Below are 144,179 nucleotides of genomic sequence, written 5' to 3'. Positions count from 1 at the left end.
TCTATCATACTCTTTGCTTTTGCTCTAAATTTTTATTATTTTGTTAATCTATATTACTATTATCAGTTATCGCCTTGCGTAATTACACTATATTACTCTTTGTTATCACCTTGAGTTATTATACTGTTATTGTTCTAGGATTTTGCCCTGTGTTATTAATCTTGGCTATTCTCCTATGTTATTACTCGCTGATATTACCTAGCATTATTATTCTATTTTTTTCCTGCATTATTATCCTGTGTTATGACTCTCTTTTATTACCTTCTGTTATTTTGTTTTTAATCTCAGTTATACTAGGGTGACTCTAGGGTGGTGAGAATGCCCTGCCCCCAAGAAGAGGATCCACCCTCCCAATACCCTCTGTACTTCTTCTTGAGGGCAGGGGTTTTCTGCTTTTAGCATGGATTTTTATTCTATTATTAATCTGTTATTTTTGCTTTTATCAATGTTATTATTCTGTTTTTAGTTTCTATTAATACAGTGTTATTATTTTGTTATCAGCCTGTATTACAAATATTTGTTATTAACTTGTTTTGGTATTCTATATTACTCTGTTTTATTTTGTGCTATTATTCAGTTATTACTCTGCTATTACAATGAGTTATTATTCTTAGCTATTCTCCTATGTTAGTGCTCTCTGTTATAACCCTATGTTATTACTATTTATTTTAACCTGTGTAATTCTATTTTTACTCTCAATTATTAGGCTTTGTTTTTGCTCAGTTAATAATTTCTGTTATTAGCCTGTTTTATTGTTCTCTTATTATGCTGTATTATTACTCTCTGTTATGACTCTCTTTTATTTCCTCTTGTTATTTTATTTATTTTATTTTTAATATCAGTTTTGCTATGGTGACCCTAGGGTTGAGAGAAGGCCCTACCCCCAAGAAGAAGATCCACCCTCCCAATGCCCTCTGTACTTCTTCTTGAGGGCAGGGGTGGTCTATTTTTATCTTACATTTATATTCTGTTATCTCTCAAGGTTATTACTCTGTTATTATTGTTTTGATTCTTTGTTATTATTCCGTTTAAATTTCAATTATTACACTGTGTTATTATTCTTTTAAGACCCTGTGTTATTATTCTGTTTATTTTCTAAGTTATTATTCTGTTATTAAGCTAGGTTATTATACCTTTATGTTACTCTATTATTACCCTGTTTAAAAACTCTCTGCTATTATTGAGTTTTTACTCTCTGGTATTACCTTGTGGTATTGGTTTTTTTTGCAGTAAAGATTTTAGTAAGAGAACAAGAAACAAATGAAATTCAACACTGTCATACAATAAAATATAAATTATAAACATCATAAAACATGGCGTTAAATATTATCAAATAGCATCAGAAGTCCTGCGTTTATTAATAAGAACTAAAGAAATATATATCATTTACATAACATTTATATGAGATACAGAGTGAGCAAAAGATAAAAGATGTTACAAGTTACATTTGTAAAATCAATGGTATTCAAAGTACGTAACAATTAATCCAATTTATAATATAAAAAACATCTAAAAAATTAACATGGAGGAGAGGGTGAGGTGGTATTATTCTATCATACTCTTTGCTTTTGCACTAAATTTGTATTATTTTGTTAATCTATATTACTATTATCAGTTATCGCCTTGCATAATTACACTATATTACTCTTTGTTATCACCTTGAGTTATTATACTGTTATTGTTCTAGGATTTTGCCCTGTGTTATTAATCTTGGCTTTTCTCCTATGTTATTACTCGCTGATATTACCTAGCGTTATTATTCTGTTTTTTTTCCTGCATTATTATTCTGTGTTATGACTCTCTTTTATTACCTTCTGTTATTTTGTTTTTAATCTCAGTTATACTAGGGTGACTCTAAGGTGGTGAGAATGCCCTGCCCCCAAGAAGAGGATCCTCCCTCCCAATACCCTCTGTACTTCTTTTTGAGGGCAGGGGTTTTCTGCTTTTTTCTTGGATTTTTATTTTTTTATTAATCTGTTATTTTTGCTTTTTTAATGTTATTATTCTGTTTTTAGTTTCTATTAATAGATTGTTATTATTTTGTTATCAGCCTGTATTACAAATATTTGTTATTAACTTGTTTTCCTATTCTATATTACTCTGTTTTTATTTTGTGCTATTATTCTGTTATTACTCTGTTATTACAATAAGTTATTATTCTTAGCTATTCTCCTATGTTAGTGCTCTCTGTTATAACCCTATGTTATTACTATTTATTTTAACCTGTGTTATTCTATTTTTACTCTCAATTATTGGGCTTTGTTTTTGCTCAGCTAATACTTTCTGTTATTAGCCTGTTTTATTGTTCTCTTATTATCCTGTATTATTACTCTCTGTTATGACTCTCTTTTATTTCCTCTTGTTATTTTATTTATTTTATTTTTAATCTCAGTTTTGCTATGGTGACCCTAGGGTTGAGAGAAGGCCCTACCCCCAAGAAGAGGATCCACCCTCCCAATGCCCTCTGTACTTCTTCTTGAGGGCAGGGGTGGTCTAATTTTATCTTACATTTATATTCTGTTATCTCTCAAGGTTATTACTCTGTTATTATTGTTTTGATTCTTTGTTATTATTCTGTTTAAATTTCTATTATTACTCTGTGTTATTATTCTTTTAAGACCCTGTGTTATTATTCTGTTTATTTTCTAAGTTATTATTCTGTTATTAAGCTAGGTTATTATACCTTTATGTTACTCTGTTATTACCCTGTTTATAAACTCTCTGTTACTATTCTCTGTTATTATTGAGTTTTTAATCTCTGGTATTACCTTGTGGTATTGGTTTTTTTTGCAGTAAAGATTTTAGTAAGAGAACAAGAAACAAATGAAATACAACATTGTCATACAATAAAATATAAATTATAAACATCATAAAACATGGAGTTAAATATTATCAAATAGCATCAGAAGTCCTGCGTTTATTAATAAGAACTAAAGAAATATATATCATTTACATAACATTTATATGAGATACAGAGTGAGCAAAAGATAAAAGATGTTACAAGTTACATTTGTAAAATCAATGGTATTCAAAGTACGTAACAATTAATCCAATTTATAATATAAAAAACATCTAAAAAATTAACATAGAGGAGAGGGTGAGGTGGTATTATTCTATCATACTCTTTGCTTTTGCTCTAAATTTGTATTATTTTGTTAATCTATATTACTATTATCAGTTATCGCCTTGCGTAATTACACTATATTACTCTTTGTTATCACCTTGAGTTATTATACTGTTATTGTTCTAGGATTTTGCCCTGTGTTATTAATCTTAATTATTCTCCTATGTTATTACTCGCTGATATTACCTAGCATTATTATTCTGGGTTTTTTTCCTGCATTATTATCCTGTGTTATGACTTTCTTTTATTACCTTCTGTTATTTTGTTTTTAATCTCAGTTATACTAGGGTGACTCTAGGGTGGTGAGAATGCCCTGCCCCCAAGAAGGGGATCCACCCTCCCAATACCCTCTGTACTTCTTCTTGAGGGCAGGGGTTTTCTGCTTTTTTCTTGGATTTTTATTCTATTATTAATGTGTTATTTTTGCTTTTTTAATGTTATTATTCTGTTTTTAGTTTCTATTAATACAGTGTTATTATTTTGTTATCAGCCTGTATTACAAATATTTGTTATTAACTTGTTTTGCTATTCTATATTACTCTGTTTTTGTTTTGTGCTATTATTCTGTTATTACTCTGTTATTACAATAAGTTATTATTCTTAGCTATTCTCCTATGTTAGTGCTCTCTGTTATAACCCTATGTTATTACTATTTATTTTAACCTGTGTTATTCTATTTTTACTCTCAATTATTGGGCTTTGTTTTTGCTTAGTTAATACTTTCTATTATTAGCCTGTTTTATTGTTCTCTTATTATCCTGTATTATTACTCTCTGTTATGACTCTCTTTTATTTCCTCTTGTTATTTTATTTTTAATCTCAGTTTTGCTATGGTGACCCTAGGGTTGAGAGAAGGCCCTACCCCCAAGAAGAGGATCCACCCTCCCAATGCCCTCTGTACTCCTTGAGGGCAGGGGTGGTCTATTTTTATCTTACATTTTAATTCTGTTATCTCTCAAGGTTATTACTCTGTTATTATTGTTTTGATTCTTTGTTATTATTCCATTTAAATTTCTATTATTACTCTGTGTTATTATTCTTTTAAGACCATGTGTTATTATTCTGTTTATTTTCTAAGTTATTATTCTGTTATTAAGCTAGGTTATTATACCTTTATGTTACTCTGTTATTACCCTGTTTACAAACTCTCTGTTACTATTCTCTGTTATTATTGAGTTTTTACTCTCTGGTATTACCTTGTGGTATTGGTTTTTTTTGCAGTAAAGATTTTAGTAAGAGAACAAGAAACAAATGAAATACAACATTGTCATACAATAAAATATAAATTATAAACATCATAAAACATGGCGTTAAATATTATCAAATAGCATCAGAAGTCCTGCGTTTATTAATAAGAACTAAAGAAATATATATCATTTACATAACATTTATATGAGATACAGAGTGAGCAAAAGATAAAAGATGTTACAAGTTACATTTGTAAAATCAATGGTATTCAAAGTACGTAACAATTAATCCAATTTATAATATAAAAAACATCTAAAAAATTAACATAGAGGAGAGGGTGAGGTGGTATTATTCTATCATACTCTTTGCTTTTGCTCTAAATTTGTATTATTTTGTTAATCTATATTACTATTATCAGTTATCGCCTTGCGTAATTACACTATATTACTCTTTGTTATCACCTTGAGTTATTATACTGTTATTGTTCTAGGATTTTGCCCTGTGTTATTAATCTTAATTATTCTCCTATGTTATTACTCGCTGATATTACCTAGCATTATTATTCTGGTTTTTTTTCCTGCATTATTATCCTGTGTTATGACTTTCTTTTATTACCTTCTGTTATTTTGTTTTTAATCTCAGTTATACTAGGGTGACTCTAGGGTGGTGAGAATGCCCTGCCCCCAAGAAGGGGATCCACCCTCCCAATACCCTCTGTACTTCTTCTTGAGGGCAGGGGTTTTCTGCTTTTTTCTTGGATTTTTATTCTATTATTAATGTGTTATTTTTGCTTTTTTAATGTTATTATTCTGTTTTTAGTTTCTATTAATACAGTGTTATTATTTTGTTATCAGCCTGTATTACAAATATTTGTTATTAACTTGTTTTGCTATTCTATATTACTCTGTTTTTGTTTTGTGCTATTATTCTGTTATTACTCTGTTATTACAATAAGTTATTATTCTTAGCTATTCTCCTATGTTAGTGCTCTCTGTTATAACCCTATGTTATTACTATTTATTTTAACCTGTGTTATTCTATTTTTACTCTCAATTATTGGGCTTTGTTTTTGCTTAGTTAATACTTTCTATTATTAGCCTGTTTTATTGTTCTCTTATTATCCTGTATTATTACTCTCTGTTATGACTCTCTTTTATTTCCTCTTGTTATTTTATTTTTAATCTCAGTTTTGCTATGGTGACCCTAGGGTTGAGAGAAGGCCCTACCCCCAAGAAGAGGATTCACCCTCCCAATGCCCTCTGTACTCCTTGAGGGCAGGGGTGGTCTATTTTTATCTTACATTTTAATTCTGTTATCTCTCAAGGTTATTACTCTGTTATTATTGTTTTGATTCTTTGTTATTATTCCATTTAAATTTCTATTATTACTCTGTGTTATTATTCTTTTAAGACCATGTGTTATTATTCTGTTTATTTTCTAAGTTATTATTCTGTTATTAAGCTAGGTTATTATACCTTTATGTTACTCTGTTATTACCCTGTTTACAAACTCTCTGTTACTATTCTCTGTTATTATTGAGTTTTTAGTCTCTGGTATTACCTTGTGGTATTGGTTTTTTTTGCAGTAAAGATTTTAGTAAGAGAACAAGAAACAAATGAAATACAACATTGTCATACAATAAAATATAAATTATAAACATCATAAAACATGGCGTTAAATATTATCAAATAGCATCAGAAGTCCTGCGTTTATTAATAAGAACTAAAGAAATATATATCATTTACATAACATTTATATGAGATACAGAGTGAGCAAAAGATAAAAGATGTTACAAGTTACATTTCTAAAATCAATGGTATTCAAAGTACGTAACAATTAATCCAATTTATAATATAAAAAACATCTAAAAAATTAACATAGAGGAGAGGGTGAGGTGGTATTATTCTATCATACTCTTTGCTTTTGCTCTAAATTTGTATTAATTTGTTAATCTATATTACTATTATCAGTTATCGCCTTGCGTAATTACACTATATTACTCTTTGTTATCACCTTGAGTTATTATACTGTTATTGTTCTAGGTTTTTGCCCTGTGTTATTAATCTTAATTATTCTCCTATGTTATTACTCGCTGATATTACCTAGCATTATTATTCTGGGTTTTTTTCCTGCATTATTATCCTGTGTTATGACTCTCTTTTATTACCTTCTGTTATTTTGTTTTTAATCTCAGTTATACTAGGGTGACTCTAGGGTGGTGAGAATGCCCTGCCCCCAAGAAGGGGATCCACCCTCCCAATACCCTCTGTACTTCTTCTTGAGGGCAGGGGTTTTCTGCTTTTTTCTTGGATTTTTATTCTATTATTAATGTGTTATTTTTGCTTTTTTAATGTTATTATTCTGTTTTTAGTTTCTATTAATACAGTGTTATTATTTTGTTATCAGCCTGTATTACAAATATTTGTTATTAACTTGTTTTGCAATTCTATATTACTCTGTTTTTGTTTTGTGCTATTATTCTGTTATTACTCTGTTATTACAATAAGTTATTATTCTTAGCTATTCTCCTATGTTAGTGCTCTCTGTTATAACCCTACGTTATTACTATTTATTTTAACCTGTGTCATTCTATTTTTACTCTCAATTATTGAGCTTTGTTTTTGCTCAGTTAATACTTTCTGTTATTAGCCTGTTTTATTGTTCTCTTATTATCCTGTATTATTAATCTCTGTTATGACTCTCTTTTATTTCCTCTTGTTATTTTATTTTTAATCTCAGTTTTGCTATGGTGACCCTAGGGTTGAGAGAAGGCCCTACCCCCAAAGAAGAGGATCCACCCTCCCAATGCCCTCTGTACTCCTTGAGTGCAGGGGTGGTCTATTTTTATCTTACATTTTAATTCTGTTATCTCTCAAGGTTATTACTCTGTTATTATTGTTTTGATTCTTTGTTATTATTCCATTTAAATTTCTATTATTACTCTGTGTTATTATTCTTTTAAGACCCTGTGTTATTATTCTGTTTATTTTCTAAGTTATAATTCTGTTATTAAGCTAGGTTATTATACCTTTATGTTACTCTGTTATTACCCTGTTTAAAAACTGTCTGTTACTATTCTCTGTTATTATTGAGTTTTTACTCTCTGGTATTACCATGTGGTATTGGGGTTTTTTTTGCAGTAGAGATTTTAGTAAGAGAACAAGACAGAAATGAAATACAACATTGTCATACAATGAAATATAAATTATAAACATCATAAAATATGGAGTTAAATATTATCAAATAACATCAGTAGTCCTGTGTTTATTAATAAGAGCTAAAGAAAAATATATCATTTACATAACATTTATATGAGATACAGAGTGAGCAAAAGATAAAAGATGTTACAAGTAACATTTGTAAATCAATGGTATTCAAAGTACGTAACAATTAATCCAATTTATAATATAAAAACATCTAAAAGAACAACATGGAGGAGATGGTGAGGTGGTATTATTCTATCATACTCTTTGCTTTTGCTCTAAATTTGTATTATTTTGTTAATCTATATTACTATTATCAGTTATCGCCTTGCGTAATTACACTATATTACTCTTTGTTATCACCTTGAGTTATTATACTGTTATTGTTCTAGGATTTTGCCCTGTGTTATTAATCTTGGCTATTCTCCTATGTTATTACTCGCTGATATTACCTAGCGTTATTATTCTGGTTTTTTTCCTGCATTATTATCCTGTGTTATGACTCTCTTTTATTACCTTCTGTTATTTTGTTTTTAATCTCAGTTATACTAGGGTGACTCTAGGGTGGTGAGAATGCCCTGCCTCCAAGAAGGGGATCCACCCTCCCAATACCCTCTGTACTTCTTCTTGAGGGCAGGGGTTTTCTGCTTTTTTCTTGGATTTTTATTCTATTATTAATGTGTTATTTTTGCTTTTTTAATGTTATTATTCTGTTTTTAGTTTCTATTAATACAGTGTTATTATTTTGTTATCAGCCTGTATTAGAAATATTTGTTATTAACTTGTTTTGCTATTCTATATTACTCTGTTTTTATTTTGTGCTATTATTCTGTTATTACTCTGCTATTACTATAAGTTATTATTCTTAGCTATTCTCCTATGTTAGTGCTCTCTGTTATAACCCTATGTTATTACTATTTATTTTACCTTTGTTATTCTATTTTTACTCTCAATTATTGGGCTTTGTTTTTGCTAAGATAATACTTTCTGTTATTAGCCTGTTTTATTGTTCTCGTATTATCCTGTATTATTACTCTGTTATGACTCTCTTTTATTTACTCTTGTTATTTTATTTTTAATCTCAGTTTTGCTATGGTGACCCTAGGGTTGAGAGAAGGCCCTACCCCCAAGAAGAGGATCCACCCTCCCAATGCCCTCTGTACTCCTTCTTGAGGGCAGGGGTGGTCTATTTTTATCTTACATTTTAATTCTGTTATCTCTCAAGGTTATTACTCTGTTATTATTGTTTTGATTCTTTGTTATTATTCTATTTAAATTTCTATTATTACTCTGTTATTATTCTTTTAAGACCCTGTGTTATTATTCTGTTTATTTTCTAAGTTATTATTCTGTTATTAAGCTAGGTTATTATACCTTTATGTTACTCTGTTATTACCCTGTTTAAAAACTGTCTGTTACTATTCTCTGTTATTATTGAGTTTTTACTCTCTGGTATTACCATGTGGTATTGGGGTTTTTTTTGCAGTAGAGATTTTAGTAAGAGAACAAGACACAAATGCAATACAACATTGTCATACAATAAAATATGAATTATAAACATCATAAAACATGGCGTTAAATATTATCAAATAACATCAGTAGTCCTGCGTTTATTAATAAGAGCTAAAGAAAAATATATCATTTACATAACAATTATATGAGATACAGAGTGAGCAAAAGATAAAAGATGTTACAAGTTACATTTGTAAAATCAATGGTATTCAAAGTACGTAACAATTAATCCAATTTATAATATAAAAACATCTAAAAGAACAACATGGAGGAGATGGTGAGGTGGTATTATTCTATCATACTCTTTGCTTTTGCTCTAAATTTGTATTGTTTTGGTAATCTATATTACTATTATCAGTTATCGCCTTGCGTAATTACACTATATTACTCTTTGTTATCACCTTGAGTTATTATACTGTTATTGTTCTAGGATTTTGCCCTGTGTTATTAATCTTGGCTATTCTCCTATGTTATTACTCGCTGATATTACCTAGCGTTATTATTCTGTTTTTTTTCCTGCATTATTATCCTGTGTTATGACTCTCTTTTATTACCTTCTGTTATTTTGTTTTTAATCTCAGTTATACTAGGGTGACTCTAGGGTGGTGAGAATGCCCTGCCTCCAAGAAGGGGATCCACCCTCCCAATACCCTCTGTACTTCTTCTTGAGGGCAGGGGTTTTCTGCTTTTTTCTTGGATTTTTATTCTATTATTAATGTGTTATTTTTGCTTTTTTAATGTTATTATTCTGTTTTTAGTTTCTATTAATACAGTGTTATTATTTTGTTATCAGCCTGTATTAGAAATATTTGTTATTAACTTGTTTTGCTATTCTATATTACTCTGTTTTTATTTTGTGCTATTATTCTGTTATTACTCTGCTATTACAATAAGTTATTATTCTTAGCTATTCTCCTATGTTAGTGCTCTCTGTTATAACCCTATGTTATTACTATTTATTTTACCTTTGTTATTCTATTTTTACTCTCAATTATTGGGCTTTGTTTTTGCTAAGTTAATACTTTCTGTTATTAGCCTGTTTTATTGTTCTCTTATTATCCTGTATTATTACTCTCTGTTATGACTCTCTTTTATTTCCTCTTGTTATTTTATTTTTAATCTCAGTTTTGCTATGGTGACCCTAGGGTTGAGAGAAGGCCCTACCCCCAAGAAGAGGATCCACCCTCCCAATGCCCTCTGTACTCCTTCTTGAGGGCAGGGGTGGTCTATTTTTATCTTACATTTTAATTCTGTTATCTCTCAAGGTTATTACTCTGTTATTATTGTTTTGATTCTTTGTTATTATTCCATTTAAATTTCTATTATTACTCTGTGTTATTATTCTTTTAAGACCCTGTGTTATTATTCTGTTTATTTTCTAAGTTATTATTCTGTTATTAAGCTAGGTTATTATACCTTTATGTTACTCTGTTATTACCCTGTTTAAAAACTGTCTGTTACTATTCTCTGTTATTATTGAGTTTTTACTCTCTGGTATTACCATGTGGTATTGGGTTTTTTTTTGCAGTAGAGATTTTAGTAAGAGAACAAGACACAAATGCAATACAACATTGTCATACAATAAAATATGAATTATAAACATCATAAAACATGGCGTTAAATATTATCAAATAACATCAGTAGTCCTGCGTTTATTAATAAGAACTAAAGAAAAATATATCATTTACATAACAATTATATGAGATACAGAGTGAGCAAAAGATAAAAGATGTTACAAGTTACATTTCTAAAATCAATGGTATTCAAAGTACGTAACAATTAATCCAATTTATAATATAAAAACATCTAAAAGAACAACATGGAGGAGATGGTGAGGTGGTATTATTCTATCATACTCTTTGCTTTTCCTCTAAATTTGTATTGTTTTGTTAATCTATATTACTATTATCAGTTATCGCCTTGCGTAATTACACTATATTACTCTTTGTTAAAACCTTGAGTTATTATACTGTTATTGTTCTAGGATTTTGCTCTGTGTTATTAATCTTGGCTTTTCTCCTATGTTATTACTCGCTGATATTACCTAGTGTTATTATTCTGTTTTTTTTCCTGCATTATTATCCTGTGTTATGACTCTCTTTTATTACCTTCTGTTATTTTGTTTTTAATCTCAGTTATACTAGGGTGACTCTAGGGTGGTGAGAATGCCCTGCCCCCAAAAAGGGGATCCACCCTCCCAATACCCTCTGTACTTCTTCTTGAGGGCAGGGATTTTCTGCTTTTTTTTTGGATTTTTATTCTATTATTAATCTGTTATTTTTGCTTTTTTCAATGATATTATTCTGTTTTTAGTTTCTATTAATACAGTGTTATTATTTTGTAATCAGCCTGTATTAGAAATATTTGTTATTAACTTGTTTTCCTATTCTATATTACTCTGTTTTTATTTTGTGCTATTATTCTGTTATTACTCTGTTATTACAATAAGTTATTATTCTTAGCTATTCTAATATGTTAGTGTTCTCTGTTATAACCCTATGTTATTACTATTTATTTTAACCTGTGTTATTCTATTTTTACTCTCAATTATTGGGCTTTTTTTTTTGCTCAGCTAATACTTTCTGTTATTAGTCTGTTTTATTGTTCTCTTATTATCCTGTATTATTACTCTCTGTTATGACTCTTTTATTTCCTCTTGTTATTTTATTTTTAATCTCAGTTTTGCTATGGTGACCCTAGGGTTGAGAGAAGGCCCTACCCCCAAGAAGAGGATCCACCCTCCCAATGCTTTCTGTACTTCTTCTTGAGGGTAGGGGTGATCTAATTTTATCATACATTTATATTCTGTTATCTCTCAAGGTTATTACTCTGTTATTATTGTTTTGATTCTTTGTTATTATTCTGTTTAAATTTCTATTATTACTCTGTGTTATTATTCTTTTAAGACCATGTGTTATTATTCTGTTTATTTTCTAAGTTATTATTCTTTTATTAAGCTAGGTTATTATACCTTTATGTTACTCTGTGATTACCCTGTTTACAAACTCTCTGTTACTATTCTCTGTTATTATTGAGTTTTTACTCTCTGGTATTACCTTGTGGTATTGGGTTTTTTTGCAGTAAAGATTTTAGTAAGAGAACAAGACACAAATGAAATACAACATTGTCATACAATAAAATATAAATTATAAACATCATAAAACATGGTGTTAAATATTATCAAATAGCATCAGAAGTCCTGCGTTTATTAATAAGAACTAAAGAAATATATATAATTTACATAACATTTATATGAGATACAGAGTGAGCAAAAGATAAAAGATGTTACAAGTTACATTTCTAAAATCAATGGTATTCAAAGTACGTAACAATTAATCCAATTTATAATATAAAAAACATCTAAAAAATTAACATGGAGGAGAGGGTGAGGTGGTATTATTCTATCATACTCTTTGCTTTTGCTCTAAATTTGTATTATTTTGTTAATCTATATTACTATTATCAGTTATCGCCTTGCGTAATTACACTATATTACTCTTTGTTATCACCTTGAGTTATTATACTTTTATTGTTCTAGGATTTTGCCCTGTGTTATTAATCTTAATTATTCTCCTATGTTATTACTCGCTGATATTACCTAGCGTTATTATTCTATTTTTTTTCCTGCATTATTATCCTGTGTTATGACTCTCTTTTATTACCTTCTGCTATTTTGTTTTTAATCTCAGTTATACTAGGGTGACTCTAGGGTGGTGAGAATGCCCTGCCCCCAAGAAGGGGATCGACCCTCCCAATACCCTCTGTACTTCTTCTTGAGGGCAGGGGTTTTCTGCTATTTTCTTGGATTTTTATTCTATTATTAATGTGTTATTTTTGCTTTTTTAATGTTATTATTCTGTTTTTAGTTTCTATTAATACAGTGTTATTATTTTGTTATCAGCCTGTATTACAAATATTTGTTATTAACTTGTTTTGCTATTCTATATTACTCTGTTTTTATTTTGTGCTATTATTCTGTTATTACTCTGTTATTACAATAAGTTATTATTCTTAGCTATTCTCCTATGTCAGTGCTCTCTGTTATAACCCTATGTTATTACTATTTATTTTAACCTGTGTTATTCTATTTTTACTCTCAATTATTGGGCTTTGTTTTTGCTCAGTTAATACTTTCTGTTATTAACCTGTTTTATTGTTCTCTTATTATCCTGTATTATTACTCTCTGTTATGACTCTCTTTTATTTCCTCTTGTTATTTTATTTTTAATCTCAGTTTTGCTATGGTGACCCTAGGGTTGAGAGAAGGCCCTACCCCCAAGAAGAGGATCCACCCTCCCAATGCCCTCTGTACTCGTTCTTGAGGGCAGGGGTGGTCTATTTTTATCTTACATTTTAATTCTGTTATCTCTCAAGGTTATTACTCTGTTATTATAGTTTTGATTCTTTGTTATTATTCCATTTAAATTTCTATTATTACTCTGTGTTATTATTCTTTTAAGACCCTGTGTTATTATTCTGTTTATTTTCTAAGTTATTATTCTGTTATTAAGCTAGGTTATTATACCTTTATGTTACTCTGTTATTACCCTGTTTAAAAACTGTCTGTTACTATTCTCTGTTATTATTGAGTTTTTACTCTCTGGTATTACCATGTGGTATTGGGTTTTTTTTGCAGTAGAGATATTAGTAAGAGAACAAGACACAAATGAAATACAACATTGTCATACAATAAAATATAAATTATAAACATCATAAAACATGGAGTTAAATATTATCAAATAACATCAGTAGTCCTGCGTTTATTAATAAGAGCTAAAGAAAAATATATCATTTACATAACAATTATATGAGATACAGAGTGAGCAAAAGATAAAAGATGTTACAAGTTACATTTGTAAAATCAATGGTATTCAAAGTACGTAACAATTAATCCAATTTATAATATAAAAAACATCTAAAAGAACAACATGGAGGAGATGGTGAGGTGGTATTATTCTATCATACTCTTTGCTTTTGCTCTAAATTTGTATTATTTTGTTAATCTATATTACTATTATCAGTTATCGCCTTGCGTAATTACACTATATTACTCTTTGTTAAAACCTTGAGTTATTATACTGTTATTGTTCTAGGATTTTGCCCTGTGTTATTAATCTTGGCTTTTCTCCTATGTTATTACTCGCTGATATTACCTAGCGTTATTATTCTGGTTTTTTTCCTGCATTATTATCCTGTGTTATGACTCTCTTTTATTACCTTCTGTTATTTTGTTTTTAATCTCAGTTATACTAGGGTGACTCTAGGGTGGTGAGAATGCCCTGCCCCCAAGAAGGGGATCCACCCTCCCAATACCCTCTGTACTTCTTCTTGAGGGCAGGGATTTTCTGCTTTTTTCTTGGATTTTTATTCTATTATTAATCTGTTATTTTTGCTTTTTTCAATGATATTATTCTGTTTTTAGTTTCTATTAATACAGTGTTATTATTTTGTTATCAGCCTGTATTACAAATATTTGTTATTAACTTGTTTTCCTATTCTATATTACTCTGTTTTTATTTTGTGCTATTATTCTGTTATTACTCTGTTATTACAATAAGTTATTATTCTTAGCTATTCTCCTATGTTAGTGCTCTCTGTTATAACCCTATGTTATTACTATTTATTTTAACCTGTGTTATTCTATTTTTACTCTCAATTATTGGGCTTTGTTTTTGCTCAGCTAATACTTTCTGTTATTAGCCTGTTTTATTGTTCTCTTATTATCCTGTATTATTACTCTCTGTTATGACTCTCTTTTATTTCCTCTTGTTATTTTATTAATAATCTCAGTTTTGCTATGGTGACCCTAGGGTTGAGAGAAGGCCCTACCCCCAAGAAGAGGATCCACCCTCCCAATGCTTTCTGTACTTCTTCTTGAGGGTAGGGGTGATCTAATTTTATCATACATTTATATTCTGTTATCTCTCAAGGTTATTACTCTGTTATTATTGTTTTGATTCTTTGTTATTATTCTGTTTAAATTTCTATTATTACTCTGTGTTATTATTCTTTTAAGACTCTGTGGTATTATTCTGTTTATTTTCTAAGTTATTATTCTGTTATTAAGCTAGGTTATTATACCTTTATGTTACTCTGTTATTACCCTGTTTATAAACTGTCTGTTACTATTCTCTGTTATTATTGAGTTTTTACTCTCTGGTATTACCATGTGGTATTGGTTTTTTTTTTTGCAGTTGAGATATTAGTAAGAGAACAAGACAGAAATGAAATACAACATTGTCATACAATAAAATATAAATTATAAACATCATAAAACATGGCGTTAAATATTATCAAATAACATCAGTAGTCCTGCGTTTATTAATAAGAGCTAAAGAAAAATATATCATTTACATAACAATTATATGAGATACAGAGTGAGCAAAAGATAAAAGATGTTACAAGTTACATTTGTAAAATCAATGGTATTCAAAGTACGTAACAATTAATCCAATTTATAATATAAAAAACATCTAAAAGAACAACATGGAGGAGATGGTGAGGTGGTATTATTCTATCATACTCTTTGCTTTTGCTCTAAATTTGTATTATTTTGTTAATCTATATTACTATTATCAGTTATCGCCTTGCGTAATTACACTATATTACTCTTTGTTAAAACCTTGAGTTATTATACTGTTATTGTTCTAGGATTTTGCTCTGTGTTATTAATCTTGGCTTTTCTCCTATGTTATTACTCGCTGATATTATCTAGTGTTATTATTCTGTTTTTTTTCCTGCATTATTATCCTGTGTTATGACTCTCTTTTATTACCTTCTGTTATTTTGTTTTTAATCTCAGTTATACTAGGGTGACTCTAGGGTGGTGAGAATGCCCTGCCCCCAAGAAGGGGATCCACCCTCCCAATACCCTCTGTACTTCTTCTTGAGGGCAGGGATTTTCTGCTTTTTTCTTGGATTTTTATTCTATTATTAATCTGTTATTTTTGCTTTTTTCAATGATATTATTCTGTTTTTAGTTTCTATTAATACAGTGTTATTATTTTGTTATCAGCCTGTATTACAAATATTTGTTATTAACTTGTTTTCCTATTCTATATTACTCTGTTTTTATTTTGTGCTATTATTCTGTTATTACTCTGTTATTACAATAAGTTATTATTCTTAGCTATTCTCCTATGTTAGTGCTCTCTGTTATAACCCTATGTTATTACTATTTATTTTAACCTGTGTTATTCTATTTTTACTCTCAATTATTGGGCTTTGTTTTTGCTCAGCTAATACTTTCTGTTATTAGCCTGTTTTATTGTTCTCTTATTATCCTGTATTATTACTCTCTGTTATGACTCTCTTTTATTTCCTCTTGTTATTTTATTAATAATCTCAGTTTTGCTATGGTGACCCTAGGGTTGAGAGAAGGCCCTACCCCCAAGAAGAGGATCCACCCTCCCAATGCTTTCTGTACTTCTTCTTGAGGGTAGGGGTGATCTAATTTTATCATACATTTATATTCTGTTATCTCTCAAGGTTATTACTCTGTTATTATTGTTTTGATTCTTTGTTATTATTCTGTTTAAATTTCTATTATTACTCTGTGTTATTATTCTTTTAAGACTCTGTGGTATTATTCTGTTTATTTTCTAAGTTATTATTCTGTTATTAAGCTAGGTTATTATACCTTTATGTTACTCTGTTATTACCCTGTTTATAAACTGTCTGTTACTATTCTCTGTTATTATTGAGTTTTTACTCTCTGGTATTACCATGTGGTATTGGTTTTTTTTTTGCAGTAGAGATATTAGTAAGAGAACAAGACAGAAATGAAATACAACATTGTCATACAATAAAATATAAATTATAAACATCATAAAACATGGCGTTAAATATTATCAAATAACATCAGTAGTCCTGCGTTTATTAATAAGAGCTAAAGAAAAATATATCATTTACATAACAATTATATGAGATACAGAGTGAGCAAAAGATAAAAGATGTTACAAGTTACATTTGTAAAATCAATGGTATTCAAAGTACGTAACAATTAATCCAATTTATAATATAAAAAACATCTAAAAGAACAACATGGAGGAGATGGTGAGGTGGTATTATTCTGTCATACTCTTTGCTTTTGCTCTAAATTTGTATTATTTTGTTAATCTATATTACTATTATCAGTTATCGCCTTGCGTAATTACACTATATTACTCTTTGTTAAAACCTTGAGTTATTATACTGTTATTGTTCTAGGATTTTGCTCTGTGTTATTAATCTTGGCTTTTCTCCTATGTTATTACTCGCTGATATTACCTAGTGTTATTATTCTGGTTTTTTCCTGCATTATTATCCTGTGTTATGACTCTCTTTTATTACCTTCTGTTATTTTGTTTTTAATCTCAGTTATACTAGGGTGACTCTAGGGTGGTGAGAATGCCCTGCCCCCAAGAAGGGGATCCACCCTCCCAATACCCTCTGTACTTCTTCTTGAGGGCAGGGATTTTCTGCTTTTTTTTTTGGATTTTTATTCTATTATTAATCTGTTATTTTTGCTTTTTTCAATGATATTATTCTGTTTTTAGTTTCTATTAATACAGTGTTATTATTTTGTTATCAGCCTGTAATAGAAATATTTGTTATTAACTTGTTTTCCTATTCTATATTACTCTGATTTTATTTTGTGCTATTATTCTGTTATTACTCTGTTATTACAATAAGTTATTATTCTTAGCTATTCTCCTATGTTAGTGCTCTCTGTTATAACCCTATTGTCACGGGCACTAGGAGTCTTTACCCAGGGATCACCAGGTGATAGGCTTACCAGAGCAGTATAGGTGGTAATATGGTACTCTGGTAGCAGGGTGATCACGGAACAGGAAATAGCAGATGATGAGATGCTCAGGAAAGTCTATGACTAGCAGCACTGGCAATATGGAGGTAGTAATACACGAGGAACTGTATGGACAAAGGACACGTGAAGGTAGTCAGTGGTCTGCGGTAGCAAGTTGTACCACTGCTATAGTGAGGAGGAATGTCCAACAGAAACGAGGAGGTGATGAGAGTCAGCGGTCTGCGGATAGCAAGTTGTACCGCTGTCTGAGTGAAGGAATGGAATCCAAGTGGAGGTATCCGGGGAGTCAGTGGTCTGCGTTAGCAAGTTGTACCACTGCTATGTGAGAGGATACTGGAGCAGGTGAAACTGGAAACAGGGGTCAGTGGTCTGCCACTAGCAAGTTGTACCACTGAATATATATGTGAGGAGGTGCACGGGGAGAGACTGCAACACAATATATACACGGGCACCTTGACTTTGATCCACAGTAATATGCACAATATAAATGTATAAATGACTGAACAACACTGCCAATATAGAAAGTCTCTTGAAGTAATCCAGCATGAGATAACACAGTCAATGATGGCAATAGACTCAGCGGATAGTACACTCCAGAGGAGAACCAACACAGTCCAGCAAGGTATGCAATACACAGCACAGTCAATGGGAAGTATGCATACCGTGGTTCAGGAGAAGGCAGTCAGACAGAAGTGCAGAGATACCTGAACGGCAGGAGGCCGGCAGGATGCAAAGTCCCTGGATGGGTGAAGCGGTGGTCTAGCAGGTGCAGCGCACAGGTAGGTAGACCAGCAGGGAACCCAGGAAGGCGTGGAGAGCGGATCAGCAGTAGATGGATGCGTAGCGCTGAGAAGTAACAGCAGCGGGTCTCTGCGGGAACACGGAGGTAGCCAATAGCAACCAGCAGGTGCAGTAACGATGGGACACCAGAGCAGAGTTGAACTGGAACAGTTGATCACGGAGAGTAGCGGGTAGCAATAGTGGCAGCAGACTCAAGGAAACACGGGAGAGTTGACAAGGGCTGAAGACTGAAGCGCACAGAGGCGGCGGATAGGAATCAGCTACACAGTCACGATGAAACACAGACGGGTTGCAGGTTGAAGACTGTAGTGCACGGAGGCAGCGGATAGGAATCAGCTAGCAGTCACGATGATGAAACACAGACGAGTTGCAGGTTGAAGACTGTAGTGCACGGAGGCAGCGGATAGAAATCAGCCAAACAGTCACGATGATGAAACACAGACGAGTTGCAGGTTGAAGCCTGTAGTGCACGGAGGCAGCGGATAGGAATCAGCTGGCAGTCACAATCATGAACAGGTGAGTGGATGTGAATGAAAGACGGTAGTGCACGGAGGCAGCGGATAGGCATCAGCTAACAGTCCCAATGATACAAGGTAGAGTTGAAGTGGTTAGAAGACTGTAGTGCACGGAGGCAGCGGATAGGAATCAGCTCACAGTCACGATGATACAGTAGATGGTAGAAGTGGTATGGGAACCACAGTAGTAGAAGTGGTTTGGAAACCACAGAGGTAGAAGTGGTTTGGAAACCACAAGAATCAGCTGGGCTGAATAAACGAGGAAACACAGGAACACCTTCAGAGACTCATGGGGAATGAGACTCCAAGATCAGGCAATGTGGTGATGACCACAGGTGCTTAATATAGGGAGGTTGCCTGATCTGCCAATTAAGTTAAAGGAACATACACTGGAGGTATAGAAAGGGCTGCGCATGCGCAGTCCCTCAGGATGGAGGACGGCCACGGTTCCTAAATGTCCGGGAAGAAGCACTCACAGTCCGGTGAGTGACAGTACCCCCCCTTTTAAAGGTGGGCACAGAACGCCTGGAACCGGGCTTGTCCGGATTTTTGGAATAAAACTTCTTCAGAAGGGCAGGAGCATTAAGATCTTCAGCTTTGATCCATGAACGCTCTTCAGGACCAAAGCCCTTCCAATGAACGAGGAAACGGAGGACTCCTCGCGAAATTTTTGCATCCAATACCTCAGTAATCTCGAAATCCTCCTCCTGATGAACTTGAACTGGCTGCGGTGCTGAGGGAGGAGTCGAGAAACGGTTGATGATGAGAGGTTTGAGCAAGGACACATGGAAGGCATTGGAAATCCGAAGATTCTTAGGAAGAAGAAGTTTAACACATACTGGATTGATAACTTGAATGATCCTATATGGACCAATAAAACGAGGGGCGAATTTCATAGATGGAACCTTCAAACGAATATTTTTGGTAGATAACCAGACACGATCTCCAATTTTTAGTGGTGGAATAGCCCGCCTCTTCTTATCTGCGAAAGACTTATATTTATTAGATGTCTTCTTTAAACAGGTTTTGACCTGAGACCAGATATTTTTGAAGGTTTGACAAGCAGTCTCCACAGCAGGAACTTGGGTGGGCGGGAGGGCAGGAAATTCCGGAAAAGACGGATGGTGACCGTAGACCACAAAGAATGGAGTTTTGGATGATGACTCATGGTACATGTTGTTATGGGCGAATTCAGCCCAAGGGAGCAATTCTACCCAGTTGTCTTGGTTGGCTGAAGAGAACATCCTAATAAAAGTCTCAAGATCTTGATTGACTCGTTCCGTTTGTCCGTTAGATTGCGGATGGTAAGACGATGAGAGTGCTAATCGTATGCCCAAGGTTTTACAAAGGGCCCGCCAGAATCTGGAAACGAATTGTACTCCTCTATCCGACACAATCTCAGACGGACATCCATGGATGCGGAAGATTTCTTTAATGAAATGTTCAGCCAGAGTAGACGAGGAAGGTAAACCGGACAGAGGGACGAAATGGGCCATCTTCGAAAATCTGTCTACCACTACCCAAATAGTATTGTGATTCTTACTTGGTGGCAAATCAGTAACGAAATCCATACTAATATGGGTCCAAGGCTTGGACGGAATGGGTAGTGGTCGCAGCAACCCTGCTGGAGTTCTGCGGGAGGATTTGAACTGAGAACATAAATCACAGGAAGCAATAAACTCTTTGACGTCTCTCCTCATTGAAGGCCACCAGTAACTACGAGAGAGAATCTCAAAGGTCTTGTGTTCACCGGCGTGTCCAGAAAAACGAGAGGCATGGAACCACGAAAGGATTTTCCTCCTCAGAGTAGGAGGCACAAGGGTCTTCCCAAATGGTAGCATTTTGGTGGATGAAGCAGCCAGAGAAATACATTTGGGGTCTAGAATAGCATGGTTGGGAACCTCTTCTACATCAGAGGACGTCACAAAAGCTCGAGATAGAGCGTCAGCTTTCTTGTTCTTAGCAGCTGGTTTGAAGGTTATAATTAATTCAAAACGGGAAAAGAAAAGAGACCATCTTGCTTGACGAGGGTTCAAGCATTGAGCAGATTGCAAATATGACAAGTTCTTATGATCCGTGAAGATCGTCACCGGATGGCGAGCTCCTTCCAACAAGTATCTCCATTCCTCTAATGCAGCTTTGATGGCCAGCAACTCCTTGTCCCCGATAGTATAATTTTTCTCTGCGGGCAGAAGACCCCGAGAGTAGAAGGCACAAGGATGTAATTTTTGTTGCTCCGAGCGTTGGGAGAGAATAGCTCCTAAGCCCACATTAGAGGCATCTACTTCTAGGAAGAAGGGGAGTGTCACATCAGGCTGTCGCAGAATGGGAGCAGACGAGAAGGCCTCTTTGAGGATTTGAAAGGCTTGGAGAGCCTCAGATGACCATTGCTTAGTATTAGCCCCTTTCCGAGTTAGGGCCACAATGGGAGATGCAATGGATGAAAAGTCTTGAATGAAGCGTCTATAGTAATTGGCAAAACCTAAGAAACGCTGGATGGCACGAAGAGTAGTTGGCTGAGGCCAATGTAGTACAGCATTTACTTTGTCTGGATCCATCTTCAGGCCAACTCCGGAAACTATATACCCCAAGAATGGAATCTGGGGTAACTCGAATGAACATTTTTCCAATTTACAGAACAACGAGTTTTTCCGTAGTCTGGAGAGGACCTCTGCCACATGTTGGTGATGAGAAGGCAGGTCCTGTGAGAAGATCAATATGTCGTCTAGGTAGACAACGACACATACATATAATAAGTCCCGAAAGATCTCATTGATGAAACCCTGGAAAACAGCGGGGGCATTACACAGCCCGAAGGGCATTACTAAATATTCGTAATGCCCATCTCTGGTGTTAAACGCGGTCTTCCATTCGTCACCGGAACGGATTCTAATTAAATTGTAAGCACCACGAAGATCCAACTTAGTAAATATCCGAGCTCCCTTGATGCGATCAAATAGCTCAGTGATCAGCGGAATGGGATACCGATTCTTGATAGTAATGGCGTTGAGTCCACGAAAATCTATACAAGGGCGTAATGATCCATCCTTCTTTTTGACGAAGAAGAACCCAGCTCCAGCGGGAGAGGTGGAAGGTCGAATGAACCCACGCTGGAGATTCTCCTGTATGTACTCAGATGTGGCTTGAGTTTCAGGTAACGAGAGAGGATAGACCCGACCCCTGGGAGGAGTCTTGCCAGGTAGAAGGTCGATCGGACAATCCCAAGAACGATGAGGAGGAAGACGTTCAGACTGAGCTTTATCAAACACATCGGCAAATGAAGCATACTGAGGAGGGAGTCCCGGGAAAGAAGATGAGATGGAAGATCGCTGTACTTTAAGAGGAATAACTTGAGAGAGACAACGATGGTGACATTCAGACCCCCAAGACGTAACTTGAGGGGTGCGCCAGTCAATCTGGGGAGAGTGACACTGAAGCCATGGAAGGCCTAAGACAATCGGACTTGTCGTAACTGGAAGAATTAAAAACGAAATCTCTTCATGGTGTAGTACACCAATCTGAAGGGTTACTGGAGACGTACTCTGGGTGATGAGACCATTGATGAGGCGTGATCCATCTATAGCCGTCACAGTAATGGGTGTTTTTAAAGTGATCACTGGTAGGGACCATTGATTCACTAGTGATTTAGAAATGAAATTTCCTGCTGCTCCGGAATCAATCAATGCCTGTGACTCAAAGGATTTGGTAGCAAAGGAAATCGTAACATCAAAAGCGCAGACTTTAGATTTCATAGCCAATGGAGAGGACTCCAGGGACCCTAACTTCACCTCTCCAGAACTAGTTAGGGCCTGGCATTTCCCGATCTCTTAGGGCAAGAGCTGAGCATATGCGTGGAATCAGCACAATAGATACAGAGTCTATTCTTTACTCTTCGTTTCCTTTCCTCTGAAGATAATTTGGACCGTCCTATCTCCATGGGAATCACAGAGGATGGAGCTGGACGAAATTGAGGGTTTAAACGAAGAGGTGCTTTGACAGCTGTTGTTTTCTCAGACTCTCTTTCACGAAATCTCATATCTACACGATGGCAAAGAGAGATCAAATCTTCTAGTGACGAAGGAAGCTCTTGGGTAGTCAGTGCATCTTTAATTTTATCGGAGAGCCCCTGCCAGAAGGCGGCAACTAATGCTTCAGTGTTCCACTGAAGTTCAGAGGCTAAGATCCTAAATTGAATGACATACTGTCCTACTGTATGGGAGCCTTGTCGCAAACGAAGAATGCTGGAAGCAGCGGAGGTCACACGACCTGGTTCATCGAACACACTTCGGAACGTGGAAATGAATTTGGCACTATCTTGTAGAATTGGATCGTTTCTTTCCCACAGGGGGGAGGCCCAAGCCAGGGCTTGTCCCGAAAACAATGAGATAAGATAGGCCACTCTGGAACGATGGGTAGAAAAATTTTGAGGTTGGAGTTCAAAATGGACTGAACATTGGTTAAGGAAACCTCTACAAGTTTTGGGGTCCCCGTCATATTTTGACGGAGTAGGCAGGTGAAGCGTAGGAGCTGTAGACACCTGGGATGGCACTGGGGAAACGGAGGAAAGCACAGGAGCTTCAATATTAGCTGTAACAGTCTGTCCAGATGTTCCTTGGGAGGTTAATGATTGGTAACATTGAAGTAACAGCTGTTGGCGAGCATCCTGTTGCTCCACACGGCTGACCAGATGCTGCAGCATCTCTTTAGCGGTAGATTCCGTATCTGGGTCTGTCATGGCCTGATCTTACTGTCACGGGCACTAGGAGTCTTTACCCAGGGATCACCAGGTGATAGGCTTACCAGAGCAGTATAGGTGGTAATATGGTACTCTGGTAGCAGGGTGATCACGGAACAGGAAATAGCAGATGATGAGATGCTCAGGAAAGTCTATGACTAGCAGCACTGGCAATATGGAGGTAGTAATACACGAGGAACTGTATGGACAAAGGACACGTGAAGGTAGTCAGTGGTCTGCGGTAGCAAGTTGTACCACTGCTATAGTGAGGAGGAATGTCCAACAGAAACGAGGAGGTGATGAGAGTCAGCGGTCTGCGGATAGCAAGTTGTACCGCTGTCTGAGTGAAGGAATGGAATCCAAGTGGAGGTATCCGGGGAGTCAGTGGTCTGCGTTAGCAAGTTGTACCACTGCTATGTGAGAGGATACTGGAGCAGGTGAAACTGGAAACAGGGGTCAGTGGTCTGCCACTAGCAAGTTGTACCACTGAATATATATGTGAGGAGGTGCACGGGGAGAGACTGCAACACAATATATACACGGGCACCTTGACTTTGATCCACAGTAATATGCACAATATAAATGTATAAATGACTGAACAACACTGCCAATATAGAAAGTCTCTTGAAGTAATCCAGCATGAGATAACACAGTCAATGATGGCAATAGACTCAGCGGATAGTACACTCCAGAGGAGAACCAACACAGTCCAGCAAGGTATGCAATACACAGCACAGTCAATGGGAAGTATGCATACCGTGGTTCAGGAGAAGGCAGTCAGACAGAAGTGCAGAGATACCTGAACGGCAGGAGGCCGGCAGGATGCAAAGTCCCTGGATGGGTGAAGCGGTGGTCTAGCAGGTGCAGCGCACAGGTAGGTAGACCAGCAGGGAACCCAGGAAGGCGTGGAGAGCGGATCAGCAGTAGATGGATGCGTAGCGCTGAGAAGTAACAGCAGCGGGTCTCTGCGGGAACACGGAGGTAGCCAATAGCAACCAGCAGGTGCAGTAACGATGGGACACCAGAGCAGAGTTGAACTGGAACAGTTGATCACGGAGAGTAGCGGGTAGCAATAGTGGCAGCAGACTCAAGGAAACACGGGAGAGTTGACAAGGGCTGAAGACTGAAGCGCACAGAGGCGGCGGATAGGAATCAGCTACACAGTCACGATGAAACACAGACGGGTTGCAGGTTGAAGACTGTAGTGCACGGAGGCAGCGGATAGGAATCAGCTAGCAGTCACGATGATGAAACACAGACGAGTTGCAGGTTGAAGACTGTAGTGCACGGAGGCAGCGGATAGAAATCAGCCAAACAGTCACGATGATGAAACACAGACGAGTTGCAGGTTGAAGCCTGTAGTGCACGGAGGCAGCGGATAGGAATCAGCTGGCAGTCACAATCATGAACAGGTGAGTGGATGTGAATGAAAGACGGTAGTGCACGGAGGCAGCGGATAGGCATCAGCTAACAGTCCCAATGATACAAGGTAGAGTTGAAGTGGTTAGAAGACTGTAGTGCACGGAGGCAGCGGATAGGAATCAGCTCACAGTCACGATGATACAGTAGATGGTAGAAGTGGTATGGGAACCACAGTAGTAGAAGTGGTTTGGAAACCACAGAGGTAGAAGTGGTTTGGAAACCACAAGAATCAGCTGGGCTGAATAAACGAGGAAACACAGGAACACCTTCAGAGACTCATGGGGAATGAGACTCCAAGATCAGGCAATGTGGTGATGACCACAGGTGCTTAATATAGGGAGGTTGCCTGATCTGCCAATTAAGTTAAAGGAACATACACTGGAGGTATAGAAAGGGCTGCGCATGCGCAGTCCCTCAGGATGGAGGACGGCCACGGTTCCTAAATGTCCGGGAAGAAGCACTCACAGTCCGGTGAGTGACACCTATGTTATTACTATTTATTTTAACCTGTGTTATTCTAATTTTACTCTCAATTATTGGGCTTTTTTTTTTTGCTCAGCTAATACTTTCTGTTATTAGTCTGTTTTATTGTTCTCTTATTATCCTGTATTATTACTCTCTGTTATGACTCTTTTATTTCCTCTTGTTATTTTATTTTTAATCTCAGTTTTGCTATGGTGACCCTAGGGTTGAGAGAAGGCCCTACCCCCAAGAAGAGGATCCACCCTCCCAATGCTTTCTGTACTTCTTCTTGAGGGTAGGGGTGATCTAATTTTATCATACATTTATATTCTGTTATCTCTCAAGGTTATTACTCTGTTATTATTGTTTTGATTCTTTGTTATTATTCTGTTTACATTTCTATTATTACTCTGTGTTATTATTCTTTTAAGACCATGTGTTATTATTCTGTTTATTTTCTAAGTTATTATTCTTTTATTAAGCTAGGTTATTATACCTTTATGTTACTCTGTTATTACCCTGTTTACAAACTCTCTGTTACTATTCTCTGTTATTATTGAGTTTTTACTCTCTGGTATTACCTTGTGGTATTGGGTTTTTTTGCAGTAAAGATTTTAGTAAGAGAACAAGACACAAATGAAATACAACATTGTCATACAATAAAATATAAATTATAAACATCATAAAACATGGTGTTAAATATTATCAAATAGCATCAGAAGTCCTGCGTTTATTAATAAGAACTAAAGAAATATATATCATTTACATAACATTTATATGAGATACAGAGTGAGCAAAAGATAAAAGATGTTACAAGTTACATTTGTAAAATCAATGGTATTCAAAGTACGTAACAATTAATCCAATTTATAATATAAAAAACATCTAAAAAATTAACATGGAGGAGAGGGTGAGGTGGTATTATTCTATCATACTCTTTGCTTTTGCTCTAAATTTGTATTATTTTGTTAATCTATATTACTATTATCAGTTATCGCCTTGCGTAATTACACTATATTACTCTTTGTTATCACCTTGAGTTATTATACTGTTATTGTTCTAGGATTTTGCCCTGTGTTATTAATCTTAATTATTCTCCTATGTTATTACTCGCTGATATTACCTAGCGTTATTATTCTCTTTTTTTTCCTGCATTATTATCCTGTGTTATGACTCTCTTTTATTACCTTCTGCTATTTTGTTTTTAATCTCAGTTATACTAGGGTGACTCTAGGGTGGTGAGAATGCCCTGCCCCCAAGAAGGGGATCCACCCTCTTAATACCCTCTGTACTTCTTCTTGAGGGCAGGGGTTTTCTGCTTTTTTCTTGGATTTTTATTCTATTATTAATGTGTTATTTTTGCTTTTTTAATGTTACTATTCTGTTTTTAGTTTCTATTAATACAGTGTTATTATTTTGTTATCAGCCTGTATTACAAATATTTGTTATTAACTTGTTTTGCTATTCTATATTACTCTGTTTTTATTTTGTGCTATTATTCTGTTATTACTCTGTTATTACAATAAGTTATTATTCTTAGCTATTCTCCTATGTTAGTGCTCTCTGTTATAACCCTATGTTATTACTATTTATTTTAACCTGTGTTATTCTATTTTTACTCTCAATTATTGGGTTTTGTTTTTGCTCAGTTAATACTTTCTGTTATTAGCCTGTTTTATTGTTCTCTTATTATCCTGTATTATTACTCTCTGTTATGACTCTCTTTTATTTCCTCTTGTTATTTTATTTTTAATCTCAGTTTTGCTATGGTGACCCTAGGGTTGAGAGAAGGCCCTACCCCCAAGAAGAGGATCCACCCTCCCAATGCCCTCTGTACTCGTTCTTGAGGGCAGGGGTGGTCTATTTTTATCTTACATTTTAATTCTGTTATCTCTCAAGGTTATTACTCTGTTATTATTGTTTTGATTCTTTGTTATTATTCCATTTAAATTTCTATTATTACTCTGTGTTATTATTCTTTTAAGACCCTGTGTTATTATTCTGTTTATTTTCTAAGTTATTATTCTGTTATTAAGCTAGGTTATTATACCTTTATGTTACTCTGTTATTACCCTGTTTAAAAACTGTCTGTTACTATTCTCTGTTATTATTGAGTTTTTACTCTCTGGTATTACCATGTGGTATTGGTTTTTTTTTGCAGTAGAGATATTAGTAAGAGAACAAGACAGAAATGAAATACAACATTGTCATACAATAAAATATAAATTATAAACATCATAAAACATGGAGTTAAATATTATCAAATAACATCAGTAGTCCTGCGTTTATTAATAAGAGCTAAAGAAAAATATATCATTTACATAACAATTATATGAGATACAGAGTGAGCAAAAGATAAAAGATGTTACAAGTTACATTTGTAAATCAATGGTATTCAAAGTACGTAACAATTAATCCAATTTATAATATAAAAAACATCTAAAAGAACAACATGGAGGAGATGGTGAGGTGGTATTATTCTATCATACTCTTTGCTTTTGCTCTAAATTTGTATTATTTTGTTAATCTATATTACTATTATCAGTTATCGCCTTGCGTAATTACACTATATTACTCTTTGTTAAAACCTTGAGTTATTATACTGTTATTGTTCTAGGATTTTGCCCTGTGTTATTAATCTTGGCTTTTCTCCTATGTTATTACTCGCTGATATTACCTAGCGTTATTATTCTGGTTTTTTTCCTGCATTATTATCCTGTGTTATGACTCTCTTTTATTACCTTCTGTTATTTTGTTTTTAATCTCAGTTATACTAGGGTGACTCTAGGGTGGTGAGAATGCCCTGCCCCCAAGAAGGGGATCCACCCTCCCAATACCCTCTGTACTTCTTCTTGAGGGCAGGGATTTTCTGCTTTTTTCTTGGATTTTTATTCTATTATTAATCTGTTATTTTTGCTTTTTTCAATGATATTATTCTGTTTTTAGTTTCTATTAATACAGTGTTATTATTTTGTTATCAGCCTGTATTACAAATATTTGTTATTAACTTGTTTTCCTATTCTATATTACTCTGTTTTTATTTTGTGCTATTATTCTGTTATTACTCTGTTATTACAATAAGTTATTATTCTTAGCTATTCTCCTATGTTAGTGCTCTCTGTTATAACCCTATGTTATTACTATTTATTTTAACCTGTGTTATTCTATTTTTACTCTCAATTATTGGGCTTTGTTTTTGCTCAGCTAATACTTTCTGTTATTAGCCTGTTTTATTGTTCTCTTATTATCCTGTATTATTACTCTCTGTTATGACTCTCTTTTATTTCCTCTTGTTATTTTATTAATAATCTCAGTTTTGCTATGGTGACCCTAGGGTTGAGAGAAGGCCCTACCCCCAAGAAGAGGATCCACCCTCCCAATGCTTTCTGTACTTCTTCTTGAGGGTAGGGGTGATCTAATTTTATCATACATTTATATTCTGTTATCTCTCAAGGTTATTACTCTGTTATTATTGTTTTGATTCTTTGTTATTATTCTGTTTAAATTTCTATTATTACTCTGTGTTATTATTCTTTTAAGACTCTGTGGTATTATTCTGTTTATTTTCTAAGTTATTATTCTGTTATTAAGCTAGGTTATTATACCTTTATGTTACTCTGTTATTACCCTGTTTATAAACTGTCTGTTACTATTCTCTGTTATTATTGAGTTTTTACTCTCTGGTATTACCATGTGGTATTGGTTTTTTTTTTGCAGTAGAGATATTAGTAAGAGAACAAGACAGAAATGAAATACAACATTGTCATACAATAAAATATAAATTATAAACATCATAAAACATGGCGTTAAATATTATCAAATAACATCAGTAGTCCTGCGTTTATTAATAAGAGCTAAAGAAAAATATATCATTTACATAACAATTATATGAGATACAGAGTGAGCAAAAGATAAAAGATGTTACAAGTTACATTTGTAAAATCAATGGTATTCAAAGTACGTAACAATTAATCCAATTTATAATATAAAAAACATCTAAAAAATTAACATGGAGGAGAGGGTGAGGTGGTATTATTCTATCATACTCTTTGCTTTTGCTCTAAATTTGTATTATTTTGTTAATCTATATTACTATTATCAGTTATCGCCTTGCGTAATTACACTATATTACTCTTTGTTATCACCTTGAGTTATTATACTGTTATTGTTCTAGGATTTTGCCCTGTGTTATTAATCTTAATTATTCTCCTATGTTATTACTCGCTGATATTACCTAGCGTTATTATTCTATTTTTTTTCCTGCATTATTATCCTGTGTTATGACTCTCTTTTATTACCTTCTGCTATTTTGTTTTTAATCTCAGTTATACTAGGGTGACTCTAGGGTGGTGAGAATGCCCTGCCCCCAAGAAGGGGATCCACCCTCCCAATACCCTCTGTACTTCTTCTTGAGGGCAGGGGTTTTCTGCTTTTTTCTTGGATTTTTATTCTATTATTAATGTGTTATTTTTGCTTTTTTAATGTTACTATTCTGTTTTTAGTTTCTATTAATACAGTGTTATTATTTTGTTATCAGCCTGTATTACAAATATTTGTTATTAACTTGTTTTGCTATTCTATATTACTCTGTTTTTATTTTGTGCTATTATTCTGTTATTACTCTGTTATTACAATAAGTTATTATTCTTAGCTATTCTCCTATGTTAGTGCTCTCTGTTATAACCCTATGTTATTACTATTTATTTTAACCTGTGTTATTCTATTTTTACTCTCAATTATTGGGTTTTGTTTTTGCTCAGTTAATACTTTCTGTTATTAGCCTGTTTTATTGTTCTCTTATTATCCTGTATTATTACTCTCTGTTATGACTCTCTTTTATTTCCTCTTGTTATTTTATTTTTAATCTCAGTTTTGCTATGGTGACCCTAGGGTTGAGAGAAGGCCCTACCCCCAAGAAGAGGATCCACCCTCCCAATGCCCTCTGTACTCGTTCTTGAGGGCAGGGGTGGTCTATTTTTATCTTACATTTTAATTCTGTTATCTCTCAAGGTTATTACTCTGTTATTATTGTTTTGATTCTTTGTTATTATTCCATTTAAATTTCTATTATTACTCTGTGTTATTATTCTTTTAAGACCCTGTGTTATTATTCTGTTTATTTTCTAAGTTATTATTCTGTTATTAAGCTAGGTTATTATACCTTTATGTTACTCTGTTATTACCCTGTTTAAAAACTGTCTGTTACTATTCTCTGTTATTATTGAGTTTTTACTCTCTGGTATTACCATGTGGTATTGGGTTTTTTTTGCAGTAGAGATATTAGTAAGAGAACAAGACAGAAATGAAATACAACATTGTCATACAATAAAATATAAATTATAAACATCATAAAACATGGAGTTAAATATTATCAAATAACATCAGTAGTCCTGCGTTTATTAATAAGAGCTAAAGAAAAATATATCATTTACATAACAATTATATGAGATACAGAGTGAGCAAAAGATAAAAGATGTTACAAGTTACATTTGTAAATCAATGGTATTCAAAGTACGTAACAATTAATCCAATTTATAATATAAAAAACATCTAAAAGAACAACATGGAGGAGATGGTGAGGTGGTATTATTCTATCATACTCTTTGCTTTTGCTCTAAATTTGTATTATTTTGTTAATCTATATTACTATTATCAGTTATCGCCTTGCGTAATTACACTATATTACTCTTTGTTAAAACCTTGAGTTATTATACTGTTATTGTTCTAGGATTTTGCCCTGTGTTATTAATCTTGGCTTTTCTCCTATGTTATTACTCGCTGATATTACCTAGCGTTATTATTCTGGTTTTTTTCCTGCATTATTATCCTGTGTTATGACTCTCTTTTATTACCTTCTGTTATTTTGTTTTTAATCTCAGTTATACTAGGGTGACTCTAGGGTGGTGAGAATGCCCTGCCCCCAAGAAGGGGATCCACCCTCCCAATACCCTCTGTACTTCTTCTTGAGGGCAGGGGTTTTCTGCTTTTTTCTTGGATTTTTATTCTATTATTAATGTGTTATTTTTGCTTTTTTAATGTTATTATTCTGTTTTTAGTTTCTATTAATACAGTGTTATTATTTTGTTATCAGCCTGTATTACAAATATTTGTTATTAACTTGTTTTCCTATTCTATATTACTCTGTTTTTATTTTGTGCTATTATTCTGTTATTACTCTGTTATTACAATAAGTTATTATTCTTAGCTATTCTCCTATGTTAGTGCTCTCTGTTATAACCCTATGTTATTACTATTTATTTTAACCTGTGTTATTCTATTTTTACTCTCAATTATTGGGCTTTGTTTTTGCTCAGCTAATACTTTCTGTTATTAGCCTGTTTTATTGTTCTCTTATTATCCTGTATTATTACTCTCTGTTATGACTCTCTTTTATTTCCTCTTGTTACTTTATTAATAATCTCAGTTTTGCTATGGTGACCCTAGGGTTGAGAGAAGGCCCTACCCCCAAGAAGAGGATCCACCCTCCCAATGCTTTCTGTACTTCTTCTTGAGGGTAGGGGTGATCTAATTTTATCATACATTTATATTCTGTTATCTCTCAAGGTTATTACTCTGTTATTATTGTTTTGATTCTTTGTTATTATTCTGTTTACATTTCTATTATTACTCTGTGTTATTATTCTTTTAAGACCATGTGTTATTATTCTGTTTATTTTCTAAGTTATTATTCTTTTATTAAGCTAGGTTATTATACCTTTATGTTACTCTGTTATTACCCTGTTTACAAACTCTCTGTTACTATTCTCTGTTATTATTGAGTTTTTACTCTCTGGTATTACCTTGTGGTATTGGGTTTTTTTGCAGTAAAGATTTTAGTAAGAGAACAAGACACAAATGAAATACAACATTGTCATACAATAAAATATAAATTATAAACATCATAAAACATGGTGTTAAATATTATCAAATAGCATCAGAAGTCCTGCGTTTATTAATAAGAACTAAAGAAATATATATCATTTACATAACATTTATATGAGATACAGAGTGAGCAAAAGATAAAAGATGTTACAAGTTACATTTGTAAAATCAATGGTATTCAAAGTACGTAACAATTAATCCTATTTATAATATAAAAAACATCTAAAAAATTAACATGGAGGAGAGGGTGAGGTGGTATTATTCTATCATACTCTTTGCTTTTGCTCTAAATTTGTATTATTTTGTTAATCTATATTACTATTATCAGTTATCGCCTTGCGTAATTACACTATATTACTCTTTGTTATCACCTTGAGTTATTATACTGTTATTGTTCTAGGATTTTGCCCTGTGTTATTAATCTTAATTATTCTCCTATGTTATTACTCGCTGATATTACCTAGCGTTATTATTCTATTTTTTTTCCTGCATTATTATCCTGTGTTATGACTCTCTTTTATTACCTTCTGCTATTTTGATTTTAATCTCAGTTATACTAGGGTGACTCTAGGGTGGTGAGAATGCCCTGCCCCCAAGAAGGGGATCCACCCTCCCAATACCCTCTGTACTTCTTCTTGAGGGCAGGGGTTTTCTGCTTTTTTCTTGGATTTTTATTCTATTATTAATCTGTTATTTTTGCTTTTTTAATGTTACTATTCTGTTTTTACTTTCTATTAATACAGTGTTATTATTTTGCTATCAGCCTGTATTACAAATATTTGTTATTAACTTGTTTTGCTATTCTATATTACTCTGTTTTTATTTTGTGCTATTATTCTGTTATTATTCTGTTATTACAATAAGTTATTATTCTTAGCTATTCTCCTATGTTAGTGCTCTCTGTTATAACCCTATGTTATTACTATTTATTTTAACCTGTGTTATTCTATTTTTACTCTCAATTATTGGGTTTTGTTTTTGCTCAGTTAATACTTTCTGTTATTAGCCTGTTTTATTGTTCTCTTATTATCCTGTATTATTACTCTCTGTTATGACTCTCTTTTATTTCCTCTTGTTATTTTATTTTTAATCTCAGTTTTGCTATGGTGACCCTAGGGTTGAGAGAAGGCCCTACCCCCAAGAAGAGGATCCACCCTCCCAATGCCCTCTGTACTCGTTCTTGAGGGCAGGGGTGGTCTATTTTTATCTTACATTTTAATTCTGTTATCTCTCAAGGTTATTACTCTGTTATTATTGTTTTGATTCTTTGTTATTATTCCATTTAAATTTCTATTATTACTCTGTGTTATTATTCTTTTAAGACCCTGTATTATTATTCTGTTTATTTTCTAAGTTATTATTCTGTTATTAAGCTAGGTTATTATACCTTTATGTTACTCTGTTATTACCCTGTTTAAAAACTGTCTGTTACTATTCTCTGTTATTATTGAGTTTTTACTCTCCGGTATTACCATGTGGTATTGGGTTTTTTTTGCAGTAGAGATATTAGTAAGAGAACAAGACAGAAATGAAATACAACATTGTCATACAATAAAATATAAATTATAAACATCATAAAACATGGAGTTAAATATTATCAAATAACATCAGTAGTCCTGCGTTTATTAATAAGAGCTAAAGAAAAATATATCATTTACATAACAATTATATGAGATACAGAGTGAGCAAAAGATAAAAGATGTTACAAGTTACATTTCTAAAATCAATGGTATTCAAAGTACGTAACAATTAATCCAATTTATAATATAAAAAACATCTAAAAGAACAACATGGAGGAGATGGTGAGGTGGTATTATTCTATCATACTCTTTGCTTTTGCTCTAAATTTGTATTTTTTGTTAATCTATATTACTATTATCAGTTATCGCCTTGCGTAATTACACTATATTACTCTTTGTTAAAACCTTGAGTTATTATACTGTTATTGTTCTAGGATTTTGCCCTGTGTTATTAATCTTGGCTTTTCTCCTATGTTATTACTCGCTGATATTACCTAGCGTTATTATTCTGGTTTTTTTCCTGCATTATTATCCTGTGTTATGACTCTCTTTTATTACCTTCTGTTATTTTGTTTTTAATCTCAGTTATACTAGGGTGACTCTAGGGTGGTGAGAATGCCCTGCCCCCAAGAAGGGGATCCACCCTCCCAATACCCTCTGTACTTCTTCTTGAGGGCAGGGTTTTTCTGATTTTTTCTTGGATTTTTATTCTATTATTAATCTGTTATTTTTGCTTTTTTCAATGATATTATTCTGTTTTTAGTTTCTATTAATACAGTGTTATTATTTTGTTATCAGCCTGTATTAGAAATATTTGTTATTAACTTGTTTTCCTATTCTATATTACTCTGTTTTTATTTTGTGCTATTATTCTGTTATTACTCTGTTATTACAATAAGTTATTATTCTTAGCTATTCTCCTATGTTAGTGCTCTCTGTTATAACCCTATGTTATTACTATTTATTTTAACCTGTGTTATTCTATTTTTACTCTCAATTATTGGGCTTTGTTTTTGCTCAGCTAATACTTTCTGTTATTAGCCTGTTTTATTGTTCTCTTATTATCCTGTATTATTACTCTCTGTTATGACTCTCTTTTATTTCCTCTTGTTATTTTATTAATAATCTCAGTTTTGCTATGGTGACCCTAGGGTTGAGAGAAGGCCCTACCCCCAAGAAGAGGATCCACCCTCCCAATGCTTTCTGTACTTCTTCTTGAGGGTAGGGGTGATCTAATTTTATCATACATTTATATTCTGTTATCTCTCAAGGTTATTACTCTGTTATTATTGTTTTGATTCTTTGTTATTATTCTGTTTAAATTTCTATTATTACTCTGTGTTATTATTCTTTTAAGACTCTGTGTTATTATTCTGTTTATTTTCTAAGTTATTATTCTGTTATTAAGCTAGGTTATTATACCTTTATGTTACTCTGTTATTACCCTGTTTATAAACTGTCTGTTACTATTCTCTGTTATTATTGAGTTTTTACTCTCTGGTATTACCCTGTGGTATTGGTTTTTTTTGCAGTAAAGATTTTAGTAAGAGAACAAGACACAAATGAAATACAACATTGTCATACAATAAAATATAAATTATAAACATCATAAAACATGGCGTTAAATATTATCAAATAGCATCAGAAGTCCTGCGTTTATTAATAAGAACTAAAGAAATATATATAATTTACATAACATTTATATGAGATACAGAGTGAGCAAAAGATAAAAGATGTTACAAGTTAAATTTATAAAATCAATGGTATTCAAAGTACGTAACAATTAATCCAATTTATAATATAAAAAACATCTAAAAAATTAACATGGAGGAGAGGGTGAGGTGGTATTATTCTATCATACTCTTTGCTTTTGCACTAAATTTGTATTATTTTGTTAATCTATATTACTATTATCAGTTATCGCCTTGCGTAATTACACTATATTACTCTTTGTTATCACCTTGAGTTATTATACTGTTATTGTTCTAGGATTTTGCCCTGTGTTATTAATCTTGGCTTTTCTCCTATGTTATTACTCGCTGATATTACCTAGCATTATTATTCTATTTTTTTTCCTGCATTATTATCCTGTGTTATGACTCTCTTTTATTACCTTCTGTTATTTTGTTTTTAATCTCAGTTATACTAGGGTGACTCTAGGGTGGTGAGAATGCCCTGCCCCCAAGAAGGGGATCCACCCTCCCAATACCCTCTGTACTTCTTCTTGAGGGCAGGGGTTTTCTGCTTTTTTCTTGGATTTTTATTCTATTATTAATGTGTTATTTTTGCTTTTTTAATGTTATTATTCTGTTTTTAGTTTTTATTAATACAGTGTTATTATTTTGTTATCAGCCTGTATTACAAATATTTGTTATTAACTTGTTTTCCTATTCTATATTACTCTGTTTTCATTTTGTGCTATTATTCTGTTATTACAATAAGTTATTATTCTTAGCTATTCTCCTATGTTAGTGCTCTCTGTTATAACCCTATGTTATTACTATTTATTTTAACCTGTGTTATTCTATTTTTACTCTCAATTATTGGGCTTTTTTTTTTTGCTCAGCTAATACTTTATGTTATTAGTCTGTTTTATTGTTCTCTTATTATCCTGTATTATTACTCTCTGTTATGACTCTTTTATTTCCTCTTGTTTTTTTATTTTTAATCTCAGTTTTGCTATGGTGACCCTAGGGTTGAGAGAAGGCCCTACCCCCAAGAAGAGGATCCACCCTCCCAATGCTTTCTGTACTTCTTCTTGAGGGTAGGGGTGATCTAATTTTATCATACATTTATATTCTGTTATCTCTCAAGGTTATTACTCTGTTATTATTGTTTTGATTCTTTGTTATTATTCTGTTTAAATTTCTATTATTACTCTGTGTTATTATTCTTTTAAGACCATGTGTTATTATTCTGTTTATTTTCTAAGTTATTATTCTGTTATTAAGCTAGGTTATTATACCTTTATGTTACTCTGTTATTACCCTGTTTACAAACTCTCTGTTACTATTCTCTGTTATTATTGAGTTTTTACTCTCTGGTATTACCTTGTGGTATTGGGTTTTTTTGCAGTAAAGATTTTAGTAAGAGAACAAGACACAAATGAAATACAACATTGTCATACAATAAAATATAAATTATAAACATCATAAAACATGGTGTTAAATATTATCAAATAGCATCAGAAGTCCTGCGTTTATTAATAAGAACTAAAGAAATATATATCATTTACATAACATTTATATGAGATACAGAGTGAGCAAAAGATAAAAGATGTTACAAGTTACATTTGTAAAATCAATGGTATTCAAAGTACGTAACAATTAATCCAATTTATAATATAAAAAACATCTAAAAAATTAACATGGAGGAGAGGGTGAGGTGGTATTATTCTATCATACTCTTTGCTTTTGCTCTAAATTTATATTATTTTGTTAATCTATATTACTATTATCAGTTATCGCCTTGCGTAATTACACTATATTACTCTTTGTTATCACCTTGAGTTATTATACTGTTATTGTTCTAGGATTTTGCCCTGTGTTATTAATCTTAATTATTCTCCTATGTTATTACTCGCTGATATTACCTAGCGTTATTATTCTATTTTTTTTCCTGCATTATTATCCTGTGTTATGACTCTCTTTTATTACCTTCTGTTATTTTGTTTTTAATCTCAGTTATACTAGGGTGACTCTAGGGTGGTGAGAATGCCCTGCCCCCAAGAAGGGGATCCACCCTCCCAATACCCTCTGTACTTCTTCTTGAGGGCAGGGGTTTTCTGCTTTTTTCTTGGATTTTTATTCTATTATTAACGTGTGATTTTTGCTTTTTTAATGTTATTATTCTGTTTTTAGTTTTTATTAATACAGTGTTATTATTTTGTTATCAGCCTGTATTACAAATATTTGTTATTAACTTGTTTTGCTATTCTATATTACTCTGTTTTTATTTTGTGCTATTATTCTGTTATTACTCTGTTATTACAATAAGTTATTATTCTTAGCTATTCTCCTATGTTAGTGCTCTCTGTTATAACCCTATGTTATTACTATTTATTTTAACCTGTGTTATTCTATTTTTACTCTCAATTATTGGGCTTTGTTTTTGCTCAGTTAATACTTTCTGTTATTAGCCTGTTTTATTGTTCTCTTATTATCCTGTATTATTACTCTCTGTTATGACTCTCTTTTATTTCCTCTTGTTATTTTATTTTTAATCTCAGTTTTGCTATGGTGACCCTAGGGTTGAGAGAAGGCCCTACCCCCAAGAAGAGGATCCACCCTCCCAATGCCCTCTGTACTCCTTCTTGAGGGCAGGGGTGGTTTATTTTTATCTTACATTTTAATTCTGTTATCTCTTAAGGTTATTACTCTATTATTATTGTTTTGATTCTTTGTTATTATTCCATTTAAATTTCTATTATTACTCTGTGTTATTATTCTTTTAAGACCCTGTGTTATTATTCTGTTTATTTTCTAAGTTATTATTCTGTTATTAAGCTAGGTTATTATACCTTTATGTTACTCTGTTATTACCCTGTTTAAAAACTGTCTGTTACTATTCTCTGTTATTATTGAGTTTTTACTCTCTGGTATTACCATGTGGTATTGTTTTTTTTTTTTGCAGTAGAGATATTAGTAAGAGAACAAGACAGAAATGAAATACAACATTGTCATACAATAAAATATAAATTATAAACATCATAAAACATGGCGTTAAATATTATCAAATAACATCAGTAGTCCTGCGTTTATTAATAAGAGCTAAAGAAAAATATATCATTTACATAACAATTATATGAGATACAGAGTGAGCAAAAGATAAAAGATGTTACAAGTTACATTTGTAAAATCAATGGTATTCAAAGTACGTAACAATTAATCCAATTTATAATATAAAAAACATCTAAAAGAACAACATGGAGGAGATGGTGAGGTGGTATTATTCTATCATACTCTTTGCTTTTGCTCTAAATTTGTATTATTTTGTTAATCTATATTACTATTATCAGTTATCGCCTTGCGTAATTACACTATATTACTCTTTGTTATCACCTTGAGTTATTATACTGTTATTGTTCTAGGATTTTGCCCTGTGTTATTAATCTTGGCTTTTCTCCTATGTTATTACTCGCTGATATTACCTAGTGTTATTATTTTGGTTTTTTTCCTGCATTATTATCCTGTGTTATGACTCTCTTTTATTACCTTCTGTTATTTTGTTTTTAATCTCAGTTATACTAGGGTGACTCTAGGGTGGTGAGAATGCCCTGCCCCCAAGAAGGGGATCCACCCTCCCAATACCCTCTGTACTTCTTCTTGAGGGCAGGGATTTTCTGCTTTTTTCTTGGATTTTTATTCTATTATTAATCTGTTATTTTTGCTTTTTTCAATGATATTATTCTGTTTTTAGTTTCTATTAATACAGTGTTATTATTTTGTTATCAGCCTGTATTACAAATATTTGTTATTAACTTGTTTTCCTATTCTATATTACTCTGTTTTTATTTTGTGCTATTATTCTGTTATTACTCTGTTATTACAATAAGTTATTATTCTTAGCTATTCTCCTATGTTAGTGCTCTCTGTTATAACCCTATGTTATTACTATTTATTTTAACCTGTGTTATTCTTTTTTTACTCTCAATTATTGGGCTTTGTTTTTGCTTAGCTAATACTTTCTGTTATTAGCCTGTTTTATTGTTCTCTTATTATCCTTTATTATTTCTCTCTGTTATGACTCTCTTTTATTTCCTCTTGTTATTTTATTTTTAATCTCAGTTTTGCTATGGTGACCCTAGGGTTGAGAGAAGGCCCTACCCCCAAGAAGAGGATCCACCCTCCCAATGCTTTCTGTACTTCTTCTTGAGGGTAGGGGTGATCTAATTTTATCATATATTTATATTCTGTTATCTCTCAAGGTTATTACTCTGTTATTATTGTTTTGATTCTTTGTTACTATTCTGTTTAAATTTCTATTATTACTCTGTGTTATTATTCTTTTAAGACCCTGTGTTATTATTCTGTTTATTTTCTAAGTTATTATTCTGTTATTAAGCTAGGTTATTATACCTTTATGTTACTCTGTTATTACCCTGTTTATAAACTCTCTGTTACTATTCTCTGTTATTATTGAGTTTTTACTCTCTGGTATTACCTTGTGGTATTGGGTTTTTTTGCAGTAAAGATTTTAGTAAGAGAACAAGACACAAATGAAATACAACATTGTCATACAATAAAATATAAATTATAAACATCATAAAACATGGCGTTAAATATTATCAAATAGCATCAGAAGTCCTGCGTTTATTAATAAGAACTAAAGAAATATATATCATTTACATAACATTTATATGAGATACAGAGTGAGCAAAAGATAAAAGATGTTACAAGTTACATTTGTAAAATCAATGGTATTCAAAGTACGTAACAATTAATCCAATTTATAATATAAAAAATATCTAAAAAATTAACATGGAGGAGAGGGTGAGGTGGTATTATTCTATCATACTCTTTGCTTTTGCTCTAAATTTGTATTATTTTGTTAATCTATATTACTATTATCAGTTATCGCCTTGCGTAATTACACTATATTACTCTTTGTTATCACCTTGAGTTATTATACTGTTATTGTTCTAGGATTTTGCCCTGTGTTATTAATCTTGGCTATTCTCCTATGTTATTACTCGCTGATATTACCTAGCGTTATTATTCTGGGTTTTTTCCTGCATTATTATCCTGTGTTATGACTCTCTTTTATTACCTTCTGTTATTTTGTTTTTAATCTCAGTTATACTAGGGTGACTCTAGGGTGGTGAGAATGCCCTGCCCCCAAGAAGGGGATCCACCCTCCCAATACCCTCTGTACTTCTTCTTGAGGGCAGGGGTTTTCTGCTTTTTTCTTGGATTTTTATTCTATTATTAATGTGTTATTTTTGCTTTTTTAATGTTATTATTCTGTTTTTAGTTTTTATTAATACAGTGTTATTATTTTGTTATCAGCCTGTATTACAAATATTTGTTATTAACTTGTTTTGCTATTCTATATTACTCTGTTTTTATTTTGTGCTATTATTCTGTTATTACTCTGTTATTACAATAAGTTATTATTCTTAGCTATTCTCCTATGTTAGTGCTCTCTGTTATAACCCTATGTTATTACTATTTATTTTAACCTGTGTTATTCTATTTTTACTCTCAATTATTGGGCTTTGTTTTTGCTCAGTTAATACTTTCTGTTATTAGCCTGTTTTATTGTTCTCTTATTATCCTGTATTATTACTCTCTGTTATGACTCTCTTTTATTTCCTCTTGTTATTTTATTTTTAATCTCAGTTTTGCTATGGTGACCCTAGGGTTGAGAGAAGGCCCTACCCCCAAGAAGAGGATCCACCCTCCCAATGCCCTCTGTACTCCTTCTTGAGGGCAGGGGTGGTTTATTTTTATCTTACATTTTAATTCTGTTATCTCTTAAGGTTATTACTCTATTATTATTGTTTTGATTCTTTGTTATTATTCCATTTAAATTTCTATTATTACTCTGTGTTATTATTCTTTTAAGACCCTGTGTTATTATTCTGTTTATTTTCTAAGTTATTATTCTGTTATTAAGCTAGGTTATTATACCTTTATGTTACTCTGTTATTACCCTGTTTAAAAACTGTCTGTTACTATTCTCTGTTATTATTGAGTTTTTACTCTCTGGTATTACCATGTGGTATTGTTTTTTTTTTTGCAGTAGAGATATTAGTAAGAGAACAAGACAGAAATGAAATACAACATTGTCATACAATAAAATATAAATTATAAACATCATAAAACATGGCGTTAAATATTATCAAATAACATCAGTAGTCCTGCGTTTATTAATAAGAGCTAAAGAAAAATATATCATTTACATAACAATTATATGAGATACAGAGTGAGCAAAAGATAAAAGATGTTACAAGTTACATTTGTAAAATCAATGGTATTCAAAGTACGTAACAATTAATCCAATTTATAATATAAAAAACATCTAAAAGAACAACATGGAGGAGATGGTGAGGTGGTATTATTCTATCATACTCTTTGCTTTTGCTCTAAATTTGTATTATTTTGTTAATCTATATTACTATTATCAGTTATCGCCTTGCGTAATTACACTATATTACTCTTTGTTATCACCTTGAGTTATTATACTGTTATTGTTCTAGGATTTTGCCCTGTGTTATTAATCTTGGCTTTTCTCCTATGTTATTACTCGCTGATATTACCTAGTGTTATTATTTTGGTTTTTTTCCTGCATTATTATCCTGTGTTATGACTCTCTTTTATTACCTTCTGTTATTTTGTTTTTAATCTCAGTTATACTAGGGTGACTCTAGGGTGGTGAGAATGCCCTGCCCCCAAGAAGGGGATCCACCCTCCCAATACCCTCTGTACTTCTTCTTGAGGGCAGGGATTTTCTGCTTTTTTCTTGGATTTTTATTCTATTATTAATCTGTTATTTTTGCTTTTTTCAATGATATTATTCTGTTTTTAGTTTCTATTAATACAGTGTTATTATTTTGTTATCAGCCTGTATTACAAATATTTGTTATTAACTTGTTTTCCTATTCTATATTACTCTGTTTTTATTTTGTGCTATTATTCTGTTATTACTCTGTTATTACAATAAGTTATTATTCTTAGCTATTCTCCTATGTTAGTGCTCTCTGTTATAACCCTATGTTATTACTATTTATTTTAACCTGTGTTATTCTTTTTTTACTCTCAATTATTGGGCTTTGTTTTTGCTTAGCTAATACTTTCTGTTATTAGCCTGTTTTATTGTTCTCTTATTATCCTTTATTATTTCTCTCTGTTATGACTCTCTTTTATTTCCTCTTGTTATTTTATTTTTAATCTCAATTTTGCTATGGTGACCCTAGGGTTGAGAGAAGGCCCTACCCCCAAGAAGAGGATCCACCCTCCCAATGCTTTCTGTACTTCTTCTTGAGGGTAGGGGTGATCTAATTTTATCATATATTTATATTCTGTTATCTCTCAAGGTTATTACTCTGTTATTATTGTTTTGATTCTTTGTTACTATTCTGTTTAAATTTCTATTATTACTCTGTGTTATTATTCTTTTAAGACCCTGTGTTATTATTCTGTTTATTTTCTAAGTTATTATTCTGTTATTAAGCTAGGTTATTATACCTTTATGTTACTCTGTTATTACCCTGTTTATAAACTCTCTGTTACTATTCTCTGTTATTATTGAGTTTTTACTCTCTGGTATTACCTTGTGGTATTGGGTTTTTTTGCAGTAAAGATTTTAGTAAGAGAACAAGACACAAATGAAATACAACATTGTCATACAATAAAATATAAATTATAAACATCATAAAACATGGCGTTAAATATTATCAAATAGCATCAGAAGTCCTGCGTTTATTAATAAGAACTAAAGAAATATATATCATTTACATAACATTTATATGAGATACAGAGTGAGCAAAAGATAAAAGATGTTACAAGTTACATTTGTAAAATCAATGGTATTCAAAGTACGTAACAATTAATCCAATTTATAATATAAAAAATATCTAAAAAATTAACATGGAGGAGAGGGTGAGGTGGTATTATTCTATCATACTCTTTGCTTTTGCTCTAAATTTGTATTATTTTGTTAATCTATATTACTATTATCAGTTATCGCCTTGCGTAATTACACTATATTACTCTTTGTTATCACCTTGAGTTATTATACTGTTATTGTTCTAGGATTTTGCCCTGTGTTATTAATCTTGGCTATTCTCCTATGTTATTACTCGCTGATATTACCTAGCGTTATTATTCTGGGTTTTTTCCTGCATTATTATCCTGTGTTATGACTCTCTTTTATTACCTTCTGTTATTTTGTTTTTAATCTCAGTTATACTAGGGTGACTCTAGGGTGGTGAGAATGCTCTGCCCCCAAGAAGGGGATCCACCCTCCCAATACTCTCTGTACTTCTTCTTGAGGGCAGGGGTGTTCTGCTTTTTTCTTGGATTTTTATTCTATTATTAATGTGTTATTTTTGCTTTTTTAATGTTATTATTCTGTTTTTAGTTTCTATTAATAGAGTGTTATTATTTTGTTATCAGCATGTATTACAAATATTTGTTATTAACTTGTTTTCCTATTCTATATTACTCTGTTTTTATTTTGTGCTATTATTCTGTTATTACTCTGTTATTACAATAAGTTATTATTCTTAGATATTCTCCTATGTTAGTGCTCTCTGTTATAACCCTATGTTATTACCATTTATTTTAACCTGTGTTATTCTATTTTTACTCTCAATTATTGGGCTTTGTTTTTGCTCAGCTAATACTTTCTGTTATTAGCCTGTTTTATTGTTCTCTTATTATCCTGTATTATTACTCTCTGTTATGATTCTCTTTTATTTCCTCTTGTTATTTTATTTTTAATCTCAGTTTTGCTATGGTGACCCTAGGGTTGAGAGAAGGCCCTACCCCCAAGAAGAGGATCCACCCTCCCAATGCTTTCTGTACTTCTTCTTGAGGGTAGGGGTGATCTAATTTTATCATACATTTATATTCTGTTATCTCTCAAGGTTATTACTCTGTTATTATTGTTTTGATTCTTTGTTATTATTCTGTTTAAATTTCTATTATTACTCTGTGTTATTATTCTTTTAAGACCCTGTGTTATTATTCTGTTTATTTTCTAAGTTATTATTCTGTTATTAAGCTAGGTTATTATACCTTTATGTTACTCTGTTATTACCCTGTTTACAAACTCTCTGTTACTATTCCATGTTATTATTGAGTTTTTACTCTCTGGTATTACCTTGTGGTATTGGGTTTTTTTGCAGTAAAGATTTTAGTAAGAGAACAAGACAGAAATGAAATACAACATTGTCATACAATAAAATATAAATTATAAACATCATAAAACATGGCGTTAAATATTATCAAATAGCATCAGAAGTCCTGCGTTTATTAATAAGAACTAAAGAAATATATATCATTTACATAACATTTATATGAGATACAGAGTGAGCAAAAGATAAAAGATGTTACAAGTTACATTTGTAAAATCAATGGTATTCAAAGTACGTAACAATTAATCCAATTTATAATATAAAAAATATCTAAAAAATTAACATGGAGGAAAGGGTGAGGTGGTATTATTCTATCATACTCTTTGCTTTTGCTCTAAATTTGTATTATTTTGTTAATCTATATTACTATTATCAGTTATCGCCTTGCGTAATTACACTATATTACTCTTTGTTATCACCTTGAGTTATTATACTGTTATTGTTCTAGGATTTTGCCCTGTGTTATTAATCTTGGCTATTCTCCTATGTTATTACTCGCTGATATTACCTAGCGTTATTATTCTGGGTTTTTTCCTGCATTATTATCCTGTGTTATGACTCTCTTTTATTACCTTCTGTTATTTTGTTTTTAATCTCAGTTATACTAGGGTGACTCTAGGGTGGTGAGAATGCTCTGCCCCCAAGAAGGGAATCCACCCTCCCAATACTCTCTGTACTTCTTCTTGAGGGCAGGGGTGTTCTGCTTTTTTCTTGGATTTTTATTCTATTATTAATGTGTTATTTTTGCTTTTTTAATGTTATTATTCTGTTTTTAGTTTCTATTAATAGAGTGTTATTATTTTGTTATCAGCATGTATTACAAATATTTGTTATTAACTTGTTTTCCTATTCTATATTACTCTGTTTTTATTTTGTGCTATTATTCTGTTATTACTCTGTTATTACAATAAGTTATTATTCTTAGATATTCTCCTATGTTAGTGCTCTCTGTTATAACCCTATGTTATTACCATTTATTTTAACCTGTGTTATTCTATTTTTACTCTCAATTATTGGGCTTTGTTTTTGCTCAGCTAATACTTTCTGTTATTAGCCTGTTTTATTGTTCTCTTATTATCCTGTATTATTACTCTCTGTTATGATTCTCTTTTATTTCCTCTTGTTATTTTATTTTTAATCTCAGTTTTGCTATGGTGACCCTAGGATTGAGAGAAGGCCCTACCCCCAAGAAGAGGATCCACCCTCCCAATGCTTTCTGTACTTCTTCTTGAGGGTAGGGGTGATCTAATTTTATCATACATTTATATTCTGTTATCTCTCAAGGTTATTACTCTGTTATTATTGTTTTGATTCTTTGTTATTATTCTGTTTAAATTTCTATTATTACTCTGTGTTATTATTCTTTTAAGACCCTGTGTTATTATTCTGTTTATTTTCTAAGTTATTATTCTGTTATTAAGCTAGGTTATTATACCTTTATGTTACTCTGTTATTACCCTGTTTACAAACTCTCTGTTACTATTCTCTGTTATTATTGAGTTTTTACTCTCTGGTATTACCTTGTGGTATTGGGTTTTTTTGCAGTAAAGATTTTAGTAAGAGAACAAGACACAAATGAAATACAACATTGTCATACAATAAAATATAAATTATAAACATCATAAAACATGGTGTTAAATATTATCAAATAGCATCAGAAGTCCTGCGTTTATTAATAAGAACTAAAAAAAATATATATCATTTACATAACATTTATATGAGATACAGAGTGAGCAAAAGATAAAAGATGTTACAAGTTACATTTCTAAAATCAATGGTATTCAAAGTACGTAACAATTAATCCAATTTATAATATAAAAAACATCTAAAAAATTAACATGGAGGAGAGGGTGAGGTGGTATTATTCTATCATACTCTTTGCTTTTGCTCTAAATTTGTATTATTTTGTTAATCTATATTATTATTATCAGTTATCGCCTTGCGTAATTACACTATATTACTCTTTGTTATCACCTTGAGTTATTATACTGTTATTGTTCTAGGATTTTGCCCTGTGTTATTAATCTTAGCTATTCTCCTATGTTATTACTCGCTGATATTACCTAGCGTTATTATTCTAGTTTTTTTCCTGCATTATTATCCTGTGTTATGACTCTCTTTTATTACCTTCTGTTATTTTGTTTTTAATCTCAGTTATACTAGGGTGACTCTAGGGTGGTGAGAATCCCCTGCCCCCAAGAAGAGGATCCACCCTCCCAATACCCTCTGTACTTCTTCTTGAGGGCAGGGGTTTTCTGCTTTTAGCTTGGATTTTTATTCTATTATTAATCTGTTATTTTTGCTTTTTTAATGTTAATATTCTGTTTTTAGTTTATATTAATAGAGTGTTATTATTTTGTTATCAGCCTGTATTACAAATATTTGTTATTAACTTGTTTTCCTATTCTATATTACTCTGTTTTTATTTTGTGCTATTATTCTGTTATTACTCTGTTATTACAATAAGTTATTATTCTTAGCTATTCTCCTATGTTAGTGCTCTCTGTTATAACCCTATGTTATTACTATTTATTTTAACCTGTGTTATTCTATTTTTACTCTCAATTATTGGGCTTTGTTTTTGCTCAGCTAATACTTTCTGTTATTAGCCTGTTTTATTGTTCTCTTATTATCCTGTATTATTACTCTCTGTTATGACTCTCTTTTATTTCCTCTTGTTATTTTATTTATTTTATTTTTAATCTCAGTTTTGCTATGGTGACCCTAGGGTTGAGAGAAGGCCCTAACCCCAAGAAGAGGATCCACCCTCCCAATGCCCTCTGTACTTCTTCTTGAGGGCAGGGGTGGTCTAATTTTATCTTACATTTATATTCTGTTATCTCTCAAGGTTATTACTCTGTTATTATTGTTTTGATTCTTTGTTATTATTCCATTTAAATTTCTATTATTACTCTGTGTTATTATTCTTTTAAGACCCTGTGTTATTATTCTGTTTATTTTCTAAGTTATTATTCTGTTATTAAGCTAGGTTATTATACCTTTATGTTACTCTGTTATTACCCTGTTTATAAACTCTCTGTTACTATTCTCTGTTATTATTGAGTTTTTACTCTCTGGTATTACCTTGTGATATTGGTTTTTTTTAGCAGTAAAGATTTTAGTAAGAGAACAAGACAGAAATGAAATACAACATTGTCATACAATAAAATATAAATTATAAACATCATAAAACATGGCGTTAAATATTATCAAATAGCATCAGAAGTCCTGCGTTTATTAATAAGAACTAAAGAAATATATATCATTTACATAACATTTATATGAGATACAGAGTGAGCAAAAGATAAAAGATGTTACAAGTTACATTTGTAAAATCAATGGTATTCAAAGTACGTAACAATTAATCCAATTTATAATATAAAAAACATCTAAAAGAAGAACATGGAGGAGATGGTGAGGTGGTATTATTCTATCATACTCTTTGCTTTTGCTCTAAATTTCTATTATTTTGTTAATCTATATTACTATTATCAGTTATCGCCTTGCGTAATTACACTATATTACTCTTTGTTAAAACCGTGAGTTATTATACTGTTATTGTTCTAGGATTTTGCCCTGTGTTATTAATCTTAGCTATTCTCCTATGTTATTACTCACTGATATTACCTAGCGTTATTATTCTGGTTTTTTTTCTGCATTATTATCCTGTGTTATGACTCTCTTTTATTACCTTCTGTTATTTTGTTTTTAATCTCAGTTATACTAGGGTGACTCTAGGGTGGTGAGAATGCCCTGCCCCCAAGAAAAGGATCCACCCTCCCAATACCCTCTGTACTTCTTCTTGAGGGCAGGGGTTTTCTGCTTTTTTCTTGGATTTTTATTCTATTATTAATCTGTTATTTTTGCTTTTTTAATGTTATTATTCTGTTTTTAGTTTCTATTAATAGAGTGTTATTATTTTGTTATCAGCCTGTATTACAAATATTTGTTATTAACTTGTTTTCCTATTCTATATTACTCTGTTTTTATTTTGTGCTATTATTCTGTTATTACTCTGTTATTACAATAAGTTATTATTCTTAGCTATTCTCCTATGTTAGTGCTCTCTGTTATAACCCTATGTTATTACTATTTATTTTAACCTGTGTTATTCTATTTTTACTCTCAATTATTGGGCTTTGTTTTTGCTAAGCTAATACTTTCTGTTATTAGCCTGTTTTATTGTTCTCTTATTATCCTGTATTATCACTCTCTGTTATGACTCTCTTTTATTTCCTCTTGTTATTTTATTTATTTTATCTTTAATCTCAGTTTTGCTATGGTGACCCTAGGGTTGAGAGAAGGCCCTACCCCCAAGAAGAGCATCCACCCTCCCAATGCCCTCTGTACTTCTTCTTGAGGGCTTGGGTGGTCTAATTTTATCTTACATTTATATTCTGTTATCTCTCAAGGTTATTACTCTGTTATTATTGTTTTGATTCTTTGTTATTATTCTGTTTAAATTTCTATTATTACTCTGTGTTATTATTCTTTTAAGACCTTGTGTTATTATTCTGTTTATTTTCTAAGTTATTATTCTGTTATTAAGCTAGGTTATTATACCTTTATGTTACTCTGTTATTACCCTGTTTAAAAACTGTCTGTTACTATTCTCTGTTATTATTGAGTTTTTACTCTCTGGTATTACCATGTGGTATTGGTTTTTTTTTTGCAGTAGAGATATTAGTAAGAGAACAAGACACAAATGAAATACAACATTGTCATACAATAAAATATAAATGATAAACATCATAAAACATGGAGTTAAATATTATCAAATAACATCAGTAGTCCTGCGTTTATTAATAGGAGCTAAAGAAAAATATATCATTTACATAACAATTATATGAGATACAGAGTGAGCAAAAGATAAAAGATGTTACAAGTTACATTTGTAAAATCAATGGTATTCAAAGTACGTAACAATTAATCCAATTTATAATATAAAAAACATCTAAAAGAACAACATGGAGGAGATAGTGGGGTGGTATTATTCTATCATACTCTTTGCTTTTGCTCTAAATTTCTATTATTTTGTTAATCTATATTACTATTATCAGTTATCGCCTTGCGTAATTACACTATATTACTCTTTGTTAAAACCGTGAGTTATTATACTGTTATTGTTCTAGGATTTTGCCCTGTGTTATTAATCTTAGCTATTCTCCTATGTTATTACTCACTGATATTACCTAGCGTTATTATTCTGTTTTTTTTCCTGCATTATTATCCTGTGTTATGACTCTCTTTTATTACCTTCTGTTATTTTGTTTTTAATCTCAGTTATACTAGGGTGACTCTAGGGTGGTGAGAATGCCCTGCCCCCAAGAAGAGGATCCACCCTCCCAATACCCTCTGTACTTCTTCTTGAGGGCAGGGGTTTTCTGCTTTTTTCTTGGATTTTTATTCTATTATTAATGTGTTATTTTTGCTTTTTTAATGTTATTATTCTGTTTTTAGTTTCTATTAATAGAGTGTTATTATTTTGTTATCAGCCTGTATTACAAATATTTGTTATTAACTTGTTTTCCTATTCTATATTACTCTGTTTTTATTTTGTGCTATTATTCTGTTATTACTCTGTTATTACAATAAGTTATTATTCTTAGCTATTCTCCTATGTTAGTGCTCTCTGTTATAACCCTATGTTATTACTATTTATTTTAACCTGTGTTATTCTATTTTTACTCTCAATTATTGGGCTTTGTTTTTGCTAAGCTAATACTTTCTGTTATTAGCCTGTTTTATTGTTCTCTTATTATCCTGTATTATTACTCTCTGTTATGACTCTCTTTTATTTCCTCTTGTTATTTTATTTTTAATCTTAGTTTTGCTATGGTGACCCTAGGGTTAAGAGAAGGCCCTACCCCCAAGAAGAGGATCCACCCTCCCAATGCTTTCTGTACTTCTTCTTGAGGGTAGGGGTGATCTAATTTTATCATACATTTATATTCTGTTATCTCTCAAGGTTATTACTCTGTTATTATTGTTTTGATTCTTTGTTATTATTCTGTTTAAATTTCTATTATTACTCTGTGTTATTATTCTTTCAAGACCCTGTGTTATTATTCTGTTTATTTTCTAAGTTATTATTCTGTTATTAAGCTAGGTTATTATACCTTTATGTTACTCTGTTATTACCCTGTTTACAAACTCTCTGTTACTATTCTCTGTTATTATTGAGTTTTTACTCTCTGGTATTACCTTGTGGTATTGGGTTTTTTTGCAGAAAAGATTTTAGTAAGAGAACAAGACACAAATGAAATACAACATTGTCATACAATAAAATATAAATTATAAACATCATAAAACATGGTGTTAAATATTATCAAATAGCATCAGAAGTCCTGCGTTTATTAATAAGAACTAAAGAAATATATATCATTTACATAACATTTATATGAGATACAGAGTGAGCAAAAGATAAAAGATGTTACAAGTTACATTTCTAAAATCAATGGTATTCAAAGTACGTAACAATTAATCCAATTTATAATATAAAAAATATCTAAAAAATTAACATGGAGGAGAGGGTGAGGTGGTATTATTCTATCATACTCTTTGCTTTTGCTCTAAATTTGTATTATTTTGTTAATCTATATTACTATTATCAGTTATCGCCTTGCGTAATTACACTATATTACTCTTTGTTATCACCTTGAGTTATTATACTGTTATTGTTCTAGGATTTTGCCCTGTGTTATTAATCTTGGCTATTCTCCTATGTTATTACTCGCTGATATTACCTAGCGTTATTATTCTGTTTTTTTTCCTGCATTATTATCCTGTGTTATGACTCTCTTTTATTACCTTCTATTATTTTGTTTTTAATCTCAGTTATACTAGGGTGACTCTAGGGTGGTGAGAATGCTCTGCCCCCAAGAAGGGGATCCACCCTCCCAATACCCTCTGTACTTCTTCTTGAGGGCAGGGGTTTTCTGCTTTTTTCTTGGATTTTTATTCTATTATTAATGTGTTATTTTTGCTTTTTTAATGTTATTATTCTGTTTTTAGCTTCTATTAATAGAGTGTTATTATTTTGTTATCAGCATGTATTACAAATATTTGTTATTAACTTGTTTTCCTATTCTATATTACTCTGTTTTTATTTTGTGCTATTATCCTGTTATTACTCTGTTATTACAATAAGTTATTATTCTTAGCTATTCTCCTATGTTAGTGCTCTCTGTTATAACCCTATGTTATTACTATTTATTTTAACCTGTGTTATTCTATTTTTACACTCAATTATTGGGCTTTGTTTTTGCTTAGCTAATACTTTCTGTTATTAGCCTTTTTATTGTTCTCTTATTATCCTGTATTATTACTCTCTGTTATGACTCTCTTTTATTTCCTCTTGTTATTTTATTTTTAATCTCAGTTTTGCTATGGTGACCCTAGGGTTGAGAGAAGGCCCTACCCCCAAGAAGAGGATCCACCCTCCCAATGCTTTCTGTACTTCTTCTTGAGGGTAGGGGTGATCTAATTTTATCATACATTTATATTCTGTTATCTCTCAAGGTTATTACTCTGTTATTATTGTTTTGATTCTTTGTTATTATTCTGTTTAAATTTCTATTATTACTCTGTGTTATTATTCTTTTAAGACCCTGTGTTATTATTCTGTTTATTTTCTAAGTTATTATTCTGTTATTAAGCTAGGTTATTATACCTTTATGTTACTCTGTTATTACCCTGTTTAAAAACTCTCTGTTACTATTCTCTGTTATTATTGAGTTTTTACTCTCTGGTATTACCTTGTGATATTGGTTTTTTTTGCAGTTAAGATTTTAGTAAGAGAACAAGACAGAAATGAAATACAACATTGTCATACAATAAAATATAAATTATAAACATCATAAAACATGGCGTTAAATATTATCAAATAGCATCAGAAGTCCTGCGTTTATTAATAAGAACTAAAGAAATATATATCATTTACATAACATTTATATGAGATACAGAGTGAGCAAAAGATAAAAGATGTTACAAGTTACATTTCTAAAATCAATGGTATTCAAAGTACGTAACAATTAATCCAATTTATAATATAAAAAATATCTAAAAAATTAACATGGAGGAGAGGGTGAGGTGGTATTATTCTATCATACTCTTTGCTTTTGCTCTAAATTTGTATTATTTTGTTAATCTATATTACTATTATCAGTTATCGCCTTGCGTAATTACACTATATTACTCTTTGTTATCACCTTGAGTTATTATACTGTTATTGTTCTAGGATTTTGCCCTGTGTTATTAATCTTGGCTATTCTCCTATGTTATTACTCGCTGATATTACCTAGCGTTATTATTCTGGGTTTTTTCCTGCATTATTATCCTGTGTTATGACTCTCTTTTATTACCTTCTGTTATTTTGTTTTTAATCTCAGTTATACTAGGGTGACTCTAGGGTGGTGAGAATGCTCTGCCCCCAAGAAGGGGATCCACCCTCCCAATACCCTCTGTACTTCTTCTTGAGGGCAGGGGTTTTCTGCTTTTTTCTTGGATTTTTATTCTATTATTAATGTGTTATTTTTGCTTTTTTAATGTTATTATTCTGTTTTTAGTTTCTATTAATAGAGTGTTATTATTTTGTTATCAGCATGTATTACAAATATTTGTTATTAACTTGTTTTCCTATTCTATATTACTCTGTTTTTATTTTGTGCTATTATTCTGTTATTACTCTGTTATTACAATAAGTTATTATTCTTAGCTATTCTCCTATGTTAGTGCTCTCTGTTATAACCCTATGTTATTACTATTTATTTTAACCTGTGTTATTCTATTTTTACTCTCAATTATTGGGCTTTGTTTTTGCTCAGCTAATACTTTCTGTTATTAGCCTGTTTTATTGTTCTCTTATTATCCTGTATTATTACTCTCTGTTATGACTCTCTTTTATTTCCTCTTGTTATTTTATTTATTTTATTTTTAATCTCAGTTTTGCTATGGTGACCCTAGGGTTGAGAGAAGGCCCTACCCCCAAGAAGAGGATCCACCCTCCCAATGCTTTCTGTACTTCTTCTTGAGGGTAGGGGTGATCTAATTTTATCATACATTTATATTCTGTTATCTCTCAAGGTTATTACTCTGTTATTATTGTTTTGATTCTTTGTTATTATTCTGTTTAAATTTCTATTATTACTCTGTGTTATTATTCTTTTAAGACCCTGTGTTATTATTCTGTTTATTTTCTAAGTTATTATTCTGTTATTAAGCTAGGTTATTATACCTTTATGTTACTCTGTTATTACCCTGTTTAAAAACTCTCTGTTACTATTCTCTGTTATTATTGAGTTTTTACTCTCTGGTATTACCTTGTGGTATTGGGTTTTTTTGCAGTAAAGATTTTAGTAAGAGAACAAGACACAAATGAAATACAACATTGTCATACAATAAAATATAAATTATAAACATCATAAAACATGGCGTTAAATATTATCAAATAGCATCAGAAGTCCTGCGTTTATTAATAAGAACTAAAGAAATATATATCATTTACATAACATTTATATGAGATACAGAGTGAGCAAAAGATAAAAGATGTTACAAGTTACATTTGTAAAATCAATGGTATTCAAAGTACGTAACAATTAATCCAATTTATAATATAAAAAATATCGAAAAAATTAACATGGAGGAGAGGGTGAGGTGGTATTACTCTATCATACTCTTTGCTTTTGCTCTAAATTTGTATAATTTTGTTAATCTATATTACTATTATCAGTTATCGCCTTGCGTAATTACACTATATTACTCTTTGTTATCACCTTGAGTTATTATACTGTTATTGTTCTAGGATTTTGCCCTGTGTTATTAATCTTGGCTATTCTCCTATGTTATTACTCGCTGATATTACCTAGCGTTATTATTCTGGGTTTTTTCCTGCATTATTATCCTGTGTTATGACTCTCTTTTATTACCTTCTGTTATTTTGTTTTTAATCTCAGTTATACTAGGGTGACTCTAGGGTGGTGAGAATGCTCTGCCCCCAAGAAGGGGATCCACCCTCCCAATACCCTCTGTACTTCTTCTTGAGGGCAGGGGTTTTCTGCTTTTTTCTTGGATTTTTATTCTATTATTAATGTGTTATTTTTGCTTTTTTAATGTTATTATTCTGTTTTTAGTTTCTATTAATAGAGTGTTATTATTTTGTTATCAGCATGTATTACAAATATTTGTTATTAACTTGTTTTCCTATTCTATATTACTCTGTTTTTATTTTGTGCTATTATTCTGTTATTACTCTGTTATTACAATAAGTTATTATTCTTAGATATTCTCCTATGTTAGTGCTCTCTGTTATAACCCTATGTTATTACCATTTATTTTAACCTGTGTTATTCTATTTTTACTCTCAATTATTGGGCTTTGTTTTTGCTCAGCTAATACTTTCTGTTATTAGCCTGTTTTATTGTTCTCTTATTATCCTATATTATTACTCTCTGTTATGATTCTCTTTTATTTCCTCTTGTTATTTTATTTTTAATCTCAGTTTTGCTATGGTGACCCTAGGGTTGAGAGAAGGCCCTACCCCCAAGAAGAGGATCCACCCTCCCAATGCCCTCTGTACTTCTTCTTGAGGGCAGGGGTGGTCTAATTTTATCTTACATTTATATTCTGTTATCTCTCAAGGTTATTACTCTGTTATTATTGTTTTGATTCTTTGTTATTATTCCATTTAAATTTCTATTATTACTCTGTGTTATTATTCTTTTAAGACCCTGTGTTATTATTCTGTTTATTTTCTAAGTTATTATTCTGTTATTAAGCTAGGTTATTATACCTTTATGTTACTCTGTTATTACCCTGTTTACAAACTCTCTGTTACTATTCTCTGTTATTATTGAGTTTTTACTCTCTGGTATTACCTTGTGGTATTGGGTTTTTTTGCAGTAAAGATTTTAGTAAGAGAACAAGACACAAATGAAATACAACATTGTCATACAATAAAATATAAATTATAAACATCATAAAACATGGCGTTAAATATTATCAAATAGCATCAGAAGTCCTGCGTTTATTAATAAGAACTAAAGAAATATATATCATTTACATAACATTTATATGAGATACAGAGTGAGCAAAAGATAAAAGATGTTACAAGTTACATTTATAAAATAAATGATATTCAAAGTACGTAACAATTAATCCAATTTATAATATAAAAAACATCTAAAAAATTAACATGGAGGAGAGGGTGAGGTGGTATTATTCTATCATACTCTTTGCTTTTGCTCTAAATTTGTATTATTTTGTTAATCTATATTACTATTATCAGTTATCGCCTTGCGTAATTACACTATATTACTCTTTGTTATCACCTTGAGTTATTATACTGTTATTGTTCTAGGATTTTGCCCTGTGTTATTAATCTTAGCTATTCTCCTATGTTATTACTCGCTGATATTACCTAGCGTTATTATTCTGGTTTTTTTCCTGCATTATTATCCTGTGTTATGACTCTCTTTTATTACCTTCTGTTATTTTGTTTTTAATCTCAGTTATACTAGGGTGACTCTAGGGTGGTGAGAATGCCCTGCCCCCAAGAAGAGGATCCACCCTCCCAATACCCTCTGTACTTCTTCTTGAGGGCAGGGGTTTTCTGCTTTTAGCTTGGATTTTTATTCTATTATTAATCTGTTATTTTTGCTTTTTTAATGTTAATATTCTGTTTTTAGTTTATATTAATAGAGTGTTATTATTTTGTTATCAGCCTGTATTACAAATATTTGTTATTAACTTGTTTTCCTATTCTATATTACTCTGTTTTTATTTTGTGCTATTATTCTGTTATTACTGTTATTACAATAAGTTATTATTCTTAGCTATTCTCCTATGTTAGTGCTCTCTGTTATAACCCTATGTTATTACTATTTATTTTAACCTATGTTATTCTATTTTTACTCTCAATTATTGGGCTTTGTTTTTGCTCAGCTAATACTTTCTGTTATTAGCCTGTTTTATTGTTCTCTTATTATCCTGTATTATTACTCTCTGTTATGACTCTCTTTTATTTCCTCTTGTTATTTTATTTATTTTATTTTTAATCTCAGTTTTGCTATGGTGACCCTAGGGTTGAGAGAAGGCCCTACCCCCAAGAAGAGGATCCACCCTCCCAATGCCCTCTGTACTTCTTCTTGAGGGCAGGGGTAGTCTAATTTTATCTTACATTTATATTCTGTTATCTCTCAAGGTTATTACTCTGTTATTATTGTTTTGATTCTTTGTTATTATTCCATTTAAATTTCTATTATTACTCTGTGTTATTATTCTTTTAAGACCCTGTGTTATTATTCTGTTTATTTTCTAAGTTATTATTCTGTTATTAAGGTAGGTTATTATACCTTTATGTTACTCTGTTATTACCCTGTTTAAAAACTCTCTGTTACTATTCTCTGTTATTATTGAGTTTTTACTCTCTGGTATTACCTTGTGATATTGGTTTTTTTTGCAGTAAAGATTTTAGTAAGAGAACAAGACAGAAATGAAATACAACATTGTCATACAATAAAATATAAATTATAAACATCATAAAACATGGTGTTAAATATTATCAAATAGCATCAGAAGTCCTGCGTTTATTAATAAGAACTAAAGAAATATATATCATTTACATAACATTTATATGAGATACAGAGTGAGCAAAAGATAAAAGATGTTACAAGTTACATTTCTAAAATCAATGGTATTCAAAGTACGTAACAATTAATCCAATTTATAATATAAAAAACATCTAAAAAATTAACATGGAGGAGAGGGTGAGGTGGTATTATTCTATCATACTCTTTGCTTTTGCTCTAAATTTGTATTATTTTGTTAATCTATATTACTATTATCAGTTATCGCCTTGCGTAATTACACTATATTACTCTTTGTTATCACCTTGAGTTATTATACTGTTATTGTTCTAGGATTTTGCCCTGTGTTATTAATCTTAGCTATTCTCCTATGTTATTACTCGCTGATATTACCTAGCGTTATTATTCTGGTTTTTTTCCTGCATTATTATCCTGTGTTATGACTCTCTTTTATTACCTTCTGTTATTTTGTTTTTAATCTCAGTTATACTAGGGTGACTCTAGGGTGGTGAGAATCCCCTGCACCCAAGAAGAGGATCCACCCTCCCAATACCCTCTGTACTTCTTCTTGAGGGCAGGGGTTTTCTGCTTTTAGCTTGGATTTTTATTCTATTATTAATCTGTTATTTTTGCTTTTTTAATGTTAATATTCTGTTTTTAGTTTCTATTAATAGAGTGTTATTATTTTGTTATCAGCCTGTATTACAAATATTTGTTATTAACTTGTTTTCCTATTCTATATTACTCTGTTTTTATTTTGTGCTATTATTCTGTTATTACTCTGTTATTACAATAAGTTATTATTCTTAGCTATTCTCCTATGTTAGTGCTCTCTGTTATAACCCTATGTTATTACTATTTATTTTAACCTGTGTTATTCTATTTTTACTCTCAATTATTGGGCTTTGTTTTTGCTCAGCTAATACTTTCTGTTATTAGCCTGTTTTATTGTTCTCTTATTATCCTGTATTATTACTCTCTGTTATGACTCTCTTTTATTTCCTCTTGTTATTTTATTTATTTTATTTTTAATCTCAGTTTTGCTATGGTGACCCTAGGGTTGAGAGAAGGCCCTACCCCCAAGAAGAGGATCCACCCTCCCAATGCCCTCTGTACTTCTTCTTGAGGGCAGGGGTGGTCTAATTTTATCTTAAATTTATATTCTGTTATCTCTCAAGGTTATTAATCTGTTATTATTGTTTTGATTCTTTGTTATTATTCCATTTAAATTTCTATTATTACTCTGTGTTATTATTCTTTTAAGACCCTGTGTTATTATTCTGTTTATTTTCTAAGTTATTATTCTGTTATTAAGCTAGGTTATTATACCTTTATGTTACTCTGTTATTACCCTGTTTAAAAACTCTCTGTTACTATTCTCTGTTATTATTGAGTTTTTACTCTCTGGTATTACCTTGTGATATTGGTTTTTTTTGCAGTAAAGATTTTAGTAAGAGAACAAGACAGAAATGAAATACAACATTGTCATACAATAAAATATAAATTATAAACATCATAAAACATGGCGTTAAATATTATCAAATAGCATCAGAAGTCCTGCATTTATTAATAAGAACTAAAGAAATATATATCATTTACATAACATTTATATGAGATACAGAGTGAGCAAAAGATAAAAAATGTTACAAGTTACATTTGTAAAATCAATGGTATTCAAAGTACGTAACAATTAATTCAATTTATAATATAAAAAACATCTAAAAAATTAACATGGAGGAGAGGGTGAGGTGGTATTATTCTATCATACTCTTTGCTTTTGCTCTAAATTTGTATTATTTTGTTAATCTATATTACTATTATCAGTTATCGCCTTGCGTAATTACACTATATTACTCTTTGTTATCACCTTGAGTTATTATACTGTTATTGTTCTAGGATTTTGCCCTGTGTTATTAATCTTAGCTATTCTCCTATGTTATTACTCGCTGATATTACCTAGCGTTATTATTCTGTTTTTTTTCCTGCATTATTATCCTGTGTTATGACTCTCTTTTATTACCTTCTGTTATTTTGTTTTTAATCTCAGTTATACTAGGGTGACTCTAGGGTGGTGAGAATGCTCTGCCCCCAAGAAGGGGATCCACCCTCCCAATACCCTCTGTACTTCTTCTTGAGGGCAGGAGTTTTCTGCTTTTTTCTTGGATTTTTATTCTATTATTAATGTGTTATTTGTGCTTTTTTAATGTTATTATTCTGTTTTTAGTTTCTATTAATAGAGTGTTATTATTTTGTTATCAGCATGTATTACAAATATTTGTTATTAACTTGTTTTCCTATTCTATATTACTCTGTTTTTATTTTGTGCTATTATTCTGTTATTACTCTGTTATTACAATAAGTTATTATTCTTAGCTATTCTCCTATGTTAGTGCTCTCTGTTATAACCCTATGTTATTACTATTTATTTTAACCTGTGTTATTCTATTTTTACTCTCAATTATTGGGCTTTGTTTTTGCTCAGCTAATACTTTCTGTTATTAGCCTGTTTTATTGTTCTCTTATTATCCTGTATTATTACTCTTTGTTATGACTCTCTTTTATTTCCTCTTGTTATATTATTTTTAATCTCAGTTTTGCTATGGTGACCCTAGGGTTGAGAGAAGGCCCTACCCCCAAGAAGAGGATCCACCCTCCCAATGCTTTCTGTACTTCTTCTTGAGGGTAGGGGTGATCTAATTTTATCATACATTTATATTCTGTTATCTCTCAAGGTTATTACTCTGTTATTATTGTTTTGATTCTTTGTTATTATTCTGTTTAAATTTCTATTATTACTCTGTGTTATTATTCTTTTAAGACCCTGTGTTATTATTCTGTTCATTTTCTAAGTTATTATTCTGTTATTAAGCTAGGTTATTATACCTTTATGTTACTCTGTTATTACCCTGTTTATAAACTCTCTGTTACTATTCTCTGTTATCATTGAGTTTTTACTCTCTGGTATTACCTTGTGGTATTGGGTTTTTTTGCAGTAAAGATTTTAGTAAGAGAACAAGACAGAAATGAAATACAACATTGTCATACAATAAAATATAAATTATAAACATCATAAAACATGGCGTTAAATATTATCAAATAGCATCAGAAGTCCTGCGTTTATTAATAAGAACTAAAGAAATATATATCATTTACATAACATTTATATGAGATACAGAGTGAGCAAAAGATAAAAAATGTTACAAGTTACATTTGTAAAATCAATGGTATTCAAAGTACGTAACAATTAATCCAATTTATAATATAAAAAACATCTAAAAAATTAACATGGAGGAGAGGGTGAGGTGGTATTATTCTATCATACTCTTTGCTTTTGCTCTAAATTTGTATTATTTTGTTAATCTATATTACTATTATCAGTTATCGCCTTGCGTAATTACACTATATTACTCTTTGTTATCACCTTGAGTTATTATACTGTTATTGTTCTAGGATTTTGCCCTGTGTTATTAATCTTAGCTATTCTCCTATGTTATTACTCGCTGATATTACCTAGCGTTATTATTCTGGTTTTTTTCCTGCATTATTATCCTGTGTTATGACTCTCTTTTATTACCTTCTGTTATTTTGTTTTTAATCTCAGTTATACTAGGGTGACTCTAGGGTGGTGAGAATGCTCTGCCCCCAAGAAGGGGATCCACCCTCCCAATACCCTCTGTACTTCTTCTTGAGGGCAGGAGTTTTCTGCTTTTTTCTTGGATTTTTATTCTATTATTAATGTGTTATTTGTGCTTTTTTAATGTTATTATTCTGTTTTTAGTTTCTATTAATAGAGTGTTATTATTTTGTTATCAGCATGTATTACAAATATTTGTTATTAACTTGTTTTCCTATTCTATATTACTCTGTTTTTATTTTGTGCTATTATTCTGTTATTACTCTGTTATTACAATAAGTTATTATTCTTAGCTATTCTCCTATGTTAGTGCTCTCTGTTATAACCCTATGTTATTACTATTTATTTTAACCTGTGTTATTCTATTTTTACTCTCAATTATTGGGCTTTGTTTTTGCTCAGCTAATACTTTCTGTTATTAGCCTGTTTTATTGTTCTCTTATTATCCTGTATTATTACTCTTTGTTATGACTCTCTTTTATTTCCTCTTGTTATATTATTTTTAATCTCAGTTTTGCTATGGTGACCCTAGGGTTGAGAGAAGGCCCTACCCCCAAGAAGAGGATCCACCCTCCCAATGCTTTCTGTACTTCTTCTTGAGGGTAGGGGTGATCTAATTTTATCATACATTTATATTCTGTTATCTCTCAAGGTTATTACTCTGTTATTATTGTTTTGATTCTTTGTTATTATTCTGTTTAAATTTCTATTATTACTCTGTGTTATTATTCTTTTAAGACCCTGTGTTATTATTCTGTTCATTTTCTAAGTTATTATTCTGTTATTAAGCTAGGTTATTATACCTTTATGTTACTCTGTTATTACCCTGTTTATAAACTCTCTGTTACTATTCTCTGTTATCATTGAGTTTTTACTCTCTGGTATTACCTTGTGGTATTGGGTTTTTTTGCAGTAAAGATTTTAGTAAGAGAACAAGACAGAAATGAAATACAACATTGTCATACAATAAAATATAAATTATAAACATCATAAAACATGGCGTTAAATATTATCAAATAGCATCAGAAGTCCTGCGTTTATTAATAAGAACTAAAGAAATATATATCATTTACATAACATTTATATGAGATACAGAGTGAGCAAAAGATAAAAAATGTTACAAGTTACATTTGTAAAATCAATGGTATTCAAAGTACGTAACAATTAATCCAATTTATAATATAAAAAACATCTAAAAAATTAACATGGAGGAGAGGGTGAGGTGGTATTATTCTATCATACTCTTTGCTTTTGCTCTAAATTTGTATTATTTTGTTAATCTATATTACTATTATCAGTTATCGCCTTGCGTAATTACACTATATTACTCTTTGTTATCACCTTGAGTTATTATACTGTTATTGTTCTAGGATTTTGCCCTGTGTTATTAATCTTAGCTATTCTCCTATGTTATTACTCGCTGATATTACCTAGCGTTATTATTCTGGTTTTTTTCCTGCATTATTATCCTGTGTTATGACTCTCTTTTATTACCTTCTGTTATTTTGTTTTTAATCTCAGTTATACTAGGGTGACTCTAGGGTGGTGAGAATGCTCTGCCCCCAAGAAGGGGATCCACCCTCCCAATACCCTCTGTACTTCTTCTTGAGGGCAGGAGTTTTCTGCTTTTTTCTTGGATTTTTATTCTATTATTAATGTGTTATTTGTGCTTTTTTAATGTTATTATTCTGTTTTTAGTTTCTATTAATAGAGTGTTATTATTTTGTTATCAGCATGTATTACAAATATTTGTTATTAACTTGTTTTCCTATTCTATATTACTCTGTTTTTATTTTGTGCTATTATTCTGTTATTACTCTGTTATTACAATAAGTTATTATTCTTAGCTATTCTCCTATGTTAGTGCTCTCTGTTATAACCCTATGTTATTACTATTTATTTTAACCTGTGTTATTCTATTTTTACTCTCAATTATTGGGCTTTGTTTTTGCTCAGCTAATACTTTCTGTTATTAGCCTGTTTTATTGTTCTCTTATTATCCTGTATTATTACTCTTTGTTATGACTCTCTTTTATTTCCTCTTGTTATATTATTTTTAATCTCAGTTTTGCTATGGTGACCCTAGGGTTGAGAGAAGGCCCTACCCCCAAGAAGAGGATCCACCCTCCCAATGCTTTCTGTACTTCTTCTTGAGGGTAGGGGTGATCTAATTTTATCATACATTTATATTCTGTTATCTCTCAAGGTTATTACTCTGTTATTATTGTTTTGATTCTTTGTTATTATTCTGTTTAAATTTCTATTATTACTCTGTGTTATTATTCTTTTAAGACCCTGTGTTATTATTCTGTTCATTTTCTAAGTTATTATTCTGTTATTAAGCTAGGTTATTATACCTTTATGTTACTCTGTTATTACCCTGTTTATAAACTCTCTGTTACTATTCTCTGTTATCATTGAGTTTTTACTCTCTGGTATTACCTTGTGGTATTGGGTTTTTTTGCAGTAAAGATTTTAGTAAGAGAACAAGACAGAAATGAAATACAACATTGTCATACAATAAAATATAAATTATAAACATCATAAAACATGGCGTTAAATATTATCAAATAGCATCAGAAGTCCTGCGTTTATTAATAAGAACTAAAGAAATATATATCATTTACATAACATTTATATGAGATACAGAGTGAGCAAAAGATAAAAGATGTTACAAGTTACATTTGGAAAATCAATGGTATTCAAAGTACGTAACAATTAATCCAATTTATAATATAAAAAATATCTAAAAAATTAACATGGAGGAAAGGGTGAGGTGGTATTATTCTATCATACTCTTTGCTTTTGCTCTAAATTTGTATTATTTTGTTAATCTATATTACTATTATCAGTTATCGCCTTGCGTAATTACACTATATTACTCTTTGTTATCACCTTGAGTTATTATACTGTTATTGTTCTAGGATTTTGCCCTGTGTTATTAATCTTGGCTATTCTCCTATGTTATTACTCGCTGATATTACCTAGCGTTATTATTCTGTTTTTTTCCCTGCATTATTATCCTGTGTTATGACTCTCTTTTATTACCTTCTGTTATTTTGTTTTTAATCTCAGTTATACTAGGGTGACTCTAGGGTGGTGAGAATGCCCTGCCCCCAAGAAGGGGATCCACCCTCCCAATACCCTCTGTACTTCTTCTTGAGGGCAGGGGTTTTCTGCTTTTTTCTTGGATTTTTATTCTATTATTAATGTGTTATTTTTGCTTTTATAATGTTATTATTCTGTTTTTAGTTTCTATTAATAGAGTGTTATTATTTTGTTATCAGCATGTATTAAAAATATTTGTTATTAACTTGTTTTCCTATTCTATATTACTCTGTTTTTATTTTGTGCTATTATTCTGTTATTACTCTGTTATTACAATAAGTTATTATTCTTAGCTATTCTCCTATGTTAGTGCTCTCTGTTATAACCCTATGTTATTACTATTTATTTTAACCTGTGTTATTCTATTTTTACTCTCAATTATTGGGCTTTGTTTTTGCTAAGCTAATACTTTCTGTTATTAGCCTGTTTTATTGTTTTCTTATTATCCTGTATTATTACTCTCTGTTATGACTCTCTTTTATTTCCTCTTGTTATTTTATTTTTAATCTCAATTTTGCTATGGTGACCCTAGGGTTGAGAGAAGGCCCTACCCCCAAGAAGAGGATCCACCCTCCCAATGCTTTCTGTACTTCTTCTTGAGGGTAGGGGTGATCTAATTTTATCATATATTTATATTCTGTTATCTCTCAAGGTTATTACTCTGTTATTATTGTTTTGATTCTTTGTTACTATTCTGTTTAAATTTCTATTATTACTCTGTGTTATTATTCTTTTAAGACCCTGTGTTATTATTCTGTTTATTTTCTAAGTTATTATTCTGTTATTAAGCTAGGTTATTATACCTTTATGTTACTCTGTTATTACCCTGTTTACAAACTCTCTGTTACTATTCTCTGTTATTATTGAGTTTTTACTCTCTGGTATTACCTTGTGGTATTGGGTTTTTTTGCAGTAAAGATTTTAGTAAGAGAACAAGACACAAATGAAATACAACATTGTCATACAATAAAATATAAATTATAAACATCATAAAACATGGCGTTAAATATTATCAAATAGCATCAGAAGTCCTGCGTTTATTAATAAGAGCTAAAGAAAAATATATCATTTACATAACATTTATATGAGATACAGAGTGAGCAAAAGATAAAAGATGTTACAAGTTACATTTGTAAAATCAATGGTATTTAAAGTACGTAACAAATAATCCAATTTATAATATAAAAAACATCTAAAAAAACAACATGGAGGAGAGAGTGAGGTGGTATTATTCTATCATACTCTTTGCTTTTGCTCTGTTTATTATTTTGTTAATCTGTATTACTATTATCGGTTATCGCCTTGCGTAATTAAACTATATTACTCTATGTTATTACCTTGAGTTATTATACTGTTATTACTCTATATTATTGTTATTGTATTCTCTTTTTTATCACCATGCTATTATTATTATTATATTATTACCCAGTATTATTAATATGTTATATTTGTATGTTAGCATTCTGTTACTAGTCTCTGTTACTTCTCTTTGGTCTTATCTTGATATTATTCTGTTATTACACATAAAGATTACAACCAGTATAATATCTACAATATATAAAAATGAGAATGTACAATGTGGTATGTAACAAATTATATTACAGTGTAGTAACAAATTATATTATAGTATTGTATTCTATAATACAATAAAACTCACCAGTAACTGTCACAAACTGTAGTTCTCTCTTACCTGTTCTTGCAGCTTTGTTACCGTTTGGCTGGCTCCTGGAAAGTTGGGGTTCTATTTTGAAGAATCAACAAAATTGTATTATAATAAAATATTTTAACAATTTCCGAATGATTAGTATGTTTAGTTTGAACACAACACTTAATTATGGTCAAATAAAACTCCCCGCCTCCCCAATATGGATTGAGAAGGAAGCAGTGAACATTGAGGGAACAAGGGGGAGTGATGGAAGAGGTAAAGTGGAGAGGAAGATGGAGGAGGTGAGTAAATGAAAGGGATGTACATAAAATATGGAAAGCTGAGCAATAAGTGAACACTCTAGGCCTCCCTCCCCTACCTAGCTTCAACATTACTGAATGGCATTCACATTTTATATATTTAATAGGCATATTTTCCTTATTAAGCACCGCAATTAAAATACCAGACACCACATTTAACAAAGATCTAACTCAAAGTTACAGCTAAAGTAAACAGTGTTGTATCAATTAATTTGCGATATTTTGTGTGTTCAGTAGATCGCATTACAATTAACCTGCTCTGACCAGACATACTACATATAACAAATATATCACACTACTAGGCTTATTTAATACTGTGCAAAAACATCCTATACAACAGTTCTAGCTCCACCCATTGTGTTAATCCAGACATCAGGAGTTCCCTACTGTCAGTTCAAATTACTGTTCAGGAGGTGGCTTAAATAGTAGCTTTAAATTCTAATTAGAATGGGGAAATTAATATTTTGTATAAAATAAGACCAACAATGTGATAGGTCAAGATGTGAGCTCATATATCCAGTAAGATTCCCTTTTGGATAGGGCAAATTAATGGTTAACTCTTTCATATACTAACTGTATTTGTTTAATTCCCTTAAAAAGTCTTGAAACACTATGGGGCATATTCAATTGTCGGCGGAAACGCCGAAAATCCCGCAGTCTCGCTGGATTTCTCGCTGGATTTCAGCTCGCAGCTCAGGGAGCTGCGAGCTGAAATCCAGCTACAAATTACCGTATTAACTGTACTTGTTTTTCCGCGGTGCGGAAAAACAACAATTGAATATGCCCCTATGGGTGGAAATCCACTTCTTGATATTTCTTAAATTAGTGTTTTTAACTATTCCGTAACTATTCTTTTGTTTTAACGACATAGGTGAGGCCACAGCCATACCCAATTAGATTAAAAAATTAGAATTGCAGATAAAGGTGTCAATTAACTAATAAATCCTCTCCTTGCCGGGGAAATAGCACAACAGGTACTAGTTGATGGCCATGGCAGTGTCATTCTTTGATTTTAAAAACATCCCAATATTTAATGGATCTGTTTAATCCTAATAATTTGGGAATTTCACTTTCACTTTGAATGTGTTAAACTATACTTTCAAACATATCACAAAGATTTTTGTACAACACTTAAAATAAACATACCTTATACTGTAAGATATATCAGCAGACACAGGCTCAGCAGTAAACTATTTGTGATATACAGCACATAGTCAGTTGATAACTGACTGTTCTGTACCAAGCAGTAACTTGTATACCAAAGCTGGGTGACATCACAAAGGCTGTTCAGGATGTAAGCCAGTCACATGACCAGGCTAGTCAGCTGTTATATCTCATCTGCCTCCAATTCACCACTGCATGTAAACAATGAAGGTGTTGAAGTAAAAATGTAGAATTTTATAGAAGTTTGTATATACTTTATAGAAAATATATCTCTATATCTACCTATCTATATATTCTTTATTTATATATCACCAGCATATGCCGTAACGATCTACAATTGGGAACAAACATAGTAATCAAACAATCAATCAAACAGATAGAGACGTAGGAAGGACCTGCTGGCAAGATTACAATCTACAGGACAATAGGAGTTTGATGCATGAGGTTAAGTGCTACACCTTGCATATTGGTCCAGCCAGATTGCAAAGGTAAAAAGTACTAAGTGGGCTATATGATCCAGTCACACAGCTTTGTTGGTAACGGGCAGAGGGTTGTTGTCTTGTGTGATCTGTGTAAAGTTTGGTAATAGGGTAACCTAGGGAAGTTAAGGAGTTTAGAAAATGAGAGAAGGGGGGTTCAGACAACACATAGAAAAAAAATGTAAAAACTGCTTAGTTCATGGGTTCATCAGTAAATATACAGAAGTTTGCTACATTTTAAGTGAACATTTCATGCATCACTAAGCATGCAACATGTCAGTAACAATTTGAAAAGATCTTGCTAGTACTATTTCAAACACTGTGATTGTGACTGTGTAGAGTTATAAAGTTACACCTCCTTCAATTACAATCATGATGCCCAGTGGTCGTAGTGGGCTTGTATATGGTGGTATGCCATACTGCCACTTCTAGTACTACCTTCATTGCAAACCTATTAAATTCCATTCACTTACCTTTTCCATACCGTCATTATTCTCTATTTACTAATAATACTTTTAGGGAAATATTGGTACAACAGAACAACTAGTCAGAATACAATTATGGTCATGAATAGTACAAAAAAACAGAATTATTAGTAGGAAATATATACAAGATGTGTACATGGTGACACGTATGATCTTCCAGTAATGACAAGCATGTGAATATAATAGAGAAAACCTGCGCTCATATATAGACACAATGGGCCTGATTAATCAAGGGATGTATTTTGAGTGCAACTTGCACTCCGGATTTCTACACACGTATCCAGGAGTTGCAGACTCCTGAATTAATCAAGGAATGGATCTCAAGATACATGCGCTGTTGAATTCGGGTGTAGATCTGCTGTGCTCTACTACACAAGACACTGCAGGATATATCCAAACCCTATGTTGGTTATAAACTCTCAAAAGAACGCACAGGAAAATAAAAGCATTATACAAGTAATGTCACATGGTAATGATAAAGACATTAATGATAAAACTGCAAAAAAAGTGTTTTTTGTAAAAAAAATAAATTCATGAAATACATTTATTAGAACACTGTTAATGTCTACTGAACATAAAAATAAATTTTACAGTTGCTCGTCATTGCAAACTCATGTTACAACATGCATAAGAGACTGTCATAATTACTGATCGGGACTTAGACTAGCCCCAGAGTTGGTGCAAGAGATACGGCAGAAAAACAAGTAACTTTGATGTGTGTAGAGCTTGATACGGCCGCGGTTACGTGTGCTCGAGTTTGACTACTATATTGACTACGGGAAAACGCTCATTCCCCGCCCAGTTCACTCCACAAAGTCAGAAGCTGTAGTAAATGCTCCTCGTGCTCACTATCGCACAAACATTGTTTGCGTATATGTCCGTGTCTTTGTTTCGCGTCCGTATCTGTCTGTTCGAGCAAAGCGCAGAGTGATTCTGCGTACGGTATGCTCAAAATTGGCAGATACATGCCTTGATGAATCAGGCCCAATACGTGGTAACTCTAATAAATGTTATTACATACTCAAATAAGGCGCAAAAAATGCTTATCAATGAAAACAAAGCATGTAAGTATCTTATGAGTGACATGCAATTATCTGTTTGAAAGAGGTAAATTTAAAAATCAGGTAAATGTTAATCAAGTGTTCCACAGGTTGTCAAATGTACAATCTCAGTTAGTATTGGTGTTCGAAAATGGATAATGTTGAAAGATCCAAGTAATATCCAATAGAACGGTTATATATTTCCAATATTTCCAACCGTGAGACAATAGAAATAGTACCTTTTGTGATATATGTAGGGTTTCCAAGATGTGAGTTGTGATAGTTACCCAATACAATTATGTGTCCCGTGTTCTTGAAAACAATTAGTTCATCCAGTGTCAGGAAGATTATAGATACAGTACTTGATCCCTTTGTTTCAGAATAACTTTCTAAATTAAATGGTTTCCAGTTGACATCCCTTGGTGATAAATATAATAGTATTAGCGGGGATTCAACTAAGATAATTTGGAAATCTTATAAAGATTTTACTTACATAATTCCAGACTGTAATGGGAAACCATCTACTGCAGGGTTTCCCAAACCCAGTCCTCAGGGCTCCCTAACAGTGCAGGTTTTCTGGATCACATGTGACATAATTAGGACCACCTGTGGATCTGATACAATGTGTCAGTCAGTAATGAATACACCTGTGCTCCAGCAAGGAGATATGGAAAACCTGCACTGTTAGGGAGCCCTGAGGACTGGGTTTGGGAAACACTGATCTACTGTATAAATAGACATCAGGTCTGTTGATATACCATTCTGCAGTGGTTGATGTTCCATAGAAGATCATAGTACAGTCGTTTTTAATGTTTTTTATGTTGCCATGTCAGATCCTTTGACTATTGGGTCTTTTAGACTGAAGAAAATAAGTTTATTTTCAAGAACATTTGGAATATTTTTGGGGGGTTTATTTTTTTTGTTAACTACTCCAGGACCTGTGGAATATTATGGGGAGTTTTACGGTTGGTTTCAAGCCTAATGGAGCTTACAAGATTGGATCGTTTGCAGATGATGACATTAGATGGTAAGTATATGGGGATTTATTATTTTTAATAAATATATGTGGTTTGAAAGAGGTGTGTGGTTTAGTTTAAGGGTTTTATTATTTTTATTAAAGCAATATGGTTGTAACGAGGGTTGTGTGTTTTATTTAAATTTTACATTGTGGGACTACCATCCCATCTTTCTCCACAGACCTGAAAGATTAGGCCTGATTTCTAGGCAGTAGCTCTCTGAACAGCAGTGTCCAATTTTTCAAGTCAATGCAGAGTGCTAGATGTTGCAATAGTGGCCACCTTGCAGAAATAATAGGGTGGACAATGGATTGTGTAGGGTCTTTATGTATCTTGAGGATTGTGCATATAATATGGCATTTCAGATGAAATGGTTAAATGTAACAGATAAAATTCAATTATTGTGAAGGTATTTCTGTATTATTGTGTTAATACTTTGTGATAGCTTGTAACTTAGCATTGGATTATTATCTTGGAATAAGTATTTTAAAAATGTAAGCTACGGATGTGGATTTCTACTCAGGACCCATGAGATGAAAATCAAATTTCAGGTTCTTTCTTAGAACACTGCAAACAAAACTGGCTCAAGGGCAAGGCAACTGAGGCAATTGTCTTGGTTCCTAAAGTCAGTTTAAAGGGCCCCAGGCAGAATTTCACTGTTTTATATACATTATCACACATGGACTATTTGCTGTTCATGAGACAGTGATCTATAATGGAATGTATCCCAATTTGCGTAGCGTATCTTGCATGAAATAGATTTTAATATTTAGAAGAAAAGAATGTTTTGGGTTTTTTATGGTGCACTAACAGTCTCGAAAAGTCAAAAATCTGAATGTGAAAATTATTGAGACTAACTACACTCGGCAAAAAGCACCACCAGCGAAATGCGTGTCAGCGTTCACTGAGTATACTTAGTCTCAATCAGTTTTAATACTCTATTGATTGCTATAGGCAACATCTCCACTTTTTCAAACCCGCAGTTTAGTAAATATACCCCTGTGTCTGTATGAAGTACTTCAGACATAGAGTATATATAACTGGTTTTCTGCAGCAAGGGAAAATGTGGGTAAAGGTGACCAATTAGCATTTTTAGTTCTATAGTGCAACCAATTCAATGCAACCTAGTGCAAGCAATTCAATATCTAATGAACTAGAAGACTCAACTAGCTCAATAGGGATTATTATAATGAGATGAACTATAAATATTGGAGGATACATCTATGGTTATAACTACATTAACCCAAACCCTGACAGTTCTAGTTAGCCCCACAAAACTGTATTTATGTTTATTTGGTACATACCACACAGTGTCAAAGCAGTGAGAAAAATATTATAACACTGAATTTTGGAATTAAGAAGTGACAACATAGAGTTTAAAATATAAAGTGAGACAATAGGCACAAACTAATTTATTGGGAACAATAGTAAAGAGACAGCAAAGTACATTCAGCAGATTTTATTATCACTTTATTCACAATTATCACTTTATTCATTTTTGCTGTTTTAAATCCAATTTTAATATAATTATTAAAATTAGATTTTAATATAATTCTTTGGGTTTACATTTAACACTCAGATTTTTGACATTTTGAAACTGTTAGTGCACCATAAAAAACAATTATTTTATTCTAAATATTATACTCTGTATAATTTGATGGTTAGCACCTCAAAAATGTATAATTAAAAAGTCTATAATAACATTTGTGAGAACAGAAACAAGGAGAAACTAAACACATCATTTGGATATTGAGCGACAGTCTCTTAATATAATACTTGTGCGATAACAACCTCTACAGCGTGAAATTGCTTTTCTCATGCCCAGGAAGTGAGTACGCGCATATGTTCCTATGCAGACTGGTGTCATTCTGGAGACGTGGGACAGGGTGCGGCTGATGCAGACCTGCAGAAACACGCATATGCACCTGCTATAGGGCAGGTGCAAATACTGATGATGACTTGTCGCTTACCAATAAAACATTGTCCAATGCAACTGTTGTGGTTCCAAAGCATAAAGATGTTTAACTAAAAATGTAACAGGATTTACAGCAAGCCATTATCACGCATTAAAGATGTTACAATAAAGCAGGAAAGTATAAAAACACTGAATACATTACATTTTCCTTATAGTGCTTCACCCAGGCCAGGGGATATAGTCATAGTCACATGTAGTCAGGATCAGAGAGACCGAACAATAGGGGCCAGCATGCTTATATGCAGCTTCAGTATAGAAAAAAAACTGATGATGTCACTATGTATACAGATAACACTTAGTGAGGTCTTCATTGGTCCAGGGTTAATGATATTCCAGTTGCCTGCTGGTCATAGGTCAGTTAATTTTATCCTTTCAAATGGTGTTATGAAACTGTGCAATTGCATCACAACATGTGGCGTATTATTCGCAATGGCACGGTAAAACAATATTTATCAATTTGGTTTACTTCATCCAATTATCTGACTTCGACAACCTAAAGATATTTATTGAGCAATCAAGCTCCACCAGAAGAGGACCGTTGGCATAAGTATAGGGTAAATTCGGGCATAACACCCCCCTGTGATTGCACTTATGTAATTTCTACTATAGCTGCGCATTTAGGAAACACTTGGGAATTCTTCTATAGTAAAACCGGATAGTAAAACCATTCGATTCCTAGACCAGGTCATTTCACTCAAAATACTGTATTTTACCATAGATAGAAAAAGAAGAGCAAAGATCTTGTGTATTACCCTTTATTAAATAGTGATAAAAAAATATTAAAATATACTCACATGGGGTCTGATGATGAGTGAGGAGTAAAGCAAAAACAAGGAGCAAATTTGCTCCTCGACAAACCATGTTACAATGCAAGGGGTACAAACTGATTTCTTTTGTTACACACAAGGAAAATACTGGCTGTTTTTTCATGTAGCACACAAATACTTGATAGTTTTATTTTTACATTGAAATTAAAGTTGATCTATGACATGCCATATCCCAACTATAAATCTTTCCCTACATTTCAAATGTACCTCCTCCTCTAATGCAACATGGTTTTGCAAAGGTGCAAATTTGTTCTTTTCTTTGCTCCTAACTCAGTATCAGGCCCATAGTGAGCAGCATACACACATAGCATAGTATTATCAGGTGCTGATTTCAGAAAAACCCTGTATGACAGTAGCAGAGAGCTGTACCAGTGGCCTTGAGGTGAGAGGCAGATGTAATGTCCTTTAACTCACGGGAAAGAGAGGTGCCTTCTCCCTCTCTGACATGATGCTATTAAATCTGGTAAAATGGAATCTGTACCTTCATTTCACTTTCCAGAATGTTTCGGCTTCGTTATTCTATCTTTTTCAAGGCATAGATGGGGATATGTTATTTAATACTTTTAAATATGCATTAACAAACATCCTAGTTACGCTCGACTTCCGTGCTCTCTTTCAAGAGTAAGTTACTCTTGCTGTGCATCCAGCATCAGCCCCAGTATGTTGTGTGTTATTTACAAGTTGTTGCCACGGTGACACCACCATATGAACAAGATGACTGCATGAAAAAAATAAACATTTTTGTCACTTAAGTTCTATGGAGAAAAACTTTTCATATTGATAGTGGATATTTGGACTTTAGTTTTGTTAACATTTTGGAATAAATGCTTTGGAGGGCTGAGGACTAATGCGAGGGGCTCACATGCCCTTTTGCGCAAGAATTCAGATTTTGATGACCCCCCCCCCCCCTGCCCATTGCAAGCTGGCAGACCATAGCTGCAACTCATAGGCCAATCATCAAAAAATTTTCTCTATTTCTAAAATAAAAAAAAAAACATTTTAGAAAAGAGTCATAAACCATGTGTTGCTTTGCATTTGTCATTAAATTGTATAAGCACAATATTTTCATGAAGGACAACAGTTCCAACATCTTTTAAATGACACGCTCCTATTTATTAACAATATTTCAAAAATATATCTGTAGTAGCATCAACATTAGAACAGGGTTTAAGCAGAACAGCTCACAACCCTATATATTCCTCATACCACTGCTATAGTGTTTGCTTGGAGTGTGATAATACGCCACATCTTTACTTACAGGGCTTCAGGATTATTTTTTTTAGTGACGGGTGAACACTGTGGTTCATTTTTACTGATAAATTTGATGATATTTCACAGGGGTGCATCTGACCATTCTGATGAATGAAACTACAACTGAATTGGTGCTCTCATACAAACTACCATAAACAATTTTATCTTGTGTGCGCTTTAAATTTGTCTTGCTGGTATATCTAAAAAATAATATTTGACTTTTAGAGTTTAATTTGGTACCTGCACAAGTTTCCTGTCTCAGACAGCTGCCTTGGGGTTGCCTTTGTCAACCGTCTGACAGCTGGTAAACAGGATTTCCCGCGTGTGTTATCTTACCACAGCTTCCGTTGTAAGTGAATAGTGCAATTGTTTATTTTTGTACGTATTCTGTGTTGGATCTATTGTTACACTGACAAAATTAGAATTTTAGTGAAGGGTAGATAATCAAATCAAACGGCTTGTCCCTTTAATTATTATTAGATGTATCGCATTTAATAAATGTATCCCAAAAACCAGCTGCTAGGCTTAGGGTTATTCGAGAGAATACAATATTATTACGGGACATTCCAAAGATTTTGTTACTCCTTTCTCTTTATCTTTAATGTGGCCACTAGATGGAGCTCTTTGCCTACTATGGGATTTTTATTTTTTGGCTACCGCATTCACAGAACTAAGCTGCTTGTTAAGTTTGGCACATTCGCGTCTCTCATTTAAAATGAGTCACGAATATCTACGAATACAACACCAGCATTTAAATTATTTCCTCTATTTCAAATGTATAACTACATGGTTGTATGTAGATTCACATTCAATACAGACAACCATTTTCTATGAAGATGCTCGGTAACTTTTTGCACGTACCAATCTGTAACACTATACTTCATCTGAAAGGCGGCCCGCGTCGATGACGTCGTCAACAAGCGCCAATGGTTGTCAAGGAAGCTAAAGATTGGCATGGGAACCAACGTGGAAACGAACACAAGAGAAGCTGGTTGGTTGCCGGAGTGTAAACACATTTAGGTATTGCTGAGACATGTATCCGACATATTCATAATATTCTTATATAGTATACACTATTTCTCTTAGAAATATATAATTCTACACTTGCATATTTTCTAACCTATTCCTGTACATAGCATGTTTACGTATGTATTTGTGCAAATAGTTACGGTATTTTATGAATTGAAATAAGAAATATATCATTCGATATTACAAAATATTCCTGTTTCACTAGTGATGTCCGTCTTAGATGGATGGAAAAGTGAAAAGCAAGGTGCAATGATATAATGCAGCCCCAAATAATGCATAGGGCATGAGTGTCTTGTTATGTGAATACGCATAAATCATTTGTCAGCTATACTTAAAAAAAGAAAATGCAAGTATGCAGAGAAGGCATTTTGTCTTCACACAACCAATTGTGGTTAATACAATTAAAACGTATGGTGGACATTTATAAAAAAAAATGAAACACAGCTGAAACACAGCAGGCTAAAGTGTCAGTATATTGGGATAAAACGATTCCACGCTATGTGTGAAACATTTATGATTGAAATTACTTTTTTCCCAATAAGCCTCAAGCTCCATTTTTTGGATTCCTTCTGAATTAGAGAAGAAGGGAAAAACTATAGTGCAATGTGGGACTGAGTTAAAAATAAGTCAGCCCGTCCTACCTACATGTGTCTCTTCTTGGCTGTTATGTTATTCCCTGCCACACCAGGGGATCCTGTGAAGAGCCCCATAGTCATATTTATTGAGTGGCAATTAGCTTTTTCCAGACACTTGACACTTTAACAAACCAATGTTAAACTGGTCTGGGGGCCTGTTAATGTTATGGTTGTCTCACAAGTGGGGGGTGTAACTAGCACATCGCTGAGTGCACTGTATAAATATATAGTGCCATGACATGGTTCAGTTTTCTGGCACACTGCAACGGCAGCACTTATTCCCTTTTTTATTAATAATAATAATAATAATAATAATAATATTAATAATAATAATAATAAATGATTCCTTGTTGTAGTTTAACATTATATAATGGCTTTTGAGAAAATCAGTAGCTGTCAGTATGACTTAAACTGAAATCTATCCCCAAAAAAGGAAAATAAAACTGAAAAGCTATATGTACATTATTTGGAGACTATATACCTTTCAAAGAAGTTGCAGCTGCTATGGAGCCGAAAGTCTTGTGTGTGTGTGTGTGTGTGTGTGTATATATATGTGTGTGTGTGTATGTATGTATGTATATATATATATATATATATATATATATATACCCCGTATATACTCGAGTATAAGCCGAGTTTTTCAGCACATTTTTTGTGCTGAAAAAGCCCCCCCATGGCTTATACTCGAGTGATAGTTAAAGACCACAATGCACGGCCGTAAGGAGGGTGGTGCCTGCCTCCATAGCTTCAGCCCGCTTAAGGGCTGAAGAGAAAGAGAAGGAAAACATTAACTGAAGAGTTTGGTGGACAAAAAAAAATCAACTTACAAGAGTTTGGTGCTTGCCGTTAGTTCCGCACTGGAACGCATGTGCGTTCCACAGACAGGAAGCTCGGCACTTGCAATGCAAGTGCCGAACTTCCTGTCTGTGGAACGCACATGCGTTCCACTGCGGAGCTTTCGGCAAGCACCAAACTCTTGTGAGTTGGGAGGAGACATCAATATCTCTGAGGATAAGGCAATGGGACCTTGGGTATATATCTTTGCATGTGTATTTATATTATGGTGAGGTAGCTGAGCATAAAACATTACCTTTGTGTGTGCAATGATGTATTTTTCAGGAAGCGTGGTATTGACTGGAGCCAGGCTGCCACCCTCTCTCCCTGAATGTCTGCGTAGTTCCGCAGTGGAATGCATGTGCGTTCTGGCACAGACAGTCTTACAGACATTCAGGGAGAGAGGGGGCAGCCTGGCTCCAGTCAATACCACGCTTCCTGAAAAATACATCATTGCACACACAAAGGTAATGTTTTATGCTCAGCTACCTCACCATAATATAAATACACATGCAAAGATATATACCCACGGTCCCATTGCCTTATCCCCAGAGATATTAATGTCTATAGCAGTGCAGTCCTAGTCAAAAGTTTATATAAATCACTTATAAGAAGATGAACAGGGAGAGATAAATGTGTATTTCTGTGTCATATAGTCTTTCAAAAGATTTGTTGTATTCTTTTTGGGGGGGGGGGTATTTTTGTAAACTGACAGATATCATCATCATCATCACCATTTACGGTATTTATATAGCGCCATTTCCCACCCTAGGCTTATACTCGAGTCAATAAGTTTTCCCAGTTTTTTGTGGTAAAATTAGGTCCCTCGGCTTATATTCGAGTCGACTTATACTCGAGTATATACGGTGTGTATATATATATATATATATATATATATATATATATATATATATATGTTTTCCACCCATGGGCAGTACACGGGATCACTTAGAAAATTTTGCTATGAGGCACACAAATCTCTAGTTACTCCCCTGATTGCAGGATCATGTTCCTTTAATATTTGTATTGCTGTAGAGCTTTATAGAACCAGGCTGTTACAAGTGTGGTATATATGTGCATTTCTTGTTTTGTTGCAGGTATAAAGAGAGGCTGCATAAAAAATTTCTCAAAGAATCCAACCATAAATTGAATCTATCTGGTGCTCTCAATGACTGCCAGTGGAAATTCCTACCAAGAGGAGTTGATGATTTCCGAGATGGCTATCCCTCTTCTTCTGACACTTCCTACATTGCATCCACTAAAGGACATGTTCCTGTCCTGCAGAATGCAGCTGTTGATGAAGAGTCTGCTCAGAAGCCTAGGAAGAGGTTTACCAAAGAGCAATCCTGAGTCTCAAAACTCCTTCCACTGCAACAGGCACGCAAAGAATACATTGCAGAGATAGAGTATGGCCTTACACAACATCCATTGGCCCTTTACCCTCACCTGGAAGAAGGTCTACCACCTGATGTAAGACACAACTTATAGCATCCTACACAGTAAAACAGTAACAGAAAAAAGGCGTTAAACAAAATCAGTGTATTTATATGCATTATATATGAAATGACTGCATACTGAAAATCTGACTTTGAAAAACTACCATGTTTTATAACCCTTGATATAGACTCAAAAGAGCTGTATGACAACAGAACATCTTAGACATCTATTAACTCTTATCTTACTTACAGTTAAGGATCAATCTATGTCCTATGCATGGTATACTAATATGTTATCATCTGCTTTACTATGTATTGCGTCTTACTTCAGCTTTATGCTTAATTTGCCATCTAAGAGAAGGAGAATGCAATGGCAGGAGAAATCAGCGATGAGAGGGTTAGGAGGAACATGGGAAAATCAAAACACAAATTATTCTATATAGAATGAAAACTTTATGAATTTCTATAACTGTTAGTTACAAACTATTTTATTGTTTTTCACTGTATGGTTTAGTAGTTATTGAGATGCTGTTTTTTTTAATAGTAATTATTTTCTATAGTAGGAACTAACACAGGACTGCTGTACCTTATAGCATTTGTTTTTACTTTAGTGTTTTACCTTTAGCAATTCTGTTTTGTTATATGAAGAAAAGGTTACGTTTTAGATTGCTATATCACATAATAACTTCACACATATAATAGTTTAATCATGCATGTTCTTTATAGTGGTTTCCTACCTTTACAGGACTTTTGTAGTAGCCAATAAACCAGACATCCTTTAGGTTTTACTAAATACATTGCTTTATTGTGCTGGCTTACTCTTCCACTTTATGTTGTAGTAAAATTTATGTAAAATGATTTATTGTCCTCATCTACAACACAGATCTTTGGTGCTTTCTGCCTTTGAAACAAAGAGCAGCTTTGTTTTGTATGCCGTGGCCACAAAGTAAAACAATGATCATATAAATACATGGCTAAAGAGCACAAAAGGAAGCTAGAAAGATAAGCCATTTTGTATTTAGTGAAAGCTGCAGGAGGATATGTGCAACCAATAAAGTTATCCGAGGGTGGAAAACACATTTCATGCTAGATTGAACGAATTGCGCGTTTCACAACTATTTGGAGCATTTATTGATTGCAACTTCTGTTAAAAACCCCCAAAACAAAACAGTTCTTCTATCCATGAACATTTTGGACAGTCATATGCTTGCAAGTATATGACATTTAGCACTATTATATAGTCTTATACAAGTCTTTTCATCCAGAATATTGGAAACTTGAGGTTTTATGAATAAGGGGATTTTCTGTAATTTGGAGCTCTAAAACTAATACGAAATTACCCCTGTCCATCCTATACAGCCCACCATATAGCAATTATTTACAGTTTTAACCCTCGAGCTCTTAGACTGTTTTCTTCTTTTATTTATATATATATATATATGTAAATTGAATCTGACTACAGTGTTTCCTGCTTCTTTTTATAATGCCATTGTGATTTCTTTGCATATTACCAACTTTGAAACTCACCTTTGTGCCTTTTTAAAGTACCTTCTAATTGTGTAATTAATTCTTTTGTGAAGATGTTTGAACAAATTGTGGACATTCTTGACCCTGAGATGAGATTAAGAAGCGCCTCAGGATCCAATGAAGCTATTCCTGAAGAGGAAGAGGAAGAGTACAGCACTCCACCAACAGAGCAGCAGGAGGTACAAAGTGGGAGATCACGCCAAGCCAGTACCAGGCAATCAGCAATGTAAGGAATGTTTAGTTCGGTTGTTATCCCATATATAGCCCATTATATCTGGCATACAACCTACAAATAGCGTCTACAGTCTTTAGAAGTGGAAATGGTATCTTTTGGCAGTCTTGTAAAAGCAAAAGTTATTACATTTTACGGCATACTGATCCCCTATTGTGTTATGTGGAGTGTGGCTCTGTTTCAAAAGCTGTTATATTGGAGGCATTCTACATTAAGATTTAATTGTACTTCATGATGACATTTTTTTAAATGTACAGTCAGCACCATTGTTACCATGAAATTATCTTTCCTCTCAACTTATACTGCACAGTATGACCTACTTCAATTATGGGAACTCCCAGCAAGATTTTTCATGTTTTTAAATCTATATAAAATGCCAATTTATCAATTTGACTTGTTTGAATTGGCTCTTAATGTGGAGCTATAAATAAGTGGCTGATTTTCTCTGTAAGTATGTTTGTGTGAGATTTTGGTCATAGAGTTCCTTTTATTGAGGGGCAAAAACAGTTTTTAATATACACCATTTGATGGGTATTTTCATGTATAAGTCTATAAAATTGTATTTATTTTAGGGATGTGCACCGGCGACTTTTGAGGTCTCGTGTTTTGTGTTTTGGATCCGGATTTTCGTTATTTTTGGGGTTCGGATTTGTCTCGCAAAACACTTGACGAAAGGTCTCGGTTCGGATTTAAGGTTTTGGATTCGGATTTTTTTTGAAAAAAACATAAAAAGTTTAAAAATCAAGTTTTTGGGCTTATTTTCACTCCTACGCTATTATTAACCTCAATAACATTCAATAACAAGCATTTCCACTAATTTACAGTGTATTCTGAACACCTCACAATATAGTTATTAGTCCAAAACGTTGCAACAAGGTATCTTTCTGGACTGCGTAGAGGAGTGGGTCACCACAATATATATTAAAAACCCTGAACTTTTATGATTCGCACCAATAAATGTACCTGGACTGCGTAGAGGAGTGGGTCACCACAATATATATTAAAAACCCTGAACTTTTATGAATCGCACCAATAAATGTACCTGGACTGCGTAGAGGAGTGGGTCACCACAATATATATTAAAAACCCTGAACTTTTATGATTCGCACCAATAAATGTACCTGGACTGCCTAGAGGAGTGGGTCACCACAATATATATAATAAGAAAACCATCAACTTGTATGATTCGCACCAATAAATGTACCTGGACTGCGTAGAGGAGTGGGTCACCACAATATATATTAAAAACCCTGAACTTTTATGAATCGCACCAATAAATGTACCCAGACTGCGTAGAGGAGTGGGTCACCACAATATATATAATAAGAAAACCATCAACTTGTATGATTCGCACCAATAAATGTACCTGGACTGCGTAGAGGAGTGGGTCACCACAATATATATTAAAAACCCTGAACTTTTATGAATCGCACCAATAAATGTACCTGGACTGCGTAGAGGAGTGGGTCACCACAATATATTAAAAACCCTGAACTTTTATGAATCGCACCAATAAATGTACCTGGACTGCGTAGAGGAGTGGGTCACCACAATATATATTAAAAACCCTGAACTTTTATGATTCGCACCAATAAATGTACCTGGACTGCGTAGAGGAGTGGGTCACCACAATATATATTAAAAACCCTGAACTTTTATGAATCGCACCAATAAATGTACCTGGACTGCGTAGAGGAGTGGGTCACCACAATATATATTAAAAACCCTGAACTTTTATGATTCGCACCAATAAATGTACCTGGACTGCCTAGAGGAGTGGGTCACCACAATATATATAATAAGAAAACCATCAACTTGTATGATTCGCACCAATAAATGTACCTGGACTGCGTAGAGGAGTGGGTCACCACAATATATATTAAAAACCCTGAACTTTTATGAATCGCACCAATAAATGTACCTGGACTGCGTAGAGGAGTGGGTCACCACAATATATATAATAAGAAAACCATCAACTTGTATGATTCGCACCAATAAATGTACCTGGACTGCGTAGAGGAGTGGGTCACCACAATATATATTAAAAACCCTGAACTTTTATGAATCGCACCAATAAATGTACCTGGACTGCGTAGAGGAGTGGGTCACCACAATATATTAAAAACCCTGAACTTTTATGAATCGCACCAATAAATGTACCTGGACTGCGTAGAGGAGTGGGTCACCACAATATATTAAAAACCCTGAACTTTTATGAATCGCACCAATAAATGTACCTGGACTGCGTAGAGAAGTGGGTCACCACAATATATTAAAAACCCTGAACTTTTATGAATCGCACCAATAAATGTACCTGGACTGCGTAGAGGAGTGGGTCACCACAATATATATTAAAAACCCTGAACTTTTATGATTCGCACCAATAAATGTACCTGGACTGCCTAGAGGAGTGGGTCACCACAATATATATAATAAGAAAACCATCAACTTGTATGATTCGCACCAATAAATGTACCTGGACTGCGTAGAGGAGTGGGTCACCACAATATATATTAAAAACCCTGAACTTTTATGATTCGCACCAATAAATGTACCTGGACTGCGTAGAGGAGTGGGCACTGGGCACCACAATAAAATATATAAAAAACCTTCAACAGGTCTGCATTACACTACACATACGGCTGCTCCTCCATCCTCTCCATCATATACATGTTGGAGTTTTAGCGTGTGACAACCTCTTGTTTTTGATAATGTCAGTGCATTTTGAATATTTTTCAATTTGCCCCACACCACTGAATGTACTTTATCTATGATACGCATCTATCTATCTTGACTGCGTAGTGTGGTGGCCCCGGTACACAATTTGGTACCGAGGCCACAATATAATTAAAAATTTGGGCATCAACTGTCACCGTTGTTTAATATATGATACACCTAAATATGGACTGCACAGTGGAGTGGCCCCGGTAGTAAATTTGGTGCCGGGGCCACAATAAAATAAATACACCCTCAACTGGTCTGAATTCCACCAAACAAGTATCTGGACTGCGTAGTGGGGTGGCCCCGGTACCCAATTTGATACCGGGGCCACAATACCTCCTCCAAACATGGTACAGACAATTCGTCATTGAGATCCCATCAAGTATGTTAAAGACAGACAGGGTCGAAGTGTTATTGGTTGACTTTGTAAACCAAAAAACTGTCCCTGTTGCACATAGTCGTGCAATGAAGACTGACTTTTTCATTTAAAGGCACCATCTTTCAAGTGTAGTGTTTGTAAGTCTAAGTCATATTATACTTTTGGTAAAATTGGTTTATTTTGTTCCTCTTTATGGTAACTACTAATAGAATTAAAGTATTAAATAGAAGCGGCAGTTCCTCTTTATGGTAATTAGTAATAGAATTAAAGTATTAAATAGAATTAAAGTATTAAATAGAATTAAAGTATTAAATAGAGTGGTATAGAGTTGTAGTGTGGTATAGATAGAGTGGTCCCCACAATATAATAATAAAACCCTCAACTGGTCTGAATTCCACCAAACAAGTATCTGGACTGCGTAGTGGGGTGGCCCCGGTACCCAATTTGATACCGGGGCCACAATACCTCCTCCAAACATGGTACAGACAATTCGTCATTGAGATCCCATCAAGTATGTTAAAGACAGACAGGGTCGAAGTGTTATTGGTTGACTTTGTAAACCAAAAAACTGTCCCTGTTGCACATAGTCGTGCAATGAAGACTGACTTTTTCATTTAAAGGCACCATCTTTCAAGTGTAGTGTTTGTAAGTCTAAGTCATATTATACTTTTGGTAAAATTGGTTTATTTTGTTCCTCTTTATGGTAACTACTAATAGAATTAAAGTATTAAATAGAAGCGGCAGTTCCTCTTTATGGTAATTAGTAATAGAATTAAAGTATTAAATAGAATTAAAGTATTAAATAGAATTAAAGTATTAAATAGAATTAAAGTATTAAATAGAATTAAAGTATTAAATAGAGTGGTATAGAGTTGTAGTGTGGTATAGATAGAGTGGTCCCCACAATATAATAATAAAACCCTCAACTGGTCTGAATTCCACCAAACAAGTATCTGGACTGCGTAGTGGGGTGGCCCCGGTACCCAATTTGATACCGGGGCCACAATAAAATAAATACACCCTCAACTGGTCTGAATTCCACCAAACAAGTATCTGGACTGCGTAGTGGGGTGGCCCCGGTACCCAATTTGATACCGGGGCCACATTACCTCCTCCAATTTCCAAGTGTAGTGTTTATAACATCTTAACACTACACTAATTCTAGCACGTCAAAACCTCTTGTTTTAAATAATGACAGGGCATTTAACTTTTGATTTAATTTATTGAATTTGTTGGCATTTTCTTTTACTTTTTGAACATGGCAAACGACTGTTGAATGGTCACATAATGCCAAAAAATAAGTTGCAAGATGGAATTGTCCTTGGGCCCTCCCACCCACCCTTATGTTGTTGAAATAGGACATGCACACTTTAACAAACCAATCATTTCAGCGACAGGGCCTACCAAACAACTGTGGCTGAAATGATTGGTTTGTTTGGGCCCCCACACCAATAAAACAATTCATCTCTCCCTGTACAAACTAAACAGGCTCTACTGAGGAAAGATGTCGTCCTTATCCTCAACCTCTGATTCCTCTCCCCCTACAGTGTGTACTTCCTCCTCCTCACACATTATCAATTCGTCCCCGCTGGACTCCACAACCACAGTCCCTCTGTACTGTCTGGAGGGCAGTGCTGTACTTCATTGAGGAATTGATTATTCATTTTTATAAACATCATTTTTTCAACGTTGTGAGGAAGCAACCTCCTTCGCCGCTCACTGACCAGGTTCCCCGCTGCACTAAAAACTCTTTCCGAGTACACACTGGAGGGGGGACAACTCAGTTAAAAAATAGAGCCAGTTTGTACAGGGGCTTCCAAACTGCCTTTTGGAGTTCTACCACGTCACTACCTCTAGTTAATTTAGATTGCAAGGCTTGTAAATATAAATACTTTGAAGATAAAAAAAAGCAGGCTGCACAGACTGTGGAGCTAGAAAGTGAAATTAAATGGACCACGTTACTTTGGTGGCTATCTATGCCCCCCCCCCCCCCGCCCTACACTTGTAGTTGAATATAAATAAAGCAGCCTGCATAGACTGTAGAACTAGCAATTCAAATATACAAAGAAATGGACAAAGGCAGTTTGGTATCTGTCTGCATCAGATCCCCTCTCCACTAGGAGTAAAACAGAAAACTTTTCAGCCGTTATATAATCTAGAATATAAATAGAAATTGAGAAATGCAATTTGGTATCTGTCTGCATCATAATCATCAACATCCTCCTCAGCGCCAGCTACATCAATATCCTCCTCCCAGTGTACAACATTCACACCTTCATTAGCCAAATCTGTAACTGGACTGTGGGTGATCCTTCCAGCATATGCAGAGGGCGTGCTGCAAATGCTGGATGGAGTCACCTCTTCCCGTACAGTGATGGGAAGGTCAGGGTTCACAACCAACAACACCCTTGGACTCGCCTTGGGGATTTGTGATGTCATCTGTTTAGAAGGCAGAGTTCTTTGCTGTTTTGTTGTTGTTGCTGACAGCATAACTCTCTTAAATTTTTTGTAGGGGGGGGGGAGGAGGGCTTAGATCCTTGGGTGAAGCTGGACCACTAGTCATGAACACGGGACAGGGCCTAAGCCGTTCCTTGCCACTACTTGTCGTAATTGGCATATTGCCAACTTTACGTTTCTCCTCAGATGATTTTAAGTTTCTTTTTTTGCTGTTTTTTGAGAACTTGGGCTTTTTGGATTTTACATGCCCTGTACTAGGAGATTGGGCATCGTGCTTGCCAGACGACGTTGATGGCATTTCATCGTCTATGTCATGACTAGTGGCAGCAGCTTCAGCATTAGGAGGAAGTGGGTCTTGATCTTTCCCTACTTTATCCTCCAAATTTTTGGTCTCCATTATATGTAGCACAAGATACTGCAGAATGTGTGAACTTGGTAATATTGCAGTACCAATGGACTTATACTGCTGGATTGGTTTTGCAAATTTGGTTATAATTATTATATATTTTTTTTTTTTTAAATTTAAATTTTTTATTTTTTTTTACTTTTTTTTTATTTTTTAAAAACTTGGGAATAATGGGGAAATAACTATGCCCTTAGAAGCACAGAGCACAGGACACAGCACCACTGGACTGAACAGGACACGGCACAGGACCCAGCAGCACTACGGAACTCAGCAGGACAGAGCACAGGACACAGCACCACTGGACTGATACTGCAGAATGTGTGAACTTTGTAATATTGCAGTACCACTGGACTTTTACTGCTGAATGTGTGAACTTGGTAATATTGCAGTACCAATGGGCTTATACTGCAGGATTGGTTGTGCAAATTTTGTGGTAATTAAAAAAAATTAAATTAGTTTTTGGTATTTTTTTAAATAACTTTTTTTTATTTTTTTAAACACAGGGGAATATTGGGGAAATAACTATGCCCTTAGAAGCACAGAGCACAGGACACAGCACCACTGGACTGAACAGGACACAGCACAGGACCCAGCAGCACCACTGACCTCAGAAGGACAGAGCACAGCACACAGCACCACTGGACTGATACTGCAGAACACAGCACAGCACAGCACAGCACAGCACAGAACTAAACAGCACAGCACAGAACTAAACAGCACAGCACGAGATCTACCAGGACAGAGGACCACCTAACACACCCTCCCTCTACCCTGATCAATGCCCGAGTGAAGATGGCGGCGACTAGCGGGGAATTTATAGGATCCGAGTATCGCGAGATCCGACAACGGGATTATGAGTCAGAGCCTCAGTTTCAGATTTGAATTTGGCGCCAATACCCGGATCTGTCTCGGATCCGACTCGGATCGGCAACGTTCGGGTGGGCTCGGATTTCATAAATCCGAGTGCGCTCATCCCTAATTTATTTAAGTTACTGTGATGAGTTAATTCCTTCAATTGTATGTTCTTGTGAAATCCATACACATGGCTTTCTAAGCAAGGAGAGCCTGTAAAGGATGAGAAAAGGTCCAAGATAACTCGACCTTACACTCCTGCACCAGATGAAAGAGTCAAGCAAGTGAATAAGGAATTCTGTGACTGGGTGACTTTATTGGTAAGTCTGTATAATACAATAAACACCTACAATATGAATTTGGTGCAAAATATTGTGAATGCATATTTTCTCAATAGATGTTTCTGGTACTGTATCCAGCTCTGTATCTCACCCTGCTGCCTCAGATGAGCTGCTATGGACCTACAGTCTGGTCAAGTGTGTTCAGGGTTTCCTCATCTTTAGAAAAGGCTTTGGATTCCTTAGTGTCTAAACCAAATATATACCATAGTTCATGTGAGAATCAGACTTAGAGGAAGCTTCATAACTTGTAGAAGATTTCTCTAAAAGACAAGGGATTGAGATTTTAATGAGGGCTGTGCGTAGCACACTTAATATTCAGTACAGGACCCTGTGTCTCCTGAAATGTCCTTATTTAAAAGATTAATTTCTGTGAGAATTCTGGATTCGATTTGATAAACGGTTTAAGCTTCATGTAATTTTCTTTTCTTCTATCCCTTTTAAAAGGAGAATAGAGAAAATGGGAATCTCCGCCCAGGGCAGGATTTACCACTATGCAACCTAGGCACCTGCCTAGGACCCAGCGATTCTTAGGGGGCCTGCGGCAATGCCTAGGGCCCAGCGGTTCTTAGGGGGCCTGCGGAAAAGCAGATGGGGACAAGGAAATTAAATAAATTGCGGGGCTGGTGTTATAGCTAGGTGTCCGGTCCCCTCCTTCCTCTATGTGTGGCCTGCTCCGTGTCACATGGGACGTGCACCACATGACAGGTGCCGTCCCATGTGTGAAGAGAAAGAAGACTGCACAACTGGAAAAAGGTAAGTTGGAGGGGAGTGGGGGGGTAGTGTATTAGTATAACATGTGAGGGGCCAGTGTATGTATATTATGTGTTTGTGAGGGGCCAGTGTATGTATATTATGTGTGTGAGGGGCCAGTGTATGTATATTATGTGTGTGTGAGGGTCCAGTGTATGTATATTATGTGTGTGTGAGGGGCCAGTGTATGTATATTATGTGTGTGTGAGGGGCCAGTGTATGTATATTATGTGTGTGTGAGGGGCCAGTGTATGTGTATTATGTGTGTGTGAGGGGTCAGTATATATATATTATGTAAGTGTGAGGGGTCAGTGTATGTATATTATGTGTGTCTGAGGGGTCAGTATATATATATTATGTGTGTGTGAGGGGCCAGTGTATGTATATGATGTGTGTGTAAGGGGCCAGTGTATGTATATTATGTGTGCGTGAGAGGGGCCAGTCTATGTATATTATGTGTGGGTGAGGGGCCAGTGTATGCATATTATGTGTGTGTGAAGGGCCAGTGTATGTATATTATGTGTGTGTAAGGGGCCAGTGTGTGTATATTATGTGTGTGTGTGAGGTGCCAGTATATGGATATTATGCGTGTGAGAGGGGCTAGTGTTTGTATATTATGTGTGTGTGAGAGGGGCCAGTGTATGTACATTATGTACATTATGTGTGTGTGAGCGGCTGTTTGTGGGAGGGAAATATTATTTTTTAAATGGTAACACTATTAATTTAATGTTGGAGCTGGTTGGAAGGACATATGTCTATTTATTAAATGTGCATGCTTCTATAGCTTACCTTTCTACTTAACTATAGGAATATATGCTATGCTAAAAAAATATAGTGCTATGGATCCTTTCAGGGAGGGGGGGGGGGCAAACCACTTTGATCCTAATTCCAAATTCCACCTTGCTTAAGAGATACTGGTATAGAAGGAGTCGTTGCAGCGCTACTGGGTTTTCTGTTAACCAAAAATACAGAGAAAAAGATTTTAAACTGTTATCCTAAAGATAACAATCTATTCCATTCACAAAAAATAATAAAGAATCAGATAAAATACAGAAGACTTGACTGGGCATTTAAGCAACTACTGACTTCAAATGGTAGTCGTATTCTTCACACTCTAAATGAGATTTTTCAAGTTGCAGGCTATAAGAAATGAACTTAGTCAAGTAGTAATTGATGTTCATGTAGCAGTTACTTGTATAAGATGATAGACTGCAGTTTTCTCCAAAGAGTTCAGTGTCAATCGTCCACGATACAGCTGATTCCCGTATTCGGATTAGCGGCAGCTGATGAGGTTTAGACGTCTTTTCAATCTTCACCTCTCCACATAATTATAAATGTAATATAAAGAAAAAAAGAAAGACATGCTTGTGTAGTACGTAAAACACAATTTAATAAAACATATTAAAAATCCATTTGACCGGGATTCAACTGCCCGTACCAGAAGGTGAGCGGGTCACAAGCTCAATGAAATCAAGTGTAAGACAAAAGACTTCAGCGGTTGGGATCACGATGTTATAATCACCAAACACATGTAGCAGGCAATCAGAGCTCCCCAGTCTGTATTACACCGACGCGTTTCAACTTTAAAAGTCTTTTTCAAGGATGGAACCTCCCTCAGACTCTTTCTGGCTTCTGAACAGCTTTTAGGGGGCCTTCACTCTGGTACGTCAAGGTCAGTGTTGATAAAAATGGTTGATCATATCAGTGAAGCCTCGAGTACCTCTGTGATGCAGCTTTGAATGCTGGTCTTATAGCTGCTCATAATTCAGCTTGAGCTATGGGTGCCCATAGAACAGTCTGTCTCGAGGTTTAAGAGGCTGATATAGAATCCAAAGGACATCTGGAGTCCCTTCCGTTTCTAGTGACGCCCTCTTTGGTGCTGAGTTGGATAAAATTATCAACCAGGCTACTGGGGAGAAGAAGTACCATCCTCCCTGTTAATGCTTCTAAACCTAAAGGTCCAAGGTTTCGATCCTTTCAACTTTTTGCAAAAGAAAGGGGTTCTTACTTTAGGGGACAGTTTGCCGCTCTCCGTGAAAGACCACAATGAGTAATACAGGCTTCGTCAGGGAAAAGAACAACCAATAAACCCTCAGAGAAGCAGACAGCATGATGGACCATCCAGGATCTCCTGTGGTGGGAGCCCATCTTCTTCTCTTTAGGGACTAGTGGTTTACTGCCACTTCAAATTCAACTTCCTGGGTGAGGAAAATCATTGATTGGGGCAACATTTTAGATCTATGGTGGCCCCTGCCCAAGTGATATTACACCACAGGTGTTCCCAGAGACATGAAAGAGAAACTTGCCCTGTTTGAGGCAATTACATTTTTAGTCTCCTCTGGGGTGGTCATCCCTGTTCCAATGCAACAGAAAAGAATGGGGTTCTATTCAATCCAGTTCTTAGTTCAGAAACCATATGGAACATTCTGTCCCATTCTGAGTTAGAAAGACCTCAACATCCATCTACATGTCAACAGATTTAAGATGGAGTCTCTGAGATCTGTGATTAATAGCATGGAGAAGGGCGAATATATGGTGTCCTTAGACATCAAGGATGCATACTTACATGTATCATCTATGAGGGTCATCAGTGCCTTCTGAGATTTTCAGTACAGTCACATTATCAATTTTAGGCCCTAGCAACTGCTCCATGGGTCCTTACAAAGGTCATGACAGCAATGGGGACTCTTTTCAGAGCCAGAGGCATGACATTCACTCTTTGTTTGGATTATCTGCTCCTCAAAGCTCTGTGCTCATATGCAGATGACAATCTAGGTTTTAGAGTCTCAAGGATGGCTCATAAGTTACCAAAACTCCTCCAGGCGAATGATCTTCCTGGGACTTCTCCTCATAATTCAGTATATACTATAGTTTTTTTTTTTTTATTACAAGACAAGGTCTTCTCTCTGCAGAGAAAAATAAGTTTTCTACTGGTTGCCAGACAGATCTCAGGTCGTCTAGGCATGAGAGTTCTAGGAAAGATGGTGTATACATTTGATGCAAAGTAAATATAAACAATCAGGGGCGCCAAAACATAAATAAAATTAATATATAAAAACATTGCCACTGTGTTTGATAATACTTGGAGGATATTCTATTACTACTATTCTGCTTCATTGTGAGGAAATGACCCTCCAGCAGGATGATTTGTGAATACAAGTTATTCTGGCTGTTTATATTGCCACATGGGGAAAAGGATTCTAAAACATCAACCTGTTCCAGTATTAGGTAATATCTATCTCTACCTGTCAAGGCAACTTCAGGAAAAGATTATATTTGTGCAACGTGTCAGTGTCTTGTCTATGATTATGCTGTTTTACTGATATTTTACTAACAACTATCAACTGTTTGTGTTACTACATCTATACACATAAGGCTGGTGTATTGTGGCACTGAACCATTAAGGGAGATATAACAGCTGCTTACGTTTACATCATAATTCACTATAATATTGATTGTTTTAACATGCACTGGGGATTACAGGTGTGCCAGTCACCTGTCTAAAGAAAATTAGTGGATATTTAATGGCAGCAATTAAGCCTTGGAAACTTTGAACATTATTTTATACCATTTATCTGATACATTTAATGCAGTTCACTTTGCTCAATTTAACTCAAGGTACCAGATAAAACTACTAATCAAATCTCCTATCCAGTTAATTCATCAGGTTGTCCTCAACGACGTATCTATCACTCATTTGGTGGTTGACATTCTCACCAAGGGTCATCTGTTTATGATTTGGGATTGAATTGTTGTACAACAAATGTCAGTCTACAGAGTTGGGAGGCGGTGACGCTTACAGAGGTTATGGTCACGTCGGGAATCAAGATTACCAATAAATAGAACTGTGAGCGATCTTAAAGGCTGTTGTCATAGACAAACCTCTTTTAAGTGGAAAACCAATAAAAATTAGTTCAGACAATGAAACAGCAGTGGCGTACATTGATCACCAATGGGGGTCCAAGAGCTCCCTGCCGATGAAGTCGGGGGGATCATGCACTGGGCGATCTCTGCGGTTTTTGTTACAGGGTAGTGATATTTCTCAGCAGGAATGCTCTACATCCCTAAGAAGGTCTTGGTACACAGATATTCTAAAGATGTAAACAGGTTAGTTGTGGTGTCTTCTGCTCAGTCAGAATTTTCTGAGTTAGGGGCTCTCAGCGAGAAGAGTTTCTGACTTAGGGGTTATCAGGGCGGTGTTATGTTCAAAGTCCTCCTTTCTTCTAAAAGTATTATCTAGCTTCCACCTTAATCAGGATATAGGGGTAAATGTATCAAGCTGCGAGTTTGCAACTCCAGCGATTTTCTCAGGAGAGTTGAAACTAGCCGATGTATGAAGCTGAGTTTTCATACAAAATCGCCAGAGTTCTGCTTCTGTCAAAATCGCTACTTGCAAAATCGCCAGAGATCAAACTCACCACTGTTTGCCACTGCAGCTATACAAGTCTACAATGTATGAAGCTGCGAGTTAGCAAATTCAGGAGAGTTTGCTTCTAAACACGCCAGATACAACACGCTGCTTGATAGCAGGGTGTTGTATCAACACATCACTGTTACACTGCCCTGGCAGTGTTAAAATGTTAAAGAACAGATAAAAGTTTTAAAAAAAGAAAAAGCGTGGGGTCTCCCCGCTATTTATGCTTAACCCTAGTGCTGCCTGACTAGTGCTGGTCCCGTGAAAATCGGGGAAAAATTTTGCGTGTGGTTCCCCCGATTTTCACTTTACCAGCACTAGGCAAACCAGCCAGGGTTGGCAGCACTATAGCAGGGGGACGCGCGGCAGGAGTCCCCCTGCCATAATGACTAACCAACCCTAGACTGTTCAGCGCTGGGCTGGATTCCCTAGGGAGTGGGGTCCGCTGAAAAAAACGAGCGGCCCCCCCCCCTAGAAAGAACCAGCCCAGTGCTGATAGCACTAGGGCTCTTCCTACTACCCCTGGGCTGTGGGTAGTAGGGTAATACAGCGTAAAGTAGTAAAAAAGCAAACTGACACCAATTTTGTTTGTGGAACTACAAGTCCCAGCCAGCCAGGTTGCCAAAAACAGTGTGGCCATGCTGGTGCTTGTATAACTACAAGCACCAGCATATCCACTGCAGCCAGGGCATGTTGGCACTTGGAGAACCACAAGTGCCAACATGCCCTGACATCTCTGGCTTGCTGGGCCCTGTAGTTCCACAAAGAAAAAAGTTTGCAAAGCCACAACACCCTCATACAAACCACACATATTTATTAAAAATAATAAACCCCACAATAAAGACACTAACCACCCTCTTTTAAACCACAAGTATTTATTAAAAATAATAAAACCCAAATACTTACCGATGATGTCTTCTTTCTTGATGGCTTTGTGAGAGATATACATTTTATGAACTTCTTAAAGTAATGCATTTTGTATAGTTACTGATGAAAGGGGAATAGTCTGCAGCTTCTTGCAGAATATTCCCTAATGAACTTTGCCTCACATTCTTATCTTTTCTTCAACATGTCTCTTCTCAAGAATGTGCACATCCAGCAGCTTCAGTACTGGGAGCCCACGACCCCCACTTGAGGCCTACGTGACTGAGATAAGACATCTGCTGGATATCCTGTCCACAAACTGCTGACATGAACAGGGTGCCTTCAGAAACCTTGTATTCCTTATCTTCTTTTGTCTGTGAAACTATGCATAAATAAAGCTACTCTGACTTAGGGCTGGTCAGAACCAGATACATTTTCAGCCTAACATCTGAAGTTGTCGGTTTTCTCTATCGATCGATACCCACAAGGTATAGCAGCTGGAGTTCAGGAGAAAGGACCCGTTTAGGTCATCTCTGACAGTTTCAGTGGGGGCTCGCCGCCGGGATCTCCAATATATCAGACCTCCCGACAACGGGGTCTCCCTTTCCAGACAGAGAGACGTTAATCCAGCGCTGGTGAGCAAAAAGCTTTATTTTTGCTCTTAGAGCTGTCTCTGTGGAGGGGGAATTATCCCAGCTCGAGGGTACTGCAGTCTGATTGACGGAGATCCCTGAACTCTGGCAACAGATACTATTAAGAGTATCAAGGTACTTGTGTGTAATCTGTCTTGTATTGTTACATGTATTGATATATTGTCTTCTCTATGCCATACACCTGATACATCTATGCACATGACTAACACCACAGAACTCAGTCAGATCACACAGTTGACCCTGCAAATAATCTTGATTGTATACGTGATTGTGTTTTTTTTGTTGGATTTTAGTAAAAGTAGTCAGGAACATTCAGAAAGGCAGACCAGCTGCAAACTTGTTGTAAAGCAAGACAGGAACAAATAAAAGTTTTCTCATTCAAAATATATTGGACCATAAGGTAATCCCATTATGGGAAATAAAGGGTCCAAGACAGGAAAGAAATCCGAAAAGTACGGGGATCTAGACCCCATAAAGTATATGCGAAAGCATAAAGGCAAGGATTTCACAAAAGGGATGAGAAAACTGTTCAAAGCTGCAGGGGTGTCTGAAAACCGGTATATTAAAGGTTCCATTTTTTAAACAACTAATTAAAGACAATGAGAAAACACTGAAAGAAAAAGGTTATTTTGACAGATGTGTTGCATGGTGTAAAATGTCAGAAGAATTAGAGAATGACAATGATTGCTGTGATATGTTACAGTTAACAAATTTAAGTGACACTGATGAAATAGAAAATGTATCACAAGCTAAATGATATAATGACTAAAACAATGAATCAAGTAGGTTGTGTACTAAAAATGTATGTTTAAATGCTGCGCAGCTGAAGAGTGAGATGTGCCCCTCCCTTATTCTGTGTAAAAGATTTCAGTGTGTTGAGATAAGAAGCACTCTGTGTTTTTTTGTTATCTGACAATGTATGTAACATTGATAAAATGGTTCTTCCAAGTATGTTTCTATTTTTCAATAGGAAAAATATGTCCTGAGTGCTGATTGATATTAGCATGTTGAAGCTAATGTGTATTTAGTCTAATGCTGGGACTTGTAGTTCCACAGCAGTAGGCTGGAAGATAGCAGTTAATTTTTCTTTCTCTGTATGTGAGTTTTATCTCCGTCTTACTGTGTGTGAGGGAGATCCTTTGTTTGTCTGTCTTGACCGTTTTACAAGAGACATGTTTCAAGGTTGAAAAAGCTGTACAGTTGTAAATGTAATGTTTTTGAAGAGATGCAAAAGAAGTTTTAAAGTCTTTGGTCCGTCACAAGACTGTAAATAATGTACATTATCACTATTACTGGTTTCAGAACAAAGTTGGCTGGGGTCCAACAAGCCGTTTCTATATTTGAACAAAGTAATTTTTTTTATTTTTTTTTTTTGAGAAAAATAGCTTTCTCTTTAATGAAGTTGAGAATTGTGGGAGTGAGCTTTACATGGAGAGATATTACAAGCTGTTTTTATCTGTGTAAAATGGCGCTGATAAATGTTCTCAGAAATCAGGAGGGTTTGTTATGCCCATAAAGAATTGTTACGTGATAAAATGTCGTCTGTGAGCGAGAATTGTGAATATATATTTGTACTGTAAACATGGAAATCACAGAATCTGGAAATATGTGTGAATATTTGGTTTACAAAGAGATGATGAGAAAGGAGTGGCTTTGAACACTCGACCAGGTCTCGTCACTTTGACATTCCCTGTTTGTGATATTGGGGACTGCCTTTTTGAGGAAATCAGTTTTTCATTGCATGGAAGGCATAGCGTCACAGTTAAAGCTACAAAGAGAAACTTTTAAGCAAGTGTCGTATTAGCAGCTGTTCAACGTGAATTAATAACAGTTACTGTAATTACTAGTGAATAAATGTTAATCTTTATGCAAAGGTTTTTTTCTTCACAGATCTCCAGCAAAAAAGACCATTTAGGCAATCCAGATTGCATTGATCCAACTTCCAATGAATAGAAGTTGCAATATGTTTTGGTCAACAGCTGAACAAAAAGCAGCTTTTGAGCTGATCAAAGATTTAATCACAAGCGCCCCAGCCCTTGGGCTACCTAACTATGAACTACCGTTTAACTTGTTCTGCCATGAACAAGAAGGGCACGCTCATGGCGTACTAACACAAATGGGAGCAGACAAAGACCATTGGGGTACTACTCACAAAAATTAGACCCCGTCATAGTGGGAGCCCCAACATGTATAAAAGCAGTAGCAGCAGCCGCATTATTGCTACAAAAAGTTGCAGACATAGTGCTGGATCACCCTCTCACCATTCAGGTACCACACTCAGTCATGGAAATACTGAATCAAGCCAGAACAAAACACATCTCAGTGGCTAGATTAACTAAATATGAAGTAGCGCTACTGACACCCTCAAACGTTACACTAAAAAGATGCACAGTTTTAAATCCAGCAACATTGTTCCCAAGTTGCATGGATATAAAAGAGGGGAGTAACAGTATAGACGCTGAAGACACAGACAATACAGAGAGTGTTGAGACTGTGACAAAACAGGAAACACAACTAAAAACTTTTTTCTGTGATCATGACTGTCTAGCCTTAATGGATCTGGAAACTAAACCTCCCGGGGATGTTAAAGAGACATCTCTTAGCAACCCTGATTTACTCCTGTTTGTAGATGGGTCTAGGTACTATGAGGAGGGCTCTCCCAAAACAGGTTATGCAGTTACAACACAAACAGATATTGTACTCCAGCAACCCCTCCCACCAAGTCAATCTGCACAGCAAGCTGAATTAGAAGCACTTATAAGTGCATGTCAGTATGCAGAATGGAGAACAGCTAACATTTACACTGACTCCAGATATGCCTTTGGGGTTGCACATGACTATCAAAGTATTTGGAAGAACAGACACTTTATGGCCTCTAATGGTAAACCCATTAAAAATGCAGAAATCATTTTGAGGTTGTTTGCTGCATTAGAACTGCCCAAAGAAGTGGCAGTCATAAAGGTAAAAGCAGACACCAGAGAGCAGACTATGGAAGTAAGAGGAAACAGACTAGCAGACCAGGCTGCAAGAGCTGCAGCAGACTTACCGCTAGTACAACACTATTTAGTGTCCACAACACCCCCCACCCTCCCTATAGATCTGGAAATGCTAAAAATCCTACAAAAGCAAGAAGCAGTATCTGAAAGAGAGGAGTGGAAAAAGAGGGGGGCGGAACACATAGAGGGCATATGGGCCACAACAGACAGACACTGTCTCCCTAGAGTCCTTTTTCCTACACTGGCTGCTCTAGTGCATGGGCCTTCCCATGTCTCAAAAGACGCAATAATTAACTCTGTATTCAGACACTGGATCGCGCCAGGCTTCAGCACAGCTGCCAGTAATCTGGTAAAGGCCTGCGCCATCTGTAACACACACAACCCTGGTCACACAGTAACAGTACCTCCCAGGGTGACACTGGCTGCAATGCCTTCCCCTCGCCCTATACTCAGTCAGGACAACACCTAATAAGAAACACAGGCTAAGCCCCTATGAAATACTGTTTGGGGGGCCACCAAAGACAGGGTGTTATTTTCCACAATCTCTAGTGAAACACCAAGGTGAACTGACTAGTTATGTGAAAGAACTACAGAAGTCCCTCACTAACATACATTCTCGAGTTTTCTCTTTAATCCCAGATCCAGAGGATTGCACTGGAACACATGCCCTGGTGCCAGGAGATTACGTCTTCGTAAAAAGACACGTGAGGAGGTCTCTGGAACCACGATTTGAGGGGCCATATCAAGTTCTGTTGACTACACCCACTTCTGTGAAACTTGAAGGAAAGGATCCTTGGATCCACGCCAGCCACTGCAAAAAGGCTACGGTGACCCAGGAAAAACCATGAAGGGGAGTAAGGTCCTTTAAAATATTGTTTCAATAAGGGAATAGAATCCAATAGGGCTATAAATGAGTCAATATGGACCCCATATGGCCAAATACGCATTAGTTACCAAAATAAGAGTTTCCCTTTAGGGTCTGTCCCTAAATCACGCTGTCAAGTTATAGTGAATTTCACCCAACCTTATTTATCACACTGTAATTCTGAATGCAACCAAACAGTGAAGATGAAACCCGGAAAAGGTACTATTTTTTTAAAGAGCCAGGAGGGTATAAAATGTCAATATGACAGAAATAATCTCACCTGGAACGGCACACTACCTGCCTTTGACAATGACAGAGCAGAAAATGACACGTCATGTCACTTAGGACAACAGGTATCTACATATTGCCTGTTTTATGATATCCCCTACCTTTTACCAGATGATGTTTATTATGTGTGTGGACGCAATGCCTACAGGTGGCTCCCCCCAAATTCCATAGGGGTATGCTACTTGGCCAGATTGGTTCCTGAATTCTATGTCATGACCCATGATGACCTCAAAGGAGTATTCAGGAATAAAAAGGACCATAGGCTTGAGAAAAGGGAAATTAAGACAATAGATACTGAACATATCCCTCTCATAGCAAAGTCCAAAGGGCACAATGTGGGTATTGGATTTGGTAACATCATTTCAATAGGAACAATGGGGTACATGGCAAACTATAATATGATATTAAAGGTTGCAGGACTTTTAGATAACATAACAGAAATTTATGACAAATCCTTTAGGTATGTTGGAAAGGAACTGCAGGCGATGAAAACCCAGTTAATACAACATCAACTTGTATTAGACTACATCACTGCTCAGTCAGGAGGGTACTGTTTGACCCTAGAAACAGAATACGGAATACATTGTTGTAACTTTGTAACAAATGACACTGATAATCCAGAAGAAGTAATAGACAGGTACATGACAGAAGCCAAAGAAATGAAGGAGAATTTCAGGAAAGAGAATTTTGACCCTGATACGGTTAATGATGGCTGGTGGACATCAGCCTTCTCATGGTTAAATCCTAGCAATTGGGGCAAAGGTATTTTCGCATGGATTTCAGGCATTTTAATATGGATAGCTAAGATATTTGCTTTATTGTTGTTGCTATATGTCATTTTTAAACTAAGCTTATGTTTTTTCCAATGCTGTTTGAAAAGGTGCAAAAATGATCTCATTCTGAATAAAAAGTCTCTTAAAAGACATGTAAAGCCCAAACCGGTATCAGATGTTTATCTTGCCCTCTCTGAGCTTTAAGGCTCTTTTGTACTCTCCCCCCCTCAGTCTTTCCCATTTTCTTTTTTTATTATTTTTAAGAATTAGGTGTACATGAACCATAGACCTGATTGAATGTATCTTTACCATCCTCTAAGGGCCTATCAGAGGTTCCATTGAATTGAATGAAGTAGGTCGGGTGCAGGAGTGCTTCATGCACACCAAAAGGATAGGCAGGGCAATTATAAAAATGATAAAAAGAGGGGTTTATGTGAGAGATATACATTTTATGAACTTCTTAAAGTAATGCATTTTGTATAATTACTGATGAAAGGGGAATAGTCTGCAGCTTCTTGCAGAATATTCCCTAATGAACTTTGCCTCACATTCTTATCTTTTCTTCAACATGTCTCTTCTCAAGAATGTGCACATCCAGCAGCTTCAGTACTGGGAGCCCACGACCCCCACTTGAGGCCTACGTGACTGAGATAAGACATCTGCTGGATATCCTGTCCACAAACTGCTGACATGAACAGGGTGCCTTCAGAAACCTTGTATTCCTTATCTTCTTTTGTCTGTGAAACTATGCATAAATAAAGCTACTCTGACTTAGGGCTGGTCAGAACCAGATACATTTTCAGCCTAACATCTGAAGTTGTCGGTTTTCTCTATCGATCGATACCCACAAGGTATAGCAGCTGGAGTTCAGGAGAAAGGACCCGTTTAGGTCATCTCTGACAGCTTGGTCCTGTCCTTAAGTATTTGTAAATCCATCTTCCCGGCTTGCCCCAGTCCCAGCCATTTATACCTCCATAAGGGAATCTTTTCCAACAGGAACTCTTCGCCCAGAAGGGGCACATATTTGTAACATCCCGACTCTTTAGGCTTGATTGAAGTTCTTAAAAAAAATAAACTTTAAGCCCCGCAAACACCTCCTACCTAGTAGGAGGTCCTAGCCAGGGGCGGATCCAGACTTTTGCTATACCCCGGGCGATTTTAGGGGGGGGGGGGCGATTTAGGCCCCGCCCCCTTTCTAATTTCTAAGGCTGCCGGCGGCTGCACAGTATGTGCAGGTCCACTCGGCAGTGACAGTGTGCTGCCCCGCTGCTCTGATTGTGTTTAAAACACAATCAGAGCAGCCGGGCAGCACACTGTCACTGCTGAACGGACCTGCACAGTGTGCAGCCGCCGGCAGCAAGCCCCTGCTAGTAGGGGCGATCGCCCCCCCCCCTGGATCCGCCACTGGTCCTAGTCGCAATGCTCTTACGCTGTTTGCGTAAGAGCTAACTACTGTATTATGGTATTTTCCCACGCTAGTGGGGAAATCACATAATACTGTATTTAGCGCTTACGCAAGTAACGTAGCGCATTGCGCATGCGCTGCGCTACTTGCGTAACCTGTAATACAGTAAATTCAGGTTACGCAAGTAGCATAGCGCATGCGCAATGCGCTACGTTACTTGCATAAGCGCTAAATACAGTATTATGTGATTTCCCCACTAGCGTGGGAAAATACCATAATACAGTAGTTCGCTCTTACGCAAACGGCGTAAGAGCATTGCGGCTAGGACCTCCTACTAGGTAGGAGGTGTTTGCGGGGCTTAAAGTTTATTTTTTTTAAGAACTTTAATCAAGCCTAAAGGGTCGGGATGTTAGAAATATGTGCCCCTTCTGGGCGAAGAGTTCCTGTTGGAAAAGATTCCCTTATGGAGGTATAAATGGCTGGGACTGGGGCAAGACGGCAAGATGGATTTACAAATACTTAAGGACAGGACCAAGCCATCAAGAAAGAAGACATCATCGGTAAGTATTTGGGTTTTATTATTTTTAATAAATACTTGTAGTTTAAAAGAGGGTGGTTAGTGTCTTTATTGTGGGGTTTATTATTTTTAATAAATATGTGTGGTTTGTATGAGGGTGTTGTGGCTTTGTAAACTTTTTTCTTTGTGGAACTACAGGGCCCAGCAAACCAGGGATGTCAGGGCATGTTGGCACTTGTGGTTCTCCAAGTGCCAACATGCCCTGGCTGCAGTGGGTATGCTGGTGCTTGTAGTTATACAAGCACCAGCATGGCCACACTGTTTTTGGCAACCTGGCTGGCTGGGACTTGTAGTTCCACAAACAAAATTGGTGTCAGTTTGCTTTTTTACTACTTTACGCTGTATTACCCTACTACCCACAGCCCAGGGGTAGTAGGAAGAGCCCTAGTGCTATCAGCACTGGGCTGGTTCTTTCTAGGGGGGGGGGGGCGCTCGTTTTTTTCAGCGGACCCCACTCCCTAGGGAATCCAGCCCAGTGCTGAACAGTCTAGGGTTGGTTAGTCATTATGGCAGGGGGACTGCTGCCGCGCGTCCCCCTGCTATAGTGCCGCCAACCCTGGCTGGTTTGCCTAGTGCTGGTAAAGTGAAAATCGGGGGAACCCCACGCAAAATATTTCCCCGATTTTCACGGGACCAGCACTAGTCAGGCAGCACTAGGGTTAAGCATAAATAGCGGGGGGACCCCACGCTTTTTTTTTTTTAAAACTTTTATCTGTTCTTTAACATTTTAACAGCTGCCGGAGCTCTGGCAGCTGTATGACAGGTCAGTGTAACAGTGATGTGTTTACAACTCACTGTTACAACACAGGAGAGTTTGCCAAACACAGGAGAGTTAGCTAAACTCGGGAGTGTTTACATCGCTCAAAATCGCCAGAGATGACCAGCGATTTTGAACATGAGTGTCAAAATCGCAGCTTGATACATTTCCAGGTTTTTTTAAAAAAATCGTGGGTAAACACCCGCGATTTGCCGCGATTTAAACACGCTGGCACACTCGCACTTTGAAACATTTACCACATAGTTATTAACAAGTTTAGACTAGATCGTTCTTCTGAGGTTGACTATTAAACTCTTTCTCTAAACGTTGTTAGGGGCTTAAAAATGTAACCTGAGTGGATTTCTAATTTCCTGAAGACACATGAGTACCTGGTCCTTTATGATGCTAATAAGAGAAGTTGACAGGGATACTCTGCACTCTCCAAACACATAATTAATGCTATACCAAGTACTGTTCTATATTAAAAACAGGGAATGTTAGTTCCACATATTGCAATATATGTTAAGCTGACCAACTGACGCCAAAGTCTTCACATTCTGGTCAGTCCTAACATGATCAAATGCTATGCTATTTTATCTGGGCTTAAGGCTTACCTGCACACAGCTTTTAAAGGCAAGACTTTCCCAAGCACTAGCAGCCATGGGACACCTGGGACTCACCTGACACAAGTTGGAATTAATAAATGTAAAGAATGTAGAAAATGGGGTGCAAGAGTCATGAGACTTACATTGTATAAACAAAAACAGACATAGATCCTCTGCACTCACCATGTACAAACTGGGGTGCAAGAGGGGGTTGCCCACATTTTATAGACAAGAAAACAGGGATACTCTGCACTCTCCAAACACATAATTAATGCTATACCAAGTACTGTTCTATATTAAAAACAAGGAATGTTAGTTCCACATATTGCAATACAGGTTAAGCTGACCAACTGACGCCAAAGTCTTCCCATTCTGGTCAGTCCTAACATGATCAAATGCTATGCTATTTTATCTGTGCTTAAGGCTTACCTGCACAAAGCTGGGAAGACTTGCACCCCAGTTTGTACATGGTGAGTGCAGAGGATCTATGTCTGTTTTCATTTAATAAGAGAAGTTGGCCTGCATCCAAACAAACTACTGCCAGATGTAATTTGAAAGGCATATATTAAAGCCGGTAAACCGGTCCTGGAAAATGTCAGAGCACACTCTATCAGGTCGCTGAGTGCCTCAGTGGATCAGTTGTGCCAGGTGGTTGCCTGGTCTTCTGTTCACACGTTTGCTAAGTTCTACAGATGCAATGTTTTACTCTCAGAAAATTCAGAGTGTTCCCTCACACAGGGGTAGCTTTGGGAAGTCCTCCTGGTTCCAGTTTTCCCACAGTGGATGCTAGAGAAAATGGGATTTTTGTACTTGCGTTAAAAACTTTTGTCGAAGTCCATTGGAGGACATTAGACTCTCTCTCTTCTCTCTCTCCTCTCTCAGCCTCTATCTCTCCTTCTATATATCTTTCTCTCCTGTACTGTGTTAAAAAATAACTGAATAGCTCCAGGCCAGGTGATAGAGAGGGGGATGACCTGAATCTCCAGTTGGAATGTCTTAAACTGCCCAAGCTCCTGCACGGACCTCTATACCCCATGCTACCATTATCCACCAGTGGACCTTGAAAAATTGATTTAACGTAAGTACAAAAATCCCATTTTTTCTTTTACAGTAACTGATCTTGTCATCATCATCATCATCATCATCATCATTTATTTATATAGCGCCAACATATTCCGTAGCGCTTTACAATTGGGGACAAACGTAATAAACTAATAAACAAACTGGGTAAAACAGACAAAGAGGTGAGGAGGCCCTGCTCGCAAGCTTACAATCTATGGGACAATGGGAGATTGACACATGAGGTTAAGTATACATTTTGCATCTTGGCCCAGCCAGACTGCAAAGGTAGGGTGACTCATAAGCTAAATGATCCTGTCACACAATAATGTTGGTCCGGGGGTAGTTGTCTTGTGTGAAATTGTGTAACAGGCTAAAGGTAGTGAGGTTAAGATGGTGGTTGAGGAATATTATACGCTTGTCTGAATAGGTAGGTTTTCAGAGAACGCTTGAAAGTTTGTAGAACAGAGGAGAGTCTTATTGTGCGAGGGAGAGAGTTCCATAGAGTGGGTGCAGCCCGAAAAAAGTCCTGTAACCGGGAATGGGAGGATGTAATGAGGGTGGATGAGAGACGCAGATCTTTTGCAGAACGGAGTTGCCGAGTTGGGAGATATTTTGAGACAAGAGAGGAGATGTATGTTGGTGCAGCTTTGTTGATGGCCTTGTAGGTTAGTAAAAGTATTTTATATTGGATTCGGTAGAAGACAGGCAGCCAGTGTAGAGACATACAGAGTGATTCAACAGAGGAATAGCTATTTGCAAGGACAATCAGTCTTGCCGAAGCATGCAAAATAGATTTTAGGGGTTTGAGTCTGTTTTTGGGAAGACCAGTAAGGAGGGAATTGCAATAGTCAATTCGGGAGATGATTAGTGCATGAATTAAGGTTTTAGCAGTGTCTTGTGTGAGATATGTGCGGATTCTGGAAATGTTCTTTAGATGTATGTAACATGATTTAGATATAGAGTCAATGTGGGGAACAAAGGATAGGCGTGAATCAAGGATTACACCTAGGCAGCGAGCTTGTGGGGTGGGATTTATGGTCATGTTATCAACAGAGATAGAAATGTCAGGTATGCTCTTGTTGGCGGGTGGGAATATTATTAACTCTGTTTTAGAAAGATTAAGTTTGAGTTGACGAGAGGACATCCAAGATGAAATGGCAGAAAGACAGTCAGTTACACGGGACAACACAGATGTCGAGATATCAGGAGAGGATAGATAGATTTGGGTATCATCCGCATAGAGATGATACTGAAAGCCAAAGGAACTTATTAGATTTCCAAGAGAAGCGGTAAAGATAGAGAACAGCAGAGGACCTAGCACCGAGCCTTGTGGTACTCCAACTGATAGGGGAAGCGGAGCAGATGTGGCTCCAGAGAAATTAACAGTGAAAGAGCGATTAGAGAGGTAAGATGAGAACCAGGATAGAACTGTGTCTTGAAGACCTAGGGATTGCAGCGTTTGTATGAGAAGAGAGTGGTCAACTGTGTCAAATGCAAATGGATGAAACAAATAATACATATAGATGCAAAGATTGATAATATAAGCCTTTGCTGAAAGTGTGGAATTTTTATTTTGGTTTATGTTTCAGGTCCATGAGCCTACCCTCTGTTATGTCTGAAGTCCCCATTGGTTTCACAGAACATTTTAAGGGTCAAGCTCCCTGTTAACCAGCCAATTTCACTTTAAGAGGAAATCATTTATATGCATATCCCTTCTTGTATTTTCTAATCTGCATTAGATAACCAATAAAGCTATCACTCAACCATCTAATTCCTCATAACTTTTCAGACAAATTGGTCAGATGTTGCAGCATACGTCAGCCAGGTACAATTGGTCTGGCTGATCAAAACTCAATCATATTTAATGTCTTTTTGATTGTCTTGGTAGAAAAATGTAGTTGGTTAATGATTACATCGACTGACCAGAATAACTGACCATCCATTTGTTTGGCCTTATTGGATAATGATCTGCAAATTCTGGCCAGCCGTTTCTGCCAATATCAACCTCTAGTCTGTTTGTTCAGCAATAAGATATAATGAGTAGATTTTTGTATGTGTGACCACTATACATCTACATTTGAATTGATTTTTACTCTTTTGCTAATAAATTTAAATTATAGCAATGCTTATGACGATCTCATCCCCCTATAAAACTACTTTGGTGTCTTTAAAACATCAAATAATTGTGTAAAATCAGAAAGGAATTGTTACTTTTTAATATCTAAAATATCTGTAGCCTTGCTTAGATTACATGGTAGATGCAGAAAATTCACCCAGAATAAGGACTTGTCAACACTAGGATTTATCATTCATTTTACAAGAAGTGTGCTCACACATCACAAGGGGCATGTCATATAGAAATAGGTGTTAGAGTTATATAGATATATATTGTGGCAAAGAGGCCTATTTGCCACACATTTCCTGCATAGGAACAGCTGAGATCCTGGGAAATCTGCAGGGGAAAGCTGCATACAGGGTTAAATCCTTACAGAGTTGAACTCCTACACAGGTGGTCTAATGGGGTAGCAAGACCAAAGTGAGGAGACTTGTGTAGTTACACCTGTCCTTTTAGTTGTTAGAAGTGACTGATGCTGAAAGAACTGGCCAGTCTGTAGAGAGCTAGACTGTGTATAGCTAGCATTAGGGTCACCAGAAGGTGTAAACAACGTGGGAATGTTTACTGGTGTCATCCTGACAAAGTTTATTTTGCCGTAAACAACAAAAGTACGTGTGATTTCAAGCAAGAAGCGGTCTGTGTCTGATGTCTGCAGGGTGTCAGAAATGCTACTATGTATTAGGGATGAGCGCGCTCGGATTTCTGAAATCCGAGCCCACCCGAACGTTGCGGATCCGAGTCGGATCCGAGACAGATCCGGGTATTGGCGCCAAATTCAAAAGTGAAACTGAGGCTCTGACTCATAATCCCGTTGTCGGATCTCGCGATACTCGGATCCTATAAATTCCCCGCTAGTCGCCGCCATCTTCACTCGGGCATTGATCAGGGTAGAGGGAGGGTGTGTTAGGTGGTCCTCTGTGCTGTTTAGTTCTGTGCTGTTTAGTTCTGTGCTGTTTAGTTCTGTGCTGTTTAGTTCTGTGCTGTGCTGTGCTGTGCTGTGCTGTGCTGTGCTGTGCTGTGCTGTGCTGTGTTCTGCAGTATCAGTCCAGTGGTGCTGTGTGCTGTGCTCTGTCCTTCTGAGGTCAGTGGTGCTGCTGGGTCCTGTGCTGTGTCCTGTTCAGTCCAGTGGTGCTGTGTCCTGTGCTCTGTGCTTCTAAGGGCATAGTTATTTCCCCAATATTCCCCTGTGTTTAAAAAAATAAAAAAAAGTTTTTTTTATAAAATACCAAAAACTACTTTAATATTTTTTAATTACCACAACATTTTCACAACCAATCCTGCAGTATAAGCCCATTGGTACTGCAATATTACCAAGTTCACACATTCAGCAGTAAAAGTCCAGTGGTACTGCAATATTACAAAGTTTACACATTCTGCAGTATCAGTCCAGTGGTGCTGTGTCCTGTGCTCTGTCCTGCTGAGTTCCGTAGTGCTGCTGGGTCCTGTGCCGTGTCCTGTTCAGTCCAGTGGTGCTGTGTCCTGTGCTCTGTGCTTCTAAGGGCATAGTTATTTCCCCATTATTCCCAAGTTTGTAAAAAATAAAAAAAAAGTAAAAAAAAATAAAAAATTTAAAAAAAAAAAAAAATATAATAATTATAACCAAATTTGCAAAACCAATCCAGCATTATAAGTCCATTGGTACTGCAATATTACCAAGTTCACACATTCAGCAGTAAAAGTCCAGTGGTACTGCAATATTACAAAGTTTACACATTCTGCAGTATCAGTCCAGTGGTGCTGTGTCCTGTGCTCTGTCCTGCTGAGTTCCGTAGTGCTGCTGGGTCCTGTGCCGTGTCCTGTTCAGTCCAGTGGTGCTGTGTCCTGTGCTCTGTGCTTCTAAGGGCATAGTTATTTCCCCATTATTCCCAAGTTTGTAAAAAATAAAAAAAAAGTTAAAAAAATAAAAAATTTAAAAAAAAAAAAATATATATAATAATTATAACCAAATTTGCAAAACCAATCCAGCATTATAAGTCCATTGGTACTGCAATATTACCAAGTTCACACATTCTGCAGTATCTTGTGCTACATATAATGGAGACCAAAAATTTGGAGGATAAAGTAGGGAAAGATCAAGACCCACTTCCTCCTAATGCTGAAGCTGCTGCCACTAGTCATGACATAGACGATGAAATGCCATCAACGTCGTCTTCCAAGCCCGATGCCCAATCTCGTAGTACCGGGCATGTAAAATCCAAAAAGCCCAAGTTAAGAAAAAGTAGCAAAAAGAGAAACTTAAAATCATCTGAGGAGAAACGTAAAGTTGCCAATATGCCATTTACGACACGGAGTGGCAAGGAACGGCTTAGGCCCTGTTCATGACTAGTGGTTCAGCTTCACCCACGGATCTTAGCCCTCCTCCTCCTCCCCCCCCCTACAAAAAATTGAAGAGAGTTATGCTGTCAGCAACAAAACAGCAAACAACTCTGCCTTCTAAAGAGAAATTATCACAAATCCCCAAGGCGAGTCCAAGCGTGTTGGTGGTTGTCAAGCCTGACCTTCCCATCACTGTACGGGAAGAGGTGGCTCGGGAGGAGGCTATTGATGATGTAGCTGGCGCTGTGGAGGAACTTGATGATGAGGATGGTGATGTGGTTATTGTAAATGAGGCACCAGGGGGGGAAACAGCTGATGTCCATGGGATGAAAGAGCCCATCGTCATGCCTGGTCAGAAGACCAAAAAATGCACCTCTTCGGTCTGGAGTTATTTTTATCCAAATCCAGACAACCAATGTATGGCAATATGTAGCTTATGTAAAGCTCAAATAAGCAGGGGTAAGGATCTTGCCCACCTAGGAACATCCTCCCTTATACGTCACCTGAATAACCTTCATAGTTCAGTGGTTAGTTCAGGAACTGGGGCTAGGACCCTCATCGGTACAGGGACACCTAAATCCCGTGGTCCAGTTGGATACACACCAGCAACACCCTCCTCGTCAACTTCCTCCACAATCTCCATCAGATTCAGTCCTGCAGCCCAAGTCACCAGCCAGACTGAGTCCTCCTCAATACGGGATTCATCCGAGGAATCCTGCAGCGGTACGCCTACTACTGCCACTGCTGCTGTTGCTGCTGTTAGTCGGTCATCTTCCCAGAGGGGAAGTCGTAAGACCGCTAAGTCTTTCACCAAACAATTGACCGTCCAACAGTCGTTTGCCATGACCACCAAATACGATAGTAGTCACCCTATTGCAAAGCGTATAACTGCGGCTGTAACTGCAATGTTGGTGTTAGACGTGCGCCCGGTGTCCGCCATCAGTGGAGTGGGATTTAGAGGGTTGATGGAGGTATTGTGTCCCCGGTACCAAATCCCCTCGAGATTCCACTTCACTAGGCAGGCGATACCAAAAATGTACAGAGAAGTACGATCAAGTGTCCTCAGTGCTCTTAAAAATGCGGTTGTACCCACTGTCCACTTAACCACGGACATGTGGACAAGTGGTTCTGGGCAAACGAAGGACTATATGACTGTGACAGCCCACTGGGTAGATGCATCCCCTTCCGCAGCAACAGCAACAGCTGCATCAGTAGCAGCATCTACAAAATGGCTGCTCATGCAAAGGCAGGCAACATTGTGCATTACAGGCTTTAATAAGAGGCACAACGCTGACAACATATTAGAGAAAATGAGGGAAATTATCTCCCAGTGGCTTACCCCACTTAGACTCTCATGGGGATTTGTGGTGTCAGACAATGCCAGTAACATTGTGCGGGCATTAAATATGGGCAATTTCCAGCACGTCCCATGTTTTGCCCACACCATTAATTTGGTGGTGCAGCATTACCTCAAGAGTGACAGGGGTGTGCAGGAGATGCTTGCGGTGGCCCGCAAAATTGCTGGACACTTTCGGCATTCAGCCAGTGCCTACCGCAGACTAGAGGCACATCAAAAAAGCTTGAACCTGCCCTGCCATCACCTCAAACAAGAGGTTGTGACGCGCTGGAACTCCACCCTCTATATGCTGCAGAGGATGGAGGAGCAGCAAAAGGCCATTCAGGCCTACACAGCCACCTACGACATAGGCAAAGGAGTGGGGATGCGCCTGAGTCAAGCGCAGTGGAGACTGATTTCCGTGTTGTGCAAGGTTCTGCAGCCATTTGAACTTGCCACACGAGAAGTCAGTTCCGACACTGCCAGCTTGAGTCAGGTCATTCCCCTGATCAGGCTGTTGCAGAAGCAGCTGGAGAAAGTGAGGGAGGAGCTGGTAAGCCATTGCGATTACAGCAAGCATGTAGCTCTTGTGGATGTAGCCCTTCGTACGCTTTGCCAGGATCCGAGGGTGGTCACTCTTTTAAAGTCAGAGGAATACATTCTGGCCACCGTGCTCGATCCTCGGTTTAAAGCGTATGTTGTGTCTCTGTTTCCGGCGGACACAAATCTACAGCGGTGCAAAGACCTGCTGGTCAGGAGATTGTCCTCTGAAGAGGACCGTGACATGCCAACAGCTCCACCCTCATTTTCTTCCACATCTATGGCTGCGAGGAAAAAGCTCAGTTTTCCCAAAAGAGGCACTGGCGGGGATGCTGATAACATCTGGTCCGGACTGAAGGACCTGCCAACCATTGCAGACATGTCTACTCTCGCTGCATTGGATGCTGTGACAATAGAAAAAATTGTGGATGATTACTTTGCTGACACCATCCAAGTAGACATGTCAGACAGTCCATATTGTTACTGGCAGGAAAAAAAGGCAGTTTGGAAGCCCCTGTACAAACTGGCTCTATTTTACCTGAGTTGTCCCCCCTCCAGTGTGTACTCGGAAAGAGTTTTTAGTGCAGCGGGGAACCTGGTCAGTGAGCGGCGAAGGAGGTTGCTTCCTCACAACGTTGAAAAAATGATGTTTATAAAAATGAATAATCAATTCCTCAATGAAGTACAGCACTGCCCTCCAGATACTACAGAGGGACCTGTGGTTGTGGAGTCCAGCGGGGACGAATTGATAATGTGTGATGAGGAGGAAGTACACACTGTAGGGGGAGAGGAATCAGAGGTTGAGGATGAGGACGACATCTTGCCTCAGTAGAGCCTGTTTAGTCTGTACAGGGAGAGATGAATAGCTTTTTTGGTGTGGGGGCCCAAACAAACCAATCATTTCAGTCAAAGTTGTTTGGTAGGCCCTGTCGCTGAAATGATTGGTTTGTTAAAGTGTGCATGTCCTATTTCAACAACAGACCTCTCAACTGCAGCTCATCCCTCCTCTGCGGGGATAATGTCTCCTGTGCTCTGACACGTCACTCTGTGTACTCTCAGCCTCAGGATCTGACACTACAGCTACCATGCCTCTTGTAGCAGCCCTCACTCCAGGGCCTCTTCCATGTGCAGTGTCCCCCTCTCTCTTGGGTTCACTATAGTGGCATGGAGTTCTCCCCCTCATCCAGGGCACACATTCCTTGCCCTGGCTCAGTCACCACACTCAGACTTCCAGGCAATGCTGGGGGAGCCTGGGAGCTTCCACCCCAGGTCCCCAGCTACAACTCTCCTCTCCTGTGTCTTCTCTCTCTTTCTGACACTTTAAAGATCGTGCCTTTAAATGAAAAAGTCAGTCTTCATTGCACGACTATGTGCAAGTGCAACAGGGACATTTTTTTGGGTTTACAAAGTCAAACAATAACACTACGACCCTGTCTGTCTGGGGTCTGTCAATGACGAATTGTCTGGAGGAGGTATTGTGGCCCCGGTATCAAATTGGGTACCGGGGCCACCCCACTATGCAGTCCAGATACTTGTTTGGTGGAATTCCGACACGTGGAGGGTTTTTAAATTATATTGTGGCCTCGGTACCAAATTGTGTACCGGGGCCACCACACTACGCAGTCAAGATACTTGTTTGGTGGAATTCAGACCAGTTGAGGGTTTTATTATTATATTGTGTGGACCACTCTATCTATACCACACTACAACTCTATACCACTCTATTTCCTACTTTAATTCTATTTAATTCTATTTCCTACTTTAATTCTATTACTAATTAATTACCATAAAGAGGAACAAAAAAACCAATTTTACCAAAAGTATAATATGACTTAGACTTACAAACACTACACTTTAAAGATCGTGCCTTTAAATGAAAAAGTCAGTCTTCATTGCACGACTATGTGCAACAGGGACATTTTTTTGGGTTTACAAAGTCAAACAATAACACTACGACCCTGTCTGTCTGGGGTCTGTCAATGACGAATTGTCTGGAGCATGTTTGGAGGAGGTATTGTGGCCCCGGTACCAAATTGTGTACCGGGGCCACCACACTACGCAGTCAAGATAGATAGATGCGTATTGCGTATCATAGATAAAGTACATTCAGTGGTGTGGGGCAAATTGAAAAATATTCCAAATGCACTGACATTATCAAAAACAAGAGGTTGTCACACGCTAAAACTCCAACATGTATATGATGGAGAGGATGGAGGAGCAGCCGTATGTGTAGTGTAATGCAGATCTGTTGAAGGTTTTTTATATATTTTATTGTGGTGCCCAGTGCCCACTCCTCTACGCAGTCCAGATACATTTATTGGTGCGAATCATAAAAGTTCAGGGTTTTTAATAGATATTGTGGTGACCCACTCCTCTACGCAGTCCAGATACATTTATTGGTGCGAATCATAAAAGTTCAGGGTTTTTAATATATATTGTGGTGACCCACTCCTCTACGCAGTCCAGGTACATTTATTGGTGCGAATCATAAAAGTTCAGGGTTTTTAATATATATTGTGGTGACCCACTCCTCTACGCAGTCCAGGTACATTTATTGGTGCGAATCATAAAAGTTCAGGGTTTTTAATAGATATTGTGGTGACCCACTCCTCTACGCAGTCCAGATACATTTATTGGTGCGAATCATAAAAGTTCAGGGTTTTTAATATATATTGTGGTGACCCACTCCTCTACGCAGTCCAGGTACATTTATTGGTGCGAATCATAAAAGTTCAGGGTTTTTAATATATATTGTGGTGACCCACTCCTCTACGCAGTCCAGGTACATTTATTGGTGCGAATCATAAAAGTTCAGGGTTTTTAATAGATATTGTGGTGACCCACTCCTCTACGCAGTCCAGATACATTTATTGGTGCGAATCATAAAAGTTCAGGGTTTTTAATATATATTGTGGTGACCCACTCCTCTACGCAGTCCAGGTACATTTATTGGTGCGAATCATAAAAGTTCAGGGTTTTTAATATATATTGTGGTGACCCACTCCTCTACGCAGTCCAGGTGCATTTATTGGTGCGAATCATAAAAGTTCAGGGTTTTTAATAGATATTGTGGTGACCCACTCCTCTACGCAGTCCAGATACATTTATTGGTGCGAATCATAAAAGTTCAGGGTTTTTAATATATATTGTGGTGACCCACTCCTCTACGCAGTCCAGGTACATTTATTGGTGCGAATCATAAAAGTTCAGGGTTTTTAATATATATTGTGGTGACCCACTCCTCTACGCAGTCCAGGTACATTTATTGGTGCGAATCATAAAAGTTCAGGGTTTTTAATAGATATTGTGGTGACCCACTCCTCTACGCAGTCCAGGTACATTTATTGGTGCGAATCATAAAAGTTCAGGGTTTTTAATATATATTGTGGTGACCCACTCCTCTACGCAGTCCAGGTACATTTATTGGTGCGATTCATAAAAGTTCAGGGTTTTTAATATATATTGTGGTGACCCACTCCTCTACGCAGTCCAGGTACAATTATTGGTGCGAATCATAAAAGTTCAGGGTTTTTAATATATATTGTGGTGACCCACTCCTCTACGCAGTCCAGAAAGATACCTTGTTGCAACGTTTTGGACTAATAACTATAGTGTGAGGTGTTCAGAATACACTGTAAATTAGTGGAAATGCTTGTTATTGAATGTTATTGAGGTTAATAATAGCCTAGGAGTGAAAATAAGCCCAAAAACTTGATTTTTAAACTTTTTATGTTTTTTTCAAAAAAAATCCGAATCCAATACCTTAAATCCGAACCGAGACCTTTCGTCAAGTGTTTTGCGAGACAAATCCGAACCTCAAAAATAACGAAAATCCGGATCCAAAACACAAAACACGAGACCTCAAAAGTCGCCGGTGCACATCCCTACTATGTATATATATATATATATATATATATATATATATATATATATATATATATATATATAAAAAAGTCAATGATCCTCTGCACTCTCCATATGTAAACTGGAGTGCAAGATGGGGTTGCCCAACATTGTATAAACTTTTCTATATTAAAAACAGGGAATGTTAGTTCCATATATTGCAATATGTGTTAAGCTGACCAACTTACGCAAAAGTCTTTACATTGATATATGTGTATTTGATGTATTTATTTATTTTATTTTAAAAAGGTGCTTTGAGGTCCTTTAATAAGTTATTTTACTGCACGGATTTATAGCACAAAACAAAATGATGAGCATGTTGCTTAGAAAAAGATTGTTTTATCTTTGTATTCCCTACAGGGAGGGGAGCCATGCAATGTTAACGAATCCACCATCTTCAGTCTTTTTGCCAGTGGCTTTGACACTAGGCCAGCGCTCAGTGTCCCAATCCATGTTGTAGAGCTCAACAATGTGCCTGCAAAGCAGAGAATGTTCTGTAGGAGTCTTATCTCGACATTACAGTGCAAAGACTTCACGCTCATGGAACATACAGCAGTCTAAGGCAATATGAAGTCTTGTTTATCTAAATCCAGTATTTATTTCACTTGTGTCTTTGTTGGTTTATAACAGACCTGTCCAACCTGCGGCCCTCCAGGTGTTGTGAAACTACAAGTCCCAGCATGCCCTTCCAGCTATCAACTGGTTGTCTACCGGCAAAGCATGCTGGGGCTTGTAGTTTCACAACATCTGGAGGGCCGCAGGTTGAACAGGCCTGGTTTATAACTAAACAGATTGCAAGAATGTAGAAGCTTAAAGCTCAAGCACACTGCTCTTCTCCATATTTGTTTATAAGGAGGGGAGAATTGTCATGTGACTCTGGGCTCTAGGGGCAAATAGGCAGTAATAATGTGACAATACAAATACGTTCATATTATGCCCACAAACTTATACCTCTAACTTCTGAGGCAGATTATGTAGCTTGCAGACTAGAATTCCCTTCTGGGATAAACAAAAAAAATAGTTATTTTCCAACATTTTAAAGTGACTGGGAACATAACAATTTGAGATACAAGACACGACTGTGTAGTTTCAGCCTTAAGTCAAAATTGAGATGTAAAAAACCTTGTCCATTAAGCAGAACATAACGGAAATAATATGACTTGCGTGACACAGGATTTCACCTTGGTTTTTAAAAACATAAATATTCCAAACACATATATTACAAGATTGTAGACATTTTTTCTAGATTTTGAGTAGTAACATATTTGACCACAAATTATGTAGGTGTAGTGTAAAATGTTATTTAGAGATCCCGTTTTTGTTGTTTACTTTTAATTCTTGTTTTGATTCGTCACATATCTTATAAATATATTTGTAAAGATGAAACTGTCTAACATCTCTATTTCCTTTCAAAGGAGTCCACTTACTACCCATGCGGGTAGTATACGGAGCTTGGTATCTTGATCCTAAAACATGGAAGAAGCTGAAAATCAACGAGCCATTAACAGATCCAGATGTAGAAAAGAAAGTCAAAGGCATGCATTCAACAATGAGGCTTAGCCAAAAGGTATCTTGCACACAAAAAAACATATATTTCCAGTGTTTGTACCTAAATGAAATGTAATTCACTTTAACTAAATTATAACTATCAACATTGTTAAAAAGGGCAAATGGGGACAGAAGTGTGGTAGGTGTGACACCACTGTGGGCTTGCCTATCCCATGTAGTGGGTGTAGCCAGGATACATAGGGTGTGAACCATGCCCCTCCATGAATTCATTTGCCTTCCTTCTGCTCTGCAGTAACACATTTCTCTATCCTGCCATTGAGGGACACTGCGAGACCTTGGGGTATAGTAGTGGGTCCAGGAGTCTTGTCACTTTAAAACTTGTTTGGTCTGTAGTCTCCTCCCCTACTATGCCCCTCCTCCACTGCAGTTTCCTCAGTTTAGGTTAAGTGACTAAGGAGTAAAGGTCACTTCAGTATAGGCTCCTGCCTATACTGAGTTAGTGGTAGATATTTCATGTTTTTATGTTTATTTCCCTACAGGTGCTTCGCGGGACTCATACTAAGACCCAGGGGAGTGAATAAGACTTATGCTCTGCTCACTCCAGGTCCAAGTAGAAGCTCAGCTCTCTTACTGAGCACCTTCTTGCCGGCATTCTTCCTAGGCAAGGGGCAGTTATACTGAAAACGGGAACTTATTTTTTTAAATTTCCCACGCCCACAGCTCCAGACAAGTACCAAGGAGTGAAGTTGTAGCAACCTCTCCTCCCCGGCCAGATCCCTTGCCGGCAAGATCCCCTAGACAACGAGTGATGAGGGGATAAGCAACGCTCGCACTCTTTAGGAGGCGAGGAAGCTGTTACATAGGGCACACATCCTGGGCATTTTAACATAGTGTGCGCCGCTATTTAGATCTCGGTGGCCAATTTTTTGGTTAGGCACGGGAGATCACATATAGTGTATAGAAAGAAAGATTTCATTTTAGGCATCCCCTTCCTCACAGGCACTTCCTGCCTTGATTGGAAGACATTTTTCTTAGCTGGAGACATTTTATGCAGCACCCTGCCCACTCTGCCTCTCCTCTTTCTGTAGGTTCTACACAGCTAGAATATAGCAAAGCATTTGTGTTTATTATGTGATTGTAAATTGTTAATTCTATCTTTCACATACAGGACTGTAATATTATTGTTGGGGAGAGTGGTATTCTGATAGGACTACCCAGGATAGAGACTGAGTAGATTCCTAAATTCCTAAATAAACAACCAGCAAAATTAACAAAGGGTTTTTATCTTTTATCTGTTTATTTTCTAATATATATATATATATATATACATATATATATATATATATATATATATATATATATATATATATATATATATGTATATTATAAGGGCACAGTCGTGCCCTTATATTAAGGTTACATGTAAAAAACTTCATTTTCCCATTGGAAATTTGTGAGAGGGTGGGCAAGGTGTTTGAGGGTCTACATGTTAAAACGTATTAAAGCTATTAAACTGAAATTTGGCATGCAAATGGAGAACTATCCACAGGTGCCGCATGTGAAATTTCAGAAAAAAAGAATAAAAAATGACAATTTAGGAACAATCTAAAATTCAAAAAAAAGTTCCACTTCCTGTTTTGCAAAAGTCGACATTTTTCTGTTTTTTTTGGGAGAGTGTAACTCTGTGTACAGGGCGTTTAAAAACACGTGGTAAGTTTTGTTAGAAAGCTATTAGGGCTGAGGAGTGCCTTTGAGGGTTCACAAGTTTGTTACAGTTTTTTTACAATTTGGTAAAACATGCCCCATTTTAAAGATAGGGGATTTCAGCAAAGTTCATAACGTTGCGCATGTCAGATAGAGTCTTGTGCTGGGTGTACTGAAAATGGCTTCACTTGAGAGCACAAACATGGCTGACTGACCTTTCGCTAAGAAAAAATATTCTGTGAGCAGGAGAAATTAGCCACATTTGGGGGGTAGAGGGAGGGTGGCTGGGGTTTTGGGACTGAGAGGGGGCACACTATACTAGTATTAGCCCTGGCACCACTCTCATTTCACAGTTTATTAATCTCTCCGAGCAGTGCCAGAGCTGTGTTACAGAGCCTGTTTAAACTTCCCTCCCCCTCAGTGACGTCAGTTAATTTATTCACTGCACTGAGCTGAGGGGCGGGAAATTTAAAAGTGCTCAGTTTCCTGCGGTGAAAATTCCATGAAAATCGGGGAATAATTTGCGTGGGGTCCCCTGCGCTGGGCTGGATTCCCTAGGGAGTAGGGTCTGCCGAAAAAAACAATGGCCCCCCCCTAGGGACACCCAGCCCAGTGCTGATAGCACTAGAGCTCTTCCTACAAATCTGGGCGGTGGGTGTAGGGTAATAACGCCGATATAAATGTAAAAAAACAGACGCCATTTTGTTTTGTGGAGCTACAAGTCCCAGCCAGCCAGGTTGCCCTAAAGAGTGTGGGCATGCCGCTACTTGTATAACTACAAGCACCAGCATACCCAGGGCATGTTGGCACTTGGAGAACCACAAGTGCCAACATGTCCTGACACCCACGGCTGGCTGGGACCAATCAGATTCTAGCTATGATTTTGTAGAATGTTCTAAATAAATGACAGCTAGAATCTGATAGGTTGCTATAGGCAACATCTCCACTTTTCAAACCTGCCAGAAACTCACTAGCTTGATACATTTAAGCCCAGGAATGTTTTAGTAAAAATTATCGTATCAAAATAAATCACTCTGTATTGTGCAGGGAGCAGAGGATGGCTCCCTGTGTTGTGCAGGGGTCAGAGGAAGGCTCTCTGTGCTGTGCAGGGGTCAGAAGAAGGCTTTATGTATTGTGCAGGGGTCAGAGGATGGCTTTATGTAATGTGGAGGGGTCAGAGGATGGCTCTATGTATAGTGGAGGGGTCAGAGGATGGCTCTATGTATTGTGGAGGGGTCAGAGGATGGCTCTATGTATTGTGCAGGGGTCAGAGGATGGCTCTATGTATTGCACAGGGGTCAGAGGATGGCTCTATGTATTGCACAGCGGTCAGAGGATGTCTCTATGTATTGTGCAGGGGTCAGAGGATGGCCTCTGTATTGTACAGGGGTCAGAGGATGTCTCTCTGTGCTGTGCAAGGGTCAGAGGATGGCTTTATGTAATGTGCAGGGGTCAGAGTATGGCCTCTGTATTGTGCAGGGGTCAGCGGATGGCTCTCTGTGCTGTGTAGGGGTCAGAGGATGGCTTTCTGTGCTGTGCAGGGGTCAGAGGATGGCTCTATGTATTGTGCAGGGTCAGAGGATGGCCTCTGTATTGTACAGGGTCAGAGGATGGCTCTCTGTGCTGTGCAGTGGTCAGAGGATGACTCTATGTATTGTGCAGGGGTCAGAGGATGGCCTCTGTATTGTGCAGGGGTCAGGGGTCTATGTATTGTACAGGGGTCAGAAGATGGGTCTATGTATTGTGCAGGGGTGAGAGGATGGCTCTATGTATTGTGGGGTCCCCTGCCCTGGGCTGGATTCCCTAGGGAGTGGGGTCTGCCGAAAAAACGAGCGGGCCCCCCCTAGGGACACCCAGCCCAGTGCTGATAGCACTAGGGCTCTTCCTACAAATCTGGGCGGTGGGTGTAGGGTAATAACGCCAATATAAATGTAAAAAAACAGATGCCATTTTGTTTTGTGGAGCTACAAGTCCCAGCCAGCCAGGTTGCTCTAAATAGTGTGGGTATGCTGCTACTTGTATAACTACAAGCAGCAGCATACCCACGGCAGCCAGGGCATGTTAGCGCTTGGAGAATCACAAGTGCCAACATGTCCTGAAACCCACGGCTGGCTTGGACCAATCAGATTCTAGCTATGATTTTGTAGAATGTTCTAAATAAATGACAGCTAGAATCTGAAAGGTTGCTATAGGCAACATCTCCACTTTTCAAACCTGCCAGAAACTCTCTCGTAGCTTGATACATTTAAGCTAAGGAATGTTTTAGTGAAAATTATCGTATCAAAATACATCACTCTGTATTGTGCAGGGAGCAGAGGATGGCTCCCTGTGTTGTGCAGGGGTCAGAGGAAGGCTCTCTGTGCTGTGCAGGGGTCAGAAGAAGGCTTTATGTATTGTGCAGGGGTCAGAGGATGGCTTTATGTAATGTGGAGGAGTCAGAGGATGGCCTTTGTATTGTACAGGGGTCAGAGGATGGCTCTATGTATTGCACAGCGGTCAGAGGATGGCTCTATGTATTGTGCAGGGGTCAGAGGATGGCCTTTGTATTGTACAGGAGTCAGAGGATGTCTCTCTGTGCTGTGCAGGGGTCAGAGGATGGCTTTATGTATTGTGCAGGGGTCAGAGTATGGCCTCTGTATTGTACAGGGTCAGAGGATGGCTCTATGTATTGTGCAAGGGTCAGAGGATGGCTCTATGTATTGTGCAGGGGTCAGAGGATGGCTCTATGTATTGCACAGGGGTCAGAGGATGGCTCTATGTATTGTGCAGGGGCCAGAGGATGGCTCTATGTATTGTGCAGGGGTCAGAGGATGGCTCTATGTATTGCGCAGGGGTCAGAGGATGGCTCTATGTATTGCACAGCGGTCAGAGGATGGCTCTATGCATTGTGCAGGGGTCAGAGGATGGCCTCTGTATTGTACAGGGGTCAGAGGATGTCTCTCTGTGCTGTGCAGGGGTCAGAGGATGGCTTTATGTATTGTGCAGGGGTCAGAGTATGGCCTCTGTATTGTACAGGGTCAGAGGATGGCTCTATGTATTGTGAAGGGGTCAGAGGAAGGCTCTCTGTGCTGTGCAGGGTTCAGAAGAAGGCTTTATGTATTGTGCAGGGGTCAGAGGATGGCTTTATGTAATGTGGAGGGGTCAGAGGATGGCTCTATGTATTGTGGAGGGGTCAGAGGATGGCTCTATGTATTGTGCAGGGGTCAGAGGATGGCTCTATGTATTGCACAGGGGTCAGAGGATGGCTCTATGTATTGTGCAGGGGCCAGAGGATGGCTCTATGTATTGTGCAGGGGTCAGAGGATGGCTCTATGTATTGCGCAGGGGTCAGAGGATGGCTCTATGTATTGCACAGCGGTCAGAGGATGGCTCTATGCATTGTGCAGGGGTCAGAGGATGGCCTCTGTATTGTACAGGGGTCAGAGGATGTCTCTCTGTGCTGTGCAGGGGTCAGAGGATGGCTTTATGTATTGTGCAGGGGTCAGAGTATGGCCTCTGTATTGTACAGGGTCAGAGGATGGCTCTATGTATTGTGAAGGGGTCAGAGGAAGGCTCTCTGTGCTGTGCAGGGTTCAGAAGAAGGCTTTATGTATTGTGCAGGGGTCAGAGGATGGCTTTATGTAATGTGGAGGGGTCAGAGGATGGCTCTATGTATTGTGGAGGGGTCAGAGGATGGCTCTATGTATTGTGCAGGGGTCAGAGGATGGCTCTATGTATTGCACAGGGGTCAGAGGATGGCTCTATGTATTGCACAGCGGTCAGAGGATGGCTCTATGTATTGTGCAGGGGTCAGAGGATGGCCTCTGTATTGTACAGGGGTCAGAGGATGTCTCTCTGTGCTGTGCAGGGGTCAGAGGATGGCTTTATGTATTGTGCAGAAGTCAGAGTATGGCCTCTGTATTGTACAGGGTAAGAGGATGGCTCTATGTATTGTGCAGGGGTCAGAGGATGACTCTATGTATTGTGCAGGGGTCAGAGGATTGCCTCTGTATTGTGCAGGGGTCAGAAGATGGCTTTATGTATTTTGCAGGGGTCAGATGAGGGCTCTATGTATTGTGCAGGGGTCAGAGGACTGCCTCTGTATTGTGCAGGGGTCAGAGGATGGCTCTCTGTGCTGTGCAGGGTCAGAGGAAGGCTCTATGTATTGTACAGGGTCAGAGGATGGCTCTCTGTGTTGTGCAGGGTCAAAGCATAGCTCTATGTATTGTGCAGGGGTCAGAGGATGGCTCTATTTATTGTGCAGCGGTCAGATGAAGATTGTATTTATTATGGATTTCTCTATCATGTGTAGGGGTCACTAGAAGATTTTTTGTGTGGTGCAGGTTTCACTAAAAGGCTCTATTTTCTACAGAGATTGGAGAAGGCTCTTTGAATTGTGAAGAAGGCTTTATGTATTGTGCAGGGGTCAGAGGATGGCTCTATGTATTGTGCAGGGGTCAGAGGATGGCTCTATGTATTGCACAGGGATCAGAGGATGGCTCTATGTATTGTGGAGGGGCCAGAGGATGGCTCTATGTATTGTGCAGGGGTCAGAGGATGGCTCTATGTATTGCACAGCGCTCAGAGGATGGCTCTATGCATTGTGCAGGGGTCAGAGGATGGCCTCGGTATTGTACAGGGGTCAGAGAATGTCTCTCTGTGCTGTGCAGGGGTCAGAGGATGGCTTTATGTATTGTGCAGGGGTCAGAGTATGGACTCTGTATTGTACAGGGTCAGAGGATGGCTCTATGTATTGTGCAGGGGTCAGAGGATGGCTCTCTGTGTTGTGCAGGGTCAAAGCATAGCTCTATGTATTGTGCAGGGGTCAGAGGATGGCACTATTTATTGTGGAGCGGTCAGATGAAGATTGTCTTTATTATGGATTTCTCTATCATGTGTAGGGGTCACTATAAAAAATTTTGTGTGGTGCAGGTTTCACTAAAAGGCTCTATTTTCTACAGAGATTGGAGAAGGCTCTTTGAATTGTGAAGAAGGCTTTATGTATTGTGCAGGGGTCAGAGGATGGCTCTATATATTGTGCAGGGGTCAGAGGATGGCTCTATGTATTGCACAGGGGTCAGAGGATGGCTCTATGTATTGTGGAGGGGTCAGAGGATGGCTCTATGTATTGTGCAGGGGTCAGAGGATGGCTCTATGTATTGCACAGGGGTCAGAGGATGGCTCTATGTATTGCACAGCGGTCAGAGGATGGCTCTATGTATTGTGCAGGGGTCAGAGGATGGCCTCTGTATTGTACAGGGGTCAAAGGATGTCTCTCTGTGCTGTGCAGGGGTCAGAGGATGGCTTTATGTATTGTGCAGGGGTCAGAGTATGGCCTCTGTATTGTACAGGGTCAGAGGATGGCTCTATGTATTGTGCAGGGGTCAGAGGATGGCTCTATGTATTGTGCAGGGGTCAGAGGATGGCCTCTGTATTGTGCAGGGGTCAGAGGATGGCTCTCTGTGCTGTGCAGGGTCAGAGGATGGCTCTATGTATTGTACAGGGTCAGAGGATGGCTCTCTGTGTTGTGCAGGGTCAAAGCATAGCTCTATGTATTGTGCAGGGGTCAGAGGATGGCTCTATTTATTGTGCAGCGGTCAGATGAAGATTGTCTTTATTATGGATTTCTCTATCATGTGTAGGGGTCACTAGAAGATTTTTTGTGTAGTGCAGGTTTCACTAAAAGGCTCTATTTTCTACAGAGTTTGGAGAAGGCTCTTTGAATTGTGAAGAAGGCTTTATGTATTGTGCAGGGGTCAGAATATGGCTCTATGTATTGTGCAGGGGTCAGAGGATGGCTCTATGTATTGCACAGGGGTCAGAGGATGGCTCTATGTATTGTGGAGGGGCCAGAGGATGGCTCTATGTATTGTGCAGGGGTCAGGGGATGGCATTATGTATTGCACAGGGGTCAGAGGATGGCTCTATGTATTGCAAAGCGGTCAGAGGATGGCTCTATGTATTGTGCAGGGGTCAGAGGATGGCCTCTGTATTGTACAGGGGTCAGAGGATGTTTCTCTGTGCTGTGCAGGGGTCAGAGGATGGCTTTATGTATTGTGCAGGGGTCAGAGTATGGCCTCTGTATTGTACAGGGTCAGAGGATGGCTCTATGTATTGTGCAGGGGTCAGAGGATGGCTCTATGTATTGTGCAGGGGCAAGAGGATGGCCTCTGTATTGTACAAGGGTCAGAGGATGGCTCTCTGTGCTGTGTAGGGTTCAGAGATTGGCTTTATGTACTGTGCAGGGGTCAGAGAATGGCCTCTGTATTGTGCAGGGGTTAGAGGATGGCTCTATGTATTGTGCAGGGGTCAGAAGATGGCTCTATGTATTGTACAGGGTCAGAGGATGGCTCTCTGTGTTGTGCAGGGTAAAAGCATAGCTCTATGTATTGTGCAGGGGTCAGAGGATGGCTCTATTTATTGTGTAGCGGTCAGATGAAGATTGTCTTTATTATGGATTTCTCTATCATGTGTAGGGGTCACTAGAAGATTTTTTGTGTAGTGCAGGTTTCACTAAAAGGCTCTATTTTCTACAGAGTTTGGAGAAGGCTCTTTGAATTGTGAAGAAGGCTTTATGTATTGTGCAGGGGTCAGAATATGGCTCTATGTATTGTGCAGGGGTCAGAGGATGGCTCTATGTATTGCACAGGGGTCAGAGGATGGCTCTATGTATTGTGGAGGGGCCAGAGGATGGCTCTATGTATTGTGCAGGGGTCAGGGGATGGCATTATGTATTGCACAGGGGTCAGAGGATGGCTCTATGTATTGCAAAGCGGTCAGAGGATGGCTCTATGTATTGTGCAGGGGTCAGAGGATGGCCTCTGTATTGTACAGGGGTCAGAGGATGTTTCTCTGTGCTGTGCAGGGGTCAGAGGATGGCTTTATGTATTGTGCAGGGGTCAGAGTATGGCCTCTGTATTGTACAGGGTCAGAGGATGGCTCTATGTATTGTGCAGGGGTCAGAGGATGGCTCTATGTATTGTGCAGGGGCAAGAGGATGGCCTCTGTATTGTACAAGGGTCAGAGGATGGCTCTCTGTGCTGTGTAGGGTTCAGAGATTGGCTTTATGTACTGTGCAGGGGTCAGAGAATGGCCTCTGTATTGTGCAGGGGTTAGAGGATGGCTCTATGTATTGTGCAGGGGTCAGAAGATGGCTCTATGTATTGTACAGGGTCAGAGGATGGCTCTCTGTGTTGTGCAGGGTAAAAGCATAGCTCTATGTATTGTGCAGGGGTCAGAGGATGGCTCTATTTATTGTGTAGCGGTCAGATGAAGATTGTCTTTATTATGGATTTCTCTATCATGTGTAGGGGTCACTAGAAGATTTTTTGTGTGGTGCAGGTTTCACTAAAAGGCTCTATTTTCTACAGATATTGGAGAAGGCTCTTTGAATTGTGAAGAAGGCTTTATGTATTGTGCAGGGGTCAGAGGATGGCTATATGTATTGTGCAGGGGTCAGAGGATGGCTCTATGTATTGCACAGGGGTCAGAGGATGGCTTTATGTATTGTGGAGGGGTCAGAGGATGGCTCTATGTATTGTGGAGGGGTCAGAGGATGGCTCTATGTATTGCACAGGGGTCAGGATGGCTCTATGTATTGCACAGCGGTCAGAGGATGGCTCTATGTATTGTGCAGGGGTCAGAGGATGGCCTCTGTATCGTACAGGGGTCAGAAGATGTCTCTCTGTGCTGTGCAGGGGTCAGAGGATGGCTTTATGTATTGTGCAGGGGTCAGAGTATGGCCTCTGTATTGTACAGGGTCAGAGGATGGCTCTATGTATTGTGCAGGGGTCAGAGGATGGCTCTATGTGTTGTGCAGGGGTCAGAGGATGGCCTCTGTATTGTGCAGGGGTCAGAAGATGGCTTTATGTATTGTGCAGGGGTCAGATGATGGCTCTATGTATTGTGCAGGGGTCAGAGGATGGCTCTATATATTGTACAGGGTAAGAGGATGGCTCTCTGTGTTGTGCAGGGTCAAAGCATAGCTCTATGTATTGTGCAGGGGTCAGAGGATTGCTCTATTTATTGTGCAGCGGTCAGATGAAGATTGTCTTTATTATGGATTTCTTTATCATGTGTAGGGGTCACTAGAAGATTTTTTGTGTGGTGCAGGTTTCACTAAAAGGCTCTATTTTCTACAGAGATTGGAGAAGGCTCTTTGAATTGTGAAGAAGGCTTTATGTATTGTGCAGGGGTCAGAGGATGGCTCTATGTATTGTGCAGGGGTCAGAGGATGGCTCTATGTATTGCACAGGGGTCAGAGGATGGCTCTATGTATTGCACAGTGGGAAGAGTGGGTGTCATGTGAGAGAACCTGGTTGGCAGTGGGAGGGGAATGTAATAATTTAGGGGGCAGGATGGCATGTGATAGAGAATTGTTAGTGGGCAGAGGGTGGGTGATTTCACATTTAGATTCATAGAATTTGAAAATTATCAATATTTTTACTTTACAAAAAACCCATGAAATTCTATACACACAAAACCTTACGTCCTAATGTCCGATTAAGGTTCCTTACACACCATCTAAAATGTAAGAAAACTATTGAAACTCTTCCACTCAAACTCCAAAAAGCAATGAAATTATGACAATTAAGGCAGAAACATTAATGGACATGTTACTTGCTCAATACAGACATGGTATGCCATCACATCCTGTGGTTAGCTGCAGATTCAGCACTATCATGGAGTGAGATTGCTGTTACTCACAAAATGGTGGAGCTGCTAATTCACAGATTTGTGTGTTCACTGGAATTAGAGATGGTCACTGACCCCCGTGTTTTGGTTTTGGATTCGGTTTTGGATCTGGATTACCGTCGTATTTTGGTTTTGGTTTTGGTTTTGCAAAACCGCCATTGCGTGTTTTGGTTTTGGTTTTGGTTTTGTTTGGTTTTGTTTTGCAATTTTTTTGGAAAATCCATGTTTTTGGGCCTAAATTAACCCAATTTAGTGCTCCAACTGTTTTAGAGACAAGTAATCTAATTGTTGAGGTAATAAATCATCCAAAAAAACAGTTTAATTCTTCGTTGGTAGGCCTATTCTACACACAAAACAGATTGTCTTCCTCTCCATCTATGCATATTGGCAATGCAGCCATCGTCTTTGAATGTATATTACACCCTACACTTATAGTTAAATATGTAAAGAAATGGAAAAAGCCAGTTTGGTTTCTGTCTCTCAAGGCCCCCCTCCACTTGTATAAAATACCAAAAAATTCAGCCATTATAGACTGTACAATATTAATTGACATGGAGAAAGCCAGTTTGGTTTCTGTCTCTCTAGACCCCCCTCCACTTGTATAAAATACTAAAAAATTCAGCCATTACAGACTGTACAATATTAATTGACATGGAGAAAGACAGTTTGGTTTCTGTCTCTCTAGGCCCCCCTCCACTTGTATAAAATACCAAAAAATTCAGCCATTATAGACTGTACAATATTATGAAAAATGGACAAAGCCAGTTTAGGGTCACTCTGTCTATGACACCCTACCCTTAAGGATAAATTGCCCTAACAGCAGCTTTTCAAGATGGTATGTGATATGGAAATGCCACAAGTCCCTTTCCTCTTTGGGGGTAGATTGCACCCTACACTTACATAGAAAGTTTTAAAAAGATGTTATCGGCATCATCTTCAGCTTAATCCTCACCCTCATCAGTGTGTACGTCATCATCACAGACTATCAATTCATCGCCGCTTGAATCCTCTATTAGAGAACAGTCAGTGCTTGGATGTCTTGGATGGTGAAGGCCTTCCTCGTGGAAGATGTAGTTCATTTTTATAAACATCATTTTCTCCACATTTTTGGGAAGTAACCTTCTACGGCGATCATTAACTAAGTTCCCTGCTGTGCTGAACACTCGTTCAGAGTACACACTGGAGGGTGGGCAGCTTAGGTATTGCAAAGCAAGTTTGTACATGGGTTTCCAAATGGCCTGCTTTTCTTCCCAGTAAGGAAAGGGACTGTCTGACATTTCCATATCAACTACCTCTTGAAAGTAATCCTCCACCATCCTTTGCATGTTTATACTCATATTGGATGGAGTTATGGGCAAAGTGACACATTATTTTGAAAAATCCCTCAAACCAGCCCAGATGTTAAATTGTTCTGGTCTGCCCCCTGTGTCTTCCCTGCTTCTTTTTTGGAAATTTAATTTTTTATGAGCAACAGCTTGAGAAAGTGAAGGAGGACACGTCGTCAAGCCGAGGCCCAGTTCAGCGGCCAACTTGCTGAGCAATAGCTCCTTGCAAAAGTTCACATCTCGCTCATTTACAAGTAAAGACTCAATGTAGGTTTTAAACCTTGGATCAAGCACAGTGGCCAAAACGTACTGATCCGAATTCAAGATCTTAATAACTCGAGGATCATTGTGAAGCGAATTAAGTACTTGATCGACAAGGCCAACATACTTTGCTGCATTGCTTTCTTTCAGCTCCTCCTTCATTTTCTCAAGCTGCTTTTCCAATAGTCTAATTAAAGGAATGACTTGGCTCAAACTAGCAGAGTCTGCACTCACCTCACATGTCACAACTTCAAATGGTTTCAGCACCTTGCACAGCACTGAAAGGATTCCCCACTGTGCAAGAGTGAAATACATCCCCCCTCCTTTCCCAATGTCATGGCTTGTGCAATATGCTTGGATGGCTTTGCGCTGTTCCTCCATCCTCTGAAGCATGTACAGGGTGGAATTCCACCGAGTTACCACCTCTTGCTTAAGTTGGTGGCAGGGCAAGTTAAACTGCTCTTGGAGCTGCTGTAATGTCCTACATGCTGTGGCTGAATGCCTGAAATGGCCTGAAATTTTACGGGCCACCGAAAGCATCTCCTGCACCTCACGGTTATTTCGTAGGAAGCTCTGCACCACCAAGTTGATGGTGTGAGCAAAACAGGGAATATGTTGGAAATCACCCAGCTGTAATGCTCGACCTATATTGTTGGCGTTATCTGAAATGACATACCCTGGGGAGAGTCCGAGTGGTATAAGCCATGCATCAATCACATCTCTCAGTTTGCGTAACAAATTGTCAGCCGTATGCCTGTTAGTGAAGCCGGTGATACAAAGAGTGGCCTGCCTGCTACAAATGTTACATAGTGGTGTACATGCTGCTGCTGTTCCTGCTGGTGAAGGTGAATGACCAACCCAGTGGGCTGTCACAGTCATATAGTCATTGGTTTGGCCACTTCCACTTGTCCACATATCTGTGGTTAAGTGAACAGTGGGCAGAATGGCATTTTTCAGCGCAATCTCTACATTTTTACACACTTTTTGGTATAGTTGTGGAATAGCTTTACGGGAGAAATGGTGTCGCGATGGAATTCTGTAACGCGGACACAAAACCTCAATTAACTGTGAAAAACCAGCTGCGTTTATTGTGGAGATTGGACGCAGATCTAACACTAACATTGCAGCCATGGCGTCTGTGATTCGCTTGGCGACTGGGTGACTGCTGTCATATTTGCTTCCCCTCGCAAATGATTGTTTCACAGTTAATTGCTGAAATGTAGGACTGCTCATTTTATTAACCTGCCTCTGGGATGACGATTCACCCCCAGCAGCAGCAACAGCAGCAGCAGGACTAACGCTTTCTTCAGAGGAATCAATAATAGTGCCGGAGTCATCCAGCCTTAAGTGGGATGCCGGGCTAACTCCGAGCGCTACTGAGGATATTGATGAGGATGGTGTGGTGGGTGTATTTTGTAGCCGTCGGTATGTCGGTGAGCGGAGGGTCTTAGCTGATGAGGGAGTGCTTGTATTCTTTTGGGAAGAACTTTCAGCTTTTCCCAACACTTTGCCATGAACTCTCGTTAAATGGCGTAACATAGACGAGGTTCCAAGATGGTTAAGGTCCCTCCCTCGACTGACATACACTACAAATGACTATACAATTGTTGTCTGGATTTGGGTAGAAATAATTCCACACATAAGAAGTGGATTTTTTTGTTTTATGCCCAGGCATGACAATGGCCTTTTTCTTGTCACGTGCCAGAACTGCTGCCACTGGTGCAGGACTTACACAAACAACCTCATCCTCATCAACATCCTCATTAGCGCCCTTGTCGCCTACACAAATCTCCCCCTCATCCTCTTCTAATTCCAAAGTGGCATCCTCAATTTGGGTATCACCGGCTACACTCGGGCTATTAAGGCACACATCAGCAGAATGCTCACGATTAGACATCCCACTGTAGGATGGACTCTCCACAGGGATTGTTGTCATTTGTGAATCAGAGCAAATATTCTCCTGTAATGCCTCACTGTTATCTTGCAGTTCGGCTTTGACGCATAACAGTAGTTGTGCACCAATTGTAGGCTGGGTAACTTTTTGGGATCTGCCACTAATAGCCAAAGGTGAAGGCCTCATTCTCTCTTTGCCACTGCGTGTGTAGAATGGCATGCTTGTAATTTGTTTTTTATCGTCACTTAACTTTTGCTCACTTACACTTCTTTTTCGCTTCAATACAGTAAAAATTTTTTTGGTTTTTGTTTTTTGCACTAATTTGAAAACACTCTGTTGTTTGACATCGCCTTGGCCAGATGACGTACTGGGAACACTAACATCAGGACTGGTGACAGAACCTGGTTGCTCATTCAGATCATATGTGGACTGCTTTGAATCCATTCTGAGCGCAAACCACTGGGGAGTGCTAAAAATTATTTGGTAGATACTGCTGACAGATATGACTTTTGACAGCCAGAAATATTAATGCACAATTAGGGAGGACACCCCAAAAGCACTGAGGAGTGCTAAAAATTATTTAGTAGATACTGCTGACAGATATGACTTTTGACAGACATACATATTAATGCACAATTAGGGAGGACACCACAAAAGCACTGAGGAGTGCTAAAAATTATTTAGTAGATACTGCTGACAGATATGACTTTTGACAGCCAGAAATATTAATGCACAATTAGGGAGGACACCCCAAAAGCACTGAGGAGTGCTAAAAATTATTTAGTAGATACTGCTGACAGTTATGACTTTTGACAGACAGACATATTAATGCACAATTAGGGAGGACACCCCAAAAGCACTGAGGAGTGCTAAAAATTATTTAGTAGATACTGCTGAGAGATATGACTTTTGACAGCCAGAAATATTAATGCACAATTAGGGAGGACACCCCAAAAGCACTGAGGAGTGCTAAAAATTATTTAGTAGATACTGCTGACAGTTATGACTTTTGACAGCCAGAAATATTAATGCACAATTAGGGAGGACACCCCAAAAGCACTGAGGAGTGCTAAAAATTATTTAGTAGATACTGCTGACAGATATGACTTTTGACAGCCAGAAATATTAATGCACAATTAGGGAGGACACCCCAAAAGCACTGAGGAGTGCTAAAAATTATTTAGTAGATACTGCTGACAGTTATGACTTTTGACAGCCAGAAATATTAATGCACAATTAGGGAGGACACCCCAAAAGCACTGAGGAGTGCTAAAAATTATTTAGTAGATACTGCTGACAGTTATGACTTTTGACAGCCAGAAATATTAATGCACAATTAGGGAGGACACCCCAAAAGCACTGAGGAGTGCTAAAAATTATTTAGTAGATACTGCTGACAGTTATGACTTTTGACAGCCAGAAATATTAATGCACAATTAGGGAGGACACCCCAAAAGCACTGAGGAGTGCTAAAAATTATTTGGTAGATACTGCTGACAGATATGACTTTTGACAGCCAGAAATATTTATGCACAATTATGGGGGACACCCCAAAAGCGCTGGGGAGTGCCAAATATTAAGAAAAAATAATAAACCTCTATCCTCCTCTCTGCACTAGCGATTTTGGTTAGAGCAATTGCAAGAACAATATTGTATTCTCTGTCCCTGCTCTAATTAGCCTATGACTACACCCTGCTTTCTCCCTCTGTCAAATGGCGATGGATTGCTGTGGAGGCGTGTATTTATAAAGTTGAAGTATCGCGAGAACCGAGCCCCGAGATCCGACGACGTCACGATGACGTTCGGCCTCGATTTGGATTCGGAACGGGCGGGAGAGTACCGAGCTGCTCAGCTCGGTACTCGGATACCCAAAGTTCGGGTGGGTTCGGTTCTCGGAGAACCGGACCCGCCCATCTCTAACTGGAATACACACATGCAGTACTATTATATTTTCTTAGTTTAGCTTTATCATAGTTTAGGGCCTGCGTGTCTTAGAAAGAGAAGGACCGGTGCTAGGGTCCACGGCGCCCTAGGCATTTTTAAAAAAGCGGCGCCCCCCCCCCGCAAAAATCGCCGCCCCCACCCCCCCACAAAAATCAACGCCCTCCTCCCTCCTCTCCTTACATTGTCTCACCACCGCCGCCTCTCTGCTCCGTCTTCTCCCCTCCACTCACTGATACTAGTAAGTGGAGGGGAGGAGACGGAGCAGAGAGGCGGCGGCGGTGACAAAATAGCCTCTTCCCCCCCTCCCCGTGCATCTGAATGCTGTGCGGCGGCCGTGACAGGTATGGTCAGCGGTCGCCGCACAGTTTTAAAGTCTTTTAGTATTCTGTGGCGTTCTCCAGGCGCCCTCCAGAGCCCGGCGCCCTAGGCAAGTGCCTAACCTTGCCTAAAGGGAGCGCGGGGCTTGAGAAAGAGACATTAGAGCAACTTCATAAAAAGGTAGAACTACAAAATTACATTACAGTTAAATTACATTAAAATGGTGTATAAGCCTCTGCTTAGTTTGGTTTTCAGTGAGCAATATTTGCCATTTCATTCTTTTACAAGCTCTAAGCGAACTTTTAAGGATACATAAAGCCAACAAGACTATCGGAAAATATTTTTGCAAACTGCAAAATAGTGTAATCCAAATGCACAGAGAGATTTCTCTGCAGGGATCTGTCAGCTGCAGGAACCATATTTGGTGAGGAGGCATGTATTGCAGATATCTTCTAGGAGCAGGCACAATATTGGAGGGAGGATTGCTCTACAAGGATCTGTCAGGAGGGGTTAGTATGTTGAATGGAGGGATGCTCTGCAGGGGTCTGTCAGCTGCAGGGAGTGTTTTGGGTGGAGGAATGCTCTGCAGGATTCTTTCGGGAGCAGATACTGTTTGGTGATGAGCTATGTTTTGCAGGTATCTTCTTGGTGCAGGCACAGTCTTGGAGGGAGGAATGCTCTGCAGGTGTATGTCAGGAGCAAGTATTGTTTTTCGGGAGGAGGGATATTCTGCAGGAATCTGTTGGGAGCAGGTACAGTGTTGGTGGGAGGAAAGCTCTGCAGGGATCTGTCAGGAGGGGGTAGTATGTTGAGTGTAAGAATACTCTGCAGGGGTTTGTCAGCAGCGGGGAATGTTTTGGGTGGAGGGATGCTCTGCAGGGATCTTTCGAGAACAAATACTTTTTGGTGATGAGCTATTTTCTGCAGGTATCTTTAATGAACAGGCACAGTCTTGGAGGGAGCAATACTCTGCAGGGTTTTTGTAGTTCTGCATTTTTATTGCTCTAATGTCTCTTTCTAAGACAGGCAGGCCCTAAACTACGATAACGCTAAACTAAGAAAATGTAATAGTACTGCATGTGTGTATTTCAGTGAACACACAAATCTGTGAATTAGCAGCTCCACAATTTTGTGAGTGACAGCAATCTCACTCCATGATAGTGCTGAATCTGCAGCACATTCTCTCCTCTTGTCCCTGTATCAATACATTCCCCTCCACTCTCCCATCATCCCTGTAGTGACACATTTCCCCCTGCAAGTTACTTGTCTGCCCTCCCTGTCTCCTTAGTAGTGAGACTTAGGGGTATATTTATAAATAAAAGAGAGATGTTGTCTAAAGCAACCAATCAGATTCTAGCTTTAATTTATTTAGTACATTCTACAAAATGACAGCTAGAATCTGATTTTCATTTTTGCTTTTGAAAAACCATACTAAGTGAAACACGCATATTATATATTTTAATGAATTTATACCAAAATTGAACATTCTGGAGTGCCCCCTGATTTTCACACCTTGTTTCTTCTTCTCCTTTTGATGTAAAGTTTTCATGTGTTTCTGTGCACCCTTTAGGATACCAGGTATATTGATATCCTGAATCTCTGATACTGTATAAATCCACTTAAGGATGTTTCAGTAATACTATCCTGTTATGGTTCAATCTTTTCATACTGTAAAATACTGTACTGTATTAGGATTTAGTTTAGTTTCAGCTGCTAAGCATTTGTGCTGTAAGCTTTTAAGTATGTTTTTATTTCTACTATATCCTTAATTTACAAGCATCATTCATGTCATGCTAAACTTACCACAGTACATTTTCCTAATAACTTAGAACTCGGACTCACCTGTTGCATACGCTATTTACATTTTAGGATGAAGACCTGTTGCAACTTCATGGGACTGTTGGTTTTAAAGATTTTATTGAAAAGAAAGGCTACAGAAAACCAGAGGTGAGCCCACGATTCCTAATTACTTGTGATCTAATGTTTTATTCTGCAAAATAAAGGGAAAAGGTCATTAAAATTATGGGTTGGACAGTTTGCTCCACCCACTCCCAAATGATTTACGCTCCCAATTTATTTTGACATGATTATTTTTACACAGCTCTTCCAGTGCACTTTTGATTGGATGTACTGTTGTTTAAAGTAAGGAAAAATAGCATATAAACTCACTTATAGCGGCAGATTTAATTAATTGCATTGTCCCGCTGCATACACTATTGGTTTTTACAGTGGAGAAATTTCTGCTCATTTTTTGCTTGTATATACTAACTGCTGGTTCAAATCATTCAGGAACAAATATCAGCCTCAAATATTCAAAAACCAAGTTGACTACTGGACACAGGCTATTAAAAAATCCACTTAGGAATGATTGTGTGCTATAAATAGAGTAAATTGAGGTTGCAACATAGGATGGTAGTTCTCCGGTGCTCGGTATGAATGCATATGTTTGCAAGAAAGCTCCAAATGCCATTAATGTGATAAGAAGTACAGAGTTGTGATGAAATACCAAAGCGCTCAAAATTCAGTCTGTTACTAACAAGTACAAATGTAGCAGTATAGCTGATACAATATAACGATGTACGCAAAGGTTGTAGCCAAAATCCCATGCAGACACATATATCAATCAATTGTATTATAAAAACTTAACACATTTCATTGCTGCATCAATTTCATCAGAAGTATCATAGTTTACACCCATTATTTAAACTTTAGACAATTAATCAAAATTGACTTTTAAAATAATTAAGAATATGTAAAAAAAAGTGCTAAAAGAGCAAGTTGATCTACAAAAAACTAGCTAGATACTACGACCATCAATAGTCCAGTTTATATAGAAACACAAGGCATATAAATATAACAGCCATAGAACACCAGGATCGCACTGAAGGGGCTACCCAAAATATATTGGTTCTCAAATGGACTCATATAGCGGTTGACAAATCTTGACGCAATCTTGGTAGCCATTTCCATGCCAAGGACCTGTAAAAAAAAATAATTACTGAAAATAAAATAATTATTTGAGTAATGAAATCAGCCAGATCCCAAATGAAATTACACTTGCTCTCAGAGATCACATCACATGAAGCAAGGAAGTGATGAACTGCTAATATACCCTCCTTGTGTTTGATGTTTGTATACTGAGCCTGTGCATTACATGTAACCCATTGATATCCAGGCCTCCATTGGAAGCAAGAGATCACTTCTGTGGTCTCTATTAGGTAAGATCTCAGAGAGACAGTGCTGCAAATGTAGTCAACATAAAATGAAATGTGGGAAGTAAGTGACTGAACACACAAAATGATAGGACATTCTGGTGGATTGATAGGATTTATGGGTTTTCGGAAGGTGAAAATAAATGAGAGTGAAGAGGTATTTGACAAAGTAAAAATCCTGACTTGGATATCACTCCCCGCAATTGCAGCACCTATAAGGCTTTCAAGGTTAGACTAATAAATCAAGGTGGGATCATTTTCAAATTATTTTATAATCTAATGTCATTTAAGTGACATTTATCTTCATTTTGGTAATCCTTCTGTCGCCTGAAAAATATTATGACCCAGTTTGTCATCAGCTTTAATGAGAATGGAATCATCAGAAGAAAGTTGGAGCTCTGTTTATTTTTACTTTGGTCTTTCAAACAGATCTAAAATTGTGTAAAATGTACCTTATAAAAACTTTCAATAAAAGGACCACTAAGGGATAAATATTTTATATAATTGTACACTTGGACTTAATATTGTCCACACTTGAATATAAAACTTTGCTCTGAGACTAATTTTTCATCTGTGACTCAGATTAAACCTTTGGGTAAACTGCATTACCCATAGTTACATTTTTAATATTGTATATTATTAAAATGTATTAATAAATATTATTAGCAGAGAAGTTATTGATCTAAAACAAGTCTAAGTTAGTGCTGTGAATCAGCATATTTCAATCCATCACACCACTTTCTAAACTACCCTTGTGTAGAAGGAAATTTAGATTATTTTATATAATTATTAATATAATTTCCAAACCTAGGTGTTTTATTAAAGTGTTCTTCCAGCAAATTAGCTGAACAAATGACCTCTGCCAAAACACTGGAAATCAACACCTTGAAGTAGACTTTCTTTGTAAAGAGTATAATGAATTGCAACCTCATCTAGTATAGTACACAATTTATCACAAGTACACCTGTGTTAGATTACATTTTGCTCCTTTAACTGCTGTAATCCAAAATAAGTATTTGTTTTATTTTATATTGATAATGTTTGTTTGTTTGTTTTCAGTTTCTGAGCAAAATATTCCTTAAGAATGATTCTGTCCCTTCAGAAAGCACAATTCCAACAGAATGTAGAACAGCTTCTTCCGCGAGAAATTCTTGGTACCGGTCTGGTTCAGCCTCCACCCATGAAGACAGTATAATAAACTGATCAACATCTCCATGCCACATACCTTTGATTTAGATTGAATATTAAACCTTTGTAGGGTTAATGTATAATTTGATCTGTTTCTGTATGCAGCCACAGGGAAATGGCTAAAAAGGTTAAAGTACATGGACTACAAATATCTTAGAATAGCAACATTTAGTTAGCAGGAAGACAGTGATACAACCATAAAGTGTAATAGTGTGACAAAATGCAATAGTTATGTTCTACTTTATAATCTACTGTAATATTAGTTCTGATTTAATAACATGGAAACATCTGGTGTATAAAAAATACAATAAAATGCACACTCTGATTTTTCATAGCAACATTTTATTTAAAGTTAAGTGCATTGATTTATGTCCTCTCTCCTCCATAACAAATATTAAAATACACAGCGTGCAACTCTCAGTCTATGGGGCAAAGGCCTAAAAACATACTTGCCAACTCCCGGAAACTTGCTTCGTGACTGGAGGGTGGGAGGGGGTGGGGCAAGGCTAATCGCGCCATTTTGGCCCCAAACCCGCAAAACTGTGCTGTATGTCGCGGGGGCGGGGCCAAAATGACGCGATTGACGCGATTCTCGGTGAAATCTTGGATCCGGGAGAAATGCCAGCTCCCCCGGTAGCCCGGGAGACTGACCGGAATTTCGGGAGTCTCCCGGACTTTCTGGGAGAGTTGGCAAGTATGCCTAAAAAGCACCAGTGGTCAAGTACAGCATATCAGCTATTGTCTTTCAACTTGATATGAAATCACTGGTGATGCCCCTGTGTGAACATTCAGCTTTGTACAGCCAGTCCATTTCTCAACACTTTCCCACTGATGCAATATAGAAACTTTCTATAGATGTAGCATGCTGGATTAAACATTTCATTTATTTCAGCCATAGCATTTAGTGTAATAATTCATAAGCTTATATCCAAGAGTGTGTTTGTTTACTGGTTTGTAAGGATCCAGTGCCTGCTTCAGTTCCCCAGGAGATTGTGAGCAGCCTTCCTGGTTGGTTAAAGGGTTGAACTGAAGACTGTTAACAACAATCACACAGTTTGCCTTTAGTTTGAGGTCTCTGTCACTTACCCTGTTTGGAAATCTGGATATTGAAGTGATATCCATTAATTTTCATGCAGACATTCCCGAAAATGGAATCTCTTTTTGGTACCAAAGAATCAGTTTATGAGATAAGTGCTCATCTTTAGGGCCCAGACACACAGCCAGGGCCGTAACAAGGGCTATCAGAGCGGGGCGACCGCCCAGCGTGCAACGCTGAAGGGGGCGCAGATTATAAATATTTTAGGTTCATTTAGTTAAAATTGAGGTCTAGGGGGGCGGCAGTTTTGCTTCTCGTCCCAGGCGTTAACATTTTAAGTTACAGCTCTGCATACAGCTCTATTTAAATAGGAGAATATCTGTCTATCCATATTGTTTTACACATCTGTCTAGATGAATGTATATTCTGTAAACTTGAACAAAATAAGCGTAAAAAAAACAGATGCTCTTTTAGCGATTTTGATTGCGTAACACAGATGAGGAAATATGGGCAATATTACCCAGAAAACACTTATCTACTTCCAGACACTAACTCTTCTCACACTCCATTTCATCACAACAGTCAGTCATCGTATCCTGACCTGTGCTTTTAAACACTTATCCTTTATTACACAAACTCACTTACGTCACCTCCCCACTACCACAACAAATATACTTGCTGTCTCGATACCACTTCATACATTCACGCACTCATTCTCTAGCACAATACATTCCTCTAACTAGCCCTTGTACCACATTCACCTACTTCACTCTCCTGCCACCACACATATTTTCCAAACTCTTCCCCATACCATTTCACTAAATTCACTCTCTCACTAGAACTCTACATATTCACCTAACTGATCCTCCTACAACTTGATACATTCACCTAATTCATTTCTCCTAATAGCACCATATACATTCACATAAGTCCCCCTCCTACTACCACACACATTCTGCAAACTCACCCTCCCATTATCATATTGCACATTGAAAAACGTTTTTTCACAACCTCTTCACACATTAACCTAACTCACCCTACATATACTAATTCATGTATTTACCTAATTCACCATTCACTTCTCCCTGAAATTTAACTCACAGGTGCCTATTTATCAAGACCCCTCCATTATGATGATTTTCTATTGCTGCTTATTGCGATAAAAAATCTTCAGTCACTGGAATTTCTCCAAAAAGTGTCATGGGGTAGGTGAGCGATGCTCAGCTCCCCGGCAACCCTGAGCAGCAGTGGTAAGAGGAGACATACTGCTTGCCAGGCCAGTCTGGTACAGTTAGTAATTCTTGAAGACAGTAAGGCAAACATGTAATATGTGAAAGCAATTTCAATACTATCAGACTGCATAGTGGTAAAGAGGGGATACACTTTTAATTTACTTAAAGGCAGGGCCATAAGTAGGGCTGTGCGGCTGTGTAATAGGGGCAACCGCCTAGAGCGCAACGCTGTAGGGGGCGCAATTTAGGAATATTTTAGGTTCATTTGGTTACAATTGAGGGCTGATGGGGCGGCATTTGTCTTTCTCGCCCCAGTCGCTAGAATTCTAGGTTACGGCTCTCCCTAAAGGCACACATGCTGGAGTTGAATACTGAAGACATTGATGAAAGCGAGAATCTAACGCAAATAGTAAATGTACATTCTAGCCAATAAGTGGGCTTAAATTTCAAGTAGATAAGGTAGCAATAAAGTATTACCATTACAAGAGATTAATCACACACAAAGAAATAAAATGCCCTTGGATAGGTGTAGATAAGTGCAATTGAAAAGAGGAGGAGTAATCCCTTAGGCTTTTAAATGTAATGGATAAGGGGAGGAGTAGTCCCAGCAGTGTAGAGCAATTTCATGATTCATGATTCATGATTTAATTCATGATTCATGATTCGTGATTCAATTTATGATTCATGATTCGATTCATGATTCATGATTCAATTCATAATTCATGATTCAATTCATGATTCATGATTCAATTCATGATTCATGATTCAATTCATGATTCATGATTCATTTCATGATTCAATTCATGATTCAATTCATGATTCAATTCATGATTCATTTCATGATTCATGATTCAATTCATGATTCGATTCATGATTCATGATTCAATTCATGATTCATGATTCAATTCATGATTCATCATTCGATTCATGATTAATGATTTATGATTTGATTCATGATTCAATTCATGATTCATGATTCAATTCATGATTCATCATTCGATTCATGATTAATGATTTATGATTTGATTCATGATTCATGATTCAAATTATGATTCATGATTCATGATTGAATTAATGATTCATGTTTCGATTCATGATTCATGTTTCGATTCATGATTCATTATTCAATTCATGATTCATGATTCGATTCATTATTCATGATTCATGATTTGATTCATGATTCATGATTCGATTCATGATTCTTGATTCATAATTCATGACTCATGATTCAATTCATGATTCATGATTCGATTCATGATTCAATTCATGATTCATGATTCGATTCATGATTAATGATTCAATTCATGATTCATAATTCATGATTCATGATTCAATTCATGATTCATGATTCAATTCATGATTCAATTCATGATTCATGATTCGATTCATGATTCATGATTCATGATTCGATTTAATGATTCATGATTCATGATTCAATTCATGATTCATGATTCGATTCATGATTCATGATTGAATTCATGATTCATGATTTATGATTCAATTCATGATTCAATTCATGATTCAATTCATGATTCATGATTCGATTCATGATTCAATTAATGATTCATGATTCATTATTTAATTTATGATTCAATTCATGATTCATGATTCAATTCATGATTCATGATTCATGATTCAATTCATGATTCATGAGTCATGATTCAATTCATGATTCATGATTTAATTCATGATTAATGATTCAATTCATGATTTATGATTCAATTCATGATTCATGATTCATGATTCGATTCATGATTTATGATTTAATTTATGATTCATGATTCAATTCATGATTCATGATTCAATTCATGATTCATGATTCGATTCATGATTCATGATTCAATTCATGATTCAATTCATGATTCATGAATCGATTCATTATTCATGATTCATGATTCGATTAATGATTCTTGATTCATGATTCATGATTCAATTCATGATTCATGATTCAATTCATGATTCATGATTCGATTCATGATTCCTGATTCGATTCATGATTCAATTCATGATTCATGATTCGATTCATGATTAATGATTCAATTCATGATTCATGATTCATGATTCGATTCATGATTCATAATTCATGATTGGATTCATGATTCATAATTCATGATTCATGATTCATGATTCAATTCATGATTCATGATTCGATTCATGAATAATGATTCATGATTCGATTAATGATTCATAATTCAATTCATGATTCATGATTCGATTCATGATTGAATTCATGATTCATGATTGAATTCATGATTCATGATTTATGATTTAATTCATGATTCAATTCATGATTCATGATTCAATTCATGATTCATGATTCAATTCATGATTCATGATTCAATTAATGATTCATGATTCATTATTTAATTCATGATTCATGATTCAATTCATGATTCATGATTCATGATTCAATTCATGATTCAATTCATGATTCATGATTCAATTCATGATTCATGATTTATTCATGATTCAATTCATAATTTATTATTAATTATTCAATTCATGATTCAATTTATGATTCATGATTTATGATACATGATTCAATTCATGATTCATGATTCAATTCATGATTCATGATTCAATCCATGATTCAATTCATGATTAATGATACAATTCATGATTCATTTCATGATTCATGATTCATTTCATGATTCATGATTTAATTCATGATTCATAATTCATAATTCATGATTAATGATTCATAATTCAATTCATGATTCATGATTCGATTCATGATTGAATTCATGATTCATGATTGAATTCATGATTCATGATTGAATTCATGATTCATGATTTATGATTTAATTCATGATTCAATTCATGATTCATGATTCAATTCATGATTCATGATTCAATTCATGATTCATGATTCATGATTCATTTCATGATTCAATTCATGATTCAATTCATGATTCATTTCATGATTCATGATTCAATTCATGATTCGATTCATGATTGATGATTCAATTCATGATTCATCATTCGATTCATGATTAATGATTTATGATTCGATTCATGATTCAATTCATGATTCATGATTGAATTAATGATTCATGTTTCGATTCATGATTCAATTCATGATTCATGATTCAATTCATGATTCATGATTCAATTCATGATTCATGATTCAATTCATGATTCATGTTTCGATTCATGATTCTTCATTCATGATTCAATTCATGATTCATGATTCAATGCATGATTCATGATTCGATTCATGATTCAATTCATGATTCATGATTCGATTCATGATTAATGATTCAATTCATGATTCATGATTCGATTCATGATTCATGAATAATGATTCATGATTCGATTAATGATTCATGATTCATGATTCGATTCATGATTCATGATTGAATTCATGATTCATGATTTATGATTTAATTCATGATTCAAATCATGATTCATGATTCAATTCATGATTCATGATTCAATTCATGATTCATGATTCGATTCATGATTCATGATGCAATTCATGATTCATGATTCAATTCATGATTCATGATTCAATTCATGATTCATGATTCATAATTTAATTCATGATTCATGATTCAATTCATGATTCATGATTCAATTCATGATTCAATTCATGATTCATGATTCATTTCATGATTCAATTCATGATTCATGATTTATTCATGATTCATGATTCGATTCATAATTTATTATTAATTATTCAATTCATGATTCAATTTATGATTCATGATTTATGATACATGATTCAATTCATGATTCATGATTCGATTCATGATTCATGATTCAATTCATGATTCATTTCATGATTCAATTCATGATTCATGATTCAATCCATGATTCAATTCATGATTAATGATACAATTCATGATTCATTTCATGATTCATGATTCATTTCATGATTCATGATTTAATTCATGATTCATAATTCATAATTCATGATTCATGATTCGTGATTCAATTCATGATTCATGATTCGATTCATGATTCATGATTCAATTCATGATTTATGATTCATTTCATGATTCAATTCATGATTCAATTCATGATTCATTTCATGATTCATGATTCAATTCATGATTTGATTCATGATTCATGATTCATCATTCGATTTATGATTCATGATTTAATTCATGATTCATAATTCATAATTCATGATTCATGATTCGTGATTCAATTCATGATTCATGATTCGATTCATGATTCAATTCATGATTCATGATTCATTTCATGATTCATTTCATGATTCATTTCATGATTCATTTCATGATTCAATTCATGATTCATGATTCATGATTCAATCCATGATTCAATTCATGATTAATGATACAATTCATGATTCATTTCATGATTCATGATTCATTTCATGATTCATGATTCGTGATTCAATTCATGATTCATGATTCGATTCATGATTTATGATTCAATTCATGATTCATTTCATGATTCAATTCATGATTCATGATTCATGATTCAATCCATGATTCAATTCATGATTAATGATACAATTCATGATTCATTTCATGATTCATGATTCATTTCATGATTCATGATTCGTGATTCAATTCATGATTCATGATTTGATTCATGATTCATGATTCAATTCATGATTCATGATTCATTTCATGATTCAATTCATGATTCATGATTCATTTCATGATTCAATTCATGATTCAATTCATGATTCAATTCATGATTCATTTCATGATTCATGATTCAATTCATGATTCGATTCATGATTCATGATTGATGATTCAATTCATGATTCATCATTCGATTCATGATTATTGATTTATGATTCGATTCATGATTCAATTCATGATTCATGATTGAATTAATGATTCATGTTTCGATTCATGATTCAATTCATGATTCATGATTCATGATTCAATTCATGATTCATGTTTCGATTCATGATTCATGATTCGATTCATGATTCTTAATTCATGATTCAATTCATGATTCATGATTCAATGCATGATTCATGATTCGATTCATGATTCAATTCATGATTCATGATTCAATTCATGATTAATGATTCAATTCATGATTCATAATTCAATTCATGATTCATGATTCGATTCATGATTCATGAATAATGATTCATGATTCGATTAATGATTCATGATTCATGATTCGATTCATGATTCATGATTGAATTCATGATTCATGATTTAATTCATGATTCAAATCATGATTCATGATTCATGATTCAATTCATGATTCATAATTCAATTCATGATTCATGATTCAATTCATGATTCATGATGCAATTCATGATTCATGATTCAATTCATGATTCATGATTCAATTCATGATTCATGATTCGATTTATGATTCATAATTCGATTCATGATTTATAATTCATGATTCTATTCATGATTCATGATTTAAGATTCAATTCATGATTCATGATTCGATTCATTATTCATGATTCATGATTCATAATTCGATTCATGATTCGATTCATGATTCAAGATTGAATTCATGATTCATGATTTAATTCATGATTCATGATTCAATTCATGATTCATGATTCAACTCATGATTCGATTCATGATTCATGATTCATGATTCAATTCATGATTCATGATTCAATTCATGATTAATGATTCATGATTCGATTAATGATTCATGATTCATGATTCAATTCATGATTCATGATTCGATTCATGATTGAATTTATAAATCATGATTTATGATTCAAATCATGATTCAATTCATGATTCATGATTTAATTCATGATTCATGAATCAATTGATGATTTATGATTCATTATTCAATTCATGATTCATGATTCAATTCATGATTCATGATTCGAATCATTATTCATGATTCATGATTCATGATTCGATTCATGATTCATGATTCGATTCATGATTCTTGATTCATAATTCATGACTCATAATTCATGATTCATGATTCAATTCATGATTCATGATTCAATTCATGATTCATGATTCAATTCATGATTCATGATTCGATTCATGATTCATGATTAATGATTCATGATTCGATTTAATGATTCATGATTCATGATTCAATTCATGATTCATGATTCGATTCATGATTCATGATTGAATTCATGATTCATGATTTATGATTCAATTCATGATTCAATTCATGATTCATGATTCAATTCATGATTCATGATTCGATTCATGATTCAATTAATGATTCATGATTCATTATTAATTTATGATTCAATTCATGATTCATGATTCAATTCATGATTCATGATTCATGATTCAATTCATGATTCATGAGTCATGATTCAAT

The 144,179-nt window shown here is 36.1% G+C and overlaps 1 long non-coding RNA gene and 1 pseudogene across 1 annotated transcript; both read left to right on the top strand.

Moving 5' to 3' along the window:
- Positions 1 to 70,440: 70,440 nt before the first annotated feature.
- LOC142136045 (protein FAM47E-like) lies at positions 70,441 to 135,757 on the top strand (annotated as a pseudogene).
- On the top strand, positions 94,062 to 97,935 carry LOC142136044 (uncharacterized). The gene is made up of 2 exons (XR_012687453.1): positions 94,062 to 94,203; positions 97,725 to 97,935. It is a non-coding gene; the product is annotated as an uncharacterized LOC142136044 (long non-coding RNA).
- Positions 135,758 to 144,179: the final 8,422 nt, after the last annotated feature.

Source organism: Mixophyes fleayi, unplaced genomic scaffold, assembly GCF_038048845.1.
Source record: "Mixophyes fleayi isolate aMixFle1 unplaced genomic scaffold, aMixFle1.hap1 Scaffold_94, whole genome shotgun sequence".
NCBI classification, from domain to species: Eukaryota; Metazoa; Chordata; class Amphibia; order Anura; family Limnodynastidae; genus Mixophyes; species Mixophyes fleayi.
Note: the sequence above shows the minus strand (reverse complement) of the source record. Positions and strands in the feature narration are given on the sequence as shown.